The 143,105-nt window shown below is 51.3% G+C and overlaps 3 protein-coding genes across 3 annotated transcripts; 2 read left to right on the forward strand and 1 right to left on the reverse strand.

Moving 5' to 3' along the window:
* Positions 1 to 2,056: 2,056 nt before the first annotated feature.
* LOC134371410 (angiopoietin-4-like) lies at positions 2,057 to 46,194 on the forward strand. Its single transcript, XM_063088288.1, has 12 exons — positions 2,057 to 2,203; positions 2,761 to 2,843; positions 3,275 to 3,447; positions 4,892 to 5,181; positions 28,872 to 29,027; positions 30,421 to 30,542; positions 32,944 to 33,176; positions 35,872 to 35,987; positions 38,044 to 38,145; positions 39,551 to 39,717; positions 44,852 to 44,982; positions 46,034 to 46,194. The coding sequence occupies exons 1-12, from the start codon at positions 2,057 to 2,059 to the stop codon at positions 46,192 to 46,194; spliced, it is 1,881 nt and encodes a 626-aa protein (XP_062944358.1).
* A 3,520-nt stretch (positions 46,195 to 49,714) lies between these two features.
* LOC134371531 (angiopoietin-4-like) lies at positions 49,715 to 104,334 on the forward strand. Its single transcript, XM_063088382.1, has 13 exons — positions 49,715 to 49,828; positions 50,226 to 50,279; positions 63,290 to 63,374; positions 63,880 to 63,969; positions 70,501 to 70,871; positions 88,174 to 88,329; positions 89,724 to 89,845; positions 92,893 to 93,125; positions 95,841 to 95,956; positions 97,996 to 98,097; positions 99,487 to 99,653; positions 102,910 to 103,040; positions 104,174 to 104,334. The coding sequence occupies exons 1-13, from the start codon at positions 49,715 to 49,717 to the stop codon at positions 104,332 to 104,334; spliced, it is 1,902 nt and encodes a 633-aa protein (XP_062944452.1).
* Positions 104,335 to 129,387: 25,053 nt separating this feature from the next.
* Positions 129,388 to 141,551, reverse strand: FAM110A (family with sequence similarity 110 member A). The gene is made up of 2 exons (XM_063075513.1): positions 141,404 to 141,551; positions 129,388 to 130,939 (listed from the first exon to the last, which is right to left on the reverse strand). Exon 2 carries the CDS (start codon positions 130,840 to 130,842, stop codon positions 129,952 to 129,954), a length of 891 nt encoding a protein of 296 aa, XP_062931583.1. The 5' UTR covers positions 130,843 to 130,939; positions 141,404 to 141,551; the 3' UTR covers positions 129,388 to 129,951.
* Between the last annotated feature and the right edge of the window lie 1,554 nt (positions 141,552 to 143,105).

The following is a 143,105-nucleotide window of genomic DNA, read 5'->3' on the forward strand; positions in this document are numbered from 1 at the left end:
CCAGTGTGTGACTCTGGGTAAGTGGCCTGTCTCTCTAAGTATCAGTTTCCTAATGAGCTAAGCATGAGTTAAGGACCCATGGTGTCCTTGGTTACTCTGAGGCTCAACCAGCACAGAGGGGAAGTGGGTTCACTTGGTGAGTGGCCAGGAGGGAGGCAATGGGCACATGGGCAAGTGCTTTGTGCCACCAGCACCCATCCCCGTCTGGTCGCTCTGTCCCAGGTTTCCTTGAGGATCACCCTATCCCACACATTGTCTCCTTGGTTCCAATGAGCTTGACGCTGCTGCCACAAGCAGTGCTGGTGATGGTGGTGGGAACTGTCCTAGGATGAAACCAACAGAGAAAAATTAGGGCTTAGAACAGGAGAGACACTCCTAATATCATTTCAGCACCTGGATCTAGCCATGCCTGAAGCTAGATACCCCTAAACTCTGCACTCAGTTCCCTTTTTGGCCAAGCTATTTGAACAAGAGCCAAATTATAAAGATAAATATAAGTACACTCTTCACATTCTGCCTCTCTGGCAGCATCAGGCTGGCAAACGACATGGTTTGCTTTTGTATGTGGAGGAAAGACACTGACAACACAAACAGAAACTTCCTGCTGCCCCTGCCCTGGAGAGGAAAGGGTGACTTCTTCAGTCTCTGCTTTGGGACTGCAGCTCCAGCCCCCACCTGATGGTGAAGACCAGTCATCCAACAAACACTCCTGAGAACACCCCTAAGACAGGCAACAGACACAGAAATGGAAAGTTGCCCACTGCCCTGGAAGGGTGGTCAGTCCACGGGGGAATAACAGCCCACCAGCGAGCCTTAATAATATTACAGGGTAAGTGCTTTGGTGGGGGACGCATAGGGCGAGGACGTTGGGCTCACAGAGGAAGGGGCCCTACTCCCACTGAAGGAGGAGGGTCAGGTGAGAGAAGGCTTCCCAGAGGAGGTGATGCCTGAGATAAGACACAAAAGGCAGGCAGAAGGAAGCAGGTGACAACATATCAAAGGGAGTTTTCAAGCAGCAGCTATGGCAAGGGCACAGGTACTGAGGCTCAGAAGGCAGAGAGCACGTGTGAGAGTAGAACCAGTTCCCCATCAGCAGCTGCAAAGTTCCGGGGAGAGTGACATGGCTGGAGGCCAGATCCTGCAGGGATTCACAAAGCACGTAAAGAGTTTGGAGTTTGAAACTGAAAGGTCTTAAGCAAAGTATTGGAAGCTGGGTCTGTGTCTTAGAAACATCACTTTGGCTATGGCATCAAAGATGGATTAACAAGAGTTCAGTTCTGAGGCTGTTGCTCTCCCCTGGGTAGGAGATGAAGCACCGTGGCCTAAGGGAATGACAGTGGCTTTTTGCTCCCGCTTCTGGAGGCTGGGAAGTCCAAGATCAAGGAAGGTGCCAGCAGATTTGGTGTCTGGTAAGGGCCTAAGCTCTGCTTCATAGGTGGGACTTTCTTGCTCTGTCCTCCCATGGCAAAAAAAAAAAGGGCAGCTCTCTGGGGCCTCTTTTATAGGGGAATTACAGATGCTCCTCAACTTATAATGGCATTGCATCCACGTAAACCCAACGGATGTCAAAAACATTGGAAGTCAAGATGCATTTCTAACACCTAACCTACCCAACATCCTAGCTTAGCCCAGCCTACCTTAACCTTGCTCAGAATACTTCCATTAGCCTACAGTTGGGCAACACTGTCTAACACAAAGCCTATTTTATGATAAAGTATTGAACAGCTTATGTAAGCTATTGAATACTGCACTGAAAGTGAAAACAGGATGGTCGTATGGGTATTTAAAATACGGTTTCTACTGAATGCATATTGCTTTTGTACCATTGTGAAGTTGAAAAATCATGAATCGAACCACTGTTAAGTCAAGGACCATCTGTAGTCCCATTCACGAAGGTGAAGTCCTCACGACCTAATCACTCCTCAAAAGCCCCACCTTCTGATACCGTCACCTGCTGCTTAAGCTTCAACATGTGAATGGAGTAGTGGGGACACAACATTCAGACCATAGCAAGGGGTAATGATGATAGCTGTCATTCATTGGGCCCTGAGTGGCCATGGAAGAAGCCTGGCTGCCTGAAGCCACCATCCTGGAGACACCACTGAAGAGACCATGGGGGCACATCCAGGTGCTGACAGATGAGGGAAGAAGACTTTGCGATGACCCCAGCTCGGCACTGTCTCACTGCAACCTCATGACAAACGTGAGCAGAACTGCCGAGCTGAGCTGCTCCTGAATTCCTGAGCCACAGAAACCCTCAGAGATAAGACATGATTGTTTTTGTTTTCAGCCACTAAGCACTGGGGTGATTTGGCAGCCATAGTAACTGGAACTCTAATGAAAGGTGGGGACAGTGTGGTGGACAACAGTGCTCTGCACACACATAGAGCAGCAGCATATGCAAAGGCCCTGGGGTGAGAAGGAGTGGCTAAAATGGAGGTCACTCCTTACAGAGGTTGGCAGGACTGTCCGAGGTTTCCAGCCCTGGATAGGGCACAGGCAGGAGGGGGACACCAGCATGTCTACCGGTCACAGAACTCGTCTTCTGATCCTGCCTACATTCCTCCTGAGGATGGGTCAATCCTTCCCCTTTGTACAGAGTGCCATTAGCGTGATTACAGGGCCCATGTCTACTTAATGAAGCCAGGGCATGGACAGAAATCACACTCATTCTTTTATTCCCTTGATGAGGAAGATGAAATGCACCTTCTTGGGGGGAGCTCCCCAGTGTCTTCTTGGTGCCTCACAACAACCCCCCAGGGAGCTGCCACTGCTGTCTCCAGTGCACAGCTGCAGACACTGAGGCTGAGACAGGTGTGGGCCCCACCCCCTGCCAGGAGCGGGTGAGTGGGAGGAAGTGGCTCCAGGAGCAGCCTGGGAGCTGAGCCTGCTTGCTCTCCCCTGTTCCAGGTCAAGCCCTTCCAGCCTACGTGACTTTGGGCAAAGCACTCTCCTGGTCTGGGCCGGGTTCAGTTTTCTCCTCTCTAAAATGGGAAGGATATAAGTGCTGGCCTCATTGGAATGATCAAGCGGGTCCACCACTGAAACTGTAATGACGGCCATCATTTATCCACTCTGGGCTCATCTGTGCCAGGCACTGTGGTAAATTCTCGACCTGCAAACACACTTCCTCCTCGCAAGGTGGGACGTGGTGTGACCCCATTTACAGTGGAGGCGGTGGAGGCAGAGCTGGACAGGTGGAGCTCTGAGCACGTGGGGGACATGGCAAATGCTGGGTGCTGATAACCATCTGCTTTTCCTGTTCCTGCCAAAGCCACACGCCTGCTTTGATGTTCTCAGTCCCCCGGATGAGCGCCTCATTCACCGCTGGCCCCGAGCAGCCTGCCCAGTTCAAAACTCCACTAGGATTCGGGGGAAAGCAAGGGAGAGAAACAATACCAAAGTCCAACCTGGAGGCCACACTGGGAGAACAAGCGGGAGAGAGAAGTCGGCCCCGCTGAGCACCTGAGCACCCGGCTGAGCAACCAACTCCTGGGCACCTCCTGCCCAGTGACCACGGTCCCCAGAGCCATATCCCTGCCCTCGTGGTTGGGGGAGGGGAGGCACAGTAATAGCTGCAACAACAATAGAAAATAAAAGTATTTATTTAGTTCTCACCCTGCACCAGGACAGCTCTCACTTACGTAATTTTCCTGCCCTATGAAGCGGGTGGTACTATTGTTCTCACTCAAGAGGAAACGGAGGCACAGAGAGGTTAAGAGACTTACCCCAAGTCACACAGCTGGTAAGTGGTGAAGCCAGGATTTAAGCCAGTAAACTAGAAATTCCTCCGTCCCACGCCGAGGACTCACACGCATTCCTCATGCAAGAGATGGGGTTTACAGCTCAGGAAGGGGAGCCCCAGCAGGCGAAGCTGCCCACCCAGGGTCTCACGGCCTGCCCTGCGGCGTGGGATTTAGAACCAGCTGCCCCAGACTCCAGGCAGGGCTGACCAAGACACTGCCACGCCCCAAGCTCTTCTCCCCACAATTCTCCTCCCCCCACCATCCCCAGGCAGCCCCAGGACACGACAACTCTCATTACGGTCACAGACACAGAGCCAGGGCCACCCCAGGGCATAATGTCCCCCAGGCCCCAAAGGAGAAAGGAGGACAGGAAGCAACTCCTGCCTGGACACCCACTTCCCTACCTTGGAAGGACTTCCTGTGTCTCTAGAAATGACTGGATTTGCTGCCTCCTCCCCAGCCTCACCCCAGTGCCCCCTCCCCTCCCTCTGCTCTCAGGGGGTCACTTCTCTTGTTTTCCAAGTCCCCACGGGGAGGCAGGGATGGGGGTGGGAGGGTGGGAAGAGGAGGGAATTGGGAGGCATAAGGAGATGAAACCTGAGATCCAGACTTGGGGGGCAAGGGCTGTGGGTGGAGAGAAGGAGAGAGACAAGAGACAGAGACAGGAAGAAAGAGCTCAGATGGGGTCTGGTGTCTGCGTGTGAGCGAGTGTGCATGTGGGTCCGCCGTGGTGTGGTTTCTTTCCTCCCGTCTCACAGAGAGGTCAGGGCCCCTCTGCATGATCGGAGGTGCCACAGGTGAAGCAGGAGAAGCAAGGCACTGCAGGGACAGGGCAGCCTGGGGGCAGGAGGGAGGAGGAAGGGAAGGGGAGAGAACAGACATGACAGAGAGTCTGAGGGTGGGGGAGCAGGAGGCGGTGAGAGGAAGCCCAGCAGCTGTGGGATTCGCAGCAGGTATTAATAGCTGCCCAGACAGAGCAAACCAAACCAGTTTGCAGCTGCAGCTGATGTGTGGGCAGGACTGACACTGTCAGCCCAGAAGGCGACACTTCCTGGCTACGGCAGGGCAGTGGGCAGGCATAGCCCTGGGAGCTCTGACCAGGCACCCCTTGCCATCACCACACCTCTGGAGGCTCTCCTGGCCAGCTATGCTACTGGGCATCCTCCTCATGCTGGCCACCATTACTGTGGCACAATGGAAGGGACAGGAAGTGGGGGGGCACCACTGGATAAACCAAATCCAGCATGGCCAGTGCAGCTACACCTTCGTGCTGCCCGAGCCTCAGCCCTGCTTGCCAGAGCCTGAGGACTCAGGGGGCTCTAAAAGCCTCCCGAGGGACTCCCAGGACCCTGGGCTGCACCCTGGGGATGGACAGGCCCAGCGAGTGCGACAGCTGGAGCAGGTGCTGGAGAACAACACGCAGTGGCTACAGAAGGTAAGAGTGGGGCCCGCAGGGGCCAGAAAGCACCTTTGGGGTCCATCACGATTGGCTGGTGGAGCGTCCACCCCAGACGCCTTCCCTGGGGACAGAGGGCCAGGCTCTTATTTGGACAGAAAAAGAGAGGGGCAGGGCCTGAGGCCACACAGCAGAACAGGTCAGCGTCAGGACTGGACACCTGGCTACCTAACTGCCATTCATTCATGCATCCTACTGGAAGGCGTTGAGCAATGACCACAGGCCAGGTCCATCCTAGGTGCTGGGATACAGCAGTACGGAGAATAGTACCTCACCTTCCAACCAGTGTGGAACAGAGGCGTGAAAAAACATGCATCGTGTCAGATGGTGAAGCAAAATAAAAGATGGGAAAAGGGCAAGGAGTGGCCGGGGTGAGGGCTGAGGTCGGATAATTCGAGAGGCTGCCTCGGAGGAGACAGTAGGTGACAGAGCAGGCCATGTGGGCATTTGGGGGCAGGGTTCCCGCACAGGCCCCAACATGTGCAATGACTGCCAGAGGGAGCACGGGCGTGTGCCTGGGGGACAGCGAGGTGGCTGGTGTGGCAGGAGCAAAGAAAGAGAGGGACAAGGGGGTGTGGGAGAGTCCTGGACAGTGAGGCCAGAGCAGACCATGCAGGCCTTGGGGACCACTGGAAGGATGTTGGCTTTTGCTGTGAGTGTCATGGGCGCCATCACAGAGTATTGAGCAAGGATAGACATGCCTGGTTTGGTTTTAACAGAATAGACTGTAGGGAGCAGGGTGCACTCCGGGAGCCCAGGAGGAGGCCACTGAAGCCGCCAGGCATGAAGTGATGGAGGCCTGGAGCAGCACGAGGCTGGGAGGGGTGTAGTTGGTCAGATTCTGGAATATTCTCAAGGGGAAGCTGACTGGTGCTGCTGATGGATTGGAAATGGGGTGGCAGAGAGGAAGGAGTTGAGATTTGGGCCCAAGACCGCTGTAGGATCTCGGGTCACTCTTTCATTCTTCAGCAAATGCTCAGGGCACTGCTGTGGTTGAGGCACTGGGTACAGACGTGAAGGAGCAGGTCTGGCCCGGGGTGGGCATGGGAGAAGGGACAACGCCCTGTGGGGTCCTAGATGAGGCAGGACCCAGAAGCAGGAGCTGCCCAGGGATGAGAATGGGACCGGGAGACACGCTGGATGGTGGCTGTGAGGAGGGGGGAGTGAACCAATCATGGAGATTTAGACCTTATTCAGGGGCAGACAGGCTGGGCAGGCTCTGAGACTCGGAGGCCAGTGTATTCCCCCAGTGCCTCTTAGCGCAGCAGCCTCTGCTTAACCCCACGGTTTCCAGGTTGTTTAAGTCAGGTGCCCGATCACTAAAAAATCTCTGCTGCCCTGACACATGCATATTTATTTATTACATATGCACATGCACCACATTAATATAATATGTTTATGGTATGACACAAATGAACATGGAACCTTAGAAAGATGACATGAAATAGTATGAGTTCTGGGACTTTCCTTCTGTTTTCCAATGGATTCTCTTGTGCACACCCTGAGATTACCCGCCCCCAAGGTGGAGAGGCTGCACTACCCGCTTAGCCAACCTGTTCGCGCACACGCTCACGTGCACAGTCACACGCATGTTCACACACACGCACCCACCTCCTGTCTTCATTCCTGCCCCGACCACCGCCTCCAACCCTCACTACCATTTTCTCCTAGTCCCTTGCCCACCTGCCCCTCCACCCACCTTCCCTACAACCCTCCACCCTGCAAATCCCACCCCCCTGCCCCCCTTGAGGGAGCTCCTGGCCTCACACACCAGAGCCCACTCTGATGGGGGTGCCATGCTGTGCTGCAGTCTCTGTGAATCTCTTCAGTAGCTGTCTCCAAGTCCAGGGGACAAGGCCACCCTCGCCTCTTCCTCCTCGAGCCCCTTCTTTCCCCGCTCCTGGTCCTCCCACCAGAACACAGACCTCCAACTTCAGTGACAAACGGAGGAGAGAGGCCCCTCAGTCCGGCCCCACACCTGCAGAAGTGCCCGAGCATCCACTGTCCCCAAGGCCTTTCTTCCGGCTCGAGGGAAGGTTTCCCTCCCTGGGCTGAGGCCACTCTTCCCACCTAGGCTGAGGGTGCCCTCCCCTCCTAGCCCCTCAACGTCCTCAAGTCAGCCGTCCCCTCCTGTGTCTCCAACAGCCTCTCCCCCTCAGTGGCTCCTTGTCCTCAGCACTTAGTCGCACCTGGGTCACTCACATGTTAAGAAAGAAGGAGAAGGAGGGGGTAGGGGACTTTAGCCTCTGCTGCAGCCCATTTGAGCCCACAGATCTGCCTCTACTTCCCTTTACTCCTTACCCTAAGGTCACCTCCCATCCCGTAGTTCCCAAATCCTACAGCCACAGGTCAGCTGTCATCCTACTTGACCTCTTGACACACTTTCTTTTGGTGACCAGCACCATCCTTCTGGAACCGCCTCCATCAGCAAGCCCCCCTCTAGAAAACACACCTACTCCACGACTTTCCCTATCCCCGCCCTGGACTGGCCACCTCTGTCTGCTGCCTGGATGGTTATCACAGCCATCACCTCAGCTCCCTGCTTCTGCTCTGGACCCTCCATTCTCCACTCAGCAAACAAAGGGATCCCCATTAAAACCTAAGTCACACCTTGTCCCTCTTCCAAGGGCCCCCATCTCATTGGAATAAAAGCAAAACTCCTTACTCCCTGGAATGCCTCTCTCCCAGAGGCCCATGTGGCTCACCCTGACCACCTTTTGGTCCCTGCTCCTGTGCCTACTCCTGAGGGCGGCTCTCCCTGCCAGCCTGTCTAGAATAGCCACCTGCTTCTGTCACCTTCTGTCCCTTCACCCAGCTCTGTTGCTACTGTTGTTTTCCTTGACACTTATCTCCACCTGATGCTCTTAGAAGCATTTCTTTTGCTCTGTGAGCTCCCAGAGGGCAGGTGCACATCTGCTGTGTCCACTACTGGGTTCCCAGGGCCTGGAACAGTGCCTGACACAGAGTAGGTGCTTAGTAAGTGTCTGGAGAGTGAATGAATGCATCAGTGCACGGATGTCCTTCCGGAATCTCGGGCCCTTCCTCTCTGTCCTGCTCCACAATAGCACCATTGGCATCTGATGACATCCTGAGCCCCACACCCCGACCCCGACTCCGCCACCCACACATCTGCCCTCTGAGGGCGCGTGGGTGTCTCGACTCCGAAGCTGCCTGAGGCCCACCTCCTCCTCCCTCCCCTCCACGCAGGCTCCTCCTGCCCCCCTCTCTGCTGAGCGTATTACACCACCCAGTCTCCTCGGCCCACCTCACCCCATGCAGCATGTCCCATCCGTCCTGTCTCCTTGGCTTCTGTCACCCATCTCCGTCTCTCCCTGACCGCTGCCCTGACTTGGGCCTCATCATCTGTCACTTGGGTGTCGTCACCTCCCAGCTGGCACCCCTACCCCTAGTCACACACTCTCATTTATTGAGTGCCCTGGGTGCCTGGCGATGGAGAGACACTGGCTGAGTCAGCAGATGGATTTGAGCTGATGGCTTTAGAGTCAGAAGCCCAGCTGCTCAGCCTGTGGTGGAAGGTCCTCTCTAGGCGTCCATCCACCTAGCCTCACCTTCCTGGGCATGGTCACATCCACCATAGAGCGTCAGGAGGCCGAAGAGCACTGATTGGGAAGTCCAGCTGACCTGAGTCCACATTCTAGCCTCAGCGCTCACTTATCACATAGTTATGTATGAAGGAGCCTCGGTTTCCCCATCCGCAAAATGGAGAAAAAAGTGTATGTCAGGAGATGGCTGGGAGACTAGTGAGATCACTCACACGCCACCCTCAGCCTGCCGCCTGGCTGCGTGCTTCATAAAAACCTGTGGCAGCTCACCTGGGCAGGAACACAGTCATTTGTTGGGCTTTTATCAATTTGGCATAATCACAGCTCTGAGTCCCTGCACCACTGGGCAGGGAAGCTCAGTCTTGGTTGAGTCAGTCCAAGGGTTGCAGGTATGATTGGGGCTGGGAATGTCGCCTATCAGTGCTGGTGTTCTCAGGGGGTCCCCAATCCTGCTCAGTCTCTGGTGAGGTCCAAGCAGGTATCTGCCATACCATCTCACGGGTAAGGAGCCTTTTGGTTTGAGCATCCGTTTCATGCCCTTGGGTGTTCCGGTCACTGCCAGGTCACACTGCCTGCGGAGCCTGCCACATGATCAGACCCACTTTCCCTGGGTCTGTCACCTCCTTTGGGCAGCTGCATAGCCTGGAAGGTAGAGCCCCGACTCGGGCCCAGCTGTTGGGATGTGAGACCCACTTCTGCTCCTTCCTAGCTGTGTGACCTGGGGCACGTTGCTTCACTTCTCTGTGCCTCTGTTTCCTCTCCTACAAAATGAGCTGACGAGACTACCTTCCTCCATGAGGATCTAATGAGATGAACTCCTTGGCCGGTGCCAGGCTGGCATAAACTCTCAGGAAAAGTTGGCTATTTCTGTTAAAAGCTCTCCCTGAAAATAGAGACATGGGTCCTGAAATTCTTGGGTCCCATCAGGTGGCACATGTGACCTCTGGCTCATTTGGACAATCATCTCTCTGCCTCCGACTCTCTCTGGCCAGAGTTGGGGACACTTGCTAGCTTTTGCAGCTGTGGCTGTGACCTTACTCTGGTTCCTCTCTTGCTCCAGATATTTCTGAGTCTCTGAAATCCAAAGCGTTCTTTTCGGCTTGTGCTGAAATATCCTAGAAGAGACAAAAAATGAGTTTCAAATCAAATATTCTTGTCTGATAGCATCATCATCATCACCATCATGACTGTAGCCATTAGGGATGATCAAGCTGTCAGTGGGATTCTGTTCACTGGACAGACACAGGGGAGACCCTCCCTGTTGCGAGCCCCCAGTGCCCAATAGCTGCTGAGCCGGGGCCACAACTCCCCCAACCCCTCGCCCCGAGTATTCCCCCAACAAGCAGGAGAGGAAACTGAGGCCAGAGAGGGAAAGTGACTCCCCAGAGTCACGTAGACGTGAGAACTCTCCTGGATTCCCACTCCGAACTGCAGGTTCTTTCTGCTGCCTCTGGGAGGGGTCAAGGAGGCAGGAGAGGCAAGACATGGAGAGAATGGGCTGCTCCCTTCTGCCTCGGAATTTCCAGGTCCCCGGATCCCACTGTGTCCTCCAGCTCTCAGCTGGCGGTGTCCTGCCTGTGCTCAGAGTGCTTGGGGTAGGGGGACCCCAGCCTCGCCTCTCCCCCTCCCCTCTTCCTCACTCTCCTCCCGCCCCGCCCCCTCCCCTTCCATCCTTCTCCCTGCTCCCCCACCTTCCTCCTCTCTCTCTGTCTGGAAAGCCCCTGCCCTGGTGTCTCACATCTGGAGTCAGCCATGCACCAGGCCATGGGTGGGCTGCACATCAGCTCTGGGCTCGGCTCCGCCCCCTCATCTGGGTGAAAAGCAGCAGTCAGGAAAGGGGAGGGGTGGGGGACAGACCCGCTGCAGTGCAGGCTTCCCCAGTGTTCAGTCACACGGCCTCCTGGGTCCACAGGGGACCAGCTCCAGGACCCAGTGCCAGCCCTTCACACAATGCTGTCTTTGGGAGGTGGGAAGGACCTATTCCTAATGACGTTTGATGTGAGGTTCAGAGAACCAGAACAGGTAAAGCATCTGCCCGTAGCAGGTGCTCAGTAAAGGCTCCCTCTTGTCACTGTCATTCCCCGAGTTACCTCAGGTCTCCTTGCCAGGAAGTGCCATCCCCCTGTGTCCCCACAGAACAACCCATTCTACAGATCAGGAGAATGAGGAAAACCAGGGCCAGACATAAGCCCACCACCCCCACCACCTGAGGCAGCCCATCTTCCCCGGGTCTCAAGGGTCCTGAGGCAGGACAGATGCCACTCTGGAAACTGTGGGGCCCTCTGCTCTCTCTCCTGACGAGAGCAACAGCTGGCCGGAGGTCCATGACAGCTTTCTCTCTGCCTGTTTCCTTGGCTGTCTCTCCCTTCTCAATGTCTATGTCCTTCTGCTTCTCTCTGCCTCTCAATCCTGTGTGTCTCTGGGTGTCCTCTTGTGGTGGCCATAACTCACTGCTGCTAACTCTCTGGGTGTCTCTGTCTCTCTCTGTTTCTCCCTCTTGTCTGACAAGCTCTCTGAGCCTCTCCCTCCCTGGGTGTCCACTCTGGAAGACTCAGGACACATCGGTCACCTCCCAGCCAGGCCACTGAGCTGAGGCCTCCTTCTCTCCCTCTTTTGCACCCAAAGCCAAGCGGGGGTGGGTCAGAGGCTGGGCAGGGGTCTCCCAAACTGGCACCACCCCAGCCTCTGGAGCTCACTCCAGGTCTCTGACACCAAATCTTAGAATAACTCAGCCTCTCAGAACAGTGATTGTGAGGCTATGCCTAGCTGGTCATGGGCCAAGGGAGCATCAGGGGGAGCCCAGCCCAAGACCCTCCCAAACTGACCTGGGGCTCCCAGCTGTCCCAGCCTCTCCAGGCTGGCTGTAAATTCTTTTCTTTTTGGGATTTCAGTTACCCAAACAAGAAGGAATCTCTGTTGCCCAACAAAATATCTTGAGGTCTGATTTCCTAACCTCACTGCTGGCACATCTCTAAGCAGTTTGGAATGGGGGGATGGGTTAGGAAGAACAGCATCTGCTTCTTAGAGGAATGGGGCTGTTTTTCCAAGAAGCGTCCTTGAAGAGGCTGTTACCAATGTTCTGAGCCTGGGAATGACTAGCTAGCTGTCCCCGGGGAAGGTTGCAGTAACAGCACCTGCAGACCCCCTGGAGGCCTCCCCAGAGGACAGATTTATCTGCTCAGGTGGCTTGGCAATGCCAGCACACATGGTTCTGCCTCTCACCTCCCCTGCCTTAGAGCTCAGCTTGGCTGGGATGAGCGTGGACCTGCTCCCTCTTCTCCTCCTTGGGCAGAAATGGGAGAAAACAGGCCCCAGGTCTGCTCCCAGGCTGCACCTCCAGCCAGACTCTGCCCTGGGATCATTTGCGTAACCTCAGAGTCAGCTCTGACTTGTCTGGACAGACCCTGAGCGTGGCTGTGGTGCCTGGGGCAGCCTTAGCTGGGGTCAGGAGGTCAGGTCCTGAGGGTACCGCTAACCAGCTGTGGGACCCTGTGGAAGCCACCTACATCAACTGGCTCCTCTGTAGAGTGGAACTCAGAATGCTCCCTGCCTCCCGGAGTGAGTGTGTGATAAGGAAAAATAGCAGAATTTCTGGCAAGCATTTATTGAGCACTTACTATGTGCCACACACTGTCCTATGTGCTTTGTGAGGATTAATATATTTAATTCTTGTCTATGAACAGATGAGGAAACTGAGGCACCAGCAGGCTAGGTGACTTGCCCAGGGTCACACAGCCAGGAAGGGTGTGGTCAGATTTAAACTCAGGCCACCTGATGCCAGGACCCATGATCTCAGCACTTAGGCCAGTTTCCTGGCTAATAACCAGACACATCCATTGTGGGTGGGTCCCTGCCCACTTAGCTGGAGCCTGGGGAACACAGTGGGCCCTGGCCACCAGAGGGGAGACTCATGGCTGCTAGATTTTCCCTTCTGCCGGGAGCCACTCAGTCAAGGAGGGCTTCTCTAGATTCTTCTTCCAGAGATCTCAGGCATCTCCTCAATGAGTAGTGGTAGCCCTTAAATGCTGGCAGGGGCCTCCAGCACCTCTGTCTGGGTGTCCTCGCAATCACACCCCCATCTCGGCTCAGGGCCTGAGGGTGACCCCCAAAGAGGCTGAATGTAGGTCCTCGGGCCCAACTCACTCAATTCGAATGCTGCCTCTACTGCTTGACAGCTGTGTTTCTCAGTCACTCTGCCACTCTGTGCCTCAGTTTCCTTCTGTGTGAAATGGGGACACTGACAGAAGCGACTTTTCAGGTTATCGTGGAGATGACATGAGCTGACACACATGCAGGGCTCACTGCAACACCTGGCGTAGACTGAGAGCTCAGCACACACCAGGTGCTGCCGAGAGCCTGGGAATACACGGCGTGGGGGGGAGTTCATGTTGGAGTCAGACGGCGCAGGAGGCCACCACCAGCTTCGCTTCCTCCTGTCTTACACAAGAGACTTTTCCTCCTGCCTGGGCCTCAGTTTTCTCATCTGCAAAGCTGGGATCATGATAACAAGTCCCTCATGTGAGGACAAAATAAGGCAAAGCCCGCAAATATGTGGTGGGGTCTTCGGCTGAGGAAATGCCTGAGGACCCCTGAAGCTGAAAGCAAAGCCACCTCCCCTTGGACAAGGGAGCAGCGCCTCAGAGCCTCAGGCCAGCAGAGCCTTGTGGACTCTTATTTCTGACCCAACTCCAGTGCCCAATGTCTACAGCACACAGTGTGGCCACCAAGCAGGCCTGAGGGAAGACAATTTCTGAGCAGCTGAGGGGACCCCCATAGGAAAGCCCTGCAGATGCTGCAAAAGGCCCCCTTGGGGCAGGGATGAGCAGGACAGATGAGCCAAAGGACAGCTTGGACCACTCCCTCCAGACTCCAGCAGACCCGGGTTCCAGTCCCAGCTCTACCTCTTGCCAACAGGCTGGTTGTTTTTCTTGGCTTCTTACTAATTTTCGGCATGCAAAAAATTAGGAGACATAAAAATACATGAAGACACAAAAGAAAAAAATTACTTGACATCTGAACCCTCTGATCATCTCCTAATCAATTTCCTTGCACTTTTCTTAAGCCTTTTAATTTTTTACTGGGACATTTTACATGTATAAAAAGGTAGAGAGAAAAAGCAAATAAAATTCCTTGATTCCACAGCTCAGCTGAAACCCATGCCAGTACCATTGTGCCTCTGTCCTCTCCCCACCTCCCTCTCGCGCCAGAGAGAACTACTCTGAATTCGGTCGTGATAACCTCTCGCTCCATGTCTACCCCACCCTAACCGAGGTCTAATATTTGCTTCCTATAGAAATGATGTCACACCACCATATCTTTCTCCAATTTGCTTTTGTCAGCTCAACCTTGTATCTGTGAGATTTCTAACACTGCAAATGGGCGGAAGGCCTAGCCTCAGTTTTTCTACCTATAAAATGGAGCTGATGGTGAGGAAATGCCTGGGTTTGCTGTGAGGCTCACATGACTAGTCTGGGGACGTGGTGGCACCGCTTCAGCATGCAGGGAAGTAGGAGATGCTGCTGTTACTTCTTCTCTCCTCTGGGCTAATGTGCTGCTGTGGTTAATGGATATACGGGACCTTCTCTGTGCCAAACACTGTTACACATGTTTTATGAACATTGACTCAGTAAACCCCAACACCCTAAAAGGTAAGGACTGTTATGATCTCCATTTATTGTGGGGAAAGTGAGACTAAGCTAAGAAGTGAGGGAGGTGGGTTTGAAGCCAGGCAGGCTGGCTACAGAGTCCACACTCTCACCCACTGAACAGACCATCTCTACACCCCCCACGTACAGACGGGGACATGAGCCTGGGCCAGGGACTGAGTTGACCACATTTAAGCTGGAGTCAGTGCAGGGGTTGCATCAGAACCCGGGGTTCCCGACACCCAGTTCTGGGGTTATGTGCAGGCGCACACACACAAACGCACACATGCACACACACACGCACGCACGCACACACACACGCACACATGCACACACGTGCGCACACACATGCACACACAAACGCATGTACACATGCACACACGCATACGTGCACACACACACGTGCGCACGCACACACGTACGCACACATGCACTTATGCACACACAATTCTGAACTCAAGTTGCCAGGTGAGGGTGTTCATTCCTGCATTCACTTTATCATCCCTTCCACTGATGTTTATTGAGGACCCACTATGTGCCAAGGCACAGTGCAGGTGGTGAAGATTCAGGGGGGAGCAAGGAAGACACAGTCCTTCCTCTCCAAGAACAGTGGTAGATGCTAACGTAGAACTTCCTCATATGTAATCATCAACCGTGACACATGCTGTGACAGAGAGGCCCTCGGTGTGTGAGGGGTGGATAGTGGGGCACCTGACCTTGAAAGAGGTAGGGCACCACAAAGAAGGACAGAGCTGATGTGTAAAGGCTGGGTTGGCAGTTCCCAGGCGAGGAAGAAAAGGGAGCAGCGTTCTAGGTGCGGGGACAGAAGTGCAGAGGCCCTGGAGCGGAAGGGAGCAAGGCAGCGAAAGGCGCTCAGCGCAGCTGGACCGCAGAGTAAAGGGAGACTCTGGCCAAGATGAGGCTGGAGCTCCCACCAGGGGCCAGCCAGACCTCCCTGCACCCAACCTTGTTCTCGGAGACCATGGGGACTGGGAAGTGAGGTGGCCACTTTTCTCTCCTGCCCCCACTCAGCAATGAGCCACGGCTGTGGACATCTGAACCTGCTCCTCCCCTGCCTACCTGACCCTGGTCCTATCCCTGTCACCCCATCTGCAGGGTCGGCCTTGGCCACCAAGGATGCAATATGGGCAGGTAGAAAGAGCTCAGCCATTGGGTTAAAGTCCTCATTTGTTAGCTGTGGGCAATGCCTGGTGTCTCCGGGCCTCAGTTTACTCATGTGTCAAGGCAGAACATTCACTCTAATCATCCGGGCTGCTAGGGATCAGATGGCAGAAAAGCTCCACACTGCGGCTGTGCAGGCAGGAAGGCCGCCCTCTCTCTAGAACACGCTTTCCTCTATTTCCCCAAGGGTGGGCTGGGGTCCAGGGGTGGGCAGGGTGCTGATACGTGATCATTCTTGTAAGGAGACCTTGCAGAGCGGCTCGCAGACAGCCTGGGTTTGCCCGTGAAGAGCTGCCTGTCCTCACCTCTCTGTGCCTCCTCTGTAAAATGGGTTCACAACAGCTCCTCCCTCAGAGGTTAGCTACAAGGACTAATAAACATAGCAGTTAGAACAGTGCCCAGTGCATAGTGAGTGTTCAGAAGGCATGTGCCAGGCACAATGGACCCGCCACCCATTCTGTATAAAAGCTGCCACGCAGGCCCGGGAGGAGCTCGAGCTCCAGACACGTGGGCATCTCTTCCTGTCGGGGAGACCCGAGCTCCCACACAGGGAGAGCTGAGCCTGAGGAGGTGAGGACCTGGCAGCCCCTCCCCATCTTCCGAGAGCTGCCCGAGCCCAGATGGCAGGGGCTGGCCCTGCTCCCCCTCCCTCTGACACCTCATCCCCAATGCACTCATCTTCTCTTTGTGGCCCTTTTCCTGGGGAGGACAACTGGCCCCCCACCCCAGGAGAGGCGAGCTTAGAAGACAGAACAGTCACAAACTTTGGTAAGACCCTGCCACGTGCCAAGCACTGGGTGAGGCCCCAGGACCAACACAGACAAGGACCAGTCCCCGAGGAGCAGATTCCAGCGGCCGTTTCCTTCATATCTCCTACCCCCCAGTGAGGAGGGAGCAATGGGCCGTGTTTTCCGATGAATCCACTGAGACTCAGAGAAGCTACGTCACTGACTCAGAAAGGAAATGGCAATGCTAGGACTGAAACAGGCTCCCTGACACGCAGCACAGTGGCCCAGGCTCAGACTAGCCTCCGGCTGCAGCAGGAAGGCTGGAGACTCTGGGCTGTGCAGGGGAACCCTTGGTTGGCCAGAGTTGAGACGCTCCTCCCTGCACGAGAGCCCCTTGGTCCCTGTCACTCCACCCCGGGCTCCCTGCCCACTGGCTTTGCATGCCCTGAGCCCTGACCCAGTAGAAAAACAGCAGAATCTGTGACAGGGAGGGAAGCAGCAGGGGGGCTGGGCCCGGCTGCTCAGGACACGGGACAAACAGCCTGGGCTTGCGATGAGCCACAGGCTCAGGGCCTTGGAGGGCCCTGGGCGGCAGAGCAGGGCAGAGTAGGAGAGGCCAAGCCATGGCTCTGGGGCTCCTGAGCCACCAGTGGGCCCCATTGTCATGAAGGGGAAACTAAGGCCTAAGGATGGCGGGGTGGGATGTGACTTGCCAAGGAAATGGAGCAGGAACTAGAAGAAAGAGTATTTGACCTCCATAAAGTCTGGTGCAACAGTAAATTAGTTATCTATGTGACATAACAAATTACCCTAGAGCATTCTGTAGCTTAAAGTAACAGCAAACTTGGATGATCTCTCAGGGTGTGTGAGGGTCAGGTCATGAGGTTGCTTTCGCATGTGGGTGGGGGCTGTACTCCTGGAAAGGTTCCACTGGGCTGGGGGTCGGCTGCAAGGGGACAGGTGCCTCCATGTGGCTGGTGATCCTCTGTCATCTCTGGGGGGAGGCCTCCGACGCCCTCCGGATAGGCTCCTCCACGGGGCTGCTTGAGGAACCTTGGCTTTGGTGGCTTCCCCAGAGCAGGTGATCTGAGACAGGGCAAGACCAAAGCCAAATTACATTGGCCCAGCAACAGAAGTCACACTCCGACATTCCTATGACATGCTATTGGTCACCCCGACCTGTTCTGACTCAGGGAGAGAGGGGACGACAAAAGGGCGTGATTACTAGGACTTGGGGCCATCCTGAATTTAAACCCAGCCTCTGCCACTCACAGCCTGTGCTCCTCGGTCCAGGTCCTCATCTTCTCAGTGCCTTCCTTTCCTGACCTGTCAAAAGGGGACAATGAGAGAACCAGGGACTGCGTGAGCTGCATGTGTGAGGCCCTCAGGGCCATGCCTGAGACACAGCAGCCCCTCAGATGTCCTCCTTGGGAGACCCTGGATACCGGGCACAGCCTGGCCTGCTGTGCCAACTTCTCCCTCCACAGCACCCCCCACAAGACCCCGCACATCTGAACAAGCTTGGGGAACAGGTGAATGACCACCGAGGCTGTGTGTTGTTCATTTCTGGAATATTCCTGGGGCAGGTACCCCAAGAGGGCCCCTCCCTCGCGGCATGCGCCCTCTGCTCCTGCTGCGCACCTTCCTCCTGCGCTCCTGTCTCCACGCTGCTGTTCCCTCCCCTTGTACCCTGCCCGTGCCCCTGTGGCTGTGCCCTCCCCGGCCTCTGTGCTCTCCACTCCCCTCAGCTCTCCCCGGGCTCCAGCAGGGGCTGGGGCTGGGTCAGGGGCTCCAAACTTATTTCTAGCAGCCAAACGAGGGTTCGGTGGAAACACGGTGCCCCGTTCATAAAAGTGACCCGTGCAGTAAAATTCACCCTTTTCACATACAGTTCCATGAGTTTTGACAAATGTATACACTCGTGCCACCACCTCCAGGATCTGACATAGAACACCGCCACGAGTACGTCTGAGGTATCTTTTCAGATCAGCACCTGATGAAACTCAACCTCATGCTTTTAAACAGCTGCGTGGTGATCCATGATCCACACATACCAGAATCTGTCATGTGTTGATTATGGAACCTTGCTCCAGGCCCTTTACGTGGGTAAGACATCCTCAAGAATGCTCCCTGCAACCTGGGAGGTAGGAGCCAGAATTATACCACTTTTGGAGAAGAGGCTCTGACAGCTAGAGGCACCTGCCCAAGGTCACGCAGCCAGGGAGCTGAGGGGATTAACTGCGATCTTGCCCTCTGTCCCTTTACAGTCAACCCCCATGCACAGGCCTCAGTCCCTGGCAATCACAGATCCTGTCTTTTCCAGGAAGTCATATAAGTGGAATCCTGCAGTAAGCAGTCATTTGAATCTGGCATAATATATCTGAGATTCACCCGCACTGCTGCGCACATCAGTGGTTCTTCCCTTTCATTGCTGGGCAGAATCCACTGGATGGATCACAGGTCATCTGGTGGCCAGTTGACATCCACTTTATATAAACAGTGCAGGAGAGAAAGAGGCTGGAGCAGATCCCCTTGGCCACTGGGACCGCTCACGCATAGATACGCCTCTGCTGTCTGTCTGGAACATCCTCTCTTCCTCCCCTCACCCCTGCTTGTCCAAGCTTTCCTTCCCTCAAGAACCTTTTCAAATGCCTTCTTTCAAACAAAGAGCGGGATTTACAATCCTTGTGTCAAGATGTGTAAAGTGAGGCTCACAGAAAGGAAGTGCCCTCCAAGGGCCCACGGCTAAAGTGTGTCCGAGCTAGACCTCAAATCCAGGACCCAGGGGTGGGGGTGGTCGCACAGGGCCCATTGCCCAGTCCCACTGCCTGCTAGAGGGGTGGTTATAGGTCAGACCCCATTTCACAACTCAGCCTTGAGAATTTCCAAGTGTAATGAGGAAGGAGAAGGGGCAGGTGCAATCCTGGGGTGAGGGTGGGGGCCTGAGAAACAGTAGATCCATTCGGGTCAATTGGGATCCTTCCTGGCCTTTCAGCTGGTACCTGACTTCTGGGTCAGATCCAGCCCCCACTACCCAGTCCCATGTTAGTTGCCATCTCCCGAGCTGAGCTGGGCCCATCTGGTCCAGATTATCTATCCCAGGGCTTGGCATGGCAAATTGGGTGAGGGACCCCATCTGTGGGTGGTTTTTGTCCCACCCTGCCACTTGCAGCCACAGGACAAGTGGGGACCCATGTGGGTGCTTAGGGAGCTCCAGCACTCAAGAAGACCCTGAGCTACCCTGAGTCACCAGCCCACCTCTGCAGACCTGGGGAAGGCCCTGAGCAACGAGTCTCTGGGTCATGGCCTGCCGGGCAGTAACCTGAGGCAAGTCTTCTGGGCTTCAGTTTGTCTATCTGCAAATGAGAGGCTTGGGAGAGATGCCTGAAAGGTCTCATCACAGGAATAAACTTGTCTCTTGACTCCATAGAGTAGACGCTCAGGACCTGGGAGTCAGCGTCTTCATTCAGGTTCTAGGAGGTTGTTGGCACATGGACAAGTCTGAGACCAGCCTTGATTGACCTGCTTATTCTTACTGACCCATGGGGCCCAGCCAGCTACAAGCTCGGAACTCTGGGGAGCTAGGAGAGGGGTTAGAAGTGGGAGGGCACAGGAGACAGGGTGGAGACGATGGTACTCTGGCCCAGAGCACGGGGAAGGAATGGATTAGAGATTGGCATTGGCCTCACAGTGGACACAACTTACTAGTGGTTGAATGTGGCAGGTGAGAAAAAGAGAAGTCAAGGTTGAGGTCTGGGTTTGGGGCTGCAGAACTGGGTTGGACTATGCGCCGAGATGGGAAAGAGGGGAGAACGGGGTGGGAGTTGCAGGACAGGACTGGAGGGAACTGGAGAATGAAGAGGTCCCTGCTGGAGGATTTATGCTTCAGCTGATCATTAGAAGCCCGCAGGGGGAATGGCGAGATAGTGGCACACTCAGGGGAGAGGTCAGGGTGGGAGATGGGGATGGCACATCAGCCTGGGGAGTGTAGAAGTCCTAGCACTGGTGTGAGCACCCGGGGCAGGGCCCTGATGCACGTGGGCCCTTGAACCCTTTCGCATCTGGTTCTAGGTGAAGCCTATGGATCCCGTCTCAGAAATGCACAAAGTAAACTCCAAGTAATAGTGAAGTAATACTCAAAATATTAATAATCGAATCTGTTATAAAGTTGTACAGTTCAATAATGTCCATAATTCCAAATCCTGATGGTTAAAAATAGTATTTCAAGACACTCTAACAACCATGGTGGGATATAAAAATATCTGTGATTTCTGTTGGTAATGAATTCCAGGACCTGCTAGCACTGCTCTGGTTTGTGGCCTAAGCTCATAATTGAAGGAAATTTAATTCCAGGTTAGTGGAAGAAAGATGTAATTTTTTTCTCACTCAAGTTCACAGGTTCTGTGCTCTCCCACTGAGTGCCCCTGACCTAGGGTGAGAAAGCATGAGGGTCCACAGTGGACCAGGAGAGTCCCCTGCATGTGGAAGGCTGGCAAAGAAGGTCAGGGAGGGGGTGACAGTGGGAATGGACAGCCAGAAGACGGTGCATCTGCAAAGTGCTTCCAACAACAGGGAGTGGCCATCTGGCTTGACTGCTGCTAAGATGTCCAGTAAGACAAGGACACAAAAGGGTCCTTGAGTGTGGTGTCAAGGAGGACATGACAAGGTGAATTAAAGAGAGAAGGTGCTTGCCAGGGCTGGAGAGCTGTGACGAGGGTGCACCCAAGGAGACAAATTTATGGATTATAGTTTCTTTATATTTCTTTGTATGTGTGAGATGCACCATAACAATATTACTAATTTTTTAAGGTGATGGTGGGATGGAGGTGAGAAAATAGAGACAACTTCCTCAAGCAGTTTTGTGCAGAGGGGAGCAGAGAAACTGGAGCAGCAGCTGGAGGGGCTGTGGGTGCAGTCTGAGATGGGAGCTGCAGAGCGTGTTTGTGCATTGGGAGGGCCAGTGAGGGGGTGACAGTGAAGGGAGGAAGGAGGGGCCAGAAGGTCCCAGGCCCTGAGGAGCTCTGACGTGCTGGCCTCTCTGGTCCTCAGGCCCCGAGCCGTCTCCACACCAAGGCTTCTCACACTTGAGCACGTATCAGAAGCAGCTGCAGGGCTTGTTTAAACACAGATGGCTGCTAACACCCCAGAGCTTCTGACCCAGCAGGTCTGCGGTGGGACCTGGAAATGAGCATTTCTAACAAGACCCCAGGTGATGCTGGTTCAGGGACCACATTTGAGAACTGCAGCTCTAATCGATACCAGCACCGCCACACGCCCCCTCCAGGATTTGGCAAAGGAACATACTCCTTCCCAAACAGTCCAGGGGCAGGAAGGGACGGGAGCAGACAGTGGACATGGAAAAGGGGAGAAGAGCTCTCTGCTTCCACCATCTTGCAATGTGAGACCCCTGGGTCATTGTCGCCACTACCAAGACCCTCACCAGATGTGTTCCCTGGACTTTGGATTTCCCAGCCTCAGAAACTACTCACTGCACGCCCAGAAAGACGGGCAGCTACAACTGAGGCTAGACCTCTGGTGTGGGGCCTCCAGGAAGGGAGGAACGTCACCCTGAAGCAGTCCAGGAGAAAACCGGCCCAGCCTAGTGCGCTTGGAGAAGGGAGACGTCCGGCAGGGGAGGCGAGAACTCCACAGGGACCACACTGCTGCCGCACGATCTAGCAGCCCGGCCCAATGCATACGGAGCACAGAGACGTCCAGCAAGGGAGATAGAAGCTCCGTAGAGTCCACACACCCTGTGGGGGGCTGCCGCCACGCGATCCAGCAGCAGGTAGGCTTCACTGCCACCACCTGGCTCCATCCCAAGCCCGGCTCAGCGTGCACAGATCAGGGAGACATCCTGCAGAGGAAGGGAAGCTCTGCAGATACCACACGCTCTGCGGTGCCTCAGCACATCCCAGCAGCCTGGGCCAGAGCAAACGGAACAGGGAGAAGTCCAGCACGGGAAGTGGAAGCTCAGCAGACACCACACACCCTGCGGTACTGCCTGGTGATCCAGCAGCCCAGCAGAGTCCAAGCTGACCAGAGAGGTGGCTCCCAGTAGAGGCCCAAGACCCGAGGCAACCACACATGCAAGGCACTAGTGGCCAACTGAGCAGTCACTGAGGTAGCCATTCTAAATTGGCAACCACAGCAACATCTTAGTCAGTCAATAGTGTCAAACCTGTGGACTGTGAAACCCCCTGCCACAATGAATAAACATCAAAGAAAATATACCAGAAATACGAAAAATCAAGAGTACACCACCAAAGGATAATAACTCTCAAGCTATAGATCTTATAGAACAAGAAGCCCTTGAAATGACTGACAAGGAATTTCAAGTGATAATTCTAAGGAAACTGAATGAGATACAAGAAAACTCAGCTAGACATCATGATGAAACAAGGAAAAGTATACAGGACCTGAAAGAGGAAATGTACAAGGAAATCAACGCCCTGAAAAAAAATGTAGCAGAACTTGCCAAACTGAAGAAGTTATTCAGCAAAATAAAAAACTCAACGGAGAGTTTATCCAGCAGGCTTGCGGAAGTTGAAGAGAGAACCTCTGGACTTGAAGATGGGCTGTTTGAAATAACACAAGCAGACAAAAAGAAAAAGAAAAAAGAATCAAAGGCATTGAAGAAAATCTGAGAGAGATATCAGACAACCTTAAGTGCTCAAATATCCGAGTCATGGGTATTCCAGAAGGGGAGGAAAAAGGAGATTGCATTGAAAACATATTCAACAAAATAGTGGCAGAAAACTTCCCAGGTATAGGAAAAATCACAGATCTTCAGATCCAGGAAGCTCAAAGATCCCCAAACGTATTCAACCCAAAAAGGTCTTCTCTAAGACATGTTATAGTCAAATTGGCAAAACTCAAAGACAAAGAGAGAATCTTAAAAGCTGCAAGAGAGAAGTGTCAAATCACCTATAAGGGAGCCCCAATCAGGCTAACATCAGACTTTTCATCACAAACCCTAAAAGCCAGAAAGGAATGGGATGATATATTCAAAATACTAAAAGACAGAGATTGCCAACCAAGACTACTCTACCCAGCAAGGCTATCCTTCCAAAATGAAGGGCAAATAGTATATTTCTCAGACAAACAAAAACTGTGAGAGTTCACCACCACACGACCACCCTTACAAGAAATTCTCAAGGGAGTACTGGGTTTGGTTCCTGAAAAATAACTACCACTGCCATAAAAACCCAAGAAAATCAAAACCCACTAGTATAATAAAAATGGCATTCATGAAGAGAAAACAAACAAACAAAAAGGCTATCTTCAACCCAAGGAACCAACAAATACAGAAAACAAACAGTAAATCAGAAAGAAAGGAACAAAAGACACCTAAGACAACCAAACAATAATCAATAAAATGCTACGAATACATCAACACTTTTCAATAACAAATCTTAATGTAAGAGACTTAAATTTACCAATCAAAAGACACAGACTGGCTGACTGGATTAAAAAGGAGGACCCAACTATATGCTGCCTTCAAGAGACCCATCTCACCCATAAAGACTCACATAGACTAAGAGTGAAAGGATGGAAAAAGATTTACCATGCAAACAGAAAAGAAAAACGAGCGGGAGTAGCTATTCTTATATCTGACAAAATAGACTTTAACCTAAAAACCATAAAAAGAAGCAATGAGGGACACTACTTAATGATAAAAGGACTGATCCATCAAGAAGACATAACAATCATAAATATATACGCACCCAATGTTGGAGCAGCCAGATTTATAAAACAAACTCTATTAGACCTAAAGAAGGAAATAGACACTAATACCATAATAGCAGGGGACCTGAACACCCCACTGTCAATATTAGACAGATCATCTAGGCAAAGAATCAGTAGAGAAACACAAGATCTAAACAAGACTCTAGACCAATTGGACTTGGCAGATATCTACAGAACATTCCATCCAACAACCTCAGAATATTCATTCTTCTCATCAGCACATGGATCATTCTCCAGGATAGATCACATATTAGGTCACAAATCAAGTCTCAACAAATTCAAAAAAATTGGAATTATCCCAAGTATTTTCTCAGACCACAATGGATTAAAACTAGAAATCAATAACAAATGAAAATCTGGAAACCATACAAACACATGGAAATTAAACAGCATACTATTTAATGACATATGGATCCAAGAACAAATCAAGCAGGAAATCAAAAAATTTAGTGAAACTAATGAAAATAATGATACATCATATCAAAACCTGTGGGATACTGCAAAAGCAGTATTAAGGGGGAAATTTATTGCATTAAATGCTCACTGCAGAAAAATGGAAAGATGGCAAGTGAACAACCTAACACTTCACCTTAAAGAACTAGAAAAACAAGAACAATCCAAACCTAAAGTTAGCAGACGGAAAGAAATCATTAAGATCAGAGCAGAACTGAATGAAATTGAAACCCAAAAAACAGTACAAAAGATCAATGAATCAAAAAGTTGGTTTTTTGAAAAGATAAATAAAATTGACAAACCATTAGCATGGCTAACAAAAAAAAGAAGAGAGAAGATTCAAATAACACAAATTAGAAATGAAAAAGGTGATATTACAACTGATTCATCTGAAATACAAGGAATCATTCGAGCCTACTATAAACAACTATATGCCAACAAATTTGAAAATCTGGAGGAAATGGATAAATTTCTGGACAAACACAAGCTCCCAAAACTGAGTCATGAAGATGTAGAAAATCTGAACAGACCAATAACAATAAAGGAGATTGAAGCTGTTATCAGAAAGCTCCCAACAAAGAAAAGCCCAGGACCAGATGGATTCATAGCAGAATTTTACCAAACATTCAAAGAGGAATTGACACCGATTCTTTACAAACTATTCCAAAAGATTGAAACAGACACAAATCTCCCAAACTCATTCTATGAAGGAAACATCATCCTGATACCAAAACCAGGTAAAGATATAACCAAAAAAGAAAACTACAGGCCTATATCCTTGATGAATATAGATGCAAAAATCCTCACTAAAATACTAGCAAACAGAATACAGCAGCACATATGTAAAATTATTCACCACGATCAAGTGGGATTCATCCCAGGGATGCAAGGTTGGTTCAACATACGCAAGTCAATAAATGATACACCATATTAATAAAATCAAACACAAGGACCATATGGTCATCTCTATAGATGCTGAAAAAGCATTTGATAAAATTCAACATTCATTCATGACAAAGACCCTCTATAAGTTAGGTATAGATGGAAAGTATCTCAACATAATTAAAGCCATATACGCCAAACCCACTGCCAATATCATCCTGAAAGGGGAAAAGCTGAAAGCTTTTCCTTTAAGAACAGGAACTAGACAAGGATGCCCACTCTCACCACTCCTATTCAACATAGTGGTGGAAGCATTAGCCAGAGCAATCAGAGAACAGAAGGAAATAAAGGGCATCCAGATTGGAAAAGATGAAGTCAAACTGTCCCTGTTTGCAGATGACATGATCCTATGTATCGAACAGCCTAAAGCCTCTACAAAAAAACTCTTGGAGTTGATAAACAATTTCAGCACAGTAGCAGGATACAAAATCAACACACAAAAATCAGTAGCATTTCTATTCTCCAACAGAGAACATGCAGAAAGAGAAATCAAGAAAGCTTGCCCATTTACAATAGCCACCAAAAAAAAAAAAAAATTAGGAATTGAGTTAACCAAGGATGTGAAAAATCTCTATAATGAGAACTACAAACCACTGCTGAGAGAAATTAGAGAGGATACAAGAAGATGGAAAGATATCCCATGCTCTTGGATTGGAAGAATCAACATAGTGAAAATGTCCATACTACCCAAAGTGATATACAAATTCAATGCAATCCCCATTAAATTCTAATGAACAGCAAAAGAAACAATTAACAGAATTTAAAGACAACCAACAGAGTGGGAGAAAATATTTGCAAAATATACATCTGACAACGGATTAATATCCAGAATATACAAGGAACTCAAACAACTTTACAAGAAAAAAACAAGCAACCCAATTAAAAAATGGGCAAAAGAGCTAAATAGGCATTTCTCTAAGGAAGATATACAAATGGCCAACAGACATATGAAAAAATGCTCAACATCACTCAGCATCCGGGAAATGTAAATCAAAACTACACTGAGATACCATCTCGCTCCAGTTAGGATGGCTAAAATCCAAAAGACTCTGAACGATAAATGCTGGCAAGGTTGCGGAGAAAAAGGAACTCTCATACATTGTTGGTGGGACTGCAAAATGGTGCAACCTCTATGGAAAATGGTATGGAGATTCCTCAAACAATTGCAGATAGATCTACCATATGACCCAGCTATCCCACTGCTGGGAATATACCCAGAGGAATGGAACTCATCAAGTCGAAGGTATACCTGTTCCCCAATGTTCATCGCAGCACTCTTTACAATAGCCAAGAGTTGGAACCAGCCCAAATGTCCATCATCAGATGAGTGGATACGGAAAATATGGTATATCTACTCAATGGAATACTACTCAGCTATAAAAACGAATGAAATACTGCCATTTGCAACAACATGGATGGACCTTGAAAGAATTATATTAAGTGAAACAAGTCAGGCACAGAAAGAGAAATACCACATGTTCTCACTTATTGGTGGGAGCTAAAAATTAATATATAAGTTCACACACACACACACACACACAAAACCGGGGGGGGGGGGAAGAAGATATAACAACCACAATTATTTGAAGTTGATACGACAAGCAAACAGAAAGGACATTGTTGGGGGGGAGGAGGGGAGGGAGAAGGGAGGGAGGTCTTGGTGATGGGGAGCAATAATCAGCTACAATGTATATCGACAAAATAAAATTTAAAAAATATATATATATATAAAAAAAAAATACTGCCATTTGCAACAATATGGATGGACCTTGAGAAAATTATATTAAGTGAAACAAGTCAGGCACAGAAAGAGAAATACCACATGTCCTCACATATTGGTGGGAGCTAAAAATAAATAAATAAATTCACACACACACACACACACACACACACACACACACACACACACACACATACACATAACCGGGGGGGCGGGGAGAAGACATAACAACTACAGTTCCTTGAAGTTGATACGACAAGCAAACAGAAAGGACATTGTTGGGTGGGAGGGGAGAGAGGGAGGAGGGAGGGAGGTTTCGGTAATGGGCCACAATAATCAACCACATTGCATATCGACAAAATAAAATTTAAAAATAAAAATAAAAATAAAAAATAGTAATAATAAAAAAAAGAAGAAGGAAAAGGGGAGAAGAGATAGAGGAAGTGGCCAGAGCCTGGTCCCCTGCCAAGGTGAGCCCAGTCCCTGGCAGCTGCCCTGTTGGACATGCAGGAGACTGAGTGAGAGGCCAGGGAAGGAGGCAGAGCCAGGGGCGGGGACGGTGGCGAGAGGCCAGCATGTGAGCAGAATGGACAGGGAGTGGTGGAAGGGAGCCGGCTCTCCACCCACAGGCACCGAGGCCTGAGAACACACCGTCCACCTTGACAACCTGATCCTGGTTTCGTGCCAGCGCTGCTTCTCCTGCTCAGGAAAGACGGCAGCCGGGCCACAGAAATGAATATCAGCACGTGGGATCCCGGAACTTCACAGCCGAAGACCCTTGGAGTCAGCCGGAGGTGCCCGAAGATAGACAGCACAGCTTGGCGGACCCGCAAACCTTGTACACGGGAAGGATATGTGCCCGCTCCCTGCTGGTTGGCTCAGCCCCGGGAAGCCGGGCACAGGGCTCGAGACCAGGGACTCTGCTCTGACCTTGCCGCCCCGCCTTTTTCTTCAGTGCGTTGCACACGTATTTATCGAGCACCCACTGTGTACCAAGCATTGGGCTGGACACAGAGATAAAGAGATAAAGTGGTGACGAGGCCAGCTGCCCGGCTTCATGGAACTAACATTCTAGGGTGAGACAGATGGTGGGCAAGGACACACGGAGTGTAAAGTCAGGGAGTGACAAGAGGGGTGAAGAAACCTGAAATGACACGAGGGAGCGAGCCCTGCAGAGCAGGATGGGAGTTGGGGAGGGTCCCAGAGGGAAGAGCGTGTGCACAGCCCTGGGGTGGGCATGTGCTTGCTGTGCTGGAGGGATGTCCTAGAGGCCTTGCGTCTGCAGCACAGGGAGGGAGGAACAGGAGAGGAAACGCGCGTGGCAGTGGGAGGCGCAGTCGCAGAGGAACCTGCAGGCGTGGTGAGGGCTGTGGCTCTTCCTCTGAGTGAGACGGGAACCTGGGAGGGTTTGAGCAGAAGAGGGATGTGCCCTGACTTAGGTTTAACACAATCTCTCTGGCTGCCCAGTGGAGGATGAACTGTGCATGGGATAAGGGTGGAGGCAGGAAGGCCAGGGGAAATCTAGTGGGCTAGTCCTGGCAAGAGGTAGTGTTGGCCTGGCCTGATGTGCTCTGAGCCAGGGCGGCCTCTCTTGGGTGCTCTGTGCCCTTCCCTGGAGACACAAGACAGGGACAGGAGGCTTCTCCCAGCCCCTACCCCTTGACACCAGCCCATGGTCTCCCTGCAGCTGGAGAGATATATCAAGATGAACTTGACGTCACAGCTGGCGCAGGCCCAGGAGCACATGGTCCAGAACGAGACTGTCACCATGCCAGACTTGGGCCCCAGCCTCTTGAACCATGCCACGGCCCAGACCCACAAACTGACCAACATGGAAGCTCAGGTAACAGAGGGTGAGCAAGTGGCACAGAGTGGCCTGCAGCTAGCCAAGTGGCTCACAGCCCAGGTCATCTTGCCTTGACCTCTGTCCCTGGGTGGGATCAAGACCTCCTATAGGCCTATAGCCCCCTGGTCCCCTCCTCCCTGAAGAGCCTGTCACAAAATTATCTTTCTTCAGCCCGTAAGCTAGTGGGTAGGATGGCGGGGGATGCAGACACTGGGCTTGGCTTTTCTGTCTCTGTGACTCCAGTGCCCAGGTCTGTGATGGCCCTGGGGTGAGGGGTGAAGCAGCACACTCCCCTGCCCTCAGGGGTCTGACAGTGCACCAGGGGAGGAGGGTCCTGAATAATTCATTAGACCTCAGGGGGCTGAGGACTCTAAGAGAGGGGTGGGGAAATGAGTGGATGAAAACAGGAATGAGAAACACCGCACATGTTTGTTGAGCCCCTGCTGGGAGCCAGACACTGTTGGAGATGCTTTGTTCTAGTTGATAGGACTAAAGAAAACAGGCAAACACACATACGGGTGAGCTCACTTAGAAAATGAAAGGGACAAATGGCATGCTTATTTAGATGGTGACAATGCTAAGCAGGACACAGCATGGGTGGGGTGTGCTGGAGGGGTGGGAGGTATGAGAGCTGTGGGCTCACACAGCAGGACCAGGAAGGACACTGAGAGTAGGCCTGCAGCCAGGCTTACTGGAAGAGCCTTCCAGACAGGGAGACAGCACATGCAAAAGCCCGGATGTGGCACTGAGCTAGCAGACTCCAGGAACATCAAGGAGGCCAGTGTGCTGCAGTGCCCAGGGGGAGAGTGGCAGGCAGGGACCAGGGAGGGAATGAGGACAGATCTCATCCTAGGGCCTTGCAGGCCATGGTGAGGACTGGGCTTTTCCACTGCAGGGGATGAAGCCACAGGAAGATTTTGAGCAGAGAGGAATCATTTTGTGAGGCTGCCTCAGGCTGCTGAGTAGAGAATGGACTGTAGAGGACAGGGAGTCCTATGAGGAGGTCAGTGTAGGACAACCAAGAGGACAGAGGTCAGCACCAGAGCGGAGGCTGTGGACGGAGAGGAAAGTGGCCAGGAACATGTGGAAGGTGGAGCTGACAGCGCCGGCTGATGCAGTGGATGTGGGGGTCAGGCCTCAGCAGCAGGAGGACGGGAACTGCCATGGGCAGTGATGGGGGGGCAAGTTAGAAGCAGATCATGAGCTCGGTCAGCGCCTGCGGGGAGGGGAGGAAGGGCAGGAGGAGTGGCCCCAGGAACTAATGACTGAGAGCCTGGGAATGGGTCAGCAAGCTTCGGGAGTGGCAGGGCCTGCGGGCAGGTGGACAGCGACTGGGCGGGGCTCCTGCGGGGCTCACATGGCCCACATCCCCTTCTGCTTGCCGGGGCAGGTCCTAAACCTGACATCGCAAATGAAGAACCAGGTGCTGGAGAACTCACTGTCCACCAACAAGCTGGAGAGGCAGCTGCTCCTGCAGGGCCGAGACCTCTACCACCTGCGAGGCCACAACAGGTGGGCACTGGCACGTGGCACCTGCCAGGACAGTGTCTGGGACTGGAGGAAAGTTTTGGGAACAAGGTGGTACCAGAACGAGGGGACTAGGACTGGAGCCAAGAGTAGAATATGGACTTGGGCTGGTGTCTGGGGTAGGGACTGGGGCCAGAGCTAGAAGCATGGATTAGGGCTGGGACTAGGGACATTTTGGGGACCTAGGGCTTGAGTTAGAGCTGGGACCAGGCTAGGGCTGGGTAAGAATTGAAACCAGGGTTGGAGTCCAGACTGAAGCTGGCATCGAGGGTGGATGCTGGGGCTGGGTGGCAAGGACTGGGACGCTTTCAATCTCTCTGAACTGTCACAGTGCCTAGAAATCAGTGAGAAAGGAGGATGTCATCAATCAACTCTTGGCCCTGAAGACAGCTAGAATTCTAGAATCTGAGTGTGCCCAAATTCTCTCTCTTCCTGAAGCAATTCGGGGTCCAGGGGACATTCCTTCTGCCCTGGCTAGACTCATTTTCTTACTCTGGAGAATGAGTTGGCACAACCAGACACAGAGTAAAGCGTCTTCCTCCAGCCCTGTCCCTCAGCCACCCACCCACCAAAGCCAGAGGGAGCCACTGTTCCTAGTTCCTTCTGTGTCCTCCACTCATTTTCTTAACACTTATTTCTGAGCTCTTTCCACGTGTCAGCACGATTACAGACACTGGGGACACAGAAGTGAACAAGCGGACACGTCCCTGTCCTTGCGCAGCTTCTGTGCTACACGCTGACGTTCCAGGGTTTCATACGAACATGCAAACACATGTTTGCAGACGGCCCCACTTACGATGGTTCAACTTAGGATTTCTCAACGTCACGACAGTGCAGCAGCGGTGCGTGTTTAGCAGAAACCGAACCTCCTTTACCCAAACGACCATTCTGTTTTTCACTGTCTGTACAGTACTGACCACAGGACGTGAGATATTCAACCCCTATTATAAAACAGGCTTTGTGATGAAGACTCTGCCCAGCCACAGGCGGATGGAAGTGGCAGAGCGCGTTTCAGGCAGGCCAGGCCGAGCTAAGGTGCTTGGTAGGCCGAGTGTGTTCCATCCATTTTCAGTTTCTGATGGTTTATCGGTGTGTAGCCCACCGGAAGTGGAGGAGCATCTATGCAGTCCCCCTTTTATCCTCGTTAAGCCCAAATGCAGCACATCGCTCTTCTACTCATTTTTTCTTCAGCTGTCTTGGAAGTGGTCCTTGTATGATTGCACAACGGCTTGCCCGTTCTCTTCTCCAGCTTCGTAATGTTCCACTGTCCGGCTGTCCCTGCACTTATGTCCCCAATCCCCAATTAATGGATGTTGAGGTTGTTTCCAGTCTTTCTCTAATCCAGCCAGTGACGCAGTGAATAGCATTTCCATATCTCATTTCACACACATGTGAGTAAATCTGGAGAATAAAATGCCAAAAGAGGAAACGTCAGAACATCCTTCTTAAACCTCCTCTTTTATACAAAAGTGCCTCATGCTTAAGTCACCAGACAGCAGAGAACTGTACACAAGAAAAGTGGATGTAGTCCCGTCCACCCCCACATCTCCCTCCTCTCCATCTCCATCCACGCAAACTGCTCTGCAGAGGTCCCAGCTCTTAGCGGGCCTGCGGTCACATTGCTTCAAACACGGGCACCCTGTGGCCTTTCCACGTGTTGGCCATGCCTTCTCCTATGTGTTCACTGGTGTCTCTCTACGTTTACGTGATTACATTTTCTCTCGCGCTCTCTTTTCTTCCCCCTCCTCTTGTTGATAAGAGGATTCGAACCCTTGACCTTAGCGTCTCTCTTTTTTATCTTCTCACATGTGAGGTTAGCCGAGAGGCATTGCTGTGCCAGGGTCGTTCCACCCCGACTCATGGGCATCTTTCCACTTCTGTGCAAATGTGCTCCACCTCCTTCCACTTTGTGGCTGCAGAACATTTCCAGGGACCGCAAAACAGAACAGATTCAGCCCATCCTGACTGTTGGGCATCTAGGTTGCTCTGTTCATCCCTGTTACAAGCGATCCCCCAAGGACATTCTTTCCCATGTTCCATGGAGGATATCTCCTGAGAGTGGACCGCTGGCTCAAAGGGCGAGCATATTTGGCATTTGATAATGGCTACCTGGTGGCTGGCATGGCTCCTGTCACTCAGCGTCTTTCCTCTACTGGACCCCAATCCATGTTCCTCCAGGGCCGGGTCTCTCTTGCTTCCCCTCCTCAATCTGTGTCTACAGTGGGCCCAGAGTACTAGGCTACATAAGCCCAGGCACAACGTTCTATCTCCCTGAGCCTCCACATTGGTCTCTACTGCTGAGTCACACAAGGACCCAGGGGAAGGCCATGAGGGTGAATGCTTGGCATGGAAGGCAGGCTCACCTCTGTGCCCCCCCACCCCACAGCGACCTAGAGACACGACTGCAGGCCATGGAGACGCAGCATCAGGCCGAGCTTGACAGCCTCCGCATCCAGAAGGAGCAGCTGCAGCACCTACTGAGCCTCCAGAGTAGCACACTTGCCAGCCTGCAGCACTCCCTGCACGCCTACCGTAGCAACGCCAGTCTCCTGCACACCCGGCAGCTCCAGCTGCTGAAGACTGTGCAGCGCCTTGAGGGCTTCCTGGCTCAAGGCCCTGGTGAGAGAGTTGTGTGGGCCCTGACGCAGGGGAAAGGGGAAGGAGAGGGGTGAGAGGGAACACAGACCCTCCTTACATCCCTATTCACTCCGGAACTGGGACCTATCCTGGGGACAGACCCACCATCTCCAACCATCTGTAAAATAGAAATAACAACAAACAGTAATAATAATTTCGACAACAACAATGATAAGAGGAGCCAATCCAGACTCCAACCCCTGACTCCATGGGGGACCTTGGGCATGCCCCTGTGCCTCTATTGGCCTCAGTTTCCCCATCTGGTTAATGGAGGTGATGATGATAACAAGGACAAAAGTAGCCCAGACTTATAAGTTTGGGTACCAAGATTCACCCCCAAGCCCTACTTGCTTAGATTTGACCTACCTTTCCCTGGGCCTCAGTTTCCCTAGCTATAGAATGGACCCAATGCATCCCAAGGACTTCTGTCACCCTAATGCCCCAGCCCATAAACCCAAGAGGGACAAACAGAAGTGAGGAGGCATCGCTGGCCCTGGCTTCCAGCTGCTCCTCGGCCTTCACTGACTTCTAGTGGGACCCACGTGGCATGCTCAGGGTATTCCTGGTTCCAGCTTCAAACACTCAGTCAGCAAATGTTACTGAGCACCCAGGTGTGCCAGGCTCAATGCTGGCTGCTGGGGATACCACAGTGAATAGCACAGTCATGGCTCCTGTCACTTGCAAAAGTGCCCAATCCCATGTGTCTGTGGGACCCAGAAGGAAAGAGAAGGAAATGCATATTCCTGGAGTGCCTGCCATGTGCCAGCAGCTCTGCTAGCGGTGTCCCTGAAGTTTCCAGGCCAAGAAAGGCCTAAAGGCTGTGCTAAGTAGAGGGGCCTTTAAGCAGAGGCCAGTGGGGGGCATGGGAGGCTTGTGAAAGGGGGGACTGCTATTAGGAGGCTCCCATTGGTACCCTGGATTGGAGAATGGCTAAGTGAGAAAGACCCAAGAAGGGGCTTCTACTGCTGCTGGCCAAAAGGGGACAAAACTGGTACAAATTACCAGGCAAGAGATTCAGAGGGGAACCAGGCTGGGTTCAAACTGCATTGCATATCAATACCAGTCCATCCTATACTTACGGCCCCCAAAAATATTTCTTCTGGCCCCAAACTGCTCCTCACAGTACCTGGCACCTACAAAACACTACAATAAGTGGTGGGTGTTTTTTTTTTATTTATTTGTTATTACTGTTGTTGTTGACAACAGGGGACAGAGCCTTGGAAAGGGTGGCTGGAAATCTCAGGCTAACTCCCAGCTCTGGCCTTGCCTCTCTGGGTAAAGTGTGGCCCTTCTCTGCTCATCTCTAGCCCAGCAACTTCCCCTGCTTGTCTGGACTCCAGCTGCTCATGGACCATGGGGAGCCAGGGTGTGCTGACAGGTGGGGCTGTGACGGTGGGACACTTCCCAACACAGACATGTTTATGCCAGGCTGGGATGGGTTCTGGCACTTAGTCACCTCAATTGTGATATGGGAACAACAGCCTCCTTCACACAGGTGCCCCAGTTCCTGGATCTGGGATCCACAGTTCAGGTGTGAGGCCAAAACAGAAAGTCTCAGCCTCTCTTTGCCCCCTGATCCCTCACTGGTGATGACGCCCATCCACCTGGATTATTAGCCTCCATCCTTCGGTACCTACCAGCCAACCCAGAGAGATCAGATTCTAGTGAAATCACGGCCCAAACCTCTACTTGGATTCCACTAAACAAGCCAGAGATGGGATTTTACATCCATGCAGTTTGTCAACAGTCACTTTTTCCAGGCCAGGCCTGGAGGATCCTAGGACCCTGGTGGGTTTTGGTCATTAGATTAATACTCTCCTCATCTCTTACAGTCTAGAGCAAAGAACACAGGTCATGAAAGGCCAGTTGGCTCCCAGGGAGGGCAGAATAAGGGACCCATGCCCAGGGCTGCAGGGTGATGCAGCAGAAAGGGTGGGCTATAGGCTGCCACCCAAAAGAGCTCCAGGGAGGGAAGGCTCTGTCCCATCTGGTGTGTGATTTGGGCTGGTTACCTCACTCTTGGACCTCAGTGTCCCGATCTCTGAAAGAGGGAGTAACTCACATGCAGTTCACCCCCCAATTACCCTCCCCCAGAAGAGCCTAGCAGCCTCCTCTCTGGCCTCCCTGCTTTAAATCTACTCCCCGCCCCACACGCTGGCCAGAGTGCTCGTCCTCAGCGCAGACAGTCCCGGTTCCTCAGCCTGGCGATCGAGGCTGACCTGACCCTGCTGGAATCTCAGCCTCATCTCCTCTTCCTTCCAAGCCCTCACTGTGCCAGCCTTGTCCTAACCTCTCGGTTTCAACAAACAGCCACAGCTCTCTCTGGCCTTGGCTCGGCTCTCAGGGCTTGAGTCATTTTCTCTCCCTGGCCCAGCCTTGGTTCCGCTCCCACAATCTGTCCCCTGCACACACCAGGAATGTCCTCACTTTAGAGCCTTTGCATATGCTGTTCCCTGTGCCTGCAACACCCCCACCTCCTCCACCTGGACAACTGCTGCCCGCTGTACAGGTCTCAGGTCTCTGTCACCTCCTCTAGGAAACCGACCCAGGTCTGATTCATCTCCATGTCCCCAGCACCTCTTAACCCAGAACTTGGCACAGAACAGGCAGGTGTGCCCACCTGGTCCCTTCCCTCTCTCCTTGCTCACCCCTACTGACTTTTGCTTTGCTCTTGCAGGCCCTGTGAGGGCGGCTGAGCAGGTGTTCCAGGACTGTGCAGAGATCCGGAACTTTGGGGCCAGTGCCAGTGGCGTCTACACCATCCATGTGGCCAATATGACGGAGCCCAGGAAGGTTAGGAGACTCCCTGGGGACTCAGACTGTCAGAGGCTGCTGAGGCAGGGACTTCCCAGACAGACTCCATGCTCCCCCATCAGCATCAGGCTTTGTCCAACATCTGACTTACCAAAGAAGTTGGGGGTGGCCCTGCCTTCGGAAGCCCTGACCCAGTGAGGACTCAGATCATGGGGGGAAGCACAAGTCACAGAGGTGGAAGTACGTCCTTTGCCTGCTTCTTCTCCAGATATGCTTTTAACTGGAATAGGGGGAAATAGGTCTGTGTTGGTTCCAGCGATGCTAGCTGACATGACAAATAAACCCTGAAATTCCAGAGGCTGAGCACAAAGAAGTGAATTTGTGGCTTCTGTGTAGTCCAGATGAAGGCAGGATTTGGGGCTCTGCTCCTTTCCCTGGGAAATTAGGGACCGGGATTGGTAGAGGCCCCATCGTCTTCAGTCAGAGGCTCCCAGGGTTGCCCTGTGCCTTAAGGTGCAGTCACCACATAGGGGGAGGTCGCAGGAGGGTGTGGATGCCAGGAGGGGTTTTGTGGCCTGGCCCAGTAGGGGAAGAGTCTGGGGACAAATCAGCCAGTGTTCCCACCTCATGATCCATTTTGCAATTTCCTTCCATCCCTTGGGAAAACATCAAGGAGCATGGCTCAGTTTGTCTCCAGACTGTCAGTCACACTCCTCACACTGCTGCTAAATTCCCCTGCAACTACTAGGTCTCGGCCAGAGCTCTATTCACAGACATTTCCAGCTACAGTTTTATAACATTGTTTTGTTTATTATATTTAATTTCAAAATTACCTGAATAAAGACAAATGTTACTAGTTTTTCACTTATGGTACTGATAAGATTTATTTTAAACTACATTTACTCTAACTATTCATTTAAGTTATAGAAAAAGACTTCTTTTTCAATAAATATGCTATGTGAAATGAAATAAATTCAGCTACGGTGGAATTCAGGAAAGTGTGAATGGCTGAAATTTGGGAGCACTGATAAAGGGGAAGAGCTGGCCTGGGAGGGGACCTGGGCTCAAACCCCAGCTTTATTTTGATTCACTTGCCTTTAGCTCGTTCTTACCCACTCTGGGCCTCAGTTTCCCTTCCTACGGCCTCTGCTACCCCGCAGCAGATGCCACTGTCTTCTCTCCCTTAGCAGGCCTTTCCCATCTGAGAGCCCCAACTCCTGCTGCTCTCTCCACTGCAAATGACATTCCCACTTGTGTCTACCTGGCAGGCAGATCATCATTCCACGTCCTCTGCCAATGCCACCTCTTCCATGAAGACTTCCAGGGATGCCCAGTGATTCCTTCTTGGGCCCCCTCCTTATAGCTGCTCAAAAGTTCGCAATCGATGGTCTGTCTCTCTGTCCTATTATAGCCTCCTCCAGACCGAGTCAGTCCTGAGGGTTGATTTATCTGATTCTTCATGATTCATCTAGTACAGGACAAGGCACAAAGTTTGTGTCCACTGAACATTGAACATGTACTGAACTGGCTGGAAAAATAATACGTGAACAAAGGTTAGGCTGATAGATTTTGTTGTGATAGATGGCAAGCTCTGTGAGAGAAAGAACTCTTTTTACCTTATCCATGTTGGCGTTTCCTGAGTCTACACTGTGAGCTAAGCACTTCACCCCTGTTGACATTAAACCCTTACAGCAACAGCGCTCTAGTAGCGAGTAAAAAGCCTCCATCTAATTAGTTCCTAGCATGTGCCAGGCCCTGTTCCTGTAAACATTTTACATGACTGATCTCATTTAATTCTCACAACAACCCCAGTTTTTAGATGAGAAAATGAGGCACATAGAAGTTAAGGTATGCACACCCCCATTTTACAAGTGAGGAGAGGAGGGCTCTGAGATTGCATCATACCCACCACCTTAGATAAGTGACAGCAATGATGGGGAATTTGAGCCTGGACCTTTCCGATGCCCTTGACCACCAGGTTCACTGTTAGGCTTTGTGGGTCCATCAGCCAAGTCACTCTTGGGCCGGCCCAGACATGGCATCTGGCTGCCTCCAAGAGCTTCCAACTGTGCACCCCCGCCCCCGTTCCCTCCAGGTGTTCTGTGACATGGAGGCCAGTGGAGGCGGGTGGACCCTCATCCAGCGCCGTGCGAATGGCAGTGTGAGTTTCCAGCGGAACTGGGAGGATTACAAACAGGTAACACCGCTGCCCTGAGGAGCAGCTTTTCAGCCCTGAAACATGGGGTGGGGCTGTGTTGGCAGGGACTGGTTTGCTGTCACTCTTTCCAAGAAAAATATCAGCTCACGTCAAGCTGACCACCCTCAAACAGATTTACCCGGTGCACACTCGCTTTCTGGGACCCCATCACCTGAAATTGAACACTCTTTTTGAAAGTTTTCACATATGTCCTAAAAATGGAAGTTTAACTTCATTTTAATGTTAATTTTTGGAAAACATAATGCATATATATTGTTTAAAAAAAATTTTTTGAAATACAAAGAATGGGACAGAAAAAAAAATTCCCTCAACCGACCCCTGACTGCATAGGTTAAAATGAATTTCTTTACACAAAAAATGAAGTTTTTTACACATGTGTGACCACATCTGTGGGAAACATTCTTTAATGTGGAATTGCTGGCTCAAAGACAACATGAATTTTAGGAGATGAGAAATAGTACTTGTTGTCTTCCAATTTTTCAGTTAAATTGTGAATAAAGGGATTTGGGGCCAGCTGACTTAAAAGCTCTCAACGTTTCTGAAAGCAAAAAAGAAAAAGAAAAAGATGCCCACATGGCAATACAGCAGTATTATTATTTGTGTCTGCTTGCTGTTCTTTTAATAAATACTTAAAAATAAATACCAAATAAGTTATGAGTACTCTTGATGCAATTAAGTTTTAAAAAATCATTAAAATGCCAAAGAGAAGTAGGATGTTCAGATGCAGAAACGCACAACAGAGTGCTGAACGGTAACCATTAGGCTCGTCAGCAGCACACCATAGCTGCAATGGGGAGCAGGGCTCAGGCGTGCCCCTGTCCTTGGTGCTGAATTGTTTATCTGACCCGGGATATGGTGACAAGACACTACTGGCACTCTTAGCTTTACATTTCTATGCTGCTGACATTTTGCAGTAGCTGCCCTGTCACTGCACAAACTTTGCCCGACCATTTCCATAGCTCATTAAAATCTTTTCTTTAATTTTCTAATCAGGTGTAATACACATGCTAAGTGCACAAATTTGAAGTGTACCCACAACCCAAAGCAACCCTTTAGGCCCCCTCAAAGTCAGTATTCCACAAAAGGTAGTTGCTGTTCTGACTTCTGTCACCACAGATTAGTTTTGCCTGATCTTGAGCATCAGAGAAACGCAATTTCAATTGTTTTTAACAGGCCTTTACATTTACGAACGTCTTAGTCTTTTTCCTCTAGGAGGTGTGGGGCTCTTACCCCCGGGCCTGCCCACACTGGACTTCTAAACTTGATCATTGGGCACAGTGGTTTTGGATAAGCGACCCTGGAGCCTGGCTTAGCCCAGCTACTGAGCCAGGGGAGTAGCCCCTGTCCTTGGCACGCAGCACACCCAACCCTCCCCTCCTTGTAGGGCTTCGGAGACCCGGCCTGGGAGCACTGGCTGGGCAATGAGGTGGTACACCAGCTCACCAGCGGGGCAGCCTACTCTCTGCGTGTGGAGCTGCAAGACTGGGAAGGCCGAGAGGCCTTCGCCCAGTATGAGAGTTTCCAGCTGGGCAGCGAAGGGCAGCTGTACAGGTGAGATCGGGCCCAGGCTGGTGGGTGGGCTAGAGTCCCACAGGTGGTGGCTACAGAGTCTGCACCAAGGTTCAGTCCCTGGGTGTCTCCTGTTTCTACCATCTGTCTCCCATCTGGGTGCATGTCACCAGATCTGGCGGTGGCTGGTTAGCACTCAGCACATCCTGCCTTCAGGGTGGGGTGGAGAGAATGTCACTGATGCCAACAGCCCAAGAGGAGGAAGGGGCCTTCCAAGGTCAATCACCACAAGTCAGACATTTTACAAAGACTAAAATCAAAGAGGTGATTTTCCCAGCCTGCCCTATGCCCTGGGTGAGGTGGAAATGTCCCCGGGCTGGGAGTTGGGAGACCTGGGCTCATTTTGGCTCTGCTCCAGCTTGCACTGTGAACTTGGGGAAGTCAAGCTCTGGCTTTTCTGTGCCTCTGCTTCTTCAGCAACAGCATGAGTTTAAATATGAGGATAGTGTAGAATCGTCCAAGTTTCCCACCCCATCCTCAGTCAGGTCCTTGGTGTGTTTAGGAAAAAGACAGAGCATTTGTTGAGCACCTACTATGTTCCAGGCACAACACTCCATTAAATCCTCCCCACAACACCTTCAGGCAGATATTACTGTACCTGCTTTACTAATACGGTAACTGAGGCACTGAGCTTAAGAGCCTGTCCAAAGTGAGGAGTTAGAATTCAGTTCTCCCTGTTGCCAAAACTCGTGGTGTCTCCCCATCATGATGTCACCTCTCTGAGATACTGAAGGATCTGAAGATAACCCTGGGCTCTCGCTATCTCTGCATCAGGGTAGAATTGGATTTATAGACACTTACGGGGCTGAAAAGGACCTCACATGTCATCTGGTTTTTTGTATGATGCCAGAATCTCCTCCACAGCCACAGTCTTCATTCAGCCTTGCTGGAAATCTCCTCTCATGGGGAGATCACTTCTTCCCAAGGAATCTCTGAATGCCTCTCTATCCCCCTGCACTTAATCACTTAATATCTAATTCCACTTCTGATGAATTCTCTGTGATGTCCCTTTCCTTGTGTCCCCTCCCAATCAATACTATTACTAAATGCCCCTGCTTCCTGTAGCTAGGAGACATCACATGTCTTGATAGGACCCTCCCCAATCTGATAATCCTCCTTAAGTGCAAGGTCCAGAGCTAAACAGAACATGCCCTGGGTCTAGTCTAGACAGGGCTGAGATGGATGGCCCCTACTCCTCCCAGCTCACCAGTGAGTAGCCACGACATCTGGCTGTCTCCTATTTAGGCCACTGAATACCAAAGCAAAGGCTCAAGCCCTGACTCCATCCGCATCTCCGTGAGTGACCCTGAGCTCGTCCCTCTACATTTATGTCTGTAAAATGGGTGTCCTAGGCTTACCTACATCATTCAGAGCATCTTGAGGCTTGAATGAGATACCGCACATAAAGTGTGAATACACCACCTGGCACGTGGCAATCGCTCCACAAACGATATTGCATCCACTGTCCCCAGGCAGCCCTTCACACCCTTGTCTGGACTGCTCTGTGTGAGCCAGACCCAGGCCTGTCTTGTCAGCGCTGTTCCCATCCCTGGTGCCTGGCACGTGTACATGCATACGAGGAAGCTGAGGGAGCCTCCCAAGTCTTTCCTACACATGTAGCCATTAAGTCTTATCTCCCTGACCCACTTCCTGGGCAGCAGTTTCTGTGGCCCTAGTCCAGGATCTGCCATTTGTCTGGAGGAGGAAATATTGGGAGAAGTTGTTTCTCACTGCACTAAGGAACACAGGTCCTGGATCCAGACTCCCTGGATATGAATCCCAACTCCATCACATATTGGCTTCATGACCTTAGTTTAGACAAGTTATTTAACCTCTCTGTGCCTCAGTTTCCCCATCTGTAAAATACAGTATCTATGTCATAAATGGGATAACCTCAGTAAGGTACCTAGCATACAGGAAGGGTTAAATAAAAGCTGGAAATATACAAACTATATATTCAAAGAAGAAATACAACATTTCAGCATCTATGAATACACTGTATATTATTTATGTCCATATATACAAACATACACATATATGTCAAATTTGGAGCCCTGTGCCATGCTCTGATATGTGAATTTGATCTGCTCCCTCTGGTTTTTAGCTCAGTCATTGAGAAAGCTCCCTGCCCACACCTCCAGAGTGTTATGCTCATGCACCAAAGGTCCCACATTTACTTGACCCTCTTCAGAGCACTAAATAATAACAGTATATCGAACACTTGCCCAATTGCAGGCACCTGTTGGCAGTGCTCATTGGGAGTAGAATCAACCTGGGACCTTCCCCCCAAAGCTGTTCACAGCCCAGTGTGCTGTGTGTCTGGGAGTAGGCATTTCTACCACAGGTAACCCCACACCCCAGGGAGACGGGAGCTGCCTAAGTGGAAACAGAGTGGGCATGGAGATGCTGGTGCAAGCAGAGAGGACTCCCTGGAGGAGGGAATGCCTGTAATGTAGGGGTGTTCTTCAGACAAAGAGAGAATAGGAAGGTCACCCCAGGCAGTGAGGATTTTCTGAAAATAGACAGAGAGAGATGGCCTCCAGCTGGGCCAGACATTCCCCAAACCTGAGCCAGACTCTATCAAGAGCTGCACGGATCATTATGAAATGTCTACAAATTCAGGAAAACCCCAGGAGACTTGAGTTGCAGTTCCTGGAAACCACGGGGGAGGGGGGGGATGGAAACTGCAAGAGGAGCGCCAGGGGGAAGTGACAGAGCAGACATTGGTCCCTGTGCCCCAACCCCACAGGGTCAACTGGCTGGTGAGGTGGGGAGGGTCCCCATAAGGAAGCCCAGAAGTGAGGATAGGTGGGCTTCAGCAGCTGGGGAATGGGCATTGGGGAGGAAGGGGCATCCTTATTTGTCAGAGGCAGTCATGGGACCTTCTGGAGTCCAGCTAGGGTGCATGCACAAGCCTGCAGAGGAAGTGGCCCACATGGAGGGATGAGGGGAGGCACAGACAAGACACAGGCACATGTGCATACAGGCCACACACCTCCCAGAGGCGCCCCCACATCCAAACCCAATTACAAGTTCAAGATACATGCACAGATACACAGGGACACGTGCAGACACGCATGTACTGTGGAGGGACTCACCACACCACTGGGGTACACACTTAGGCCTACAGAGCACACACACGCACCCTGCCCCAAGGGCAGAACTACACAAACAAGTACACCAAGCACAGACATGTAAGCAAACATGCCTCCCAGATATGCTTGCAGGTAAACACGTGCAAATAACACCAGACACAAAGACTCCAGAGCCCACACTTGGACTCACCATAGATACTGCAGCACCAGCTTGAAACCTACACTCATCCTCATGCAGGCAAGTGCGTCACATGCAAATCCTAACAACTGCAGACACACAGACTCAAGCACATAACCATGGACATACGGAAAACACATCTTGTGTGCGTAACTTGGGATCCCCAGGAGATTTATGTATTTCGTTGGGTATCCTTAAGCATGAGCCATGAACAAGCTTAAGGTACATCTGAATAATAGATCAGATATGGTTCCTGGTCCACCTCTTCAGCATACCCCAGAGGTCACACATCCCCACTCTGCTTCCAGAGGGGAAGGGAAGAGAGGCAGAGCCTGAACTGAGGACTTGGGGACAGTGCAGAGGCCGGCGTTGCTGGACTGAGCCCATGAGATCAATTGCCTTTGTGCAGCCCTGATTCCACCCACACCCGGACTGCAAGTGAACCTAAACAGACTAAGCCTTGAAACTGACCTTGAGCTGACATCGCTGAGCCCTCAAAGGGAGCCACAAGGAGAAGCCGGGACCACATGAGTACCTGGGCCAGCCTGCCTGTCCCCACCCCAGGGAGCTCTGGTCAGGCAGTCCTTTTTGCAGGTGGTTTGCAGCAGAAGCCATGTGAGCTCAGGATGGCAGTTATGGGCACAGTTAAGCCTTCACAGATGGTCACAGCCATCTGGACCTGGAGGGCCATGCCCTGCCTCACCACAGACAGACAGAGCATATGGGTGAGAGGTGTGGAGACTCAGCGCCACATAGGCAGGTCCCACGTTCCCTCTGGACACCTCTGTGGGAATCTCCCAAGCCCCGCCCTGGTCACATCTGCCATCCACTTGCTCCTCCCAGAGGGACCTTCCTAATTGCTCCCCAACCAGCTCCTGCTTTAGCCGCTAAGTCCAAATAACAAGGAGCCCTATGTGTGCTGAGCACTCACCATGAGCACACTGCTCTGCTCACATCACACGCTGAGGCTGCACACAATGCACGTGGTTGTCACTGTTAGTGTCACTGTTATCACCACTTCTACAAATGAAGAAACCAAGGCTCAGAGAGGTGAACTTCCCAAGGCCATGCAGCTATCGAGTGGCAGAGCTGGGATTTGAATGCAGGTGCTCTGCCCTCCAGATCTCATGGCCATCACCTCCATGCAGGCCTAGACATGCTCACCAGGGCCACAGAGCCTGGCAAAGAAATGTAAACCCTTGCCCAGCTGGCTGCAGATATTAAAGTCACTTGGCTGGGGGTGCCCCAGGTACAGATCTATCTTGGCTGAGTGGTCACAGAAGACTTGTTGGAAGAGGTAGGTGGATGTGAGTGGGTGTGATGAGGCTGCGACTGCAGGACAGCCAGCTGGGAGCACAATGCACGGAGACTCCCACGTCAGGCCACACCAGGCTGGAATCAGGCTCTGACCCTCAGTCGTTCTGAGACCCTGGGCAGGTTTCTGTGGCTATTAGGCTCCGCATTTCCTCATGGATAAACTGGGAGGAACAGGGTGAGGTGGGGATGAAACGAGACTGAACCCTGCAAAGCACTTCGAAAAACGCCTGGCACATAGTAGACGCTCGAAACAAATGCAGTCGTTATCCTCGTCATTGACTTTGTCCAGGTCATTCTCACTCCCCTGCAAGGCCAAGGTTCAGGGAGATGAGGGAGGCTTGGCACACGCATGTGCTCTGTCCCCCACAGGCAGCAGGCAGGGAGCACAATTCAGGAGAGGAAATGGCCCAAACACAACTGGAGGGAAACCCAGCCTGGGACAAAGCCCCTGGGGAGGCCCTTCCTCAACACAGCCCCAGCCTGACTCTTGGCCCCTCTCCCATCACCACCTCTGGGTGGTCTCCAGGATTTCTCTGAGCGGGTACAGAGGTTCAACGGAGAAGCAAAGCAATCTGTTTCTGATCAATGCCTACTTCAGCACCCACAACAAAGACAACGATAATTGCAACTGCAACTGTGCTCTGATGCTCTCTGGAGGTGGGTGCAGGTTGGAGCCTAGCCCACCCACGGGCTCACCTGCCTGTGTTCCACCCATACCTTCCCAGCAGGTCCCCTCCGGGGTCCCACCTCCTCCTAGAGCTGGCTCCACCAGTTTTCCAGTGAAACCAGGTTGCACGGGGACTGGGGATGGGGCTCCAGGGGAGACATAATGTCTGATTAGTCCCCACCCCAAGCAGGACCAGGATGGGGGAGACCAGAGGGAGGCGGAGGGGACAGCTCCACACCAACTATGGCTCAGGCAGAGTTCCCTGAGTGGGGACAGAGGACAGAGTGGGAGATGGGGATGAATGAGAGGCAGAGACAGAGAGGGGAGGACAGAGATAGGAGGAGAGACCTCCTGAGACACAGAAGCAGGGACAGATGGAGGCAGAGAGAGACAGCACAGCGGAGATGGAGCACTGCACCAGGACACAGAAGTACAGAGTGAGTGACGCAGAGGGAAATGCTACCCAGGGAAAGGCCAGAGACGGCACAGGGTGTGAGACACAGAGAGACCCAGAGACAGACAGGGTGACAGAGACCAGACACAGAGGGACAGGCAACCTCAGAGCAAGACGAACACAACTGGAGGGCGACACACAGAGTGACAGACATGGGCACAGAGACCATCAGAGTGAGAATAGACAAACCCTGTGTGTGAGAGACTGAGAGAGGGACAGAGAGCCCTGAAAACCAGTGGGGAGGTGACAGGAGACCTCGCTGGGGAGGCCCAAGGAGAGAGCGTCAGTGAGGGAGGAAGGCAGGACACAGAGGACTGGGGAGATGGCCAGGAGGAGCAGAGGGGCCCACTGCTGCTCTCCAGAGGCCCCGGCTGTGCAGAAGGACTGGGAGTGCCCCTCACACACAGACACACACACACACACACACACACACACACACACACACGCCCACCCAGCCCCGTGCAGCTGGCTTCCCACAGGAGGCAACAGCCCTGATTAGTCTTCATTCTCTTTGGGGTGCAGGGGCTGCCATCACCCCTCTGGCTGGGCCCCATTTGCCAAAGCCTCTTTCCTCTCTCCTCCACCAGGGTGGTGGTTTGACGCCTGCGGCCTCTCCAACCTCAATGGCATCTATTATAAGAAGGGTCACCACACAGGCAAGATCAATGGCATCCGCTGGTTCTCCTTCCGGGGCTCCAGCTACTCGCTGCGTGCCACTCGCATGATGATTCGTCGCGTGGGCGTCTAGCAAACAGCCGGGCCTGGATGCCGGACCACACAGGAGGAGCCTGGACGAGTATCCCCTGGACAGTTAGACACAAGTGCAGGACACGGTGCCAAGATCATGTCCTCAACACCCTGAGTCTCCTGAGCCAACCCTCCTTGCCCGAGAAGTCCAGAAGAGTCGCCTGCCTCCCTGTTCCCCTCAGTCTGTGAAATGCTGGGTGTTCAGGGGTCCCTGCCTCTGCAGCACCCTTCCTCCCTCTTCCCTCCTTCCCCCTGCAGGGACCCCCAGCCAGTCCGATGGTCACAATGGCCTGAGTGAGCTGGGAACAGCTAACCTGGCACCTCAGAGGAGCACATGACCAGCGGTGGGATTGCAGGCGAGGGGAGGGCAGGCATTTACAGGCAGGAAGCTGCCAGATGGAGGACAGATTCTGTCCCCAGGGTTGGCAGAAGGCCATCTTCTGTTCCAAGCTGCCCTCACCTTGAGATGTCCTCGAGTTTTCTTTTCAAGGACACAAGGGCTGCACCCACCCCCTATTGTAGTCACTGTTTCCCCTCCACTCTCCACGGCTCCGGGCTCCACTGTCTGGAGCTCAGACCTGGTTTCTCAGGAGCTTCAGGGCATCTGACAGGGACTCCTTTACCACCAGCATGTCCTAGGGGGTGTTCCGCAGAGAATCACTTTTACTGAGAGAAAACAGCAGGTGAAATAAACGCGACTAGGCATTCTTAGCTGCAGGACTTGTCAGAGCCTTTAATGTGGTCGTGTGCCTTGTGACTGCCCACGAAGGGGCTACAGTGGCCAACTTTCTCCAACTTTCCTTATTTGATAATGGGCCCTGGTTCTCCAAGAGGTCTCTTGAGGGTGTAGATGCCCTTGGAAAAAGCTGGTCTTCACCTGTCATGAGCGGGAGCCCCAGGGCCCCATTCCCCATCTTCAGCTGAACTCATCCATTATAGCTACACGGCCAAGAGGCAACCTCAAAAAGCCCCTAATAACAACCAGAGGGAACATTTCGCTTAAAACAAACACCATCCCTGAAGAAGTGTCTAGAACTAGTCTTTGTCTATGCTATGGGCTAATGTCCTCCAAGCCTCCTCCTGGCTGCAGGAAGTGGGATCTCTGCCTGTGCGCCTGCCCTGAGGACTCCCTGTAACCCCAGCTCACCCAGGCTCAAGTGCAGAGACCTTTGGGCAGGACACCTGTCCCCAGGTGCAAGCCGTCCTGCCTCCGAGCTAGAACCACTCTCCTCCCTGCCTCCTCCGACAGTCATGCTACATCCAGAGGCCTGCAGGGGAGAAGCCTGGGCCTTTGCCTGAGTTTGGGAGACCAGGGGCTCCTCATGAGCTTCTTTCAGAGGCTGGAGTCAGAAAGGGGCCACAGACAATCTCCCACCCAGCCCCTTCACTGCATCAGCCTCTCAACCCTGATGAGGCCACCAAGGCCCTGTCATCATCAGCAACACCCACGACCCCACCTGACCCCCACCGGGATGCACCTCTGTCTTCTGAAGGTTTTCTCCTGGATGAGGCTGGGCCAGTGGAATGGGACACCTTTGTCCCCCCTGGCTCTGTCCCGGCCCCTGAGACCCTTTCTCAGCAGATCCCCTGGATAAACCCTGCACAGACTTACTTTGATTTCTCCAAGGGACACAGCACTTTCCCCACTCAAGACCCAAGGAACGAGGCTGCTCATGGTGGGATTTCAGGCAGGATGGGGATAGTGTCCGTGCTGAGGAGCAGCCTCAGCCAGGAAGCTGGAATCACCACACTCACATCTGCCCCGCAGCCCTTCAGTCGGCGGCTGCTGCTGCGCTGTGGCGCCCGTGGGCTCTGCAGCCGCACACACCTGCTCCACACACACCTGCTCCACACACACCTGCTCCAGCTCTGGGACCCAGGCCAGTGGCTCAGCCTTTCAAAGCCTCAGGTATCTTACTAATTGTCAACGCCTCCATTTTTATGTCTATAAAATGGAGAGGATGACACTTCCTTCTCGCTGGGCTGTGGCAACGAGGACATGAGACCATGTATGTAAATTTCTTCACAGAGCCTGGCTCGAAGCAGCTGCCTAATAAACGTTAGTCCCCCAAGTGGTGAACGGAGGGAGGAAGGCAAACCCCCCCATTCATGCCACCCCCTCACCTGTACCCAGGTGAGGAAAAGGCATTTTGCTTTTGCAGCCACAGAATTTATTTTTGCACTGCAGAGCTCATAGGCTGGCTGCGTGCTGGAAAGGAGACAGAGCACAGCTCTGAGCCCTGGGGCCAGAACTCCTCTGGGTGGTTGAAGGCCCAAATCCCTGTCTGCGCGTCAGGTCTCAACAGGACAGGACGGGATTGGGGTCACCCTCAGACACCTGTTCTTAAATATGCATCGGTCCTTCTCACCTTCCGTCCTAAGTAAAAAGATAGAAACTCCATCCTAAGGATGGACTGAGTCCATATCCTGGAAGAGTAACAGTGCATTCAACCGATGGTAGGTCCAGGCTCTGCAATGATGTCCCCTCCACCTCTCAGCCCTGCCATCCACCATGCTGACTTCACTCTCAGCCAGTGTCCCTCATGACAAAATGGCTACAGCAGCTCCAGTCTCATGTCCTCCCAGCTGAGCATTCCTGAGACAGGGAGCTTCCCTGTCCCACTGGTTCCAGCCAAAGAATGATTCTCTCCAGGCAGAAATGGTTTATATCCATCCCTATATTTAATGTGATTCTGATTGGCAAGACCTGCATCACACGATCAGGCCTGGGACCAGGGGTGGGGTCAGTCCCACCGAAGTCATGTCTTCAGGAAGCAGGGATGCTGGGCAGGCAAGAGCAGGTGTTCACTCTTCCTCTTTCCCTGTCTCTAACTCCAGCTCTCTTCTCTCCATCTCTGTCCCCTCTCCCAGCCTCCCTGCCCCCACATCCTGGCCCCATTCTCCAGCTCATCCCCATTTTCTCAGATTGTCAAAGACATAGCTGTGTCCTGCCCACAGATGTCAGACCCTGGTTCTCAGTCCTGGCTCTGCCCCTGGAGCAGAACCCCTGGCCTCTGAGCCTCAGTTTTCCATCTGTGCAAAAAGGATGAAGAACCTGACAACCTCCAGAAGCCCTTCTGACAGTGATGCTCACTCACGATGCTGCAGACAAGATGAGCCAGATGCCCCCGGGCAACACAAGGGCCAGTGGGGACATGGCTGGTATAGCTTTGGACCCAGGCTGTGTCTCCTGGGGACCACAGCTGGCAGGACCTGGCTTCTAGAGTACCCGCACCTGCAGGTTCCTATGCAAAACCCTTGCTGCGTCTCCCTGCATCAGACCAGTGCTCTCCACATCTTAGTGATGAAGAAATTAGGGCTCAGAGAGGGAACGAGTCACATCTAAGGTGGCACAGTCAATCACCACCACCAATGTACTTGTGTCTATGAGCTGCTGCCTCTTCCAGAGCTCTCTGGAGGGATCTTGGCATCTAGCACGGAAATTGACAGAGGCAGAGAGATCTTTCTGGAAAGGACTCCAAGAACAGTCTGTCTTTCCCGCTGGTGCCTGGCAGGTCCCAATGGAGCCAGACAAGCAGAACACTTTGTCCCTGAGATCTCTGCATGCTCCCAGCAAAGGCAATTCCACCCTGAGGAGAGAGTTCACTGTGTACACCCAGACCTCTCAACCATGGGTGAGCTAGAAAGTGGCCCTTTGTCAGAGGAAGGGGATGGCCAGCATCAGGAGACACTCGGGGGCTGGGGGATTTGGCCCCTTTCTTTGAGTTTTCCTTCCCCTCAGTGTCTGTGTGGCCTTCACCTCCCCCAGTTAAAGATGGTTTGGAAAGCTAACAGTGTTGCCTTGGCAACACCAGCATCAGCATCCTCTGATGGAACAGCCCCTCGGAGAGTGGGGTCTGGACCAGGCCATGTCTAGCATAAATGTGTTACTACCTTGAGTCAGGTCAATGTGGAATTGTGCAGCTGAAGTTCTCATGTGGCCTGAGAGCAGGGAGGCCCAATGGCCTTGAGCACCTGTCACATTCCTGACCCACCTCAAGAGAACTCTCCGAGCCTCTTTCCCATCTGCAGAACGGGGAGTCTGGGATCCGGTCCCCAGGCAAGTCACGAGAGTTTGGCCTGATGGTGACATCCAGGCCCGGCACATCCTTCACGTATTCATTCCTCCGTGCACTCATTCACTCACACAGCAACTATGCACTGAGGACCTGCTAGGCCAAGGCCCCGCTGGGTGATGGAGATGGAGCATTTAACGTGACAAATGTCCGCAGTCCTGGGCTCACAGAGCCGAACAGGCTACAGGGAGAGAGTGGCCAAAACCAAATTAGATAGAGTTTAAAAGACCAAATTAACCAATTAAATAACATACTGCAAGTGAAGACAAAAAGCAGCAGTTAGAAATAAGAGAATTACAAAAGGTCCAACTTAGGACGATCAGGGGAGACCCCTCTGAAGAGGTGATATGTAAATAGAGGACCAATCAGGTGAGAGGCAGCCAGGAGAAGAGCTGTGGAAGGATGAGGCCCACTAGAGGGCGCAGCAGGTGGGAAGTACCAGGTGGTCAGGCACGTGCTGACTTGAACCACAAGGAGGCCAGTGCTGCTGCAGCGCAGGGAGCAAGGGGCAAGTGCGGGGAGAAGGTGCCTTCCGGGGACCTGCCTCGGAGATACAGCCCCACTCCGGTGCCCACCACAGAGTGGAACCGGCCACCTCTGCCTGCCTCCCTGTGGAGCTCGACAAACTCCTGCCCCTCTCTAGACCTCAGTTTCCCAATCTACACAATGCAGGAGAGAAATCATTGATCGCCTCAATCTAAAAGTCACTGAGATCCTGTTATTGCATAAATCTGGGTCAAGGACCAGCTCAGCGTGCTTTTTGCCAAGCTCAGTTCTTCTGCAGCTCCTCCTCTGCTCCGTGGTTCTTAGTCTGGGGTTCAGGCCACTTCCACTTGACCTTTATGTTTCTGTGGCACCGAATATGAGGCCCAGCATGCAGTGGCCGCTCTAGGTAACGTGGTTAACCAGTTTGGCCCTCTGGTTTAGCAGTGAGCTGGGTCCAAGTCCAGCTTCTGCCCCTTACAGGATAACAGCAGAGCCTCTATAACCGCTGTGAAGGCTTAGTAAATTGTAAGGCCCCTGGGACAGGACCGGTACACGGTGAGCTCTCTGTGGTGTCATCTCTAACTAGTCTTCTATGCCACGCACCACACAAACAACGTCCCTTAGAATATCCCTGGAAGCCTCATCACGATACTATGGGTAGGTTTTATTATCATCATCCTCTTTTACTGGTGGAGAAACTGAGACCCAGAAAAGTGAAACCACTTGGCTAAAGTCACATGATGAGGGGTTACAGAGGTGGCTTTGGACCCAAATCACCTGCTTCAGAGCATGTTTTATCTTGATCTTAGGTTCCCTCATGCCCAAGGTGAAAGAAAAATAATTAAATACGTATGTACGTTCTGAGTGCAAGCTGGCCAGTGCTTGAAACTCACACATGAAGATAAAGCTCACTGTCCCTGCTGGACCCTGCTGGGGTGAACTTGAGCCTGCGGGCAGGGAACAGGACCTTCCTGCTGGCAGCCACAGTGTCTGCCACCCCTGTCTTTTCTGAGCAGGGCTTACTTTCTTCCTTATCAACCTCCTTGGCCTCCCCACTGTGTCCTGGGCAGGGGAGGAGCAGAGACAGGCCATGATTGTTGATTCTAATCTGGGGGTCAGGGTGGCGGATGGAAGCTGGAAGCCCCTTGTCTGGCTGATGCCCCTTCCCTCAGCCATCCCCTGCCCCTTCACATCACGGTGTCTGGAGGGGTGTCAGGAGCACAGTCACCCAGGCCTGGCTGTGTCCACAGATTACAGGGGACTGGACCGGCCCCTTTCCTCCCTGGGCCTTACTTTCCTCATCTGTGAAATGGAAGAGAGCAGCTCAGCCCTGTTCACCTCACAGAGTTGCCATGAGACTCAAGTAAGATCATCCCTTCCCTTGAGAACCTACTATGTGCCAGGAACTGTGCTAGGCACTGGCGATACAGCCCAGAACAAGACAGACTGACATCTGCTCTAAGGTCTGTGGTGGGTGGGAAGAGACAGAAATTCAGTAGAAATTAACCCAACAGCAAACACTACAATTCACCTGTGCAAGAGACAGGAAACTCTCATGCCGGCAAGTGCAACGTGTTTCTGGCTTGAAGAGGGCCTGAAACAAAAGGGATTGATGTTTGGCTTTTAAAGGCTCAGGACAGGCTCTGAAGAAAAGTTTCTAATTAGTATGGGGGCAGGATGGCCATGGTGGGCAACGCCAGGGTCCAAGATGGGGGGGTTGGTGGGGTGCACTGTGGCCGAGAGGGTCAATCATCTGATTCCCTTCGGGGCCGGACTCCCCCTACTGGCATCCCCACCTCCAGGTCAAGTTGGCTGCAGCTTGGGGTGAGAAGGGCTGAACTCATTCATGTGGGATAGGACAGGTCTGGGAGAGAACGTGCAGCCAGCAGGTGAAGGCTTACGGGTCCCCAGCGTGTTGGGACCAACAGGTCGAAGGGAGACATGACAGCAAGAACCCACAAGCTCCACCCTACGGGCTTTGGAGAGCAGCCTGATGTTGATGGCATCTGAGGACTGAGGTGATTTTATGGGATCTTAGCATATTCCACAAGATATGAGATACTGCTGATTGTAAAGTGCATCCTGACTTCGGGGACACTGAAAAGTGAACACTTGCTGGCATAGAATAGACAAAGTAGGATAAATGAGTTAGCTGGTGTACATGGAATGGTGTGTGGAACAGAGAACACAATAAGTGCCAGTTGTTAGTATATTAAGTGTTATCTGTTAAGTTGTTAAAGTGTGACCACAGAAGGCTGCAGGGGGTGGGCAACGACATTGTAATGACATCTGCAACAGCAACACCAGCTCTCATGAGGGCTCACTGCTGCCAGGCACATGCTAGCACATCACTTTCACACTGTCCTTTACTCTTCCAAACATGGCTGAGAGGTGACAATGATGCCACAGCACTTGCTGGGAGGGTGCACTGTGCCAGCCTCTGTCTTTCTGCTTCCTGTGTGTTAATTTGTGTGCTCCACACAAGACCTCCATGAGGTAGAATCTACAGCATTGGAAGTGGGTTGAGGAATCAACAGAAAAGTTTGTTTCCATCTCAGTTACAGGCCAGGGGAAGACAATCGGGTCTGGGGCCCAGGCTCCTTCCATCTCGTTCCTCTGCCACGTGCAGCCTTAATGGCCAGGTTCAGCTCATGATCCAAGTTGGCTGCTCCAGCTCCAGCCACCACAGCTGCATTTCACACACCAGAGAGGAGAAAAGGGGAAAGAGCAAAGCAAGCCCTGCCCTGTCCCAGAGGTTACGCGAGCCCTGGCTTCTATCTCATTGGCCAGAATTCAATCACAAGGTCACAGCCTCGTGCAAGGAGGTCTTTACTCCCTGTAGACATGAGCCCAGCAAAGATTCATGGGTTCTGTTACTGATGAAGAAAAGGGACAGAGATACTACAAACTAACTTTCTGAGACATCATCTCACAGCAGAGGATGCTGAAGCACAGAGAGGTTAAGGATCTCAGCTAAGGTCACACAGCTGGTCAGCAGTGCAGGTGTGCTGGGAGCACAGGCCAGCTTCGATGCTTTGTTGTCCCTCTGAGCTGGCCAGGGAGCACTTATTATGAATTCCTTCATTTTCCTATCATCCCCCTTTTCAGAGGAGATATTAGAGGCTCAGAGAGGTGACATGGCCTTCCTAGGTTCTCATATTACAGAGGCAGAGGTGGAACTCGAACTCGGGTCTGACTGAAAGCCAGAGCTCAAATCCAAGGCATGTGCCACTGCCCCTCTCCTGTCAACCCACTTGCACCCTACCTGGGCATCCAGGCCTGGCAATTTCTTGCTACTAGCTCTTCCATTCCCACCCCAGCCTGGCACACCCCACACTCCCACCCGGCTTCCGGAGTCCCCCAATACCCCACAGACCTTCCTCCTCCTGAGGCAGGTGGGGGTGAAGGAGCTCTGGGACAGACAGCTGAAGAGCAGCCACCTGCCTGCCAGGTTAGGTCCCAGCCATATAGAAGGATGAGGTGACAGTAGGCCTGTTCATGCCCATTAGGAGTCCACATCTACTTGAGCCACAAGGGAAGAGACTTCCTTCTTCACGTTTCTTCCCTGGTCCGGTCTCCACCTGTGCACTGCCGTCTGCTGCAGGGTGCCGCTGGGCCTGAGAACTCCTCCCACCCCCAGCCTGGCTCAAACAAGACTTTGTCATCAGGGAAGAGGTTCCCAGCCCTGGAACCCCCTTCCCAGCCCTTTCACAACTGGAATTTATTTTCTCTCTCTGTTGCTTGGTTTCATTTCCCCACACTAAATTGTAAACCAACAAGGACAGAATCTCTTCTTGTTTGTTCTTGAATCCACAGGGCTGAGCACAGAGCTGGGCACATGGCGGGGGCTCAGCAGGTGGGTGTTGGATGAATGGGTGGGAGGGCGAATTCTAACAGCTGTGTGTGCCAGCACTCATTGTCATCTCCTCAGCTTTCCCTGCGTCATTTCTACCCCCCACCTCCCGATGGATCACACAATGAAGCCGGTGGTGGTTTTCACTTGCTCATGACAGCAGAGGCTGCAGGTCTCACAGGCATCGTGGTGAGCATCGAGAGTCAACCATCTTATTGACACTAGTTGTTGTCATGGTTTTAATCAGCTTCATCAAGGTATAATTTACATACAATAAAATTTACTCATTTTCAGTTTACGGTTTATGTTTTGACAGATTTATACATCTGTGTAGGCACCATTCCAACCCAGTATAGAATATTTTTGTCACCTCCAAAATGTCCCTTTGAGTCCCCTTCCAGTCAGTCCCTACCCAGCAATCCCCAACCACTGATGTGCTTTCTGTCACTGTAGATTAGATATGCCTCTTCTAGAGTTTCATAAAAATCGTATCACTCAGGATGAGTCTTTTGTGACTTGGTTTCTTTTACTTAAGATAATGCTTGTGAGATTCATTATGTTCTTGTGTGGTTCCAAAGTTTATTCCTTTTCATTGCTGAGTAGTATTCCATTGTGTGATCTGGGTGACTGTGAATAATGCTGTTCTCAGGAACACTTGCATATACTCATATATGTGTGCACGCATGTTCTTTTATTTTGGATAAATACCTAGGAGGAGTAGGATGATACTGTGATTTATAATTAGAAATGTATATTTGGTCTTTGTCCCCTCCCTGGTTCCTGGCACACAGCTCCTAATACTCTTGGAACTCCAAAGTGATAACTTTTTGTACCCTAATGAGATGACTGGTGGCTCGGGGCTCCTGGACAGCCTCAGGATGGGGGCTGGTTCCCATGGGAACCAATCATGTGAGTGGAAGGGGAGAGGGGCTGGAGGCTGAGTTCATCACCAATGGCCAATCTTGTAATCAATTACACCTACATAATGAAGCTTCCATAGAAACCCAAAGGACTGGGTTCAGAAAGCTTCCAGATAGCTGAACACGTGGAGGTTCCTGGAGGATGGCACCCCCAGAGAGGGCATGGAAGCTGTGAGCCCCTTCCCCCATACCTTTCTCTGTGCATCTCTTCCATCTGGCTGTTCATCTGTATCCTTTGTAATATTCTTTATAATAAACCAGTAAATGTGTTTTTCTGAGTTTTTTGAGCTGTTCTTGCAAACTGATCAAATCCAAGGAGGTGGTCAGTGGGAACCTGATTTATAGCCAATTGGTCAGAAGCACAGGTAAAACAACCTGGGGCTTGCAATTGGCATCTGAAGTGGGGGGTGGGGGGGTGTCTTTGGGGACTGAGACCTTAACCTGTGGAATCTGATGCTACCTCCAGGTAGATAGTGTCGGAATTGAGTTAAATTATAGGACATCCAGCTGGTGTCCACTGGAGAATTTCTTGGTGAGTGGGGAGAAATAACCCATATATCTGATGTCAGAAGTGTTGAGCTGAGTGACTGTGTGAGAGTAGAGAAGGAAAAACTCTTTAGTTTTTCCTGTCTCTGTTAAGAATAATTGCTAAATCGTATAGCAAATTTATGTTAAACTTTATTAGAAACTGCCAAACTGTTTTCCAGAGTGACTGCACCGTTTTGCATTTCCACCAGCACTGTCTGAGGGTCCTGGGTGCTCACATGGTCACACGTATTGCCAGTCTTTTCGATTACACTCATTTTGGTGAGTACATAGTGACATGTCATTGTGGTTTTAATTTGCATTTCCCTAATGACTAATGATGTTGAATACCTTTTCGTGTGCTTATGTGCCATTCATGTCCCTTCTTTTTTTATTATTTATTTCATATTTTAAACCTTTTACTATGAAAAATTTAATACATATACTAAATATCTGGCTGTAGCAATCAACAACTCATGGCCAATCATATCATATTTGTACCCCCCACCTACTTTCTGCCTTCCCTGGATTATTTTGAGTAAATACCAGTATCATAGCATTCATCTGTATATATTTCAGTATGTGTCTCTAAAAGGCAAGAACTCTCTTATAAAATACATAACTGCATACATAATCACATTTTTAAAATCAATAATAATTCCTTAATATAATCAAACATTACACATATGTACATTTCTCCAATTCTTTCCTCCTTCCTCTTTTTTTCTTACAATTGATTTGTTTACATTAGGACCCAAACAAGTTCTGCTTGTTGCATTGGTTGCTATGTCAGCTATCTCTTAAGTTTCTTTTAATCTATAGGTTCCCCCTTCATCTAATTTTTCCCCCTTTACCCCATAAAGTTCCCCAAGGTCTGGATTTGCTGACTCCCTCCCAGTACTGTCATTTAACTTGGTCACACACACACACAACCCGTATTTCCTCGTGATTGGTTGCTGGATCCCGAGGCTTGGTCTCAGTCAGGTTAGATTTGGCCTCATAGGTATATGTTCTACTGCGGGAGGCCCATTATGTCTGATGGTCTCTCCGTGATGTGAGCAGACACTGATGATCATTTGCTACATCCATTCTTTCAATAGGGGTGTGAAAAATACTATATTCTAATTATTTTATTCTCTCTTTATTTGCTAGCTGGGACACTTCAATAGACAGAAATGTTCCCTCCTGAGCTACTTATGGTTACCCTGAGGAACAATTCACATAGGAAAGACAGGATGAATGCTTGTCTCTTCCCTTTTACTTACTAGTTGTAGAAAGATGAATTGTTTCCCTGTCACTTCCCAAAGAGAATGAGAGATTTTTACTTTTCTTTCACTGTCATTGTCATTAGGATTTTTTGTGGTGGTAAGATTTAGTTTCTTTCTCTTTCTAGCTTGTGTTTTTGTTCTACCAGTGGGTTTTCTTCTTCCTTGTGTATTTGTCATAGGGATTATTGTTTTTTCGATTCCAGATGCAGAACTCCCTTGAGGAATTCTTACAGGTTTGTTTGGTGGTAAACTCCCACAGTTTTTGTTTGTCTGGAAAATACACTATTTCTCCCTCATTTCTGAAGGATAGTCTTGCTGGGTATAGTATTCTTGGCTGGCAGTTTTTTTCTTTTAGTATTTTGAATATATCATCGCATTTTCTTCTAGCCTGTAGAGTTTCTGTTGAGGAGTCTGCTGTTAGTCTGATAGGGGCTCCCTTAGAGGTGACTTGACACTTTTCTCTTGCTTCTTTTAAGATTCCCTCTTTGTCTTTGAGATTTGCCAGTTTGACTATAATGTGTCTCGGAGAGGACCTTTTTGGGTTGAATATGTTTGGGGATCTTTGAGCATCCTGGATCAGAATGCCCATGTCTCTACTCATACCTGGGAAGTTTTCTGTTACTATTTCATTAAATAAGTTTTCCATGCCTTTCCCTTTTTTCTCCCCTTCTGGAATACCCATGATTCAAGTCCTTGAGTGCTTAAGATTCTCTGCCAGCTCTCTTAGATTTTCTTTGTTTCCTAAAATTCCTTTTTCCTTTTTTTTTTTTTTTTTTTTTTTTGTCCACCTGGGTTATTTTGAAAAGACTACCTTCAAGATCAGAAATTCTTTCTTCTGCTTGCTCTAGCCTGTTGCTTAAGCTCTTGGTTGTGTTTTATTTCACTAAGTGAATCTTTCAGTTCCACAGGTTCTGCTACATTCTTTTTTTTTCTGATTTATTTTATTTTCATTTTTATTTTTTTGTGTGTATGATTGTATTCTTTGTTTTTTTGAAATTTATTTATTTATTAGTTTTTTCCTCTTACATTCTAAGATGTTGCAGAGCAGTGGGAAGGGGAAGTTGAGGGGGAAGGGAAACAAAGGTGAGGATAGGGAAACAGAGGTGGGGGTGGGGTGGTGAGGATGACCCATGACTTGTTCTGTTGTGGAGGTAGGGGGCATGCCTAAGGCCCACGGGACCCCCACTCTGGCTCAGGATCACATGGGGTTTCTGGAGGCAGCACAGTTGTTGCTTGCCTGGATGTTAACATCAGGGGGCATCTCTAAGGCCCTCGGCACTCCCACTCCAGCTCAGGGGGCCTGAGGGGCTTCTGGCAGTGGGTTGGTAGTCGCAGGGCTGGATGCGGACATCAGGGGTCAGGTGTGTCTGAGGCCCTTGGAGCCCCATCTGGGCTCAGAGGCCCAGGGGGCTTCTGAAACATTCTCTTTTAAGGTATTAATCTCTTTGTAAATTTTTTCCTTCATATCCTAGATTTTTTTTTTCATTTCCTTATGTTCTATAACTGAGTTTTCTTGTATCTCAGTGAGTTTCCTTAAGATTGTTGCTCAGAATTCCTTTTCTGTTATTTCAAGGGTTTCCTGCTCTATAGGTTCTGGTATTTTAGAATTATTATATTGTTTTGGTGGTATCATATTTTCTTGGGGTTTTGTACTTCTAATACCTCTGCATTGTTGTCTGGTCATCTGGTAGAGCAGTTGCTTCTTCTATTACTCTGGAGTAGACTTTGAGGAGAGAGCCATCCTCTTCTTTTTTCAGTCTCCACTTGTGACTCTCTTTGTGTCAATGCAGTTGAGTTTCTGGTAGGCCACCTCCATTGTGGCTATGGCTACTGCTGTGGTAGTGAGCTGCTTTTGTGGCAGCCATGGCTATGGCAGTGGCTATGGCAGGTCACTGATGGAGTTTGGATGTGTCGTCCCCTCCAGAACTCATGTGGAAATTTGATCCCCAATGTGGCAGTGTTGGAAACTGACTGAGTCATGGAGGTGGATCCCTCATGAATGGAATAGTGCTTTCCCTGGGGGCGGAGGGCCTGAGTGAGTTTTCGCTCTATTAGTTCCCGTAAGAGCTGGTTGTTTAAAAAGACCCTAGCACTTTTTCTCTCTTTCTCTTGCTTCCTCTTGCCATGTGATCTGCTTGTACCCACCAGCTGCCTGCTGCTTTCTGCCATAAGTAGAAGCAGCCTGAGGCCCATGCCAGATGCAGCTGTCTCAGAATCATAAGCCAAATAAACCTCTGTTCTTTACAAATTACTCAGTTTCAGGTATTTCTGTTATAGCAACACAAAATGGACTAAAACAGTCACCCACATAGAAGTGGTTGTTTTGGCATGCTCCTTGCCTGCTTCCAGGTAGGGGGTGCAGCTCTTGGTTCCATGGCAAATTTCTTTTGTTGAGAGTTTGTTCAACCTTTTTGCCCAAATTTTTATTGAGTTGTTTTCTTATTGCTGTGTTTTGAGATTTCTTTACATATTCTGAATATAAATCCTTTATCAGAAATATGTTCTACAAATATTTTCTCCTAGTCTGTGGCCTGATTTTTCATTATCTTAATATTATCTTTTTTTTTTTTTTTTTTTTATGTGACCAGTAAGGGGAACGCAACCCTTGGCTTGGTGTCGCCTGCACCGCACTCAGCCAGTGAGCACACCGGCCATCCCTACATAGGATCCAAACCCACGGCGGGAGTGCCACTGTGCTCCCAGTTCCACACTCTCCCAAGTGAGCCACGGGTCTGGCCCATCTTAATATTATCTTAAGAAGAATAGAAATGATTCATTTTGATGGAATTCAATTCATCAATCTTTTCTCTTATGAGTCATGTGTCCTATCTAAGAACTCTTGGCTTAAGTTGTTTTTATTATTTAATGATAGTTCACGGATCTCTTTCCCCTACTATCTCACATATTCATTCTTTGGTATTCCAGCCCATGGATTACACCACAATTAAATGTGCTTATAGAAGAATATTCTGCTGAGGAAAGTAGATCATAATATAACGTTAGGTAGGAAAAGCAGGCTATAAAATTACATGCATCATTTCACAGCTATCAGATGGGTACAGAGATAAAGCCTGACAATACCAAGGTATGGCAGGGGTGTGGAGTAATGGAAACCCTCATGCCCTACTGGTGGGAAGTAACTCAGTGCAGCCACTTGGAAGCACAATTTGCCATGTGCTCAGGCTGGCAATACAGATACATGTCCCAGGAGGAGCACCCTAGGAAACTATTGCTCAGTGACACATGGCATCCCACACAAGGTAATAACCACAGCATTATTAGGAATAACAAAATAATTGAATTGAACTGAATATCCCTCTGCCCAAGGCTAGATAAATAAAGAGTGATATAATTACATGATACAATGCTACATGGCAGTGAAAAGAAAATGACCTTAATCACAAGATGTACATGTGTAATTTAGATAGATCTGGAAAACGTAGTGTGTAAACAGGACATTGCCTCAAGCATAATAGCATACATTTAGGTTTTGAGAACACAAAAATAGTATACATTGTTTACGTACCTATCAGTATATTTACCTGTGGGCATGAAGGGAGAGAAAATGAGAGTGGGGCAGAGTGATGAGTGATACTGACACTACCTGTAGTATTTCATTTCTTTAAAATTCTAGGATGAGGGCTGGCCAGTTAGTTCAGATGGTTAAAGTGTGGCATTATAACACCAGGTCTAGGGTTCGAATCCTCATACGGGACAGCTGCAAAAAAAAAAAAAAAAAATGAACTTTGTTAAAAAAATTAAACAGAAAATAAAATAAAAATCTTGGACAAATATGCAAAATGTTGACATGCCCATTTGACATGATGGATCTAAGGGAGTGTATTATGTTATCCTGATGAGTAAAGTAAAATTTAAAATAGTTTAAATTAGGGAACATTGCTTTTTTTTTCTGGCTAGTAAACCCACCAAAAAAAAGAAAAAATGCGTCTATATGTGCAGTAAAATGACTGGGGGAAAAAACCCTGCAAAATGTAAGCTGTGGTTTTTGCCTCTAGCTGGTGAGAATACCAGCAACATTTATTTCTCCCTTTTGCCAATACATACTTTCTAACTTTTCTCTGAGGGACGCGCTGTGCTTGTTTAATAAAAACAAACAAAATACACAGAGGCCTGTTGGTTCTCTGGGTCACAGTCTCTGCAGGGCCCCAGGTTCCAAACGAGATCTGCACTCTGAGCTGGCCAGTTCATCCTTAAAGTCCTGGAGTGAGTGCCAGATGCGGTGCAGAGGCAGCTGAGCTCCCCAGGCCTGAGAAAAGATGGGTGAGGCTGATAAACCAGGCTGGGTATAGCCAAGAGGGTGGGCATACCCCACCCTGGTCCCCTCAGCCTCTGTGGTGGCAGAGTCAGGACACTCCCATTGTTCAGAGGGTAAACTAGGACCAGTGAGGATACCTCAGGTAGAGACAGCATTGTCCAAAGCCTGTCTGGCTAAGACTGGGTACTGACATGCTGGGTGACTTGGGACAAATCCCAGTGCATTTCTGGGCCAATTTCTCTGGCAGCCCCATATGGAAATAATCCTCCTTCCTGCTGTACCTTTATCTATCACAGGATCTGAATGACATTTTCATGCAAAGAAAGGCTGGGTCTTTCTAGTAATAGCAAAGATAATAATAACAGCTACCACCTATTGAGCACTTATGTGCTAAACACTTACCTGGCATCTTCTCATCTTGCCCTCCTTTGGCTGATTGCATTTTCCAAAAATGGCCACAAGGACATGCCCCATCCCACATGCTCTTCTGGAATCTTACCACTCCCCATTGCATTAGTCCATTGCTTATAACAGAGTGCCTGAAACTGGGTAATTTATAAGAAAACAAAATTTCATTTCTTACAGTTCAGAGACTGGGAAGTCCAAAGTCCAGGGAGCATATCTGGTGTGGACCTTGTTCTCGGTGACGCTACACAGTGATGCAGGGTGTCACATGGCGAGGATGGGCTGAGCATGAGAGAGCTAACCTGCTCACTCGCTCTCCTTAACAAGCCATCAGAACCATCCCCATTACTCCACAAATGGACCAGTTCATTCACAAGGGGACAGTCCTCTCAATCTAATCACCTCTTAAAAAGCCCCACCTTTCAATTACCATAACAGGATTTCCCACCCTCTTAACACTGCTACAATGGGGGTTAAGTTTCCAATATATGAACTTTGGGGAAACACTTCTAACTCATAGCACCCATCAAGTGGTAAAGTCTCTTCCCCCTCCCCTTGAACTTGAGTGGGATTTTGTGACTGCCTCTATGAATAGAATGCAGGGGGTGTGATGTTGCATTATTCCTGAGGATAGGCCATAAAGGTCATATGCCTTCTGTCCAACTCTCTCTCCTGAGATGTTCAGTTTTGAAGCCAGCTGTCATGCCATGAGGAACCCTGACTACATGAAGAGCCCATATGTGGTTGTCCTGCAGATAGCCCCCACTGAGGTCTCAGATTCATGAGTAGATGAGCTTTCAGATGACACCAGACCCAGCCTCAAGCTGTTCCTGCTGAGCTGTTCCCCATGGACCTGGCTAAAATTGTAGATTTGTCTTTAAAATGATGATGCCATTTTCTTCACCCACTTAATGTTGGGCTACGTTGTTTCATAGCACTGATAACTGGAAGACACCCGCCAACCACCACCACCTTGCCAATGAGAGATTGTTCTCTCCATTTTATAGATGAGGAAACTGAGTCTCATCTACTAAGGGGAATCAACATTCAGTGCCACGAATATGAGGCTCTTAATCGCTGGGCCAACATCACAGGGTGACCCCAAAACCCAGATTCAGGATGCCTCTGATCCATCAGTTCTTTTATGGCTGTGGGCTTGGGTGGTTGAAAGGGTAGTGGGGGAAACAGCTGACAAACAGACTGCTGTCTTGGGTGAAAAGACTCGCAGGGACATCATGCTGCTTGCTCCACAAGATTCACCCCCTAACTTCCTGGGCACACTGACAGGTCATCCCCCAGGGCTGTCAGCAGCGACAGAGCTTCCCGCCAGGACCTCACCAGGCTGCCATCAGTGGCTCTGGGAGATGCCCAGGTAAGGCCCTCAGGGATGTGGACAGCACAGTGTGGGAGGCCTGGGTCTTGCTAGAAGCTGCCCTGCTGCCACCCTCAACTATCACCCTGCGTACTGAAATGCATGAAACTGCAAAGGGAAGGGCAGAGGGAAGCGTTGGGTTGTGGGGATGACAGCCAGGAGTGGGAGACTCACACTGGTGACAACCCTCGTCTTTTGGGTTCTGATACCTAAGGAGCCCAAATGGGGAAGTGGCCCTCCAGGAATGACCCCGTTTTCTCAGCCATCACTCCCAGGAGCAGGTTCTAGTGTGCGACTCTGGGCAAGTGGCCTCCCTCTCTAAGTATCAGTTTCCTAATGAGCTAAGCATGAGGTAAGGACCCATGGCGTCTCAGGTTACTCTGAGGCTCAACTGGCTCAGAGAATAAGTAGATCCACCTGGTAAGTGACCAGGAGGGAGGCAGTGGGCAGTGGATAGGTACTTTGTGCCACCAGCACCTATCCCTTTCTGGTCCCCCTGTCCCAGGTTTCTTTGAGAACCACCCTCCCCCACACCTAGTCCCTTTGGTTCCCATGAGGCTGACCCCACTACAGGGCCCCAGCCTGACCATCCAGAGTACCCCATCCCTATGGCCATACTAATTGGCTCAGAAATGGCCATAGTGACTTAAATCAGAACTCTTCCCAGAGCTGTCAGTAAAGAGGTTGTAGATTGGAGCTGCTGCCACCAGCGGCAGTGGTAATGGTGGTGGGAACTGTCAGAGAATGAAGCCAATAGAGGTAGAGAAGGGTTCAGAGCAGGAGAAAATGCTCCTCATATCACTCAAGCACCTGGATCTAATGATGCGTGAAGCTACATACCCCTAAACTCTGCACTCAGTTCCCTTTTTGGCCAAGCTATTTGAGCAAGAGCCAAATTCTAAAGATAAATATAAGTATATTCTTCATGTTCTGACTCCCTGGCAGCATCAGGCTGGCAAAGGACATGGTTTGCTTTCGTTTGTGGAGGAAAGACACTGACAACCCAAACAGAAACTTCCTGCTGCCCCTGCCCTGGAGAGGAAAGGGTGACTTCTTCAGTCTCTGCTTTGGGACTGCAGCTCCAGCCCCCACCTGATGGTGAAGACCAGTCATCCAACAAACACTCCTGAGAACACCCCTAAGACAGGCAACAGACACAGAAGTGGAAAGTTGCCCACTGCCCTGGAAGGGTGGTCAGTCCATGGGGGGATAACAGCCCACCAGCGAGCCTTAATAATATTACAGGGTAAGTGCTTTGGTGGGGGACGCATAGGGCGAGGACGTTGGGCTCACAGAGGAAGGGGGCCTACTCCCACTGAAGGAGGAGGGTCAGGTGAGAGAAGGCTTCCCAGAGGAGGTGATGCCTGAGATAAGACACAAAAGGCAGGCAGAAGGAAGCAGGTGACTACATATCAAAGGGAGTTTTCAAGCAGCAGCTATGGCAAGGGCACAGGTACTGAGGCTCAGCAGGCAGAGAGCACGTGTGAGAGTAGAACCAGTTCCCCATCAGCAGCTGCAAAGTTCCAGGGAGAGTGACGTGGCTGGAGGCCAGATCCTGCAGGGATTCACAAAGCACGTAAAGAGTTTGGAGTTTGAAACTGAAATGTCTTAAGCAAAGTATTGGAAGCTGGGTCTGTGTCTTAGAAACATCACTTTGGCTATGGCATCAAAGATGGATTAACAAGAGTTCAGTTCTGAGGCTGTTGCTCTCCCCTGGGTAGGAGATGAAGCACCGTGGCCTAAGGGAATGACAGTGGCTTTTTGATCCCACTTCTGGAGGCTGGGAAGTCCAAGATCAAGGAAGGTGCCAACAGATTTGGTGTCTGGTAAGGGCCTAAGCTCTGCTTCATAGGTGGGACTTTCTTGCTGTGTCCTCACATGGCAGAAGGAAAGGGCAGCTCTCTGGGGCCTCTTTTATAGGGGAATTACAGATGCTCCTCAACTTATAATGGCATTGCATCCACGTAAACCCAACGGATGTCGAAAACATTGGAAGTCAAGATGCATTTCTAACACCTAACCTACCCAACATCCTAGCTTAGCCCAGCCTACCTTAACCTTGCTCAGAATACTTCCATTAGCCTACAGTTGGGCAACACTGTCTAACACAAAGCCTATTTTATGATAAAGTATTGAACATCTTATGTAAGCTATTGAATACTGCACTGAAAGTAAAAACAGGATGGTCGTATGGGTATTTAAAATACGGTTTCTACTGAATGCATATTGCTTTTGTACCATTGTGAAGTTGAAAAATCATGAATCGAACCACTGTTAAGTCAAGGACCATCTGTAGTCCCATTCACGAAGGTAAAGTCCTCATGACCTAATCACTCCCCAAAAGCCCCACCTTCTGATACCGTCACCTGCTGCTTAAGCTTCAACATGTGAATGGAGTAGTGGGGACACAACATTCAGACCATAGCAAGGGGTAATGATGACAGCTGTCATTCATTGGGCCCTGAGTGGCCATGGAAGAAGCCTGGCTGCCTGAAGCCACCATCCTGGAGACACCACTGAAGAGACCATGGGGGCACATCCAGGTGCTGACAGATGAGGGAAGAAGACTTCGCGATGACCCCAGCTCGGCACTGTCTCACTGCAACCTCGTGACAAACTTGAGCAGAACTGCCGAGCTGAGCTGCTCCTGAATTCCTGAGCCACAGAAACCCTCAGAGATAAGACATGATTGTTTTTGTTTTCAGCCACTAAGCACTGGGGTAATTTGGCAGCCATAGTAACTGGAACTCTAATGAAAGGTGGGGACAGGGTGGTGGACAACAGTGCTCTGCACACACAGAGCAGCAGCATGTGCAAAGGCCCTGGGGTGAGAAGGAGGGGCCGAAATGGAGGTGCAGAAGTTGGCAGGACTGTCCGAGGTTTCCAGCCCTGGATAGGGCACGGGCTGGTGGGGAACACCAGCATGTCTACCGGTCACAGAACTCGTCTTCTGATCCTTCCTACATTCCTCCTGAGGATGGGTCAATCCTTCCCCTTTGTACAGAGTGCCATTAGCATGACTACAGGGCCCATGTCTACTTAAGGAAGCCAAAGCATGGACAGAACACATTCATTCATTTATTCCCTTGATCAGGAAGATGAAATGCACCTTCTTGTGGGGAGCTCCCCAGTGTCTTCTTGGTGCCTCACAACAACCCCCCAGGGAGCTGCCACTGCTGTCTCCAGTGCACAGCTGCAGACACTGAGGCTGAGACAAGTGTGGGCCCCACCCCCTGCCAGGAGCGGGTGAGTGGGAGGAAGTGGCTCCAGGAGCAGCCTGGGAGCTGAGCTCCCCCTGTTCCAGGTCAAGCCCTTCCAGCCTACGTGACTTTGGGCAAAGCGCTCTCCTGGTCTGGGCTGGGTTCGATTTTCCCCTCTCTAAAATGGGAAAGATATAAGTGCTGGCCTCATTGGGAGAGAGAGAGCGCCGAATCCTAACCACTAGACCACCAGGGAACTTGCTGGCCTCATTGGAATAATCAAGCGGGTCCACCACTGAAACTGTAATGACGGCCACCATTTATCTACTCTGGGCTCATCTGTGCCAGGCACTGTGGTAAACTCTTGACCTGGAAACACACTTCCTCCTCGCAAGGTGGGACATGGCGTGACCCCATTTACAGTGGAGGCGGTGGAGGCAGAGCTGGACAGGTGGAGCTCTGAGCACGTGGGGGGAACATGGCGAATGCTGGGGCTGATAACCATCTGCTTTTCCTGTTCCTGCCAAAGCCACACGCCTGCTTTGATGTTCTCAGTCCCCCGGATGAGCGCCTCATTCACCGCTGGCCCCGAGCAGCCTGCCCAGTTCAAAACTCCACTCGGATTTGAGGAAAAGCAAGGGAGAGAAACAATACCAAAGTCCAACCTGGAGGCCACACTGGGAAAACAAGCGGGAGAGAGAAGTCGGCCCCGCTGAGCACCTGAGCACCCGGCTGAGCAACCAACTCCTGGGCACCTCCTGCCCAGTGACCACGGTCCCCAGAGCCATATCCCTGCCCTCGTGGGGTTTACGTTTCAGTGGGTTGGGGGAGGGGAGGCACAGTAATAGCTGCAACAACAATAGAAAATAAAAGTATTTATTTAGTTCTCACCCTGCACCAGGACCGCTCTCACTTACATAATTTTCCTGCCCTATGAAGCAGGTGGTACTATTGTTCTCACTCAAGAGGAAACAGAGGCACAGAGAGGTTAAGAGACTTACCCAAAGTCACACAGCTGGTAAGTGGTGAAGCCAGGATTTAAGCCAGTAAACTGGAAATTCCTCAGTCCCACGCCGAGGACTCACACGCTTTCCTCATGCAAGAGATGGGGTTTACAGCTCAGGAAGGGGAGCCCCAGCAGGCGAAGCTTCCCACCCAGGGTCTCACGGCCTGCCCTGGGGAGTGGGATTTAGAGCCAGCTGCCCCGGACTCCAGGTGTTACCCGTAGACCAGGGTCAGCTTGCCCTCTCACACTAAACAAAAGAGTTGAAGTTCCAAAAGTTGGCTCAAGGATTGTTAGGTTTATTCAGCTAACCGACATCTTAGGATTCTTTGGGGACTCCCGTGGTGTTTCCCATCTTGTCCCTGACAACGTATTTGGTGTCTTATAATCAGGGGGCCCGGTGCGGGATGGAATCTGCTTACCCGGGCATGCATGCAGTTATAAAACCTCTTTTCATCACACTTAGAATGGGTGTAGAGGGTCACAAGGAGAGGTCAAGCAATGAAAGACTGAAGGGAAGGAACCTCCTTATCTGGGCGCTCACCAAATCCAAATTATATTTACTTCCATCCCGAATTCCCCCCCCCCCACCATAAAGTACTCAACTAAATGCCAAACAAGCAAACAAACCAAGAGAAAAAAGGAGCAGCGGAGTCCACTCTGTCCTAGTCGCGATCGGCGGGGCCAACCTCTGACTCATCCTTACTCCACTGACTCAGTCATTGATAATAACGCATCTCTCCACTGTTGCGGGAACACAGAAGGTAAGTACTGACTACATTTTAATCAGAGAAACAAAGCATAGCCAGGAGCCCTCTAGGGAGCACCTACATAGTAGCAGATACAATCCATCTAAGCAACAGAAGAGGGCACAGAAAATCAGAGAAAGATAAAGAGACTTTTAGTGGCTTCTGGATCTTCCAGTCACCGCGCAGCCTGGGAATGAATCCGCACCATGCTCACGAGTTCCCTGTCAGGGGAAAGCTGCTCAAGCAAGATCTTCATGGTGCAGGACTGGCCTTCCCTCCTCTGCTAGTTCCCCGTCAGGGCAAGCCCTTGCTGGCCAGAGGGAGCAGCTTCTCACAGGCTGAGACGAGTTTAAGCTGTAATTGTCCAGCAGTCACTCTAAAGAGGAAGAAAAGGAAAAGAAAAAGGGAGAGTGAAAAATAATAAAGTATTTTCTTGTCAGAATTTAGGCCAAGGACTCCAGGGGAGACTTAGCAGCAGCAGAAACATGGCAGCAAAACAGCCCCAGTGGCCACTTGCCTCTTATAGCTGGAGTCTTTTCTGGTGCCCAAGGCTTTCTGATTTTTGTTGGTGGAGATATCAGAGCAGCATGTGCACAACATGGGGAAAATCTCCGGGCAGCCTCCAGCACCCAGAGTGACCTTATCTCCTAGCTTGGCTCACCAAAGAAATGTTACCAAATTAGGCTCTTGGGTCCCGAAGTCATTGAAATGAACAATGTACCCAGCAGTAAAGGAAGCAATGCTTTATCAAAAGAGAAGATAGATTTATGCATAAGGGGCGTAGCTACAGGAAAGCTAGCCCCACAAGGGGAGCTGTTCAGAATCTTTCATAGGGAAAGGAGTTAAGGGGTGCAGTCCAGCATCACTAGAGGTGGTCCATCCTGGTTGCACCATGGGCGTGGCATGCTCAGTTAAGGCTTTGGTCCTTATGCCTGTTTAGTAGGTCCAAGATGGTGGCGGTGTTCACTATCGTCACCCCAGAAGGGTCATTACAGCAGTCACCTCGAAGATTTGTGCACATGTGGGAATTCCTAAAGGGGTCTTAAGGTTAATCTGTAACGTAATTTTTACAATTACAGTAAACAAGCCTTGAGGAGGGGTTTTGCAACTCAGTGAATACCTGTTGTCCTCTTATCTCAGTTTATTTTATCAGTGCAGGCCACGGGGTAATCAAGTGCCCTGAGGGTTCTCATGACTGAGGAGTGGAAAAGTAACAAAGTGTCCTCTGTAGGGAAAATGGAGTAGGTTTGATTCACAGGCCTGGACTTACGCTGTCACATAGGCAAGGCTGAGACACTGCCACGCCCCAAGCTCTTCTCCCCACAATTCTCCTCCCGGCTCCAGCCACAGGCCACTGCAGGACGCAACAACTCTCATTACTGTCACAGACACAGAGCCAGGGCCATCCCAGGGCATAATGTCCCACAGGTACCAAGGAAGAAGGGAGGACAGGAAGCAACTCCTGGCTGGGCGCCCACTTCCCTGCCTTGGAAGGACTTTCTGTGTCTCTAGAAATGACTGGATTTGCTGCCTCCTCCCCAGCCTCACCCCTGTGCCCCCTCCCCTCCCTCTGCTCTCTGGGGGTCACTTCTCCTGTGTTCCAAGTCCCTACATGGAGCCAGGGGAGGGAAGGCTTTAAGGGCTGAAACTTGAGATCCCAGCCTTGGGGGACAAGGGCTAGGGGTGGAGAGAAAGAGAGAGACAAGAGATAGAGCAGGAGGAGAGAGATCAGATGCCTTCGGTTTTGGAAGCAGCCCGCAGGCAGGCAGCCTTGGGGTCTGGTGTCTGTGTGTGAGCGAGTGTGCACGCGTGTCCACTGTGGTGTGTGGTTTCTTTCCTCCCCTCTCGTTCTTTTCTCCCCTCTCGCAGGGAGGTCAGGGCCCCTCTGCATGATCAGAGGTCCCAGAGGTGAAGCAAGAGAAGCAAGGCCCTGCAGGGACAGGGCAGCCTGGGGGCAGGAGGGAGGAGGAAGGGAAGGGGAGAGAACAGACATGACAGGGGGTCTGGGGGTGGGGGAGCAGGAGGCGGTGAGAGGAAGCCCAGCAGCTGTGGGATTCGCAGCAGGTATTAATAGCTGCCCCCACAGAGCAAACCAAACCAGTTTGCAGCTGCAACTGATGTGTGGTAGGACTGACACTGTCAGCCTAGGGGGTGACACTTCCTGGCCACAGCAGGGCAGTGGGCAGGCACAGCCCTGGGAGCTCTAACCAGGCACCCCTCGCCATCACCACACCTCTGGAGGCTCTCCCAGCCAGCTATGCTACTGGGTGGCCTCCTCATGCTGGCCACCATGACTGTGGCCCAATGGAGGGAACAGGAGATGGGTGGGCACCACTGGATAAGCCAAATCCAGCATGGCCAGTGCAACTACACCTTCTTGCTGCCCAAGCCTCAGCCCTGCATGTCGGAGCCTGAGGACTCAGGGGACTCAAACAGCCTCCTGAGGGTCTCACAGGACCCTGGGCTGCACATAGGGGATGGGCCAGCCCAGCAAGTGCTACAGCTGGAGCAGGTGCTGGAGAACAACACTCAATTGCTGCAGAAGGTAAGAGTGGGGCCTGCAGGGGCCAGAGAGCGACTTTGGGGTCTGTCACGATTGGTAGCTGGAGCGTCCACCCCACACGCCTTCCCTGGGGACAGAGGGCTGGGCTCTTACTTGGACGGATCAAGGGAGGTTCAGTAATAGGCCTAAGGCCACACAGCAGGACAGGTCAGCGTCAGGACTGGACACCTGGCTCCCTAACTGCCATTCATTCATGCATCCAACTGGAAGGCATTGAGCAATGACCACAGGCCAGGTCCAACCTAGGTGCTAGAATACAGCAGTACGGAGAATAGTACGTCACCTTCCAACCAGTGTGGAACAGAGGCGTGAAAAGATATGCATCATGTCAGATGGTGAAGCAAAATAAAAGAAGGGAAGAGGGCAAGGAGTGGCCGGGGTGACGGGCTGAGGTCGGACAATTCGAGAGGCTGCCTCGGAGGACACAGTAGGGGACAGAGCAGGCCATATGGGCATTTGGGGGCAGGGTTCCCGAACAGGCCCCAGCATATGCAATGACTGGCAGAGGGAGTGTGGGCGTGTGCCTGGGTGACAGCAAGGTGGCCGGTGTGGCAGGAGCAGAGGAGAGGGACAAAGGTGTGTGGGAGAGGCCTGGACAGTGAGGCCAGGGCAGACCATGCAGGCCTTGGGGACCACTGGAAGGACGTTGGCTTTTGCTGTGAGTGTCATGGGCGCCCTCACAGAGTATTGAGCAAGGATAGACACGCCCAGTTTGGTTTTAACAGAATAGACTGTAGGGAGCAGGGTGGACTCCAAGAGCCCAAGGAGGAGGCCGCTGAAGCCGCCAGGCACAAAGTGATGGAGCTTGGAGCAGCATGTGGCTGGGAGGGATGTGGTTGGTCAGATTCTGGAATATTCTCAAGGGGAAGCTGACTGGCGCTACTGATGGATTGGAAATGGGGTGGCAGAGAGGAAGGAGTTGAGATTTGGGCCCAAGACCACTGTAGGATCTCCAGTCCAGTCACTCTTTCATTCTTCAGCAAATGCTCAGGGCACTGCTGTGGTTGAGACATTGGGTACAGACACAAGTGAGCAGGCCTGTCCTGGGGTGGGCATGGGAGAAGGGACAACGCCCTGTGGGGTCCTAGATGAGGCAGGACCCAGAAGCAGGAGCTGCCCAGGGATGAGAATGGGACCGGGAGACAGGCTGGATGGTGGCTGTGGGGAAGGGGGAGTGAACCAATCATGGAGATTTAGACCTTATTCAAGGGCAGACAGGCTGGGCAGGCTCTGAGACTGGGAGGCCAGTGTATTCCCCCAGTGCCTCTTAGCGCAGCAGCCTCTGCTTAACCCCACGGTTTCCAGGTTGTCTAAATCAGGTGCCCGATCACTAAAAAATCTCTGCTGCCCTGACACATGCATATTTATTTATTACATATGCACATGCACCACATGAATACGATATGTTCATGGTATGACACAAATGAACATGGAACTTTAGAAAGATAACATGAAATCGTATAAGTTCTGGGACTTTCCTCCTGTTTTCCAATGGATTGTCTCGTGCCCACCCTGAGATTACCTGCCCCCAAGGTGGAGAGGCTGCACTACCCGCTTAGCCAACCTGTTCACGCACAGGTTCACGTGCGCAGTCACATGCATGTTCACACACACGCACCCACCTCTTCTCTTCCTTCCTGCCCCGACCACAGTCTCCAACACTCACTACCATTTTCCCCTAGTCTCTTGCCCACCTGCCCCTCCACCCACATTCCCTACAACCCTCCCTGCAAATCCCACCCCCCTGCCCCCCTTGAGGGAGCTCCTGGCCTCACACACTGGAGCCCACTCTGATGGGGGTGCCATGCTGTGCTGCAGTCTCTGTGCGTCTCTCCAGCAGCTGCCTCCAAGTCCAGGGGACAAGGCCACCCTCGCCTCTTCCTCCTCGAGCCCCATCTTCGCCCCCTCCTAGTCCTCCCACCAGAACACAGACCTCCGACTTCAGTGACAAACGGAGGAGAGAGGCCCCTCAGCGCGGCCCCGCACCTGTAGAAGCGCCCGAGCATCCACTGTCCCCAAGGCCTTTCATCAGGTTCGAGGGAAGGGTTCCCTCCATGGGCTGAGGCCACTCTTCCCACCTAGGCTGAGGGTGCCTTCTTCTCCTAGCCCCTCAACGTCCTCAAGTCAACTGTCCCCTCCTGTGTCTCCAACAGCCTCTCCCTATCAGTGGCTCCTTGTCCTCGGCACTTAGTCACACTTGAGTCACTCACATGTTAAGAAAGAAGGAGGAGGGGGGGTGAGTTCGGGTCCCTGCTCCTGTGCCCACTCCTGAGGGCGGCTCTCCCTGCCAACCCGTCTAGAATATCCACCTGTTTCTGTCACCTTCTGTCCCTTCACCCAGTTCTGCCACTGTTGTTTTCCTTGACACTTATCTCCACCTGATGCTCTTAGAAGCATTTCTTTTGTTCTGTGAGCTCCCAGAGGGCAGGTGCACATCTGTTGTGTCCACTACTGGGTTCCCAGGGCCTGGAACAGTGCCTGACACAGAGTAGGTGCTCAGTAAGTGTCTGGAGAGTGAATGAATGCATCAGTGCACGGATGTCCTTCCGGAATCTCAGGCCCATCGTCTCTGTCCTGCTCCACAATAGCACCAATGGCATCTGATGACATCCTGAGCCCCAAACCCTGACCCCGACTCCGCCACCCACACATCTCCCCTCTGACGGCCCGTGGGTGTCTCGACTCCGAAGCTGCCTGAGGCCCACCTCCTCCTCCCTCCCCTCCACGCGGGCTCCTCCTGCCCCCCTCTCTGCTGAGCGTATTACACCACCCAGTCTCCTCGGCGGTCCCATCCGTCCTGTCTCCTTGGCTTCTGTCACCCATCTCCCTCTGTCCCTGGCTGCTGCCCTGACTCGGGCCTCATCATCTGTCACTTGGGTGTCATCACCTCCCAGCTGGCACCCCTACCCCAAGTCACACACTCTCATTTGTTGAGTGCCCTGGGTGCCTGGCGATGGAGAGACACTGGCTGAGTCAGCAGATGGATTTGAGCTGATGGCTTTGGGGTCAGAAGCCCAGCTGCTCAGCCTGTGGTGGAAGGTCCTCTCTAGGCGTCCATCCACCTAGCCTCACCTTCCTGGGCATGATCACATCCACCATAGAGCGTCAGGAGGCCAAAGAGCACTGATTGGGAAGTCCAGCTGACCTGAGTCCACATTCTAGCCTCAGCGCTTACTTATCACATAGTTATGTATAAGCTAGCCTCAGCTTCCCTGTCTGCAAAATGGAGAAAACAGTGTATGTCAGGGGACGGCAGGGAAGACTAGTGAGATCACTCACACGCCACCCTCAGCCTGCCGCCTGGCTGCGTGCTTCATAAAGACCTGTGGCAGCTCACCTGGGCAGGAACGCAGTCATTTGTTGGGCTTTGATCAATTTGGCATCATCACAGCTCTGAGTCCCTGCACCACTGGGCAGGGAAGCTCAGTCTTGGTTGAGTCAGTCCAAGGGTTGCAGGTATGATTGGGGCTGGGAATGTCACCTATCAGTGCTGGTGTTCTCAGGGGGTCCCCAATCCTGCTCAGTCTCTGGTGAGGTCCAAGCAGGTATCTGCCATACCATCTCACGGGTAAGGAGGCCTTTGGTTTCAGCATCCGTTTCATGCCCTTGGTGTTCCGGTCACTGCCAGGTCACACTGTGCCTGCGGAGCCTGCCACATGATCAGACCCACTTTCCCTGGGTCTGTCACCTCCTTTGGGCAGCTGCATAGCCTGGAAGGTCAGAGCCCCGACACTGGGGCCCAGCTGTTGGGATGTGAGACCCACTTCTGCTCCTTCCTAGCTGTGTGACCTGGGGCACGTTGCTTCACTTCTCTGTGCCTCTGTTTCCTCTCCTACAAAATGAGCTGACGAGACTACCTTCCTCCAGGAGGATCTAATGAGATGAACTCCTTGGCTGGTGCCAGGCTGGCGTAAACTCTCAGGAAAAGTTGGCTATTTCTGTTAAAAGCTCTCCCTGAAAATAGAGACATGGGTCCTGAAATTCTTGGGTCCCATCAGGTGGCACATGTGACCTCTGGCTCATTTGGACAATCATCTCTCTGCCTCCGACTCTCTCTGGCCAGAGTTGGGGACACTTGCTACCTTTTGCGGCTGTGGCTGTGACCTTACTCTGGTTCTTCTCTTGCTCCAGATATTTCTGAGTCTCTGAAATCCAAAGCATTCTTTTCGGCTTGTGCTGTAATATCCTAGAAGAGACAAAAAATGAGTTTCCAATCAAATATTCTTGTCTGATAGCATCATCATCATCACCATCACGACTGTAGCCATTAGGGATGATCAAGCTGTCAGTGGGATTCTGTTCACTGGGCAGACACAGGGGAGACCCTCCCTGTTGCGAGCCCAGTGCCCAATACCTGCTGAGCCGGGGCCACAACTCCCCCAACCCCTCGCCCCGAGTATTCCCCCAACAAGCAGGAGAGGAAACTGAGGCCAGAGGGGGAAAGTGACTCCCCAGAGTCACGTAGACGTGAGAACTCTCCTGGATTCCCACTCCGAACTGTGGGTTCTTTCTGCTGCCTCTGGGAGGGGTCAAGGAGGCAGGAGAGGCAAGACTTGGAGAGAATGGGCTGCTCCCTTCTGCCTCGGAATTTCCAGGTCCCCGGATCCCACTGTGTCCTCCAGCTCTCAGCTGGCGGGTGTCCTGCCTGTGCTCAGAGTGCTTGGGGTAGGGGGACCCCAGCCTCGCCTCTCCCCCTCCCCTCTTCCTCACTCTCCTCCCGCCCCGCCCCCTCCCCTTCCATCCTTCTCCCTTCTCCCCCACCTTCCTCCTCTCTCTCTCCTCCTCCTCTCCTCCATCTGCAAAGCCCCTGCCCCCGGTGTCTCACATCTGGAGTCAGCCATGCGCCAGGCCATGTGTGGGCGGCACATCAGCTCTGGGCTCTGCTCCGCCCCCTCATCTGGGTGGGGGACAGACCCGCTGCAGTGCAGGCTTCCCCAGTGTTCAGTCACACGGCCTCCTGGGTCCACAGGGGACCAGCTCCAGGACCCAGTGCCAGCCCTTCACACAATGCTGTCTTTGGGAGGTGGGAAGGACCTGTTCCTAATGATGTTTGATGTGAGGTTCAGAGGACCAGAACAGGTAAAGCATCTGCCCTTAGCAGGTGCTCAGTAAAGGCTCCCTCTTGTCACTGTCATTCCCCGAGTTACCCCAGGTCTCCTTGCCAGGAAGTGCCATCCTCCTGTGTCCCCACAGAACAACCCATTCTACAGATCAGGAGAATGAGGAAAACCAGGGCCAGACATAAGCCCACCACCCCCACCACCCGAGGCAGCCCATCTTCCCCGGGTCTCAGGGGTCCTGCGGCAGGACAGATGCCACTCTGGAAACTGTGGGGCCCTCTGCTCTCTCTCCTGACCAGAGCAACAGCTGGCCGGAGATCCATGACAGCTCTCTCTCTGCCTGTTTCCTTGGCTGTCTCTCCCTTCTCAATGTCTATGTCCTTCTGCTTCTCTCTGCCTCTCAATCCTGTGTGTCTCTGGGTGTCCTCTTGTGGTGGCCATAACTCACTGCTGCTAACTCTCTGGGTGTCTCTGTCTCTCTCTGTTTCTCCCTCTTATCTGACAAGCTCTCTGAGCCTCTCCCTCCCTGGGTGTCCACTCTGGAAGACCCAGGACACATTGGTCACCTCCTAGCCAGGCCACTAAGCTGAGGCCTCTTTCTCTCCCTCTTTTGCACCCAAAGCCAAGCGGGGATGGGTCAGAGGCTGGGCTCGGACCTCCCGACCTGGCACCACCTCAATCCTCTGCTGCTCGCTCCAGGCCCCTGACATGAAATCTCTGAATAATTCGGCCCCTCAGCCCAGGGGTTGCGAAGCCATGCTCAGCTGGACATGGGCCAAGGGAGCATCCAGGAGAGCCCAGTCTGAGACCCTTCCAAACTGACCTGGGACTCCCAGCTGCCCCAGCCTCTTCAGACTCCCCCTAAATTCTTCACATTTTTGGCCTTCAGTTATCCAAACAAGAATGAACTCCGTTTCTGAACAAAATATATTGAGGTTTGTTTTCCTAACATCACTGCTGGCACATCTCTAAGCAGTTTGGGACTGGGGGACAGGGCCGGGGGAACAGCATCTGCTTCTTGGAGGAATGGGGCTGTTTTTTCAAGAAGCAGCCTTGAAGCACATGGTACCAGTGCCCTGGGCATGGAGATAGCCAGCTAGCTGCCCCCAGAGAAGGCTGCAGTGACAGCAGCCACGGACACCCGGGAGGCCTCTTCAGAGGATGGGTTTATCTGCTCAGGTGGCTTGGCAATGCCAGCACACATGGTTCTGCCTCTCTCCTCCCCTGCCCTAGAGCTCAGCTTGGCTGGGATGAGCATGGACCTGCTCCCTCTTCTCCTCCTTGGGCAGAAAATGAGAGAAAACAGGCCCCAGGTCTGCTCCCAGGCTGCACCTCCAGCCAGACCTAGCCTGAAATCCTTTGCGTAACCTCAGAGTCAGCTCTGACATGTCTGGAATGGACCCTTGAGTGTGGCTGTGGGGCCTGGGGCAGCCTTAGCTGGGGTCAGGAGGTCAGGTCCTGAGGGTACCGCTAACCAGCTGTGGGACCCAGGGAAGCCACCTACATCAACTGGCTCCTCTGTAGAGTGGAACTCAGAATGCTCCCTGCCTCCCAGAGTGAGTGTGCGATAAGGAAAAATAGCAGAATTTCTGGCCAGCATTTATTGAGCACTTACTGTGTGCCACACACTGTCCTATGTGCTTTGTGAGGATTAATACATTTAATTCTTGTTTATGAACAGATGAGGAAACTGAGGCACCAACAGGCTGGGTGACTTGCCCAAGGTCACACAGCCAGGAAGGGTGTGGTCAGATTTAAATTCAGGCCACCTGATGCCAGGACCCATGATCTCAGCACTTAGGCTAGTTTCCTGGCTAATAACCAGACACATCCATTGTGGGTGGGTCCCTGCCCACTTAGCTGGAGCCTGGGGAACACAGTGGGCCCTGGCCACCAGAGGGGAGACTCATGGCTGCTAGATTTTCCCTTCTGCCAGGAGCCACTCAGTCAAGGAGGACTTCTCTAGATTCTTCTTCCAGAGATCTCAGGCATCTCCTCAATGAGTAGTGGTAGCCCTTAAATGCTGGCAGGGGCCTCCAGCACCTCTGTCTGGGTGTCCTCACAATGACACCCCCATCTCGGCTCAGGGCCTGAGGGTGACCCCCAAAGAGGCTGAATGTAGGTCCTCGGGCCCAACTCACTCAATTCGAATGCTGCCTCTACTGCTTGACAGCTGCGTCTTCTCAGTCACTCTGCCACTCTGTGCCTCAGTTTCCTTCTGTGTGAAATGGGGACACTGACAGAAGCGACTGTGCAGGTTGTCGTGGAGATGACATGAGCTGACACACATGCAGGGTTCACTGCAGCACCTGGCATAGACTGAGAGCTCAGCACACACCAGGTGCTGCCGAGAGCCTGGGAATACACGGCGTGCGGGGGAGTCCACATCGGAGTCAGACAGTGCAGGAGGCCACCACCAGGTTCGCTTCCTCCTGTCTTACACAAGAGACTTTTCCTCCTGCCTGGGCCTCAGTTTTCTCATCTGCAAAGCTGGGATCATGATAACAAGTCCCTCATGTGAGGACAAAATAAGGCAAAGCCCGCAAATATGTGGTGGGGTCTTCGGCTGAGGAGATGCCTGAGGACCCCTGAAGCTGAAAGCAAAGCCACCTCCCCTTGGACAAGGGAGCAGAGCCTCAGAGCCTCAGGCCAGCAGAGCCTTGTGGGCTCTTATTTCTGACCCAACTCCAGTGCCCAATGTCTACAGCACACAGTGTGGCCACCAAGCAGGCCTGAGGGAAGACAATTTCTGAGCAGCTGAGGGGACCCCCATAGGAAAGCCCTGCAGATGCTGCAACAGGCCCCCTTGGGGCAGGGATGAGCAGGACAGATGAGCCAAAGGACAGCTTGGACCACTCCCTCCAGACTCCAGCAGACCCGGGTTCCAGTCCCAGCTCTACCTCTTGCCAACAGGCTGGTTGTTTTTCTCGGCTTCTTACTAATTTTCGGCATGCAAAAAATTAGGAGACATAAAAATACATGAAGACACAAAAGAAAAAAATTACTTGACATCTGAACCCTCTGATCATCTCCTAATCAATTTCCTTGCACTTTTCTTAAGCCTTTTAATTTTTTACTGGGACATTTTACATGTATAAAAAGGTAGAGAGAAAAAGCAAATAAAATTCCTTGATTCCACAGCTCAGCTGTAACCCTTGCCAGTACCATTGTGCCTCTGTCCTCTCCCCGCCTCCCTCTCGCGCCAGAGAGAACTACTCTGAATTCGGTCGTGATAACCTCTCGCTCCATGTCTACCCCACCCTAACCGAGGTCTAATATTTGCTTCCTGTAGAAATGATGTCACACCGCCATATCTTTCTCCAATTTGCTTTTGTCAGTTCAACCTTGTATCTGTGAGATTTCTAACACTGCAAATGGGCGGAAGGCCTAGCCTCAGTTTTTCTACCTATAAAATGGAGCTGATGGTGAGGAAATGCCTGGGTTTGCTGTGAGGCTCACATGACTAGTCTGGGGACGTGGTGGCACCGCTTCAGCATGCAGGGAAGTAGGAGATGCTGCTGTTACTTCTTCTCTCCTCTGGGCTAATGTGCTGCTGTGGTTAATGGACATACGGGACCTTCTCTGTGCCAAACACTGTTACACATGTTTTATGAACATTGACTCAGTAAACCCCAACACCCTAAAAGGTAAGGACTGTTATGATCTCCATTTATTGTGGGGAAAGTGAGACTAAGCTAAGAAGTGAGGGAGGTGGGTTTGAAGCCAGGCAGGCTGGCTACAGAGCCCACACTCTCACCCAGTAAACAGACCATCTCTACACCCCCCACCCCCCACGTACAGACGGGGACATGAGCCTGGGCCAGGGACTGAGTTGACCACATTTAAGCTGGAGTCAGTGCAGGGGTTGCATCAGAACCCGGGGACCTGACACCCAGCTGAGGACATCTTCTGTTTCTCCTCCCCAGTGGCGAAAGGTCTCAATGTGTACCAGGTATGTCTTGAAAACTCCCTGTGTCCTTACAGTTCTGGGGTTATGTGCAGACACGTGAGCGCACACATACACACACACGCACACATGCACACACACATGCACACGCACACATGCACACACAATTCTGAACTCAAGTTTCCAGGTGAGAGTGTTCATTCCTGCATTCACTTCATCATCCCTTCCACTGATGTTTATTGAGGACCCACTATGTGCCAAGGCACAGTGCAGGTGGTGAAGATTCAGCGGAGAGCAAGGAAGACATGGTCTTTCCCCTCCAAAAACAGTGGGGAGACACTAACCTAGTAATTTCTCATTTGTAAACATCAGCCGTGACACATGCTGAGACAGAGAGGCCCTCAGTGTGTGAGGGGTGGATAGTGGGGCACCTGACCTTGAAAGAGGTAGGGCACCACAAAGAAGGACAGAGCTGACGTGTAAAGGCTGGGTTGGCAGTTCCCAGGCGAGGAAGAAAAGGGAGCAGCGTTCCAGGTGTGGGGACAGAAGTGCAGAGGCCCTGGAACGGAAGGGAGCAAGGCAGCGAAAGGCGTTCAGCGCGGCTGGACCTCAGAGTGAAGGGAGACTGGCCAAGATGAGGCTGGAGCTCCCACCAGGGGCCAGCCAGACCTCCCTGCACCCAACCTTGTTCTCGGAGACCATGGGGACTGGGAAGCGAGGTGGCCACTTTTCTCTCCTGCCCCAATGAGCAATGAGCCACGGCTGTGGACATCTGGACCTGCTCCTCCCCTGCCTACCTCACCCTGGTCCTATCCCTGTCACCCCATCTGCAGGGTCGGCCTTGGCCACCAAGGATGCAATATGGGCAGGTAGAAAGAGCTCAGCCATTGGGTTAAAGTCCTCATTTGTTAGCTGTGGGCAATGCCTGGTGTCTCCGGGCCTCAGTTTACTCATGTGTCAAGGCAGAACATTCATTCTAATCATCCGGGCTGCTGGGGATCAGATGGCAGAAAAGCTCCACACTGCAGCTGTGCAGGCAGGAAGGCCGCCCTCGCTCAGGAACACACTTTCCTCTATTTCCCCAAGGGGGGGCTGCGGTCTAGGGGTGAGCAGGGTGCTAATACATGATCATTCTTGTAAGGAGACCTTGCAGAGCGGCTCGCAGACAGCCTGGGTTTGCCCGTGAAGAGCTGCCTGTCCTCACCTCAGTGTGCCTCCTCCGTAAAATAGGTGACAACAGCTTCTCCCTCAGAGGGTAGCTACAAGGACTAGTAACATAGCGGTTAGAACAGTGCCCAGTGCATAGTGAGTGTTCAGAAGGCATGTGCCAGGCACAATGGACCCGCCACCCATTCTGTATAAAAGCTGCCACGCAGGCCCGGGAGGAGCTCGAGCTCCAGACACGTGGGCATCTCTTCCTGTCGGGGAGACCCGAGCTCCCACACAGGGAGAGCTGAGCCTGAGGAGGTGAGGACCTGGCAGCCCCTCCCCATCTTCCGAGAGCTGCCCGAGCCCAGATGGCAGGAGCTGGCCCTGCTCCCCCACCCTCTGCCACCTCGTCCCCAATGCACTCATCTTCTCCTTGTGGCCCTTTTCCTGGGGAGGACAACTGGTCCCCCACCCCAGGAGAGGCGAGCTTAGAAGGCAGAACAGTCACAAACTGTGGTAAGACCCTGCCACGTGCCAGGCACTGGGTGAGGCCCCAGGAACAACACAGACAAGGACCAGTCCCCGAGGAGCAGATTCCAGTGGCCGTTTCCTTCATATCGCTTACCCCCCAGAGAGGAGGGAACAATGGGCCCTGTTTTCCAATGAGGCCACTGAGGCTCAGAGAAGCTACATCACTGGCTCAGAAAGGAAATGGCAATGCTAGGACTGAAACAGGCTCCCTGACACGCAGCACAGTGGCCCAGGCTCACACTAGCCTCCGGCTGCAGCAGGAAGGCTGGAGACTCTGGGCTCTGCGGGGAACCCTCGGTTGGGCAGAGTTGAGACGCTCCTCCCTGCACGAAAGCCCCTTGGACCCTGTCACTCCACCCCGGGCTCCCTGCCCACTGGCTTTGCATGCCCTGAGCCCTGACCCAGTAGAAAAACAGCAGAATCTGTGACAGGGAGGGAAGCAGCAGGGGGGCTGGGTCCAGCTGTTCAGGACACGGGACAAACAGCCTGGGCTTGAGATGAGCCACAGGCTCAGGGCCTTGGAGGGCCCTGGGCGGTAGAGCAGGGCAGAGGAGGAGGGGCCAAGCCATGGCTCTGGGGCTCCTGAGCCACCAGTGGGCCCCATTGTCACAAAGGGGAAACTGAGGCCTAGGGATGGCATGGTGGGGGTCAGCAGGAACTAGAAGTGAGAGGCTCTGACTTCTGTAAAGTCTGAAGCAACAGTAAATTAGTTATCTATGTGGCATAACAAATTACCCTACAATGTTCAGTGGCTTAAAGGAACAGCAAACCTGAATGATCTCTCAGGGTGTGTGAGGGTCAGGAATTCAAGAGCAACTTAACAAGGTGCCTCTGACATGGGGTGTTCTCATGAGGTTGCTTTCGTATGTGGGTGGGGGCTGTACTCCTGGAAAGGTTCCACTGGGCTGGGGATCAGCTGCAAGGGGACAGGTGCCTCCATGTGGCTGGTGATCCTCTGTCATCTCTGTGGGGAGGCCTCCGACGCCCTCCGGATAGGCTCCTCCACGGGGCTGCTTGAGGAACCTTGGCTTTGGTGGCTTCCCCAGAGCAGGTGATCTGAGACAGGGCAAGACCAAAGCCAAATTACATTGGCCCAGCAACAGAAGTCACACTCCGACATTCCTACGACATGCTATTGGTCACCCCAACCTGTTCTGACTCAGGGAGAGAGGGGACGACACAAGGGCGTTTTTACCAGGACCTGGGGCCATCCTGAATTTAAACCCAGCCTCTGCCACTCACAGCCTGTGCTCCTCGGTCCAGGTCCTCATCTTCTCAATGCCTTCCTTTCCTGACCTGTCAAAAGGGGACAATGAGAGAACCAGGGACTGCGTGAGCTGCATGTGTGAGGCCCTCAGGGCCACACGTGGGCCACAGCAGCCCCTCAGATGTCCTCCTTGGGAGACCCTGGATGCCGGGCACAGCCTGGCCTGCTGTGCCAACTGCTCCCTCCACAGCACCCCCAAGACCCCGCACATCTGAACAAGCTTGAGGAACAGATGAATGACCACCGAGGCTGTGTGTTGTTCATTTCTGGAACATTCCTGGGGCAGGTACCCCAAGAGGGCCCCTCCTTCGCGGCATCTGCTCTCTGCTCCTGCTGCGCACCTTCCTCCTGCGCTCCTGTCTCCGCGCTGCTGTTCCCTCCCCTTGTACCCTGCCCGTGCCCCTGTGGCTGTGCCCTCCCCGGCCTCTGTGCTCTCCACTCCCCTCAGCTCTCCCCGGGCTCCAGCAGGGGCTGGGGCTGGGTCGGGGGCTCCAAACTTATTTCTAGCAGCCAAACGAGGGTTCGATGGAAACACGGTGCCCCTTTCATAAAAGTGACCCATGTAGTAAAATTCACCCCTTTCACGTACAGTTCCATGAGTTTTGACAAATGTATACACTCGTGCCACCACCTCCAGGATCTGACATAGAACACCGCCACGAGTACGTCTGAGGTATCTTTTCAGATCAGCGCCTGATGAAACTCAACCTCATGCTTTTAAACAGCTACGTGGTGATCCATGATCCACACATACCAGAATCTGTCATGTGTTGATTATGGAACCTTGCTCCAGGCCCTTTACGTGGGTAAGACATCCTCAGGAATGCTCCCTGCAACCTGGGAGGTAGGAGCCAGAATTATACCACTTTTGGAGAAGAGGCTCTGACAGCTAGAGGCACCTGCCCAAGGTCACGCAGCCAGTGAGCTGAGGGGATTGACTGTGAGGCTACCCTCTGTCCCTTTACAGTCAACCCCCCAGGGATAGGTCTCAGTCCCTGGCAATCACAGATCCTGACTTTTCCAGGAAGTCATATAAGTGGAATCCTGCAGTAAGCAGTCATTTGAATCTGGCATAATATATCTGAGATTCACCCGCATTGCTATGCACATCAGTGGTTCTTTCCTTTCATTGCTGGGCAGAATCCACTGGATGGATCACAGGTCATCCGGTGGCCAGTTGACATCCACTTTATATAAACAGTGCAGGAGAGAAAGAGGCTGGAGCAGATCCCCTTGGCCACTGGGACCGCTCACGCATAGATATGCCTCTGCTGTCTGTCTGGAGCATCCTCTCTTCCTCCCCTCACCCCCGCTTGTCCAAGCTTTCCTTCCCCCAAGACCCTTTTCAAATGCCTTCTTTCGAACAAAGAGCAGGATTTACAATCCTTGTGTCAAGATGTGTAAAGTGAGGCTCACAGAAAGGAAGTGTCCTCCAAGGGCCCACAGCTAGAGTGTGTCAGAGCCAGACCTCAAATCCAGGACCCAGAGGTGGGGGCAGCAGCACAGGGCCCATTGCCCAACCTCATTGCTTGCTGGAGGGGTGGTCGGAAGTTGGGCCTCTCTTTTCCTTCTCACCCTTGAGAAATTTCCAGCATGAGGGTGATGGAGAATGTGGAGGTCCACTGCTGGGTGAGGAGGGGTTGCATGGGAAATAGTAGATCACATCTCAGGTCAGTTCCTCCATTGGGATCTTTCCCCCACCCTTCTACCTGGTGCTAGCCCTGAGCCAGACCCAGCCCCCACCATTCAGGCCCATGCAGGTCGCCAGAGGTCCCCCACATACCCCCTGGTGAACTGGGCCCATCCAGTCCAGATTACACATCCCAGGGCTTGTGCTGGTGGGCGGGCATGGAAAATTGGGCTATGAGTCCCCCATGAGGGTGGCCCTTATCCCACTCTGCCATTGCAGCCACAGAGGACAAATGGGTACCCGTGAGGGTGCTTAGGGAGCTCCAGTCACTCAAGAAGACCCCAAGCTACCCTGAATCATCAGCCCACCTCTACAGACCTGGGGACATCCCTAGGCAAGGAGTCTTGAAATTTGGACTGCCACGTGGTAACCTCGGGAAAGTCTTCTGAGCCTCAGTTTGTCTATCTGCAAATGAGAGGATTGGGGGAGATGCCTGGCAAGGTCTCATCTCAGGAATAAACTTGCTTCTTGACCATCTGGAGCAGACGCTCAGGGCCTGGGAGTCTGAATCTTCATTCAGGTTCTAGGAGGTCTGTGGTATGGGGACAAGTCCGAGACCAACCTTGTTAGTTCTTCTTATCATTACCCACCCTGGTGGTCCAGCCAGCCACACGTTTGGATCTCTTGGGAGCTAGGAGAGGGGTTAGAGGTGGGAGAGCACTGGAGGCAGAGCGTGGAGATGATGGTAGCCTGGCCCAGGGCCTAGGGAGGGAACATATTCCAGATTGGTTTGGGCATTACAGTGGACACAACTTACTAGTGGTTGAATGTGGTAGGTGAGAAAAAGAGAAGTCAAGGTTGAGGTCTGGGTTTGGGGCTGCAGAACTGGGTTGGACTATGCGCCGAGATGGGAAAGAGGGGAGAACGGGGTGGGAGTTGCAGGACAGGACTGGAGGGAACTGGAGAATGAAGAGGTCCCTGCTGGAGTATTTATGCTTCAGCTGCTCATGGGAAACCTGTGAGGAGATGGTGGGACATTCAGAGGAGAGGTCTGGGTGGGAGATGGGGACAGCACATCAGCCTGTGGGGTGTGGAAGTCCTCGCACTGGTGTGAGCACCTGGGGCACGGCCCTGATGCACGTGGGGCCTTGAACCTTTTGGCATCTTGTCCTGGGTGAAACCTATAGAACCTGTCGCAGAAATGCACAAAGTAAAAGCACAAGAACACCCAGTAATAGTGAAATTATAATCAAAATATTAAAAATCAAATCTGTGATAAAGTTATAGCATGATACAGGGTGGGTTTGATAATGTCCATAATTCCAAATTCTGATGGTTAAAAATAATACTTTTAGACACTGTAACAACTATGTTGTGATACAAAAATGTCTGTGATTTCTGTTGGTAATGAATTCCAGGACCTGCTAGCACTGCTCTGGTTTGTGGCCTAAGCTCATATTTGAAGGAAATTTAATTCCAGGTTAGTGGAAGAAAGATGTAATTTTTTTCTCACTCAAGTTCACAGGCTCTGTGCTCTCCCACTGAGTGCCCCTGACCTAGGGTGAGAAAGCACAAGGGTCCACAGTGGACCAGGAGAGTCCCCTGCATGTGGAAGGCTGGCAAAGAAGGTCAGGGAGAGGGTGACAGTGGGAATGGACAGCCAGAAGACGGTGCATCTGCAAAGTGCTTCCAACAACAGGGAGTGGCCATCTGGCTTGACTGCTACGGAGATGTCCAGTAAGACGAGGACACAAAAGGGTCCTTGAGTGTGGTGTCAAGGAGGACATGACAAAGTAAATTAAAGAGAGAAGGTGCTTGCCAGGGCTGGAGAGCTGTGACGAGGGTGCACCCAAGGAGACAAATTTATGGATTATAGTTTCTTTATATTTCTTTGTATGTGTGAGATGCACCATAACAATATTACTAATTTTTTAAGGTGATGGTGAGATGGAGGTGAGAAAATAGAGACAACTTCCTCAAGCAGTTTTGTGCAGAGGGGAGCAGAGAAACTGGAGCAGCAGCTGGAGGGGCTGTGGGTGCAGTCTGAGATGGGAGCTGCAGAGCGTGTTTGTGCATTGGGAGGGCCAGTGAGGGGGTGACAGTGAAGGGAGGAAGGAGGGGCCAGAAGGTCCCAGGCCCTGAGGAGCTCTGACGTGCTGGCCTCTCTGGTCCTCAGGCCCCGAGCCGTCTCCACACCAAGGCTTCTCACACTTGAGCACATATCAGAAGCAGCTGCAGGGCTTGTTTAAACACAGATGGCTGCTAACACCCCAGAGCTTCTGACCCAGCAGGTCTGCGGTGGGACCTGGAAATGAGCATTTCTAACAAGACCCCAGGTGATGCTGGTTCAGGGACCACATTTGAGAACTGCAGCTCTAATCGATACCAGCACCATCACACGCCCCCTACAGGATTCGGCAAAGGAACACACTCCTTCCCAAACAGTCCAGGGGCAGGAAGGGACGAGAGCATACAGTGGACATGGAAAAGGGGAGAAGAGATAGAGGAAGTGGCCAGAGCCTGGTCCCCTGCCAAGGTGAGCCCAGTCCTTGGCGGCTGCACTGTTGGACATGCAGGAGACTGAGTGAGAGGCCAGGGAAGGAGGTAGAGCCAGGGGCGGGGACAGTGGCGAGAGGCCAGCATGTGAGCAGAATGGACAGGGAGTGGTGGAAGGGAGCCGGCTCTCCGCCCGCAGGCACTGAGGTCTGAGAACACACCGTCCACCTTGACAACCTGATCCTGGTTTCGTGCCAGCGCTGCTTCTCCTGCTCAGGAAAGACGGCAGCCGGGCCACAGAAATGAATATCAGCACGTGGGATCCCGGAACTTCACAGCCGGAGACCCTTGGAGACCAGCCAGTCCGGCATCATCTGGTAGCTGGAAGTGCCCGAAGATAGACAGCACAGCTTGGCGGGTGGACCCGCAAACCTTGTACACGGGAAGGATGTGTGCCCGCTCCCTGCTGGCTGGCTCAGCCCCGGGAAGCTGGGCACAGGGCATGAGACCAGGGCTCTGCTCTGACCTTGCTGCCCCGCCTTTTCCTTCAGTTCGTTGCACACGTATTTATCGAGCACCCACTGTGTACCAAGCATTGGGCTGGACACAGTGATAAAGAGATAAAGTGGTGACGAGGCCAGCTGCCCGGCTTCATGGAACTGACATTCTAGAGGGTAAGACAGATGGTGGGCAAGGACACATGGAGTGTAAAGTCAGGGAGTGACAAGAGGGGTGAAGAAACCTGAAATGACATGAGGGAGCGAGCCCTGCAGAGCGGGATGGGGGTTGGGGAGGGTCCCAGAGGGAAGAGCGTGTGCACAGACCTGGGGTGGGCATGTGCTTGCTGTGCTGGAGGGATGTCCTAGAGGTTGCGTCTGCAGCACAGGGAGGGAGGAACAGGAGAGGAAACGCACGTGGCAGTGGGAGGCGCAGTCGCAGAGGAACCTGCAGGCGTGGTGAGGGCTGTGGCTCTTCCTCTGAGTGAGACGGGACCCTGGGAGGGTTTCAGAAGAGGAGGGATGTGCCCTGACTTAGGTTTAACACAATCTCTCTTGCTGCCCAGTGGAGGATGGACTGTGCATGGGATAAGGGTGGAGGCAGGAAGGCCAGGGCCTGGCCTGATGTGCTCTGAGCCAGGGAGGTCTCTCTTGGCTGCTCTGTGCCCTTCCATGGAGACATGAGAGAGGGACAGGAGGATTCCCCCAGCTCCTACCCCTTCACACCAGCCCATGGTCTCCCTGCAGCTGGAGAGATATATCAAGATGAACTTGACGTCAGACCTGGTACGGGCCCAGCAGTACATGGTCCAGAACCAGATGGCCATCATGCTAGACTTTGGCACCAGACTCTTGAACCATGCCATGGCACAGACCCGCAAGCTGACCGACATGGAGGCTCAGGTAACAGAGGATGAGCAAGTGGGCACAGAGAGGCCTGTGGCCAGCCAGGTGGCTCACAGCCCAGGTCATCTTGCCTTGACCTCTGTCCCTGGGTGGGATCAAGACCTCCTATAGGCCTATAGCCCCCTGGTCCCCTCCTCCCTGAAGAGCCTGTCACAAAATTATCTTTCTTCAGCCCATGAGCTAGTGGGTAGGATGGTGAGCGATGCAGACACTGGGCTTGGCTTTTCTGTCTCTGTGACTCCAGTGCCCAGGTCTGTGATGGCCCTGGGCTGAGGGGTGAAGCAGCACACTCCCCTGCCCTCAGGGGTCTGACAGTGCACCAGGGGAGGAGGGTCCTGAATAATTCATTAGACCTCAGGGGGCTGAGGACTCTAAGAGAGAGGGGTGGGGAAATGAGTGGATGAAAACAGGAATGAGAAACAGGCACATGTTTGTTGAGCCCCTGCTGGGAGCCAGACACTGTTGGAGATGCTTTGTTCTAGTTGATAGGACTAAAGAAAACAGGCAAACACACATAAGGGTGAGCTCACTTAGAAAATGAAAGGGACAGATGGCATGCTTATTTAGACAGTGACAATGCTAAGCAGGACACAGCATGGGTGGGGTGTGCTGGAGGGGTGGGAGGTATGAGAGCTGTGGGCTCACACAGCAGGACCAGGAAGGACACTGAGAGTAGGCCTGCAGCCAGGCTTACTGGAAGAGCCTTCCAGACAGGGAGACAGCACGTGCAAAAGCCCGGAGGTGGCACTGGGCTAGCAGACTCCAGGAACATCAATGAGGCCTGTGTGCTGCAGTGCCCAGGGGGAGAGTGGCAGGCAGAGACCAGGGAGGAAATGAGGACAGATCTCATCCTAGGGCCTTGCAGGCCATGGTGAGGACTGGGCTTTTCCACTGCAGGGGATGAAGCCACAGGAAGATTTTGAGCAGAGAGGAAACATTTATGAGGCTGCCTCAGGCTGTTGAGTAGAGAATGGACTGTAGGGGACAAGGAGCCTTATGAGGAGGTCAGTGCAGGACACCAAAGATGATAGAGGCCAGCACCAGAGCGGAGGCTGTGGACGGAGAGGAAAGTGGCCAGGCACATGTGGAAGGTGGAGCTGACAGCACTGGCTGATGCAGAGGATGTGGGGGTCAGGCCTCAGCAGCAGGAGGACGGGAACTGCCATGGGCAGTGATGGGGGGGCAAGTTAGAAGCAGATCATGAGCTCGGTCAGCGCCTGCGGGGAGGGGAGGAAGGGCAGGAGGAGTGGCCCCAGGAACTAATGACTGAGAGCCTGGGAATGGGTCAGCAAGCTTCAGGAGTGGCAGGGCCTGCGGGCAGGTGGACAGCGGCTGGGCGGGGCTCCTGCGGGGCTCATGTGGCCCACATCCCCTTCTGCTTGCCGGGGCAGGTCCTGAACTTGATGTCACGAATGAAGAACCAGCTGCTGGAGAACTCAAGATCCACCAGCCAGCTCGAGAGGCAGCTGCTCCTGCAAGGCCATGACCTCCACCAGCTGGAGGGCCGCAACAGGTGGGTGCTGGCGCATGGCACCAGCCAGGACAGCGGCTGGAGATGGAGGAAAGGTTGGGACACAGGATAGCACCAGAGCCAGGGCTGGGACTGGGACTGAAGCTAAGAGTGGAAGATGGACTTGAGCTGGTGTCTGGGGTAGGGACTGGGGCCAGAGCTAGGAGCATGGATTAGGGCTGGGACTAGAGACAGTTTTGGGAGCTAGGGCTAGAGCTGGAGCTGGGACCATTCCCGGGCTGTGTAAGGATTAAAACCAGGGTTGGAGTCCACACTGAAGCTGTCATGGAGGGTGAGTGCTGGGGCTGGGCTTTGGCTGCGCCTGGGGACCAGGCAAGTACAGGGCCTGGCTGCACAACACTGGGTGGGGACAGAGGACAGGAATCTTGACTATTTCTTTCTCCTTCCTTCCTTTCTTCCTTTATTGTGTAAATTTTAATAGCTGTATTAAGATATAATATACATCCCATGCAATTCACTCTGTAAATTTTAATTGGCTTTACTTAGTTGCAAGCAAATAAATCGTATTTCATCCTGTTTCCCTTTCCCAGAAGCAACCGCAGTTCCCAGTTTCTTGTCTGAGCTGTCAGATAATTTCAGAGAGTTTGTATTTATATGAAAATATGTATCAGAGGAATACTCTTTAAATTACAAAGAAAAAAATAGTCAGAGGGTATAGATAAGGCAGAGAAATCTGACATCTGAGGCTGATTCCATCTTGGATTCTAGCAGAGCACAGAAAACGCTGCCAAGGTCAGGTTCTGGAGGAGGCAGAACCACACACTGAACGAGCCACGGGCCTATGGACGGGCGAATGTTACTGTTACTCACATGCTGGGGCAGGATTAGGCCCTAAGGACTGCCCTCCTGTCCTTTTTCTTACTCCCCCACCACAAGGTCTGGGTGGCAAGGACTGGGACACTTTCAATCTCTCTGAACTGTCACAGTGCCTAGAAATCAGTGAGAAAGGAGGATGTCATCAATCAACTCTTGGCCCTGAAGACAGATAGAATTCTAGAATCTGAGTGTGCCCAAATGCTCCCTCTTCGTGAAGCAATTTGGGGTCCAGGGGACATTCCTTCTGCCCTGGCTAGACTCATTTTCTCACTTTGGAGAATGAGTTGGCACAACCAGACACAGAGTAAAGCGTCTTCCTCCAGCCCTGTCCCTCAGCCCTGTCCCTACAGCCCTGTCCCTCTCAATGTTCCACTGTCCCTCACTGACCCACCAAAGCCAGAGGGAGCCACTGTTCCTAGTTCCTTCTGTGTCCTCCACTCATTTTCTTAACACTTATTTCTGAGCTCTTTCCACGTGTCAGCACGATTACAGACACTGGGGACACAGAAGTGAACAAGCGGACACGTCCCTGTCCTTGCGCAGCTTCTGCGCTACACGTTGACGTTCCAGGGTTTCATACGAACATGCAAACACATGTTTGCAGACGGCCCCACTTACGATGGTTCAACTTAGGATTTCTCAACGTTACGACAGTGCAGCAGCGATGCGTGTTTAGCAGAAACCGAACCTCCTTTACCCAAACGACCATTCTGTTTTTCACTGTCTGTACAGTACTGACCACAGGACGTGAGATATTCAACCCCTATTATAAAACAGGCTTTGTGATGAAGACTCTGCCCAGCCACAGGCGGATGGAAGTGGCAGAGCGTGTTTCAGGCAGGCCAGGCCGAGCTAAGGTGCTTGGTAGGCCGAGTGTGTTCCATCCATTTTCAGTTTCTGATGGTTTATCGGTGTGTAGCCCACCGGAAGTGGAGGAGCATCTATGCAGTCCCCCTTTTATCCTCGTTAAGCCCAAATGCAGCGCACCGCTCTTCTACTCATTTTTTCTTCAGCTGTCTTGGAAGTGGTCCTTGTATGATTGCACAACGGCTTGCCCGTTCTCTTCTCCAGCTTCGTAATGTTCCACTGTCCGGCTGTCCCTGCACTTATGTCCCCAATCCCCCTCCAATTAATGGATGTTGAGGTTGTTTCCAGTCTTTCTCTAATCCAGCCAGTGATGCAGCGAATAGCATTTCCATATCTCATTTCACACACATGTGAGTAAATCTGGAGAATAAAATGCCAAAAGGGGAAACGTCAAAACATCCTTCTTAAACCTCCTCTTTTGTACAAAAGTGCCTCATGCTTAAGTCACCAGACAGCAGAGAACTGTACACAAGAAAAGTGGATGTATTCCCGTCCACCCCCACATCTCCCTCCTCTCCATCTCCATCCACGCAAACTGCTCTGCAGAGGTCCCAGCTCTTAGCGGGCCTGTGGTCACATTGCTTCAAACACGGGCACCCTGTGGCCTTTCCACGTGTCTGGCCATGCCTTCTCCTATGTGTTCACTGGAATCTCTCTACGTTTACGTGTTACATTTTGTCTCTCGCTCTCTTTTCTTCCCCCCTCAGCTTGTTGATAAGGGGATCTGAACCCTTGACCTTAGCGTCTCTCTTTTTTATCTTCTCACATGTGAGGTTAGCTGAGAGGCGTTGTTGTGGCAGGGTCGTTCCACCCCGACTCATGGGCATCTTTCCACTTCTGTGCAAATGTGCTCCACCTCCTTCCACTTTGTGGCTGCAGAACATTTCCAGGGACCGCAAAACAGAACAGATTCAGCCCGTCCCGACTGTTGGGCATCTAGGTTGCTCTGTTCATCCCTATTACAAGCGATCCCCCAAGGGCATTCTTTCCCATGTCCCATGGAGGATATCTCCTGAGAGTGGACCGCTGGCTCAAAGGGCGAGCATATTTGGCATTTGATAATGGCAACCTGGTGGCTGGCATGGCTCCCATCACTCAGCGTCTTTCCTCTACTGGACCCCAATCCATGTTCCTCCAGGGCCGGGGTTCTCTTGCTTCCCCTCCTCAATCTGTGTCTACAGTGGGCCCAGAGTACTAGGCTACATAAGCCCAGGCACAACGTTCTATCTCCCTGAGCCTCCACATGGGTCTCTACTGCTGAGTCATGCAAGGACCCAGGGGAACGCCGTGAGGGTGAATGCTTAGCAGGGAAGGCAGGCTCACCTCTGTGCCCCCTCACCCCACAGCGACCTAGAGACACGATTGCAGGCCCTGGAGACGCAGCATCAGGCCGAGCTGGACAGCCTCCGCATCCAGAAGGAGCAGCTGCAGCACCTACTGAGCCTCCAGAATGGCACCCCCTCCGTCCTGGAGCACACCCTGCGTGCCTTCCTCAGCAACACCAGTCTCCTGCACACCTGGCAGCTCCAGCTGCTGAAGTCCTTACAGGGCCTGGTGGGCCTCTCAGCACAAGGCTCAGGTGAGAGATTCCCACGAGCTCTGACACAGGGGAAAGGGGAGGGAGGGTGGATAGGGGACAGAGACCCTCCTTACCCTTCCTGTTCACTCTGGAACTAGGACTTATCATGGTGACAGACGCTGTCTCTGACCATCTGCAAAATAGAAATAACAAAAAAATAGTAATAATAAGGGAAACAACAATTAACACTCCTAAGAGGAGCCAATACAAACTCTGCCCCCTGACTATGGGTGACCTTGGGCATGCCCCTGTGCCTCTCAGGCCTCAGTTTCCCCATCTGGTTAATGGACGTGATGATAATAACAAGGACAAAAGCAGCCCAGACTGATAAATTTGGGTTCCAAGATTCACCATCCAAACCTTGCTTGGGTTTGCCCTACCTCTCCCTGGGCCTCAGTTTCCCTAGCTACAGAATAGACTCGATACAATCCGAGGAGTTCTGTAAACTTAATGCCCTGCCCCAAGATCCAAGAGGAACAAACAGAAGTGAGGAGGCATCGCTGGCCCTGGCTTCCAGCTGCTCCTCGGCCTTCACTGACTTCTAGTGGGACCCACGTGGCGTGCTCAGTGTATTCCTGGTTCCAGCTTCAAACATTCAGTCAACAAATGTTACTGAGCACCCAGGTGTGCCAGGCTCAGTGCTGGCTGCTGGGGATACCACAGTGAATAGCATAGTCATGGCTCCTGCCACTACCAAAAATGCCTAACCCCCTGTGTCTGTGGGACCCAGAAGGAAAGAGAAGGATATAGGTATTCCTGGAGTGCCTGCTATGTGCCAGCGGCTCTGCTAGCAGTGTCGCTGATGTTTCCAGACCATGAAAGGCCTAAAGGCTGTGCTAAGTAGAGGTGACTTTAAGCAGAGGCCAGTGGGGGGCATGGGAGGCTTGTGAAAGGGGAGACTGCTTTTAGGAAGTTGCCACTGGAACGCTGGATTGGAAAATGGCTAAGTGAGAAAGACCCAAGAAGGGGCTTCTACTGCTGCTGGCCAAAAGGGGACAAAACTGGTACAAATTACCAGGCAAGAGATTCAGAGGGGAACCAGGCTGGGGTCAAACTGCATTGCATATCAATACCAGTTCATCCTATACTTACGGCCCCCCAAAATATTTCTTCTGGCCCCAAAATGCCCCTCGCAGTACCTGGCACCTACAAAACACTACAATAAGAAGTGGGTGTTTTTCTTTTACTGTTACTGTTGTTGTTGACAACAGGGGACAGTGCCTTGGAAAGGGTGGCTGGAAATCTCAGGCCAACTCCCAGCCCTGCCCCTGCCTCTCTGGTAAAATGTGGCCCTTCTGTGCTCATCTCTAGCCCAGCAACTTCCCCTGCTTGTCTGGACTCCAGCTGCTCATGGACCATGGGGAGCCAGGGTGTGCTGACAGGTGGGGCCGTGAAGGTGGGACACTTCCCCCGCAGCCATATTTATGCCAGGCTGGGATGGACTCCGAGGCTTAGTCACCTCACTTGTGAAATGGGAACAACAGCCTCCTTCACACAGGTGCCCCATTCCCAGCATCTGGGATCCACAGTTCAGGTGTGAGGCCAAAACAGAAAGTCTCAGCCTCTCTTTGCCCCCCGATCCCTCACTGGTGATGACGCCCATCCACCTGGATTATTAGCCTCCATCCTTCTGTACCTACCGGCCGACCCAGAGAGATCGGATTCTGGTGAAATCATGACCTAAACCTCTATTTGGATTCCACTAAACAAGCCAGAGATGGGATTTTACATCCCTGCAGTTTGTCAATGTCAATTTTTTCCAGGCCAGGCATGGAGGACCCTAAAACCCTGGTGGGTTTTGATCATTAAATTAATACTGTCCTCATCTTGTGCCATCCAGAACAAAGAACACAGGCCCGTTTAAGGCCAGTTGGCTCCCAGGGAAGGCAGAATGAGGGGCCCGTGCCCAGAGCTGCAGGGAAGTCCTGAAAGGGTGGGCTATGGAGAAGACCCCGGGGCATCTATCCAAAGGAGCTCCAAGGAGGGAAGTCTCTGCCCCATCTGGTGTGTGATTTGGACCAGTTACCTCACTCCTGGACCTCAGTGTCTGGGTCTCTGAAAGAGGGAGCAACTCACATGGAGTTCACCCCCAATAACCCTCTCCCAAAAGAGCCTAGCAGCCGGGTCTCTTTCCTACCTGCATTGGATCACATCCCTCCCCACACTCTTTAAATCTACTCCCCACCCCACATGCTGGCCAGAGTGCTCGTCCTCAGTGCAGACAGTCCCAGCTCCTCAGCCTGGCGCTCAAGGCTCACCTGGCCCTGCTGGAATCTCAGCCTTGTCTCCTCTTCCTTCCGGGTCCTCTCCTTGCCAGCCTCATCCTAACCTCTTGGTTTCAACAAACAGCCACAGCTCTCTCTGGCCTTGGCTCAGGTCTCACGGTTGGAGTCATTTTCTCTCCCTGGCCCAGCCTTGGTTCCCCTCCCACAATCTGTCCCCTGCACACACTGAGAATGTCCTCACTTTAGAGCATTTGCATATGCTGTTCCCTCTGCCTGCAACACCCTCGCCTCCTCCACCTGGACAAACTGCCCACTGTACAGGTCTCAGCTCTCTGTCACCTCCTCTAGGAAACCGACCCAGGTCTGATTCATCTCCATGTCCCCAGCACCTCTTAACCCAGAACTTGGAACAGAACAGGCAGGTGTGCCCACCTGGTCCCTTCCCTCTCTCCTTGCTCACCTCTGACTGACTTTTGCTTTGCTCTTGCAGCCCCCGTGAGGGCAGCTGAGCAGGTGTTCCAGGACTGTTCGGAGATCCGGCGCTTTGGGGCCACTGCCAGTGGCGTCTACACCATCCATGTGGCCAATATGACAGAGCCCAGGAAGGTTAGGAGACTCCTTGGGGACTGAGGCTGTCAGAGGCTACTGAGGAAGGGACTTCCCAGACAGACTCCATGTTCCCCCATCAGCATCAGGCTTTGTCCAACATCTGACTTACCAAAGAAGTTGGGCGTGGCCCTGCCTTCGGAAGCCCTGACCCAGTGAGGGCTCAGATCGTGGGGGCAAGCACAAGTCACAGAGGTGGAAGTATATCCTTTGCATGCTTCTTCTCTAGATATGCTTTTAACTGGAATAGGGGGGGAAAGATCTGTGTTGGTTCCAGCGATGCTAGCTGACATGACAAATAAACCCTGAAATTCCAGAGGCTGAGCACAAAGAAGTGAATCTGTGGCTTCTGTGTAGTCCAGATGAAGGCAGGATTTGGGGCTCTGCTCCTTTCCCTGGGAAATTAGGGACCGGGATTGGTAGAGGCCCCATCGTCTTCAGTCAGAGGCTCCCAGGGTTGCCCTGTGCCTTAAGGTGCAGTCACCACATAGGGGGAGGTCGCAGGAGGGTGTGGATGCCAGGAGGGGTTTTGTGGCCTGGCCCAGTAGGGGAAGAGTCTGGGGACAAATCAGCCAGTGTTCCCACCTCATGATCCATTTTGCAATTTTCTTCCATCCCTTGGGAAAACATCAAGGAGCATGGCTCAGTTTGTCTCCAGACTGTCAGTCACACTCCTCACACTGCTGCTAAATTCCCCTGCAACTACGAGGTCTCAGACATTTCCAGCTGGAATTTTATAACATTGTTTTGTTTTATTATATTTAATTTCAAAATTACCCAAATAAAGGCAAATGTTACTAGTTTTTCACTTATGGTACTGATAAGGTTTATTTTAAACTACATTTACTCTAACTGTTTATTTAAGTTATAGAAAAAGACTTCTTTTTCAGTAAATATGCTATGTGAAATGAAATAAATTCAGCTACGGTAGAATTCAGGAAGGTGTGAATGGCTGAAATTTGGGAGCACTGATAAAGGGGAAGAGCTGGCCTGGGAGGGGACCTGGGCTCAAACCCCAGCTTTATTTTGATTCACTTGCCTTTAGCTCGTTCTTACCCACTCTGGGCCTCAGTTTCCCTTCCTACAGCCTCTGCTACCCCGCAGCAGATGCCACTGTCTTCTCTCCCTTAGCAGGCCTTTCCCATCTGAGAGCCCCAACTCCTGCTGCTCTCTCCACTGCAAATGACATTCCCACTTGTGTCTACCTGGCAGGCAGATCATCATTCCATGTCCTCTGCCAATGCCACCTCTTCCATGAAGCCTTCCAGGATGCCCAGTGATTCCTTCTTGGGCCCCCTCCTTATAGCTGCTCAAAAGTTCGCAATCGATGGTCTGTCTGTCTGTCCTATTATAGCCTCCTCCAGACCGAGTCAGTCCTGAGGGTTGATTTATCTGATTCTTCATGATTCATCTAGTACAGGACAAGGCACAAAGTTTGTGTCCACTGAACATTGAACATGTACTGAACTGACTGGAAAAATAATACGTGAACAAAGGTTAGGCTGATAGATTTTGTTGTGATAGATGGCAAGCTCTGTGAGAGAAAGAACTCTTTTTACCTTATCCATGTTGGCATTTCCTGAGTCTACACTGTGAGCTAAGCACTTCACCCCTGTTGACATTAAACCCTTACAGCAACGGTGCTTTAGTAGCGAGTAAAAAGCCTCCATCTCGTTAGTTCCTAGCATGTGCCAGGCCCTGTTCCTGTAAACATTTTACATGACTGATCTCATTTAATTCTCACAAGAGCCCCAGTTTTTAGATGAGAAACAGAGGCCCAGAGAGGTTAAGGTATGCACACCCCCATTTTACAAACGAGGAGAGGAGGGCTCTGAGAGGGCATCATACCCACCATTTTAGATGACTGACGGTAATGATGGGGAATTTGAGCCTGGATCTTTCCGATGCCCTGGACCACCAGGTTCACTGTTAGGCTTTGCAGGTCCATCAGCCAAGTCACTTTTGGGCCGGCCCAGACATGGCATCTGGCTGCCTCCAAGAGCTTCCAACTGTGCACCCCCCGCCCCCGTTCCCTCCAGGTGTTCTGTGACATGGAGGCCAGTGGAGGCGGGTGGACCCTCATCCAGCGCCGTGAGAACGGCAGCGTGAATTTCCAGCGGAACTGGGAGGATTACAAACAGGTAACACCGCTGCCCTGAGGAGCAGCTTTTCAGCCAAGAAACATGGGGTGGGGCTGGGTTGTTGGCAGGGACCGGTTTGCTGTCACTCTTTCCAAGAAAAATATCAGCTCACGTCAAGCTGACCACCCTCAAACAGATTTACCCGGTGCACACTCGCTTTCTGAGACCCCGTGACCTGAAATTGAACACTCTTTTTAAAAGTTCTGACATATGTCCTAAAAATGAAAGTTTAACTTTATTTTAATATAATTTTTGGAAAACATAATACATATACGTTATTAAAAGAATTTTTTAAAAGAATACAAAGGAAAGGACAAAAAAAAAAATCCTCCCCCACTGACCTCTGACTACATTGGTTAAATGAATTTACTTGTCTTGTTGCACACCTGTGACCACACCTGCAGGAAACATTCTTTAATGTGGAATTGCTGGCTCAAAGACCACATGCATTTTAGGAGAAGAAAAATAGTGCCTATTGTCTTCCAATTTTTTATTTAAATTGCGAATAAAGGATTTGGGGCAAGCTGACTTAAAAGCTCTTAACATTTCTGAAAGCAAAAAAGAAAAAGAAAATGATGCCCACAAAGTAATACAGCAGTATTATTGCGTCTGCTTGCTGTTCTTTTGATAAATACTTAAAAATAAATACCAAATAAGTTATGAGTACTCTTGATGCAATTAAGTTTTAAAAAATCATTAAAATGCCAAAAAGAAGTACGATGCTCAGATGCAGCAACGCACAACAGAGTGCTGAACGGTAACCATTAGGCTCGTCAGCAGCACACCATGGCTGCAATGGGGAGCAGGGCTCAGGCGTGCCCCTGTCCTTGGTGCTGAATTGTTTTTCTGACCCGGGATATGGTGACAAGACATTACCGGCGCTCTTAGCTTTGCATTTCTATGCTGCTGACATTTTGCAGTAGCTGCCCTGTCACTGCACAAACTTTGCCCGACCATTTCCATAGCTCATTAAAATCTTTTCTTTAATTTTCTAATCAGGTGTAATACACATGCTAAGTGCACAAGTTTGAAGTGTACCCACAACCCAAAGCAACCCTTTGCGCCCCCTCAAACTCAGTACTCCACAAAAGGTAGTTGCTGTTCTGGCTTCTATCACCACAGATTAGTTTTGCCTGATCTTGAGCATCAGAGAAATGTGATTTCAATTATTTTTAACAGGCTTTTACATTTACAAAAGTCTTAGTCTTTTTCCTCTAGGAGGTGTGGGGCTCTTGCCCTTGGGCCTGCCCACACTGGACTTCTGAACTTGATCATTGGGCACAGTGGTTTTGGATAAGCGACCCTGGAGCCTGGCCCACCCAGCTCTTGAGCCAGGGGAGTAGCCCCTGTCCTTGGCACACAGCCCACCTAACCCTCCCCTCCTTGTAGGGCTTCGGAGACCCAGCCTGGGAGCACTGGCTGGGCAATGAGGTGGTACACCAGCTCACCAGCGGGGCAGCCTACTCTCTGCGTGTGGAGCTACAAGACTGGGAAGGCCGAGAGGCCTTCGCCCAGTATGAGAGTTTCCAGCTGGGCAGCGAGGGGCAGCTGTACAGGTGAGATCGGGCCCAGGCCAGTGGGTGGGCTAGAGTCTCACAAGTCGTGGCTAGAGTCTGCACCAAGGTTCAGTCCCTGGGTGTCTCCTGTTTCTACCATCTGTCTCCCATCTGGGTGCTTGTCACCAGATCTGGAGGTGGCTGGTTAGCACTCAGCACATCCTGCCTTCAGGGTGGGGTGGAGAGAATGTCACTGAAGCCAACAGCCCAAGAGGAGGAAGGGGCCTTCCAAGGTCAATCACCACAAGTCAGACATTTTACAAAGAACTAAAATCAAAGAGGTGATTTTCCCAGCCTGCCCTATGCCCTGGGTGAGGTGGAAATGTCCCCGGGCTGGGAGTTGGGAAACCTGGGCTCATTTTGGCTCTGCTCCAGCTTGCACTGTGAACTTGGGGAAGTCAAGCTCTAGCTTTTCTGTGCCTCTGCTTCTTCAACAGCAGCATGAGTTTAAATATGAGGATAGTGTAGAATCATCCAAGTTTCCCACCCCATCCTCAGTCAGGTACTTGGTGTGTTTAGGAAAATGACAGAGCATCTGTTGAGCAACTACTATGTTCCAGGCACAACACTCCCATTAAATCCTCCCCACAACACCTTCAGGCAGGTATTACTGTATCTGCTTTACTAATATGGTAACTGAGGCACTGAGCTTAAAGGCCTACCCAAAGGGAAGAGTTAGAATTCAGTTCTCCCTGTTGCCAAAACTCATGGTGTCTCCCCATCATGATGTCACCTCTCTGAGATACTCAAGGATCTGAAAATAACCCTGGGCCCTGGCTATCTCTGCGTCAGGGTAGAGTTGGATTTATAGACACTTACGGGGCTGAAAAGGACCTCACATGTCATCTGGTTCTTTATATGATGCCAGAATCTCCTCCACAGCCACAGTCTTCATTCAGCCTTGCTGGAAATCTCTTCAAGGAGTGTCCCCACAAGGAATCCCAGAGGTCAGGATGGGTGGGCTTTCAGCAGCAGGGGAATGGGCATTGGGGAGGGAGGGGCACCCTTATTTGTCAGAGGCAGTCATGGGACCTTCTGGAGTCCAGCTAGGGTGCATGCACAAGCCTGCAGAGGAAGTGGCCCACATGGAGGGATGAGGGGAGGCACAGAAAAGACACAGGCACATGTGCATACAGGGCACATACCTCCCAGAAGTGCCCCCACACCCAGACCCAATTACAAGTGCAAGATACATGCACAGATGCACAGAGACACACGCAGACAGACACGTACCGTAGAGGGGCTCGACACACGACTGGGGTACACACTTAGGCCTACAGAGCACACACACTCTCCAAGTGCAGAACTACACAAACAAGCACATACCAAGCACAGACATGTGAGCAAACGTGCCTCCCAGATGCCCCTGCAGGTAAACACGTGCACATAACACCGGACACAAAGACTCCAGAGCCCACACTCGGACCCACCGTAGGTACTGCAGCAGCAACTCAAAACCTACACTCATCCTCATGCAGGCAAGTGCGTCAATGCAAATCCTCACAACTGCAGATGCACAGACTTACACATATATCCATGGACACAGAAAACACACCTCATATGTGTAACTTGGTATCCCCAGGAGACTCATGTATTTCTTTGGGTTTCCTCAGGCCTGAGATATGAACGAGCTTAAACTTCATCTGAATAATGGGTCAGGTGGGGCTCCTGGTCCACAACATGGGTGCCCCCCAGAGATTACACATCCCCACTCTGCTTCCAGAGGGGAAGGGAAGAGAGGCAGAGCCTGAACTGAGGACTTGGGGACAGTGCAGAGGCCGGCGTTGCTGGACTGAGCCCATGAGATCAATTGCCTTTGTGCAGCCCTGATTCCACCCACACCCGGACTGCAAGTGAACCTAAACAGACTAAGCCTTGAAACTGACCTTGAGCTGACATCGCTGAGCCCTCAAAGGGAGCCACAAGGAGAAGCCGGGACCACATGAGTACCTGGGCCAGCCTGCCTGTCCCCACCCCAGGGAGCTCTGGCCAGGCAGTCCTCTTTGCAGGTGGTTTGCACCAGAAGCCATGTGAGCTCAGGATGGCACAGTTATGGGCACAGATAAGCCTTCACGGATGGTCACAGCCATCTGGACCTGGAGGGCAATGCCCCACCTCACCACAGACAGACAAAGCATATGGGTGAGAGGTGTGGGGACTGAGTGCCACATAGGCAGGCCCCACGTTCCCTCTGGACACCTCTGTGGGAATCTCCCAGGCCCCGCCCTGGTCACATCTGCCATCCACTTGCTCCTCCCAGAGGGACCTTCCTAATTGCTCCCCAACCAGCTCCTGCTTTAGCTGCTAAGTCCAAATAACAAGGAGCCCTATGTGTGCTGAGCACTCACCATGAGCACGCTGCTCTGCGCACATCACACGCTGAGGCTGCACACAATGCACGAGGTTGTCACTGTTAGTGTCACTGTTGTCACCACTTCTACAAATGAAGAAACCAAGGCTCAGAGAGGCGAACTTCCCAAGGCCATGCAGCTATAGAGTGGCAGAGCTGGGATTTGAATGCAGGTGCTCTGCCCTCCAGATCCAATGGCCATCACCTCCATGTAGGCCTGGACATGCCCACCTGGGCCACAGAGCTTGGAAAAGAAATGAAAACCCTCCCCCAGCTGGTGGCAGATGTCGATGTCACATGGCTGGGGGTGCCCCGGGTACAGAGCTATGTGGTCAGGGAAGGCTTCTTGGAAGAGGTGGGTGGATGTGAGCAGGTGTGATGGGGCTGCGACTGCAGGACAGCCAGCTGGGAGCACAATGCATGGAGACTCCCAGATCAGGCCACACCAGGCTGGAATCAGGCTCTGACCCTCAGTCGTTCTGAGACCCTGGGCAGGTTTCTGTGGATCATGGGATCCCTACTTCCTCATGGGTAAAATGGGAAGAACAGGGTGATGTGGCGATGAAACGAGACTGAGCTAAGCCCTGCAAAGCACTTCAAACAATGCCTGGCACATAGTAGATGCTCAAAACAAATGCAGTCATTATCCTTGTCATTGACTTTGTCCAGGTCATTCTCACTCCCCTCCAAGGCCCAGGTTCAGGGAGATGAGGGAGGCGTGGCACACGCATGTGCTCTGTCCCCCGCAGGCAGCAGGCAGGGAGCACAATTCAGGAGGGGAAATGGCCCAAACACAACTGGAGGGAAACCCAGCCTGGGACAAAGCCCCTGGGGAGGCCCTTCCTCAACACAGCCCCAGCCTGACTCTGGGCTCTTCTCCCATCACCACCTCTGGGTGGTATCCAGGCTTTCTCTGAGCGGGTACGGAGGTTCATCATGGAACCAGAACAATCTGTTTCTGACGGAGGCCAACTTCAGCACCCACGACAAAGACAATGACAATTGCCACTGCAACTGTGCCCTGCTGCTCTCTGGAGGTAGGTACAGGTCAGAACCTCTCCCACCCATGGGCTCACCTGAATGATCACCCCCCCCTTTCCTCCCCCAATTCCTTTGCATCCCGACGATGTCTGGAGGTGGGTGCAGGTCAGAGCTCTGCCTAACCACAGGCTCACCCGCCTGTGTTCCACCCATACCTTCCCCAGCAGGTCCCCTCCAGGGTCCCGCCTCCTCCTAGAGCTGGCCCCACCAGTTTCCCAGTGAGACCAGGTTGCAGGGCCACTGGGGATGGGGCTCCAGGGGAGACATAATGTCTGATTAGTCCCCACCCCAAGCAGGACCAGGATGGGGGAGACCAGTGGGAGGCGGAGCGGACAGCTCCACACCAACTATGGCTCAGGCAGAGTTCCCTGAGTGGGGACAGAGGACAGAGTGGGAGATGGGGATGAATGAGAGGCAGAGACAGAGAGGGGAGGACAGAGATAAGAAGAGAGAACTCCTGAGACACAGAAGCAGGGACAGATGGAGGCAGAGAGAGACAGCACAGCGGAGATGGAGCACTGCACCAGGACACAGAAGTACAGAGTGAGTGACGCAGAGGGAAATGCTACCCAGGGAAAGGCCAGAGACAGCACAGAGTGTGAGACACAGAGAGACCCAGAGACAGACAGGGCGACAGAGACCAGACACAGAGGAACAGGCACCCTCAGAGCAAGACGAACACAACTGGAGGGCAACACACAGAGTGACAGACATGGGCACAGAGACCATCAGAGAGAGAATAGACAAACCCCCTGTGTGAGAGACTGAGAGAGGGACAGAGAGCCCTGAAAACCAGTGGGGAGGTGACAGGAGACCTCGCTGGGGAGGCCCAAGGAGAGAGGGTCAGTGAGGGAGGAAGGCAGGACACAGAGGACTGGGTAGATGGCCAGGAGGAGCAGAGGGGCCCACTGCTGCCCTCCAGAGGCCCCGGCTGTGCAGAAGGACTGGGAGTGCCCCTCACACACAGACACACACAGACACACACACGCCCACCCAGCCCCGTGCAGCTGGCTTCCCACAGGAGGCAACAGCCCTGATTAGTCTTCGTTCTCTTTGGGGTGCAGGGGCTGCCATCATCCATCTGGCTGGGCCCCACTTCCCAAAGCCTCTTTCCTCTCTCCTCCACCAGGGTGGTGGTTTGATGCCTGCGGCCTCTCCAACCTCAACGGCGTCTACTTTGAAGTTGGTGATGACACGCGTAATCTCAAGGGCATCCGCTGGTTCTCCATCCGGGGTCCCAGCTACTCGCTGCGTGCCACTCGCATGATGATTCGTCGCGTGGGTGTCTAGCAAACAGCCGGGCCTGGATGCCGGACCACACAGGAGGAGCCTGGATGAGTATCCCCTGGACAGTTAGACACAAGTGCAGGACACGGTGCCAAGATCATGTCCTCAACACCCTGAGTCTCCTGAGCCAACCCTCCTTGCCCGAGAAGTCCAGAAGAGTCACCTGCCTCTCTGTTCCCCTCAGTCTGTGAAATGCTGGGTGTTCAGGGGTCCCTGCCTCTGCAGCACCCTTCCTCCCTCTTCCCTCCTTCCCCCTGCAGGGACCCCCAGCCAGTCCGATGGTCACAATGGCCTGAGTGAGCTGGGAACAGCTAACCTGGCACCTCAGAGGAGCACATGACCAGCGGTGGGATTGCAGGCGAGGGGAGGGCAGGCATTTACAGGCAGGAAGCTGCCAGATGGAGGACAGATTCTGTCCCCAGGGTTGGCAGAAGGCCATCTTCTGTTCCAAGCTGCCCTCACCTTGAGATGTCCTTGAGTTTTCTTTTCAAGGACACAAGGGCTGCACCACCCCCTATTGTAGTCACTGTTTCCCCTCCACTCTCCACGGCTCCGGGCTCCACTGTCTGGAGCTCAGACCTGGTTTCTCAGGAGCTTCAGGGCATCTGACAGGGACTCCTTTACCACCAGCATGTCCTAGGGGGTGTTCCGCAGAGAATCACTTTTACTGAGAGAAAACAGCAGGTGAAATAAACGCGACTAGGCATTCTTTGCTGCAGGACTTGTCAGAGCCTTTAATGTGGTCGTGTGCCTTGTGACTGCCCACAAAGGGGCTACAGTGGCCAACTTTCTCCAACTCCTCACCTGTCATGAGGGGGAGCCCTAGATCCCCATCCCCATCCTCAGCTGAACTCATCCATTTTGGCTACATGGGCCACAGTGACAGCCTCAGACAGCCTCTAAAAACAACTGGAAGGAAGCTTTCAGTTAAAACAGTCACACACTGTCATTGAGGAAGGGTCTAGAACTAGTCCCTGTCTGTGCTATGGGCTAATGTCCTCAAAGCCTCCTTCTGGCTGCAGGAAGTGGGATCTCTGCCTGTGCACCTGCCCTCAGGACTCCCTGTAACCCCAGCTCACCCAGGCTCAAGTGCAGAGACCTTTGGGCAGGACATCTGTCCCCAGGTGCAAGCCTTCCGGACTCCGAGCCAGAACCCCAGCCCCCTCCTCCCTGCCTCCTCTGACAGTTTAGGAGATCAGAGGCTCCTCATGAGCTTCTTTCACAGGATGGAGTCAGAAAAGGGCCACAGCCACTCTGCCACCCACCACCTTCACTGCGTCACCATCTCAGCCCTAATGAGGCCACAACGGCCCTGTCGTCATCAGCCAACACCCAGGCCCAGCCAGGACCACACCTGCCCTACCACCAGGATGCACTTCTGCTCCAGCTCTGTGACCCCAGGCCAGTGGCTCAGACTTTCAAAGCCTCGGGTATCTTGTTAATTGTAAACGCCTCCGTTGTTATGTCTATAAAGTGGAGAGGATGACACTCTCTCCTCGCTGGGCTGTGGCAACGAGGACATGAGACCATGTATGTAAACTTCTTCACAGAGCCTGGCTTGAAGCAGCTGCCTAATAAATGTTAGTTCCCCAAGAGGTGAAAGGACCGAGGAAGGCGATCCCCCACCCCATGCATGCCACCCCCTCACCTGTACCCAGGTGAGGAAAAGGCATTTTGCTTTTGCAGCCACAGAATTTATTTTTGCACTGCAGAGCTCATAGGCTGGCTGCGTGCTGGAGAGGAGACAGAGCATGGCTCTGAGCCCTGGGGCCAGAACTCATCTGGGTGGTTGAAGGCCCAAATCCCTGTCTGCGCTTCAGGTCTCAACAGGACAGGAGGGGATTAGGGTCACCCTCAGACACCTGTTCTTAAATATGCATTAGTCCTTCTCACCTTCCGTCCTAAGGAAAAAGATAGAAACTCCATCCTAAGGATGGACTGAGTCCATATCCTGGAAGTGTAACAGTGCATTCAACCGATGGTAGGTCCAGGCTCTGCAATGATGTCCCCTCCACCTCTCAGCCCTGCCATCCGCCGTGCAGATTTCACTCTCAGCCAGTGTCCCTCATGACAAAATGGCTACAGCAGCTGCAGTCTCATGTCCTCCCAGCAGAGCATTCCTGCCAAAGAATGATTCTCTCCAGGCAGAAATGGTTTATATCCATCCCTACATTTAATGTGATTCTGATTGGCAAGACCTGCATCACACGATCAGGCCTGGGACCAGGGGTGGGGTCAGTCCCACCGAAGTCATGTCTTCAGGAAGCAGAGATGCTGGGCAGGCAGGAGCAGGTGTTCACTCTTCCTCCTTCCCTGTCTCTAACTCCAGCTCTCTTCTCTCCATCTCTGTCCCCTCTCCCAGCCTCCCTGCCCCCACATCCTGGCCCCATTCTCTAGCTCATCCCCATTTTCTCAGATTGTCAAAGACATAGCTGTGTCCTGCCCACGGATGTCAGACCCTGGTTCTCAGTCCTGGCTCTGCCACTGGAGCAGAACCCCTGGCCTCTGAGCCTCAGTTTTCCATCTGTGCAAAAAGGATGAAGAACCTGACAACCTCCAGAAGCCCTTCTGACAGTGATGCTCACTCACGATGCTGCAGACAAGATGAGCCAGATGCCCCCAGGCAACACAAGGGCCAGTGGGGACATGGCTGGTATAGCTTTGGACCCAGGCTGTGTCTCCTGGGGACCACAGTTTGCAGGACCTGGCTTCTAGAGTACCCGCACCTGCAGGTTCCTTTGCAAAAACCCTTGCTGCGTCTCCCTACATCAGACCAGTGCTCTCCACATCTTAGTGATGAAGAAATTAGGGCTCAGAGAGGGAACAAGTCACATCTAAGGTGGCACAGCCAATCATCACCACCAATGTACTTGTGTCTATGAGCTGCTGCCTCTTCCAGAGCTCTCTGGAGGCATCTTGGCATCTAGCACAGAAACTGACAGAGGCAGAGAGATCTTTCTGGAAAGGACTCCAAGAACAGTCTGTCTTTCCCACTGGTGCCTGACAGGTCCCAATGGAGCCAGACAAGCAGAACACTTTGTCCCTGAGATCTCTGCATGCTCCCAGCAAAGGCAATTCCACCCTGAGGAGAGAGTTCACTGTGTACACCCAGACCCCTCAACCATGGGTGAGCTAAAAAGTGGCCCTTTGTCAGAGGAAGGGGATGGCCAGCATCAGGAGACACTCGGGGGCTGGGGGATTTGGCCCCTTTCTTTGAGTTTTCCTTCCCTTCAGTGTCTGTGTGGCCTTCACCTCCCCCTTTTAAAGATGCTTTGGAAAGCTAACAGTGTTGCCTTGGCAACACCAGCATCAGCATCCTCTGATGGAACAGCCCCTCGGAGAGTGGGGTCTGGACCAGGCCATGTCTAGCATAAATGTGTTACTACCTTGAGTCAGGTCAATGTGGGATTATGCAGCTGAGGTTCTCATGTGGCCTGAGAGCAGCGAGGCCCAATGGCCTTGAGCACCTGTCACATTCCTGACCCACCTCAGGAGAACTCTCCGAGCCTCTTTCCCGTCTGCAGAACAGGGAGTCTGGGATCCGGTCCCCAGGCAAGTCACGAGAGTTCGGCCTGATGGTGACATCCAGGCCCGGCACATCCTTCACGTTCTCATTCCTCTGTGCACTCATTCACTCACACAGCAACTATGCAAGAAGGACCTGCTAGGCCAAGGGCCTGCTGGGTGATGGAGATGGAGCATTTAACGTGACAAACGTCCGCAGTCCTGGGCTCACAGAGCCGAACAGGCTACAGGGAGAGTGGCCAAAACCAAATTAGATAGAGTTTAAAAGACCAAATTAACCAATTAAATAACATACTGCAAGTGAAGACAAAAAGCAGCAGTTAGAAATAAGAGAATTACAAAAGGTCCAACTTAGGACGATCAGGGGAGACCCCTCTGAAGAGGTGATATGTAAATAGAGGACCAATCAGGTGAGAGTCAGCCAGGAGAAGAGCTGTGGGAGGACGAGGCCCACTAGAGGGCGCAGCAGGTGGGAAGTACCAGGTGGTCAGGCACGTGCTGACTTGAACCACAAGGAGGCCAGTGCTGCTGCAGCGCAGGGAGCAAGGGGCAAGTGCGGGGAGAAGGTGCCTTCTGGGGACCTGCCTCGGAGATACAGCCCCACTCTGGTGCCCACCACAGAGTGGATCCAGCCACCTCTGACTGACTCCCTGTGGAGCTCGACAAACTCCTGCCCCTCTCTAGACCTCAGTTTCCCAATCTACACAATGCAGGAGAGAAATCACTGATCGCCTCAATCTAAAAGTCACTGAAATCCTGTTATTGCATAAATCTGGGTCAAGGACCTGCTCAGCGTTCTTTTCGCCAAGCTCAGTTCTTCTGCAGCTCCTCCTCTGCTCCGTGATTCTTAGTCTGGGGTTCAGGCCACTTCCACTTGACCTTTATGTTTCTGTGGCACCGAATATGAGGCCCAGCATGCAGTGGCCGCTCTAGGTAACGTGGTTAACCAGTTCGGCCCTCCGGTTCAGCAGTGAGCTGGGTCCAACTCCAGCTTCTGCCCCTTACAGGATAACAGCAGAGCCTCTAAAACCGCTGTGAGGGCTTAGTAAATTGTAAGGGCCCTGGGACAGGACCTGTACACGGTGAGCTCTCTGTGGTGTCATCTCTAACTAGTCTTCTATGCCACGCACCACACAAACAACGTCCCTTAGAATATCCCTGGAAGCCTCATCACGATACTATGGGTAGGTTTTATTATCATCATCCTCTTTTACTGGTGGAGAAACTGAGACCCAGAAAAGTGAAGTCACTTGGCTAAAGTCACACGATGAGGGGTTATAGAGGTGGCTTTGGACCCAAATCACCTGCTTCAGAGCATGTTTTATCTTGATCTTAGGTTCCCTCATGCCCAAGGTGAAAGAAAAATAATTAAATACGCATGTACGTGGTGAGTGCAAGCTGGCCAGTGCTTGAAACTCACACATGAAGATAAAGCTCACTGTCCCTGCTGGACCCTGCTAAGGTGAACTTGAGCCTGCGGGCAGGGGACAGGACCTTCCTGCTGGCAGCCACAGTGTCTGCCACCCCTGTCTTTTCTGAGCAGGGCTTACTTTCTTCCTTATCAACCTCCTTGGCCTCCCCACTGTGTCCTGGGCAGGGGAGGAGCAGAGACAGGCCATGATTGTTGATTCTAATCTGGGGGTCAGGGTGGCGGATGGAAGCTGGAAGCCCCCTGTCTGGCTGATGCCCCTTCCCTCAGCTGTCCCCTGCCCCTTCACATCACGGTGTCTGGAGGGGTGTCAGGAGCACAGTCACCCAGGCCTGGCTGTGTCCACAGATTACAGGGGACTGGACCGGCCCCTTTCCTCCCTGGGCCTTACTTTCCTCATCTGTGAAATGGGAGAGAGCAGCTCAGCCCGGTTCACCTCACAGAGTTGCCATGAGACTCAAATAAGATCATCCCTTCCCTCCACAAATAGCTGTTGAGTACCTACTATGTGCCAGGAACTGTGCTAGGCACTGGTGACACGGCTGAGAACAAGACAGACTGACATTTGCTCTAAGGTCTGGGGTGGGTGGGAGGAGACAGAAATTCAGAAGAAACTAACCTGACAGCAAACACCGCAATGAATGTGATCAGGAACTTTCAGGCATCCTTGAAGGAAGGGGAGAAGATAGGTGAAGTGGGAAATGAAGGCTCCAGGTGAGGGACAGTACGTGCAAAGGCCCCGGAGCTGGCCTAGGGTACAGCTTCACAGAGTTCAGGAAGGGGAAGAGGCCAGAACCCAACAGGGGTTGGGGTACCATGGCAGGGCTTGGGTGCCATACTGAGAGGAAGATACAAGGAGACAGACCTAAACAGAAGGAAGCCAGAGCCTGCAGGCTTTGCTGTCCTCTGATGTGAGTGTGAAACCTGGAGCGAGTTATTTCCCCTGTCAGAAGCTCGGTTTCGCTCCTGATGAAATGGGCACCAGGATACCTATTTAGCCAAGGCTTTTGAAGATTAGAGAAAACCTATTTGTATTAGTCTGGTTTTGTTGCTTATACCAAAGTACACAGAACTGAGTGATTTGTAAAGAAAATGAAATTTATTGCTTACGGTTTCTGGGGCTGGGATGTCCAAAGTCCATCTGGTGGTGGCAACAGCGACCCAGGGGTCTCATATTGCAAGATGGTAGAAGCAAAGAGAGCGGAGAGAGAGGAAGCCCTCAGAACCATGCCCCTGACCACCATTTTTAATCCATTCACTACTGTACAGTCCTACAATCCAACCACCTCTTTAGGCTCCACCTTTCAATTACCATAATATTATTTTCCACTCTCTTAACAGTCACAGTAGGGGCTAAGTTTCCAATACGTAAAACTTGGGGGACACAATTCAGGCTTTGAGGAGTTTTGTGGGGGGCATAATTTAATCTACTACACTGTTCTAGTGCATACAGAAGAGCTATACCAAGGAACCTCTCCATAAATGATGACCATTGCTATTCTCAATGCAGCCTGTGGCATTTCTGGGTTGTCCCTTTATTTCCTGATTCTTAACCATTTGTCATTGCTGAAACTCAGTTCCAAGCAAGTGGGAGCAGACCCTGATGGTTTTAGGGAAAATCTGAAACTGAGAGAAGTCAATTTATGCATTTTTTCTCTTCCCATCATTTAATAAATCACCCCCAAGTTTCCACAGGAACCTAGTTTGAGAACAATTAGCCCAACAGAGCGGTAAAGGAGTATCTAACAAACCTGCCTTCTGTGCAGCAGGTCTGATGACTATGACATAAGCCAAAGAGTATAGGAGATAGAAATTCAGTAGAAATTAACCCAACAGATGGCAGGTTTGTTAGATATTCCCTACCTGGAAACATCAAGAGGAAATGAGTGAATAGTGGTAAATTCATGACATGGTCATGAGTCTTCATTGGGAGGGGTATGGGGTAGCTTTTGGGGTGCTAGGAATATTTGCCTCTTGATCTGGGTGAGGGTTCCACACACGTGTTCATTTTTTGAGAATTCATCAAGCTGTATGTTCATCTGTGCACTTTTCTCTAGGTTTGTTTCTCTATATGTCTGTAGGTATATTGGGGAGGACAGATTATACACATACAAATATACCATAAACACCAACAAAGTCATTTGGGATAAAATAAGAGTTTAGGGAGGAATCTGGCGATAGTTAACAAAATTACATGTGCCTTTGCCCTCTGACACATCAGTCCTCTTTTCTAACAGTCTTCCCTAAATATACATAATATATGTACAAGGTTAATCATCATAGCTTCACTTGTATTAACAAAAGGTGGGAATCAACCCAAATGAAGAAACTATAGTGTGTCTAGTTCTGCATATCAAACCACCCCAATCTTAGTAGCAAAAACCAAACACCACGTAGTTCATTATGCTCATGGGTTCTGTGGTGCAGTTCAGACAGGGCACTGCAGGCGTGATTTGTCTCTGCTTCACGGTGGCTGGACTCCAGCCAAGGTGGCCACAGCACACTTACCTCATTCTCACTTTGTCTTGCTGAACATCCACAGATTGTGGGTTATCCAGAATCCTGTGGTCATGGGGCACTGAGAACACCATATGTGAACAGTGGACACCCGTACTGCATGTGTCTCCTCTGCTCACCTGTATGCTCCATTGTCCCATCAGACTTCGCTTCCAATACCAAGTTCAGAGATAAAATTATTACCAATTTCAAGATGGTGATAGCAGAGTGTTAAAACAAGAGAGGAGCCCCCTGAGCAGGGGTCCTACATATGAGGGATGGGTGTTATGGACGCCATGTAGCAGGCATCACGAACGTGTTCTGATAGGGTGCTAGGAAGCAGTCAACTATATCTTTGCAGAGGCACATCCATCGTTCCATCAGACTTCACTTAGAAAACTCAAGTTCAAAGATAAAATCAGTAAGAACTTCAAGATTACAGCAGAACATTAAAAACAAGCGCATGACCCTTCTCAGCACAGGGCCCTGAGCAACTCAACAGGTCATATGCCCTTGAAGCTGATTCTGGTTCCAGGCCAATGAGGCAGAAGCTGTGTGGCCTTCTATGACCTAACACAGTAACTCACAATTTAACAGCATCAGTTCCACCCTACTCTACTGGCCAAAGCAGTCACAGGGGCCTGGCCCAGATTCAGAGGTAAAGGGGTGATCACAGACCCCATTTTTTGACAAAAAGAGTATCAAAAGAATATACAGCCTTTTAAAAAACTATACATACACATATACACACACCATTGTGGGTGTAATGTGCCCATATAAAGGCCATGTTTCCCAGACTTCCATGACATTAAGGTGTGGCATGTAACTAGGTTCTGGGCCATGATATGTAAGAAACCCATGTGTAAAAAACGGAGAAGCTGCGTAAGTGGGGCTGACCCAGCTGGGAGCGGGGCCCTTTGCCCACCCCCTTTCCTTTTACCTGAGGCACAGGTGTGATGGCTGGAGCACCAGCAGCCTGGACCATGAAGTGAGCTTGACGACTAAAGCCACACTGGGCCAGTGGGGCAGGATGATCAAAAGAGCTTGGATTTCTTTGGCTAGTGGAGCTGCCATGCACTGGCCAACCTTATGTGAGAAAGAAACACACTTTTGTCCTGTTTGAGCCAGTGTCGTTTAGGACTTAAAATCTTACCTGGTACACATTTCTTTCCCAAGGACTTGGTGAGAGACATGGGATCCCAAAAAGGGGGCCCAGAATGCTGCCTGGTACTAACTCTATTGTGATTTTTTTTTTTTTTTTTAAAGGGGATTTTTTTTTTTTAATTCTTTTTTGGGCCAGCCCGTGGCTCACTTGGGAGAGTATGGTGCTGATAACGCCAAGGCCACAGGTTCGGATCCCTATATAGGGATGGCCGGTTAGCTCACTTGGGAGAGCATGGTGCTGACAACACCAAGTCAAGGGTTACGATCCCCTTACCGGTCATCTTAAAAAAAAAAATTTTCTTTTTTAAAAAATTGCTATCTGGCTCTGTGCCATGGCAGGTATGATCTTCTCAGAACTCAAATATAATCAGGTCATTCTTCCTGCTTGTCTTCTGGGTCCACAGGGACCTCGTTTAACACACATGCCCACAGAGGATATCTTTTGAATCCCCTGTCCTTACTTTTCTGTTTCTTTCACCACCAATTGGTTTAGGGTATGTAATGTAACATTTTATATTTTCTTCTTGCTCCCAAACTTTCTACACACAGAAAAAGATCAAAACAGTGTTTTCTGTCAAGCTGGTAGAAATGGACTCTGCTCCAGTCAGGTGAGGGGGCAGCTGATACCTGGAGTGGCACACCTTGTGACACAATACAGAGCCCTTTTCTCCTGGGCCTCAGTTTCTCCATCTGATAATAGGGGCTTGCACTGGACACCCTCAGGTGTCCTTTAGCTGTGGCCTTTGGAAACCCTCAAATCCTCACCATCGGCGCCTTTGTTCAGGGGTCTGCATGTGCCACCTGTCCCAGGACCTCACTGCAGTACCCAATTCCCATCTCTATTACCTCTTCTAGCGTCCGGCTCAAGACCAAATAATGGGGAAGGAAGACTTCTGGAAGAAGAAAAGTATCTAAAAATGCTTGTCCGATTTGAGCAGGAATGAGCTCGCTGCTCCAACTTGAGTAACATATAGCGATCTTTAAAAATGGGAAAGAATCCTCTCAGACCCACCAGTGTTGACTTAAATTGAGACAGAGAAAAGCAACCCTGATGTCTGGGAGCTGGGCTGGATGGTAATCAGCTGGGCCTGGGTGTTGCTACACATTGGCCTGACACTCACAGGTAACGGCCTGTGTGTCCTGCTGAACATAAATGGTTTCACAGAACACCAACATCAGAAGAAGAGCTCTGTGAATGAAAAATCAAGATAAAAACAAGACCACTCTGGAATCGTGTCTGAACAAAGACAAAACATGAACATTTCCAAGCCACAAAAATGGCAAACACCCCCCTCTGGCTAATAGGAATGGCTGGGGCTGCTTTCCCAGTTACAGCATTAGCCACTCTGTGGTCAGCCCTCTCTATAGATAAGATTTATTAAGATTCCTCCCATATAATTACCAACATCATCCAATCTAGAGGAAAACTCCACAACCTCAAACCCTCTTCAAAAATCACCTAACATAGCCCAAATCCTACAATAAACCTTTCCTAATACCCTCCTACTGCTATATGCCAGGGTTTCCTGTGGTATGCATTCTCTTGCTGCAATGAGTAATAAAACCACTTGTTTAACTGCAGGTATGTTCTTGGTGGTCTTAGGCTGGAGGGCATTGACAGGAAATTACTTATTTGTGTGTACTCATAAGATGAGATATTAGCTCCTTAAGCTTATAGTTCACAAACAACTAAAAAAACTAAAACAAAATTCCAAATTAAATACTAACATACCACAAAACTAATAACAATAACAATGAATCATAGTAATTATTTATTTATAATTAAGTTAATAATAATAACATCAGTAAAATTTACTCACTCAAACACTGCTATATGTACTGTTTCTGCCTCACTAATTCAATTCTCATAGCCTTCCTGAGAAATAAATTCTGTATTTGTTTAGGATTAGGTTTGAATGCATGTAATAGAAAATTCAAATAATACAGACTTACAAAAGAAAGTGCCTTGTTTATCAGTTAGATTTTGCTGCATAAAAAACTTCCCCAAAACTTAGTGGCTTGAAATAACCACTGACTTGATCATGACTGTGTGGGTTGACAGTTTGGGCTGGGCTCAGTGGGGCAGCTTGCTCTGGATTCATTGTGCATCTGCAGTCACCTATGGTCCATGGCCTCACTCACACGGCTGTGGTCTGGCTGTAGATATGAATGATGGCAGTGGCTGGACTACATGGCCTCTCGTGCTCCCGCAGGCTATCTGTTGGTCTCAGGGTCCCAGGTGCAACAAGAGAGCAAGCCCCAATGCACAAGCCCTTTTCAAGCTTTGGTCTTTTCCCATCAGCCGAAGTAAGTCATGTGACAAGGCTGGATTCAAGGGATGGAGAAAGACCAGGTCTTAATAAGAGAAGCTGCAAAGTCACATTGCAAAGGGGTGAGCATACAGGATTGGGAGGAATTTGAGACCGTTGTTGCAAAATATCTACCTCAGTTTGTTTTTCTCTTATACCAGAAAAACAGGGAGCCAACTGAAAGAGCTCCTAATGGCCAAAGGTGGAACAATTTGAGCAAGAAAATAAATCAAGTAGTACTGGATTATAACCCAAAGTATAAATAAATATACATGAGTTCACACTGATATAAATAAATGATGGAATAAATAAATACATAGTGAGAAGAGATCAGTCTCTCAGGCAGAAGAGTTCCAAATAATTCATGTAGATACTCCACCCTTAAGGAGGTGGAACACACTCCCCACTCCGTAAGCGTGGGCTACACATAGTGACTTTCTTCCAAAGCACACAGTATGGAAAGGAAGAAAAAGAGTAACTTTACAGTGGAGAAGTTTGCCAGCGATCAAGGTTAATGTGCACAGTGATACATCATATTGATAGTCTGTACCCCTGATATGATGTGATGAGAATAGCACTTTACCCCTGTGTCTTCTCCCAAAACACATCACCCCAATCTAATCGTAAGAAAATCATCAGAAAAATTTTAATTGAGGGACACTTTACAAAATACCTGACCAGTAATCCTCAAAACTGGCACATTCATTAAAAACAAGGAAAAGGGCCGGCTCATTAGCTCAGTTGGTTGGAGAACAGTGTTATAACACCAAAGTCAAGGGTTTGGATCCCCAAACTAGCCAGCTGCAAAAAAAAAAAAAAAAAAGAAAGAAAGAAAGAAAGTATAAGAAACTGTCACAACCAAGAGGAGCCTGAGGAGACAAAACTAATCAATGTAGTTTAGTGTCCTACATGGGATCCTGGAATAGAAAAGGAACGTTGGGAAAAACTGAGGAAATTTGAATGAAGTATGGACTTTGTAGTTAATAATGATATAACAAGCAGTATTGGTTCACTAATTGTGACATGTGTACCATATCAATATAAGATAATAACAAGGGAAACTGGGTGTGGGGTATATAGGCATTCTCTGTGCTATCTTTGCAATAATTCTTAAATCTAAAACTGTCCTAAAATAAAAGGTTTATTTTTAAAAGAAGTCCAGGAAGAGTCAATCCGGGGCCGATGCAGTCTTCACAGTGTCATTGATGTCCCAGGTTCCTTCTAGCTTCATGTTGCTTACCATGTAGCTTCATCCTCAAGGTCACTTCTCGATCCATAATGGCTGCTGGGGCTCCAGCCATAATGTCTGAGTCCCACCTAGGAAGAAGGCAAATGGGCTTTCCTCCCAGCTGCATCAGCCCCCTCTAAGGGTACTTCCTAGAAGTCTCACCTAATAGTTTTCACTCATTGGCCACCAGTAACTGCAAGAGAGGCTGAAAGTATAGTTCTTTAGCTGGGTACATGGCCACCAGGAATATAATCAGGGTTTGGTCAACAAGGAAAAAGGAGAGAAGGGAATTGCATAGACATTAGCAGTCTCTCAGGTGCTAGGATAATTCCATTTTAGAGATGAGAAAACTGAGGCTCAGAGAGGATGAGTGACTTGCCCATAATCTGAGGATTAGGCAGAGAGGAAGATGGATCTGAAATCAGAAATCATGACTTTTAAGCCTACGGCCCTAACCATTAAAATATGCTACCACATCATCAATGTAACAACATTAATTTAGTGATATGGACAATGTTGCTCTGCTGAACCTTAATTGCCACTAGCAATGTAATGTGGGACACTCAACTGTGATGCCATTTTGCTTGGGTGTCACACCCTTCCACCCAGCCCCGTGTGTTCATGACTTTGCTCTCCCACCACTTGGCTCATTTCACCCATGGTGAAATTTCTTTCCACCCTCCACCTCTGCATCACCTGGCCTTCACTTAGCAGGAATTCATCTTTACATAGCAAAGCCGCCTCCACCCTTTTCTCATCACCCAAAGCCGATTGCAGTGGTAAAGCTCCTCCTCCCTCTGGTCTTCAGTTTTTCCATCTGCTTACCGAGGTCCCCCCTGGTTTTATTCCACACAGAAAGGATTAGTGACTTGCCCAGGGTCACACAGCAGTAAGTCATGAAGAATCAGAGTCCGAGTCCAGTGCTCTTTCTGCACAGAATCATCCCACAGCTGCCTGCATGGAACTGAGGGCCACTGCTCCAACTCACAGTCTGCCCTCACCCCCCAACAATGCTCTGTCTCCCCAATTACCATGTTGGCCAAGGGGAGTTGGTTGGCAAACACCAGAAAGTAACTAGCCCAGGGGCTCAGCGGTGGATTTATGGGAAGTGATTCCCAGGATAGAGGAAGAGGAAACCCCCAGCATTCAGGGATGGACAGGAAAGGGCATCTCAGGGGAGCTCAGTGACAGAGCCTGTGGCTTTGTTCCCTAGAGTACTGGCCAGGGATGACGCATCTCTAACCACCCTCTGTCTGCGTGCCCTCAATTCAAGTTTCATATTCCCAAGAGAGACTCTCGAGTGCTCAGCCTGCAGTCAGGTGTCTGCTAACACCAGTGAATCAGCTGTGATCAGAGGATAGTGTGTGTAATACAAACATGGCCAGTGGGGACATTGCGGTAAGATCCACCCCAGTTTCCCTATCTGTACATGACACATATTCCTATCTCCAGGCGTGAGCACAAGCTATCGCCATCCCTCTAGAGGGAAAAATGAGGTACTTCCCAGAACTGGGGACAGATATAAATGCATATCTTCATTTCCCCAAACCTGCCTGTGGGTTTACAGTTAAAAAGCATCATGATACTCAGGGCCTGGCTTTCAATGGACACAGGGCCAGAGGGTTGGAGAGAAATGAACTAGTTCTGTTTTCCCAGAAATGCCCCAGCACAACACAGCCCACAAACATTTGCCTCTGAGGAAACCAAACTTCCCTCACTCCGGAGGCTCTGCCCTGTTGCCCCTTCAGCAGGCACGACCAAACTCACACACTAGGATGGGTGATGATAGTGATAACACAACTAGCTCACATTTTTTGAGGCACTCGGCTAGGTATTTGACCTGCGTCTCTCATGTAATGGTAAATATTACTAATAGCCTCATTTTATACCCTTGGCCCATGCTCTGCCATGGGGGCGAGAGCTCTGCCTCCCTCCTGGCCACTTGGCCTGGCCCAGCAGGAAGCCTGCCCAGGCTCGCTGCCCAGGGAGTTGAAGGTACTCAGTGGGTGGCCAGAAGCTGGTTCTCTGGGAGGCCAGTGCCCTGACAGAGGAGGGATGGCAGAAGGGCAGGTACTGCAGCCTCACAGATGAGAGGCTAGGACTGGCAGAGCCTCTAGGGCTGGGGCAACTTCGGTCTGATGTCACCTCCCTGCAGGAACCAGTCTTCAAGTCCTGTCTGCTCTCTGGGCCTCAGTTTCCCCATCCATACATGAGGGGGTTGGACTCAATGGTGGCTAAGGACCCTTTTAAGTCTGACACTGTAGAATTCTAGGATGCCTGTATTAGTCACCTATTGCTGTATAACAAATTATCACAAACTTAGTGACTTACAGCAACACCCATTTGTCATTTTAGAGTTTCTGCAGGTCAGAAGTCCTGGCATGGTATAACTGGGTTCCCTGCTCGGGGTCTCATCAGCTGAAATCAAGGTATTGGCTGGGCTATGTTCCTTTGTGGAGGCTCAGGATCCACTTCTAAGCTCATTCAGGTTATTAGCAAAGTTTTGTTCCTGTAGTTGCCAGTGTGAGATGCACATTTCCTTGCTGGCTAGGGGCTGGATGTCACTCTCAGCTCCTAGAGGCCACCTCAGATCCTAGCCATCCTTCATGCCCCTATTTCCCTCACATTTCATATCCAATACAACCCCTGTTGGCTCCACCTTCAGGGTAGATACGGAATCTGACACCCCCTACCCTCCACTCTCTCCGCCCCAGTCCAGCTCTTAATCTCGCACCAGGACTATTGCAGTAGCCTCCACCCCTGTTGCCCTGCAGCCCATTATCCACTTGGTAGCCAAGGGTAGGGGTGGGGATGGTGTTAAAATATACCTGATCCTGTCCCACCCTGCTAAGAACCCTCACATGGGTTCTCAGAGTGAAAGCCAATGTCCTTACCATGAGGTATATGAACCTCCAGCATACAGCCCCGTTACTCACTGAGACCACCTCCCACCCACCCCCTCGCTCACTCCACCCCCTCCGCACTAGCCTCCGTACTGTTCCTCAAAGACACCAGGCGCACCTGTCTCAGTTCCTTCTGCTAGAACATTTTTCCCCAAAGACATCCCTTGCCTACTTCCGGCCTCTACTGAAATGTCCCCTAGTCAGTGAAGCCTGCCCTGACCACCCTATTTGAAAGCACAATCCCTGCTTCTAACAAAGTTAAACTCACCCTAGGCCCAGCAATTCCACTCCTCAGTGTTTACCCAAGAGAGATAAAAATATACATTTGCATGAAGAATCATACACAAATGCTCATAGCAGCTTTATTTGTAATAGGCAAAAAGTGGAAACAACCCAGATGGCCATCAACAGGTTTAATGAATCAACAAAATACGGTACATCCATACCATGGAATACTACTCAGCAATAAAGAGAAACAAACCACAGATATGTACAATGCCATGAATGAATCTCAACTGCATTATGCTGAGTGAAAGAAGCTGGATTCCATTTATATGAACTCTAGAAAAGACAAAGCTAATCTACAGTGAAAGGAAACTGATTAGCAGTTTCTTAGGTGGAGAGTGGGGTGGGAGTCACAGACTGCAAAGGGGCACGAAGGAACTTTATGGGACGGTGGATATATTCTCTCACTTGTCTGTCGTCGTGAATACACAGATGTACACAACTGTCACAACTCATCGAACTATATACCTAAAATGGGTCAATTTTACTGTACATATAATCATACCTCAATAATTAAAAAAAAGAACTTATAGTCCCCCCACCTGCCTTCCCTGCTTTGTGTCTCTCCATAGCGTTCTCACCCTGACATGTACCGTCTGCACCTGCACTGGAACATCAGCTCCGCAAGCGCAGACATTCTTATTTGTTTTGTTCTCTGCTGTACCTTCAGTGCCTAGAAGAGTTTTTGGCACATAGCAGGTGCTCGGTGAATATTTGGTGAATGAATGAATGAACAGATTTAGCCCCTTCAGGCTCAGAGTTCATCAGTGGGGATAGCTGTTTTGAAATGTCCCTATACCCACTTGGAGGTGGCAAAACAAACACGAGATGGGAGGGCCTGTGAGACTATGGGAAATGTCAGCTTTCTGTCTGGGGCTGCGTCATCACTCAGGCATTTAGACGACGCCGTCCCCGGGGCTGTGTCATGCCCACCACCAACCTTGGCAGGTGGCCCAGCTCAGAACCTGAAGCCCATTGGCTGGGGCTTCCTGTGGGTGCCGTACGTGTGGAAACCAAAATATTACTGCAAAGGGTGGGGCCACAAAGCCAAGCTGGACAGAGCCCAGAATGTGGCCTGAGGTTGCCCCGAGGGCAGTGGCCAGCTGGGCCTGTAGGCCTGATGTTTTTCTGCCTGTCTGTTTCAGGTTTCTTGTCTACATTCTCTCACTTTGCTTTAAATTTATTGTTATTTTTTCTGTATGGATAATTAATTCATATGATTCAAAATTCAAAAGGTACAAAAAGTAAAGAGCGAATATCTCTCCCACCCAGAACCCCAGACAGCCATTTCCCCTTCCCAGGGGCAGCCGATGTGTACGGTTCCCTGCACAATCCTCCGGGGAGATCTTTTGCCAGTACAAGAGCATAGGGACATGTGTCCCGGTTCCCACAAACAGTAGCACACTGTGTGTGTTATTCCGCACCATGCTATGCCCACTGGTCCATGGATCTTGTGATTCCTCATCAAGTGAATTCAGGGCATCTTTTTGATAGCTGAATAGGATTCCATTGAGTGACAGATCTAAGTTTATTTGACAATTTCTCATTGATGTACCTTTCCTGTTGTTCATTACTACAAACAACAGTGTAATCACACTTGGAATGGGGGTATTTTTACATGTAGATAGTTACTCTCCCACATTTAAGAAGCAAGAGAGTAACACATACGAAACATTTTTTGAGGCCTCACTTCTCAGGGGAACTCAGAAGCTTTGCCCCAATGAGCCCTCGTTCCTGGGAGTGCCAGTGAGCTGGGACACGGCCTCCCCATTCACCACCATCCCACCCCCAGTTTGCCAAGGGGAGCACCGAGACCCAGACAGAGAGTGACATATCTGTCTGGGAACACAACAAATGCCACTGGGCCTTGGGGCCTCTTCCCTCCCCAGCTGTGTGACCCTTGGCATGCGGTTTCCAAGACTGTGCTAGAGGAGATGGGATGGTACCCACTCCCAGGAACAAGCTCCTCTGGAGCACTTGACACACAGCAGGTGCTTGGGGATCAATAGATGTTCATTAGTTGGTTTATATATGTTATTCTATCAATGGCATAAATGTTTAAATACTGGCAACAAATAAAAATTTAAAAACTTGTACAATGCATACAATTTAGTCTTGATAGTGTGCAGGATGAAGAGATTGTCCTACTGGCAGACACTGAGGTTGACGGGTGGCCGAATAGTCCACCCAGTTCAGAAATAGCAAAGGGGGGATTTGAATCCAGATCACAGGTTCCAGGTGCTCCAAACCACCACACCCTATCAGAGACCCAGGGCACCAGCGGTGAAGAGAGGGCACTGTTCAGTAGTGACACACACACACCACACACGCACACACACAGAGGCAGGGCAGGGCAGGGCCAGATCTGAGCTCAAATCATGACTGCTCTATGCCCTAGCAATGTAACCTCAGTGAGGTGGCTGTCCTCTGAGCCTCAGTGTCCCCATTAGTAAAGTAGCTACCATGCAGGGGTGAAATTAGACACAGACCAAGAAAATGCTTTGCAAGCTGCAAAGGCTGCCAGCCTGCAGAGGATTAAGGGATTTATCCCACCAGTGGACACAGAGGGAGGAGGGATAGGTGGAAAGGGAGGTCAGAGGTATCCAACAGGCCCAGTTTGCCCTTAAGAACCTCCCAGGACTGTGTGGCCCAGCTGTCAGGTGGCCTTGATCCCAGCCCAGCGCCAGTCTGGCTGGCTCCAGCTGGACATCATAGTGAGGGGAGGGGGCCAAGCTAGGGTCTGGGCTAGGCTACTTTCAAGCCCCAGAAAGACAGGGAGAGACCCTAGATCTCTTCCTTCTCCATAGGCTCGATCCCCTCCACAGCCTGGGGGCCGCCTTTCCCAGCCTAGAACCTCCCTGGAAACCACAAATGCCTCAGAGCTCAACTGGGGAAACCAAGGAACAGAAAGGAGAACAATTTATCTGGGCCACCCAGCTGCAACTTGAACCCAGGCCTCCTAATTTCCAGGGGCCAGCTCTTTCCAGCATGCCATTCACCCAGTCGTTTTCACTCATTGCTTCATCCAACAGATGTATATGGAACACCTACTGTTCCCAGACGCTGAGGACCCAGCCAAGAGCCAAGGAAATTCCCTACCTGCTGGAGCTGCATTCTACTGAGAGATAGAGACAAGAAATACATAATGTGGCCTCTGCTTAACATAAGCCAAAACAGGATGTGTGCTAGGAAGAAAAATAAACCAGAGTAGGGAACAGAGACTGTCGGACATTGATGGTTCAGGTGGCAGGATCGAGGTGGTGGAGGGTGGTCAGGGAAGACCTCTCTGAGGAGGTGACATGTGGGCAGAGACCCAGATGAAGTGAAAGGATGAGTCATGCGGATATCTGGGGTAGGACTGATACTGGCAAAGGAAACGGCGAGTGCAAAGGCCCGGAGGTAAGAATGTGTCTGGTGTGTTCCTGGAACAGCAAGGAGGCAGTGTGGCTGCAGCAGATGGGGTAAAGGGAAGATTGGAGATCTTCCCACGGGGGTCCAGATCATGAGGGCCTTGTAGAGCACAGTTACAGTTAGGCCATTGATTTTTATTCTAGGCTGCCTGGCAAGATAAGCGCTTATGTTGTTCAAAGAGTCCCACAGCCCCACACCATCTGGTCCTTGTGCTCCAGGTCCAGCCCCACCCACCATCTTGCTGTTCCTCGAATCTACTCTTCCCACCACAGGGCCTTTGCACATGCCTTCAAACTGGAATTCTTTTCCACTCCTATCCCTTCTTCCCTTGGTTAACTCCTACCTATCCTCCACATCTCAGCTCAAATATCTCAGGCTTTCCAGATCTCCCTGGCCAGGTCAACAATCCCTCCTTATGGGAGCTAATCCTAGTGGTCATAAAGTTATCAGGATGACCAATCAAACTCTGTCTACAACCTACACTGTGAGCTTCCCAAGGGCAAGTATTGTGGTCCATTTTGTTCAGTGAAATATCCTCAGGTGTGCCAGTGCTTGGCACATAGTAGGCCCTCAATAAATATGTGTCACATTAATGAACAAATGAATAGTATAAGTACTTTATAAAGATCATCTCATTTCATTTAATTTTATCCAGTTTACTGAAGCTCAGAGAGTGAGGCGACTTGACTAAAGTCAGACTCCAAGTATGCTACAGTCAGGACTGGAATCCAGGTTTTTCTTATTCCAAGCTGGGAACATTACCCCAATTCTTTACCTGGCACACATAGGTTAGTTGTTTGAAAATCAGCTGCAATAGTTCCTCCATGCCTGTACTCATGACCTTTTGCAATGTGACTAAGAGATGGAGTCTATTTCTTCACCCCTTGAATCTGACTTGGCCATGTCACTTTGGCCATTGGGACATTAGAAATCATAACACAAGCAGAGGTTCAAAAAGCACTGTGCATCAGAGCTTATCCTCTCTTTCTGAACACGGAACCCTGAGATCACCATGTGAATAAGCCCAAGCTAGCCTCATGGAGGCGAACTGAGGCATCCCAGCAAACAGCCTGCCAAGAACTAGGCATGTGAGTGGGGCTATCTAAGACCACCCAGTCTCAGCAGACAGCAATTGCATGAATGGGCCTAGGTAAGAGCAGAACTACCCAGCTGATCCCAGGCCAGATTGCCAACTCACATGGGCTAATAAATTGTTGTTTTAGACAACTGAGTTTAGAGTGGTTTGTTATGCAGCAAAGCCTAGCTGACACACATACCTGGTGGACACACTTTGCAGACAACACACATACATGAGTGCACAAATGTACACAAATGACCTTGCATAGAAAATTTGTCAGCACCCACACAGACACTTACATGCCCCTTGCAGGCCACATATACACGCGTGCCTTGATTCAGGCCACTCTCCTGGCTGCTCACACATCAATGTAACCATGAATCTGGGAATGGATGGGTCAACACTGCCCAAGCTCTGTGTCCCTGGCACTGCCCAGCACAGTGCTGGGCATGGAGAAGACAAATAAAGCAAAGGGCAGAGAATGAGCCAGAGGTCAACACCAATGGGCAGATGGACAGGAGATGACTACACAGCCACAAGAAGGGGTGGGGACAGGAGCCAGGAGCCTGCTTGTGAGAAGCAGTGCAGTGTGTGGTTAAGATCTGGGCTTTGGAACCCAACTGCACGAGTTCAAATACTGCCTCGGCATCTTCCTTGCTGTGTGCCCATGGGCTAGTCACTTGGACTCTCTTGGCCTCAGTTTCCCCATCTATGAAATAGGGATGAAAATACTACCTACCTCACAGAGTCTTTGGAGGGTTTGATGGAAGTTCTCAGCACAGCCCCTGGAACATGATGATGGCTGTTTACTACCCTTACCCATCAGGACCCTCCTCCTCCAATGGTACCTCCTCTGAGAAGCCCATTCCCCACCTTCCTCTGCTCCCCTGCCGTCCACAGATTTCTCTCTCTCCCACAGCCTTCTGTGAGCCCCTCAAGAGAAGGAGAAATCACTGCTATGTACCCAGCACCAAGGACACATGGTTAGGGAGTGATTGCAGAATGACTAAATGATCCCCATTTTACATATGACTAAATATGGGTTCCTTGAGAGCCTGAGATTCCCAGAGGTGCTGAGAGGTTCCCAGGTAAAGGAGGAGGCCTAGGGGTCAGGGCCACAGCTTCAGTTTTTATCCCTCTTAGAGACCCACGTGGGCAGGGACATCACCCCTCTGGTTACTGTCATGCTCAGTGCGCAGCACAGCTCCTGGCACACAGCGGGTGCTCACAAGTGCTTATCTCACAGATTATACTTGAGATTCTATTTTTTAAATTGTCTCCAACTTAAAGGGCAGTGGGGGGGTGTTGTAAAGAAGCACTGGAAAAGTTTTGAGAAGGAAATTGGAACCAATAAATGATCTGCTGTGCATAACATGACTATGGAGAAATGGAGGGTGTCAGAGAACTAAGAAAATTAAGGATGGATTAAGAGGAAACTAAGCAAATGAAAAAATCAAAGCAGGTAGTAACTCCAGGAAGAACAAAGAGTTGTACAGGAGGAAATGTGACCAAAATACATAACATGGCTTGGCAGGAAACAGCATTTATATAGTCATAATACAGATAACACTGAATATTTACTTAACGAAAAATAGTGATATGTATAGGTTGAAAGGAAGAGGGGGTGAGTAAAAGTTAAATCTTCCTTGATAATTATAATCATAAGAACAAATGATTTTGACCACTTACTGGGTGATGTGCCTTATTCTAAGCACTTTACATCTTGAATCCTCATAACAAACAAGCAACCTAAATATTCTTACTACTCTCATTTTACAAATGAGAAAACTCAGGCAGAGTAGGTTAGGTCACTTGCCCCTGGTCACAGGGCCAGTAAGGGGAAGGACCAGGACGCCAGGCAGTCAGGCTGCAGAGGTCATACTGTGAAGACATCAGACTGGAAAGTCAATCAATATTTGCCTAAAATTAGCCAAGAAAACAGCAGGAAAAGCAAGTTATTTAAAAATATAGAGGAAAGTACCAGAAGAAATAATTAAAAGAGTTGAAAGTGGTTGCTTTGAGGGAGCAGGGCTAGGCGGGAGGACAGGACAAAGGAATGTCTTATTAGTGCTATTTAATTTGTTCAGATACATAAACATGCCTATGAGATGGAGGTGGGAACTGGCAGAAAAAGAACAGGAGGGAACTTTCCATGGTGATAGTGATGTTCTATATCCTGATGGGGGTTTGAAGTATGGTATGAATTTGTCTAAACTCAACAAATGATACCTTTAAGATCTGTGAATTTCATTGTATATAAATTTTACCTCCAGAAAAAAAAAAAAAAAGAACCACAAATATTGAACTCTATCTAATGAGATGCATACTGAAGCGTACTGATGTTTTCAAATTACTTTGAAAAGCTTAAAAACAAATAAGTAGTATTAATAGATGGATAGAGGGATGGATAGATGGGTAGATTCCTGATAGAGCAAAATAGCAAAATATTAACAATTGTGCATTAGTAGCTGGGTTTGTGAGTATTCACTGTATAATTCTTTCAACTTTTCTATGTGTTTGAAATTTTTCTTAATGAAATACTGGGGGAAATATATGAATGTATTACCTAAAAAATAATATTACGTTTTTAAAAACCTGGATGGACATTGTCATGGGCCTGGATAGACCTGCACACCTCTAAGCCCTCCCATGTGCATGTCTATCTGGGGGCAATTGTCACCATGCTCTTGCCTGTGTCCCCACCCTACCCTGGGATCCTAGGGTCAGGACCTGTACCCTAATTCCTCAGCCCCTCCCTGCTCCCTTGTACACAGGATGTCAGGCAGGATGGGGGTCTCCTCCCCCTGGCCTCCTTGAATGCCTCAGTAGCAGAAACAACCATTTCACCAGGGACAGAAACAGGTCCCGGCAGCTACATTCCATCCCCTGCCAAAAGGGTAAACTGAGGTCAGGGGGGTAACTTTCCCAGGGCCCATCACACCTTCATGACAGAAGTGAGCAGCCAGGTTGCCTGTCTCCCAAACCCACGTGTATATAATTAGCTGGTGGGAAATAGATCAGGGAGCAGATCTCATCTCTGCCTAATTAGGGGCTAGGCAGCTGGGGCCAGGCTGGCCTGGGGAGCTGCTAGGAGGCTGGAGGCCTGGCAGCCCCAGGAGACAGGGCAGCAGCTGCAGGCCCTCGGAGGGGTGGAAAAGAGCGGCTGCTGCTCACTATTCCTCACGCTCCAGCTGGAGGCGGAACAATAGAGGGGCTGTTTCCGCAGACCCCTGAGTCTGGTGGGGGGGATTGGGGATGGCAAAAAACCCCAGCCTGCTCTATCCACAGATCTCTGCGTGGGAGACTGGTAGGCTCCAGAATCCTGGAAGAGGGGGAGCCCTTCCAGGACCACGCAGCACTGTTGGAGAAGTCAAGGCTAGGTCTGGCCCCTTCTCCACTTCTCTGCTCTCTTCCCAACAGACCTTCCCCATGCCCTTCTCGGCTAACCCCTGGCCCAGCTCCAGAGAACAGAAGCCCCTGGATATACCTGCTTTACATTATATGGCTATTTGTGTGCTTGCTGCTTAGTTGCCTGTTCTCTTCCCCTAGACTAGGGCAGAGACCATGTCTGTCTTATTCTGTGCTGACCACCTGGTAGGTGCTCAATAATAAAATACCTAGTAGGAAAGGCTTCCAGGATGAGGAAGAGAGGTGTGGTATGTGTTGGGAGAATCAGGGATTTGGACTGCCACTGACTATAGGGACCCCAGGCTGTCCTGCACACCTGCTGAACAGCCCACGTGTCACTACCCCTCCCAGAGCTTAACTTCCTACTGTAAGACAATACACCCGACCCTCAAAAGGTCACCTGGAGGATTGAGTGACAGGATGAGCCCAGCAGAAGGGGTCACCCACCAGTCCTGTGACCTGAACCTCAATTTCTTCACATGTAAAACACAGCTAAACCATCCACCTTATTGGGTTGCTGGGGTCGGGGGAAGGGGGCTGCCAGGCTACAGCAAGGGGCAATGACTAGCACAGAATTCCAACAGGGTTGCCACAATGGGCTAGACTTCGACACTTTAAAGGGTGCCACTTCTGCAGAGCCTGTCCAGATTACTACCCTGACCCTCACTCCTTTAGCATAGAGACCCGGAGGTCCAGCTCTTGTACTGTCCAAACTGCTGGGTGCCTGTGGGCAGGTCATTGCCTCCTTGTGCCTCAGTTTCCCCATCTGTATCTGTAGACTCCATTCTTATGAGCTTGAACATCATCCTCTTCTGTAAACTAATTTTCCCTTCTCTCCCCAAATTGCCCAGGTCCATTCCAGGCCCTGGGGGGCTGGTTGTGGACAGACAGACAGCTGGGCTGACCTGGATATTTGTCAACAGCCCAGCAGAAATCTCTTTTTTATGCTTAAAATAAAACCTACATCAAACCTGCCACCAAAGCCCCATTAGAACTTCCTGTTTCTGAGTGCTGCAGCCAACACAGCCTGCGAGAGAGGAAGCGCCACCCAGTCCCTCCCCACTCCCACCCTGGGGGGTGGGAGAGGCCACCCCAGGCTTTCACCCTTTGTATGCCTGGCCCTAACCCTGGCTGCTCCACCAGACAAGGGTGGGGTCTCCTAGTGGGTAACTAACCTGCAGGGAGACTGAAGAAGCTGAAACCTCAAAGCCCATGCCAGCCCTGAATACCGGAATACTGGAATATAGCAGGAAAGGCCCGGAATGCAACAGTGTCCCAACCCAAGGAGGACTGTGCCACCTAAGTCTCCCACTGAGGCCCAGGAGGGAGACTGGCTTGTCCAGAATCACACAGAACTGAGGGCAAGGCCACTTGTTTTGTGTTGTCCACCCCAAGTCCCCCTTCCTCCAATAACTCCCACTTCCCACTCCCACTCTATGGCCTGTGTGACCTCGAGTTCAGGGTTTGCCCTGTCTGAGCTTCTTGCCCCCTTGGGAACTTGGCAGGGGGTGGGGGAGGGTCCATAGACCCTGTCAGCCTTTCCCCTGCAGGTCCCAGGGGAAGGACCTCAATCCTAGTCTCAGCTCCATCCCCACCCACTCTGTGGCTGGACCTCAGATTCCTCCTCTATGAAGGGGGTCTGCCAGCCTCCTGGGAGAGTTATAATGACCCCCTATGGGGCAAGTCTCAGGCCAGGCCAGTCACCAACCTCATGTCCCACCAGATCTTGGAGTGAACAATCACTAAGTTTTGAAGTTCCCATCCCCAGACTTCTCCCACCCTTCCCCTTGTGAACACAGAAGAGTCTGAAGGCCCAGCCCTTGAGAAACAAGCATTTGAGTTTATTAACCAAGGGGAGGGAAGCCAGAGCAGTACAGTCTCCTAACCAGTCCCTCCTGCAGTCTACCCACCTAGGCCTCCTGCCAAGAACCAGGAAAAGCAGCAGATAGACCCCCTCCTCCCTTCCCCATCCCCAGGGTGAGTTCCCAGGGAGCCAGAGTCCACTGAGTAAGGAAGAGGAAGTCAGCAAAGGACAGAGGCCAAGGAAGGAAGGAGGAAACAGAACTACTGGGTAAACAGGCTTGGTGAGATCCCTGGGCCCCTCGCTCTCAGTGGGGAGGGCTAAGCGCCCCAAATCCAGCCCCATGAGAGGAAGAGAAACCAAGCAGCAGTACATTCATGTCAAAATCCTTGCACGTGGGAGTGGGGGTGGGGGGCTTCAGTCCTTGCCAGAGGATGCTGGTCCAGCCCCTAAGCCTCCATACAGGTTCACCCAAAGGAGCAGCCTCTGTTCTGCCCAGAGCCAGGGAATGGATGCAAGAGAGGTCAAGGGACCAGTACCTCTCTAAGATCTGTCCTGTGGCAAATTCCGAGTCCAGGGGAGCCTAGCCTTCAGCTGCTGGGGTCTCTCGTGCCTGCCGCAGCCCATATAGCCACTTGATCACACGGGCATTGCGCTCTACCACCGACACGCCGTATGGGGCGCGTTCCCCAGCCCGTTCCTCCACAGTAGCAGAGCTGCGGTGGGAGCAGCCCCCCTCAGAGCTGCCCGGCCCAGCACTGGGCCCGGCCAGGGACACAATGTCCGAGCTGGCCCGTGCCAGGTGGGCCACACCCAGCCCCCGTGCCTCCTCTGGATCCAGCCCGCAGAAGTTAAAAAAGCGTTCAAGGTCAGCTGCTGCCCTCGAGAAGCGCTCGCTCAAGTCTGACTTTGAGCGTTGCAAACTCGGTGGCCAGGCTGGGCTGGAGGCGGCGGCAGTGCCCGGTGACGGGCAGGGGCGGGCAGGTGAGGCAGGCACCGGGGGGCGGACGTCCACTCGGCGGACCGCAGCCGTGCTGGGTGGCGGGCGTGGAGGCATGACTGGAGGGGCCGGGCGGGCTCCCTCTGCCCGTCCAGGGGTACGGCTGGCCTCAGCAGGGGACCCGGGACTATCACACAAGTCGATGAGGCTGCTGAGGATGTCCAGGTCCAGCTGGGGCCGGCGGCCAGGGCCAGGCAGACATCGGCGGCTGGGCGTGAGCACTGTGCGGCGAGTCCCGGGGCTAAAGAGTGGCTGTTTGGACAGCAGCGGCTGCACAGGTTCTTGGCGGGTGTTGGCCACATGCAGGCTCTTGACGTACTTGGCCTTGTCGGCCTCCAGGCGCTCCACAGCACTCGGTTTCCGGGCTCCACCGTCTGCTGGCCTCCGTAGCAGGTAGCCGGGGACCTTGGTCCGCAGGCGGCAAGGTAGGGCGGGGGCGGCGGGGGCACCGGGAGTCAGCGTGTCCACCGGCATGGCTGTCACATACCCCGAGGGCTGCGGTCTGAAGAGACCGGTGAAATGAAGAGACAGAGATCCAGGCAGAAAGTTGGCAGCTGGACGCCGGCAGCAGCTGCGGGGAAGGAAAGAAAAAGACGCTGAGCACGCTCAGACAAAGGCTCAGCAAGGCTGAGAGGCTAATACGCCATCCCTATTATAAGGTGATGGCCACACCCCTGCTTCACGGGGAGCCAATCAACAGGCAGAAAGCAACTGCTGAAGCGCTTGTGGTCCCACCCACATCCCTTCCCTCCTGTGCGGGGAGAACCAGGCCCAGCTGAGGCAGAGAGAGCTAAGAGGCGCTAGAGAAGAAAGATACGGACAGCCTGAGCAGAAAAGAGAGGGCAAGGCATGCTCTAAAGGAAGCAAAGTAGGCTCCAGGCTCTGTGCTGGGCATGAGCCTTCTCAACCTCACTGTCCTCTCAACAGCCCCATTTTGTGGATGGGAAAACTGGAGCCCAGGTAGACAACCAACTTGCTTAAGCTAACCCAGCAATTTGATGGCTCTGCCCCTTGCCTCTAAGCAGGGAGGTTCTGGCACAGGGGTGTTAGGGTTAACTGACCAAGAGAAAGGTTTCTAGCTCTACACCCCACCTGGACTGCCTGGTACCACCTCCACCCCCTCACCCACCTAGGCAGGAAACTGTCCTGTGCCATCCACCTGCCTAGACATGCCAGGCCCCAGGCACAGGAGCAGAGCTTGTAGGGGAGGATGGTAGAAAATCTCCACCTCCGCCCCTGTGGAGTTCAGACACCCATCAGTTTCCATATAAACTCCAACGTCAGGCCCCCAGTGATCCAGTCACTTGTCAGGTGGAAACGTCAGCATTGAGCTATGCTGCTCCAAGAGAAGCCGGAAATGCCCCAGATCACAGAGCCCTGCACAGAGGTACCCATTAGACCTCTGATCTACTGGAAGCCACGAGATGGGCACTCATAGGAAGGCCCCTTCCTGGGTGTACAGGTATCCACATGGTCACCCAAGCATCAGATCTAGATGCCCCAGGAATCAAGCCAATCCTGTCCCTGTTCCCAAGGAAAGGCCAAGATCACAAACAGCCACCTTCCCCCAGGCCCCTTGGAAACGGAACAGAAGAAACCCATACACCAAGTCCTGAAACTTCTCATCTGTAAAATGGAAGGGCGCTGGGGGTACTTAGTCTAGGTGTTCCTCAAGAGGACTTGCAGCTCAGGCCATCTTGACCTGTGCTGCCCAATTCAATAGCCACTAGCCATATGCGGCTATTCAAATTTAACTTTAAATTTAAATTAAATAAAAACTTAAAATTCGGTTCCTGAATCACACTAGCTACATTTCAAGTTCTCAATAACCATATGTGGCTAGTGGTCACTGTGCTAGACAGCACAGAATAGAGCATTTTCATCCATGGCAGGAAGCTAAATTGTACAGCCTCACCTAGACATCCAGAAATCCAGGAGGGAGGGAGTCTAGATTGGTGTGGGGAGGTAGGGATCCCTACAATGTGCCAGACATTTGACATCATCCTCTCCTATAACCTCCAACAGGTTGTTGTCATCCCATTTTATACATGGAGAAACAGAGACTCAGAGAAGTGGCTGCCCCAGGTCCCAGAGTAAATAAATAAGGCACAACTTCCTACAAAGCCTGCCCTGACCACATTCATTTCAATATTGCATCCTGTTTCTCCCCCCACCCCCGCCCAAAACACACTATTTCTCCTTACCACCTTCACAAGAATCATATATTCACTTTGTTATGTTTACAGTTGTTTTATTCTTTGCTGTCCCCATCCCCCTAAAATAGCAGCTCTATGAGGGCAGGAGGTTTTGTCTCTGTTCACTGTACCTCAGTTTCATGATATTGCTCTAGACACATAGTTGGTATTCAATAAATATTACTGAACTGAAATGCCTATGGGAGCCAGATGTGAACCAGCAGACAGGATGAACTAGAGAGGGGCACACTCAGCTTACTGAAGGCATAGAGGACCAAGGCAGTAGGTTTAGTGTTCCAGGAAGCTGGAAATCCAGAAGTGCATGAAAACCCTAGATTCTTAACTATTAGCATATTCAATAATAATAGTTTTTAAAATATTGCATTTACTGGGCAAACGAGTCTGCAAATATATCTGTCCCCTCTCCTCCATCTGGCTCCCCAACCACCAGTTTGAGAGCTCTGCAGCAATGGTGAGTTGGGAACAGAACCTTGGGGGACTGTTGGCCAAGAGCTGGTGCTGTTCCTGAAGTAGAAGGGATGTTGTAGGTGGGAAAGGAAGGCTCACCCCACTCAGGGCCGACCCCCAGGACACCTCGGGTGGGAAGGGTTTGAAAGGAAGGGCGGCCTTACTGAGCCCTGCCTAGGTAGCCAGCCTCTGCCCCACCCCTGGCCGCCGCCTCCCAAACCGGTCCAACCCGTTGTGGCGGCAGCGGTTCCCTCCCGGGCACCATCGGGGGAAAGAGGGAGGTCAGACGGGCAGGGCGCGCCCCCGCTCAGGCCCCCAGCTCCTCCGGCCTGACCTGCTGACCCCAGGATCCCCTCCGGAGGGGCCGGAACAATGACGAGGGTCAGGCCGGGCTTTGGGGCCGCCCGCCAGCCTCCGGCTCGCCCACCCACCGGCCCTGCGCCTTGCGCAAGCAGCGACGCCTCTAAGCAGACTCGGTTTCTTATCTGTGAAATGCAGTTAAAAATAGACCTTCCTGAGCCTCAGGTCACCGTAAGGATGGAGAGAGCAAAGAGGTCGAGGACTTTACTCCTCACCTGGCAAAAAGGCGGCGCTCCATGAACCAGGCTCCTTGTCTTTATTATGACTTTGACGACCCCAAAGTCCGCCGACCTGCCGTCTCGCAGGGGTCGCTAAGCACGCTCCAGAAGCGTCTGTGCGAGCGGAGCCGCGGACAAAGGCGGCACATGGTAGAGCCTAGTGAGCTCGCCTGAACAAGCCCCAGGTCACAGCGGGCAAACGCAGGTGCGGTGGCTCCTGCCAGGTGAAGCCAGGTTCCCAGTTCCCAGGTGGGATTCGAGGTCCCCTCCGAGGCCTCCTCTCACCGCCCAACGCCCCACCCACGGACTTTCGAACGCTGCCCGCGAATGCCCCCAAATGCACGAGCCCCAGACTCTCGTTGGCATCCCGGGGCACACAACCCCACCTCGCCCCCTCCCCACCTGCTCGGCACGCATCGGCCCCAGGCAGCCACGGAGAAAAAGTAGGGGAAACTCGGATCCCCAGTCTGGCTTCTGCCCTCCCTCACTTCGGGGCAATCCTGGGGACTCACAGTCACAGAGGGGGCTGCGAGCGGGGCGGCGTGCTGTGTGACACCCACCGCTCGCCGCCCCCCTCTGAGCCCGGGTTGGCCCGGCTCCAGAATGAGGGGATTGACTGCACGATCCCGCAGTCCGGTTTAGGCCGAAAGGTGAGTCCCTGCCCGGTCCCCGCCGGACCCGCACATCCTGGGGAGGAAGTGGTGCCCGGGCTGACCCCACTACAGCTGGGCGTCCCCGCCTGGACCCGCACGTACCTGGATGGGCCCGCGTCGCTGTCCTGCGCGCCTCCCGCCCGGCCCACCTGGGGCTCAGTAACCCGCGTTTGCGCAACTTCCGGCGGCCGCAGGCAGGTGAACCCGCCGGCACAGGTATTACCCGAAAAGGGGAAAGGAAAGGCAGGTAGAGGCCGGAACCCGAGCCCAGGAGCCGGAACGGGGTCCGATCTGCTCCCGGCCCACCCCGGGAAGCTCTTCCGGGAGCCGGGACCTGCCCGCCACACATGTGGCACCTGCAGCCCTCGTCGCCTGCTCAGGCCAGCGCACCCATCTTAAAGATGGAAAAACTGAGCCCCACTTCCCCACAGTCACAGCGACGGCCAGCGACGGCCAGTTAATGTTTACTGTGCCAGGCACGGGAAAGTGTTTCTCCTGGTATTAATTAACCCATTTTAATCTTCCAAACAACCCCTATAAGGTGAGCTCTATTGTTACCGCATTTGACTAATGGAAAACTGAGGCTCGGACAGGCTGAGTCACTTGCCCAAAGTCACCCTGGGGAGTCCAACCTGAGCACTTTCCCTCCGGAACAAGCCTAATGCCACCCTTTTCTACCTGTGTATCCCTGAGCAGGTTGCTGGACCTCTCTGGTCCTCCATTCTATCAAGTGAAGAGAGTCCCACCTTCCAGAGGAGGCCAGTGTGAGCTCTAAGGACTAGAGGGTGCCCGCAGAAGTTTTGTGCAAACTATAAACATCAATGAGAACACTCATAATGGTAATAATGACTAGAATTTTTAGTACCAGGCACTGTGTCAGTTAAACCTCCAGACCCCACCAGACCCTGACTCCCTCACCCCCAGGGAGGGAGAAACTATTTAATCCCCATTTTACAGATGAGACTGCAGCCCTGTAGAAAGAAATCCCTGGGAGGGAGGTGACTGTCTCCTCTGCCAGCCCAAGCCCTATGTGTCACTTCATGTGTGCACATTTGCTTAGGCCATTTTCCACTGGGATCCTAAGGCCCAGAAAAGGAGGTGTCCACCAGTCCTCAGCCCTGAGTCCTGAGAAAGCCAAAGTGGCTCCAGTTCCATGTCTGTGCCTGGTGGGGACTGGGCCAGGACTCCATTTGGGGAAGGTAAGAAGGCAGGAAGTGACTAGGGTCAGCTTTCCTTCCCTCCTCCAGCCCCCGATTTTAGAGGGAGGGGGTGACAAGACCATCATCTACTTCAATAGCCTGCTGGGTTCCTGCCTGGCCCTCCACTAATATAACAGTGGAGGACGGGGAGAGAGGGCTCCTTCAGGCACTAATAGCAAAAGCAGAAATGACAATTTTCATAATTAAATAGGGAAAAACTAATCTCTTCTGATCACTTTCTTTGTACCAGACCCTGCTCTAAGATTGTTATATAGGCAGCTCATTTAAACCTCACACCTACTCCTGTGAGCTGGGCACTACTATTATGTCCATTTTACAGATGAGAAAACTGAGGTACAGAAAGGTGAAGCCACCTGCCCAAGGTCACATAGCTGGTAAATGGCAGAACCAGGATTTGAACCCAGGCTTGGGTCTGGGAGGTGGAAGAGACAGTTTTCAGTGTTGGCCTTGGGCCACTCAGACGTGTCCCCCAGGAAACTCCTAAAGAATCTACAGCCTCCTTACCTAGGCCCCAGAGGGAGAAGCCACCTTGGGAAGTGCTCCCTGGCTATGGTTCTTAGTTTCCTCGGCTATAAAATGGGGGCAAAAATGCCAATGTTTTTCTAACAGAAATCAGATATCATCACTGCTGTGCTTAAAGCCTGCTGTGGCTCCCTTAGAATAAAACAGTCCTTGCCCAATTCTCCCACCCCATCTCCAGCCTCTTTCCCGCCCCAGCCACAAAGCCCTCCCTACCATTCCTGAACACACCGTGGTCTTTCCTGGCTCTGGGCCTTCGAACCAGTTGTTCCCTGCCTGGGACCTCTTCCTCACCTTCGCATCTCATTTCAAATATCATCTCCTCAGAGAAGCCTCCCTGACCCCCCTGAGAGGCTCCTACCAAATCTCCCACCCACTTTGTTTCCTTCCAAGCATTCATCACATCCTGCCATTTCAGATATCCATTCATCTATCACTTGTTTCCTATCTCTCCCACTGCTGGGGAGCTCCATTGCACCCTTCCATATCTTCTTCCTCCAGGAACCAAACACAAGAGGAAACACCATAGACCAAGTGCTTGGAATGGAACCCAGGCCACCTCAAAGACCAAGGCCCCTCATCAAGATGAATACATTAAATACATACAGCTTTTTTGTATGTCAGTCATACTTCAATAAAAGAAAGAAAAAAGAGAGAGGGGGGAAGGAAGGAAGGAAGGAAGAATTAAACATCTGTCAGGCAAAACACAGAGTGATGTTGGGTCCTTCTCGGTGCATCATATCAGTGGGCATTTGACAACAGTTTGTCCTAATCTTAGTGATCAGCAGATTCGTGGGTAAAAGCACTATCTTCCGGATTTCTCCACTATACAGATATCATTTTCTCTTTGTACTTAACAAATATCATATGGAAAGAAAAAGAAAGTCCAAGGTCCCTTGGCACCAAGCCTCCTCCCCACCACCTGACCCAGTTCCTGGACTTCCAAGAATGGTCCCACTCCTCCTCCAGCCTCAAGTTGCCCCCATTCAATCTGTGCTCTGGCCACTTCTAGCCAAGCCTTGTCCAAAGACACCATGTCCAAACCTCTGCACATGCTGGTTCTGCTGCCTGCAGTGCCCTTTCCCACTCCATCCCCCTGATCATCTCTGTAGGGCATAGCAGGGCCTCCAAAACCAGCCTGCTTGGGTTCAAATCCAAGCTCCACCGGTGATTAGCTATGACACCTTAGGTAAGATACTCAACTTCTCCTGCCTCAGTTTCCCCACCTGTAAAACAGGACTTATAACAGTGCCTCACTCCCAGCAAGAGGCCTATGCATGACAAAGGCCACCAAAGTGGGAGCTGTGATAATTATTCAACCCAGCAGATCCTCCAGTGCCCAGCTCCCAGGTGAGGCCTTCAACAGCAGAGAATATTGACCCACTACTCTCAGAGGTTACAAATCTAAAAGTAACATGGGTAATGGTTAAGAGAGCAGAGTTACTTAAACAGATATTTCACCAAAGAAGATATACAAACAGCCAATAAGCACAAGAAAAGATGCTCAACACCACTAATCATTACAGAAATACAAATCAAAAACACAATGAAGGGCCTGCCCGTGGCTCACTCGGGAGAGTGCGGTGCTGATAACACCAAGGCCAAAGGTTTGGATCCTATGTAGGGATGGCCAGTTGGCTCACTGGCTGAGCGTGGTATTGACAACACCAAGCCAAGGGTTGAGATCCCCTTACCGGTCATCTTTTTTTTTTTTTTTTCGTCTTTTTGTGACCGGTAAGGGGATCGCAACCCTTGGCTTGGTGTCGCCCACACTGCGCACAGCCAGTGAGCGCACCGGCCAGTCCTATGTAGGATCCGAACCCGCGGTGAGAGCGCTGCTGCACTCCCAAGTACTGCACTCTCCCGAGTGTGCCATGGGGCTGGCCCTACCGGTCATCTTTTTAAAAAAAAAAAAAAAAAAAAAAAACATAATGAGATACCACATCACACCCATTAGGATGGCCATTATTGAAAAAATACAAACAGAAAATAACAAGAGTTAGTGAGGATGTTGAGAAATTAGAACCTTGCACATCACTGACGGAAATGTAAAATGGTGCAGTCACTGTGAAAAATGGTACTACGGTTCCTCAAAAAACTTACACATAGAATTACCATAGATCATCCAGCAATTCCACTTCAGGATATACACCCAAAAGAATTGAAAGCAGGGACTCGAACAGATATTTGTACACCCATGTTCATAACAGCATTATTCACAACAGTCAAAGGGGTGTTGGGTGGAAGCAACCCAGGTGTCTATTAACAGAAGAATGGATAAACAAAATGTGGTATATACATACAACAGAATGTTAACCACTCTTAAAAAGGAAGAAAATTCTGACACATGCTGCCAGATGAATGAAATCTGAAAACATTATGTTAAGTGAAACAAGGTAGACACAACAGGACAAACACTATATGATTCCATTTACATGAGGTACCTAGAGTAGTCAAAGTCATAGAAACAGAAAGTAGAATGGTGGTTGTCAGGGGCCAGGGGGAGTGGAAATTGGGAGTTTGCCACTAAACTATACACTTTAAAGTGGCTAAATGATAAATTTTATTATATATACATTTTACCACACACAAAAAAAGAGTGCAGAATCCAGAGCCAGACTCCCTGGATTCAAATTCCACCTCTGGGTGGCCTTGTGTAAATCATTAAACCTCCCTTGTGCTCGGTTTCCCCTCTCTAAGATGGAAATAATGACAGCAATAACTACTATATATCACAGAGTTGAGGGAGTTAAAAGAGTTCACACTTGTAAAGTACTCAGCACACAGTAAGTGCTCAAGAGGTTTTAGTGATTTTTATTCTTTGTTGAGGGGGTAGAAGGTGTGGTTTCTGATGTTTACAATTTTCGTGACATTCTGTACCCTCCCTGCCCCCCTTCCTTCCATCTGCTTCTTTCTTTCCCTTCGGCAGAAGCCGGGCCCAGACTTGAGTAGAGAAAGGGGGGGCCTTGCCTGCCCCAGAAGAGGATCAGGAAGGCTCCAGGCAGTGGGGAGGAAGGCAGACAGTAGGGCAGCTCCAGCTCGATTTTAGCCCAGCTGTCCAGGTCAGAAACACCCAGCTGGGTATACTCCAGGGCCACGCCAGGCCCCAAGCTATTTCTAGTCTTCCTGGATGCTCATGCCCTGGCCTGCCCAGGAGTCAGCCTTACCCAGGGTGGCCTTGCACAAACCTCAGGAAGGGAGAAGTGAGTGAGCAGGCCAGGGAGGGGTGTAGGTGTGGATGCCTAGGGCATTGCAAGCTCCTGCCTGGCCCACCAATATGCCCACCTCCACTCAATATTCTGGGCCTCAGTTTGCACCTGAGGTTGCAAAATGGGGATAAAAGCACTTGCAGTGAAGACTGAATGAGAAAGACACCACATGCAGGGCCTTAGGGAAGGGCCTGGCACACAGGATGGGGAAGGTGGCGGTTGAGACAGATCCAGAGCCAAGCCTACCCCCTGTCCCAAACCACCCTCTGCCCATGCCTAAGCTCACCATCATGGCTTCTTATCTCAGCCCATAGATGTGAAGAAACTTGCCCAAAGTCACACAGCAAGTCAGTGATAGATTACAGACTAGGCAGTGGTCTCATGATTTTATATACACATATTATATATTTATTATATATATATATGAAATTTTTCAACCAAGTGAGACATACACATTGCTCAAAATTCAAAAAGTATAAAGGGAGAGAAGCAAAAAAAAATTTCCTCCCACCCCTGACCAATTCTCCTCCCTGCAGGCACCACCATGACCAGAGAGTGTGTATCCTTCCAGGAAGATTTTAGGCAAATACAAGTAAGTATGAACACATATTCTTTCCCCTTTTTCACATACATGGCATCATACTCTGTGTACTGCTTTCACCTTGCTCTTTGTGCTCAATAATATACATTGTTCTTGGTGCCACATCAGTACCTAAACAGCATCCATGTCCTTTTTCACAGCTGCACAGTATTATTTCGCAAGAGCCCCTACTGATGGCCACTTAGCATGTGTCCATCTTCTGCCTATTACAAACCACATCGCTGTACCTACATCATTTGCCTAGAAGTGGGACAGTTAGGCAGGGAGGATGCACTTGTAACTGTGACAAAAATGACGGGACTGTGCTGCATGGAGTCTGTCTGAGTTGACCTCCCACTAGCAGAACACACAGAAAATGGTCAATTAATGTTAGCTTTAGTCCTCCTGATTACCAAGGTTTTGGGCACCCCTAAATTTTGCACACATGTCTCATCCTAGCCCCTGCCTGGCATCATGTTCCAGTGGGAGATGACAAACTGTCTAATAAGTAAAATATATAGGTCATAAAATGGAGTAAATGCTACTGAGAAAACAAAACTTGCAAGGGGGAGGGTAGGGCATATGAAGTCAATAAATATTTGTTGAAAGAATGAATGAAGGACTTGTTTTCTTTCTGAGTTCCCTGAGCTCCTCTCCCCAAAGCCAGGAGGAGAGTATAGAGGAGAGGATAAGTATTTCCCTTGTGAAGAGATTCAGGGCTCTCATATCCTGTGACTCTGAGTTTCAAGGATTCTAAGATTGAAGCCAGATGGACTGAGAGGCAATCCCTGTCTTGCCAAGTCTGTGACTTTAGGCAAGGGGCTTAACTTCTTAGAACCTCAGTGTCCCCACCTATAGAAGGAAACCAACAATGGCAACTTGGAGGGCAGAGGGTGATCCCTACGAGGCAGACCAGGGTCTGGACTAGGTCAGATGTCCACCTGGGAGGATCCCGGCCCCACCCCCAACTTCAAAGTCTCTGGTAACTGGTGGTTTAGGGACTGCCTCTACCCCTCCCCCAACTTGGGGCAGATTCCCAAGAGGTCAGCAGATACTCCAGGGACTAGAGAATCTGCTGCCCACCCCGCATCTAGCCAGAGATGTTGTCCCGTCCAGAGAGGCCCTATGACTTGGGCAGCGCTGGAATTCAGAACCCCGTAGGCAGAAGCGCCCCAAATGAGACGTGGATCCAACCCCTGACGTTCTGAGGAAGGGAAGACAGGTCCAGAGGGGATATCCCCAGGACGGTGCCGGGAGGCGGGAGTGAAGGGTGGGGGTTGGGAAGTGGTGTATGTCGGGGGAGGGGTGATCCAGCCCGGGGTCCACGGGCTGCGTCCCCGCTAAGAGGTTGAGAAAGTGACCACCAGTTGCTCGTCTGGGCCTCTCAAGGCAAATCTAGATCTGCCTAGATTAGAGGCTGCGAGGTGGGGCGGAAGGACTTGAATTCGACTCTCTGCCAGACCTCGCCAGGCTAGGTCACTTGCCTCTCAAGCCTCAGTGTCGTCATTTGTAAGTGACTTGCAGGTACGACGCGGGAGGACGCATACAGCAGGCGCTCGGTGAACGGAGCCCCCCAGACCCGGGATCTCAGCAGGGACCACCCGAGCCCTCACCTGGAGCCCGCGCTGGGAGTGTCCAGGCTCCTCCGCTGAGGGTGCTGGAGAGGCTGACAGCTCGGACCCGGGCCGGGAGTGGCCGCTCCCAACGCGGCCCGGAGGCTGCAGCCCAGCGTGGGAACCTGCAGGGGCCGCTTCGGAGCTGTCCTCCTCACCTGAGAAGAGCGGGTGGCCCTCACGGTCGGAAGAAAGGCCCCCACCGGAGCGAAGGTCCCGCGGCGCTGAGAAAGGGGAAGTGAACGCGCCACTCCCCCCCCCCCCGCCCTCACCGGAATGGTTCGCCCCGGATTTCCTGATTGGCTCCTCGCTTCCGTTCGAACGCCGCGCCGCCCGGGTTGCCAGGCGACCGCTTAGCTTCTGCCGCATGGGGGAGGCGCCAAGGCTCAGCACCCCGCCCCCTCCTCACGGCCAGCCCCACGTTCTTCCGGCCGCTGCTTCAGCCCGGGCGCCCAGTTCTTTTCCCTTTCTTCTCCCTCTCCCTCTTCCAGCTGGGACTTCCTCTGGGTCCCAGCTGGAAGAGGCACCAGTCAGGGGCCCCGGACTGGTTCCTAGTCCCAACTTTAGAACTAACTCGCTATGTGACCCCAGGCAAGCCCCTTCCCCTCTCTGTTCCCCTAACTGCACGATCAGTGAGTTAGTTTTTAAATATATATACCCAGCAGTCAGTAAATTTACGAAAGAAATGACCAAAAATATGAACGAGGATTAATATTACCCAGCGTTATTCATCGTGGGAAAATAACGGAAATAACTTCAATTCTCATCGAAGGGCAATTGGTTATATAAATCCATCCTGTGGAAGAGCTAATTGAGCTTTTTAGGACTTTTTTAATGCTCATGACATAATCCTCTGAGATAGCACCTTTAATTATCCCCACTTTCTGATGAGGAATATTATGCACCCATTTAAAATGACCTAGTTAAAAGATATTTAAAGATAGAAGGAAATGCTAAGGAAGTATTACGTTTTTTAAAGTATGTTTCAAAGCACTTTGTACAGCATAAACATATATTAAGTACATAAGTATGGTATTATCGTATGTACGTATGATCATTTATGATAACAGCAGTTCGTTTCTTTGTGGCTTTTTTTTTTTTTTTTTTTTTTGGATTTTCCAAATTTCTAACACTTGAACGTATCCAGAAAAAAAAAATTTTTTTTTAAAGGGGATTAGAATAAACTCTAAGGGCCATTCAAGGCGAGGAAATTTTACAGCTGTCAGTCACTGTTTGGGTCTGTATTGCTCAACGTAGAGCCAGGCTCTGTTTTCTATTCCAGCTGGTGTCTTTCATTTTTTGATTGGATTGCCAATGATTGAGCACTTACTGTGTACATGCCTTGGGCAGGCAGGGGAGAGGGCTAATATTGTATTAACAGCTAACGATGATTGTGCACTCCGGCATGGGCACCAAACAAAACAGGACAGACAACTGTCATAACCAGGGAATCTGGCTGTATCTGTGAGGATCACTTAAATATCAAACCAAGCACTAACTGTGCCCTCTGCTAGATTGTGCTCGAAGCTTTACACATATTACTTCATTTGACTTCATTACTATCTGAGTAGAGAAATTCTATTGTTATTCTCATTTTATATATGAGAAAACAAGGTCTGTCTGGATCCAGAGCAAGTCCTCTGAATAACTATATTACCTTCCCTTGTAAATGTGCAAGAACTGCTTGGCAGTTAGCAGTGAG

This window comes from Cynocephalus volans, chromosome 1 (genome assembly GCF_027409185.1).
Source record: "Cynocephalus volans isolate mCynVol1 chromosome 1, mCynVol1.pri, whole genome shotgun sequence".
Classification (NCBI taxonomy): Eukaryota; Metazoa; Chordata; class Mammalia; order Dermoptera; family Cynocephalidae; genus Cynocephalus; species Cynocephalus volans.

Coding starts and splice junctions, on each gene's coding strand:
- LOC134371410 (XM_063088288.1), top strand. CDS start 2,057: ATGGAAGAAGCCTGGCTGCCTGAAGCCACCATCCTGGAGACACCACTG. Junction 38,146..39,550: donor ACTGGGAGGATTACAAACAG/GTAACACCGCTG, acceptor CCCTCCTTGTAG/GGCTTCGGAGACCCGGCCTG. Junction 44,983..46,033: donor TGCTCTGATGCTCTCTGGAG/GTGGGTGCAGGT, acceptor CTCCTCCACCAG/GGTGGTGGTTTGACGCCTGC.
- LOC134371531 (XM_063088382.1), top strand. CDS start 49,715: ATGGAGCCAGACAAGCAGAACACTTTGTCCCTGAGATCTCTGCATGCT. Junction 50,280..63,289: donor CACGAGAGTTTGGCCTGATG/GTGACATCCAGG, acceptor GCACACTGACAG/GTCATCCCCCAGGGCTGTCA. Junction 63,970..70,500: donor CCCCAGCCTGACCATCCAGA/GTACCCCATCCC, acceptor TGGCCACAGCAG/GGCAGTGGGCAGGCACAGCC.
- FAM110A (XM_063075513.1), bottom strand. CDS start 130,842: ATGCCGGTGGACACGCTGACTCCCGGTGCCCCCGCCGCCCCCGCCCTA.